Raw genomic sequence first — 129,873 nt, forward strand, 5'->3', positions numbered from 1 at the left:
TATGTAGCCTATCGGCACAGCACATCTGCCACAGGCAGAAGTCCCCTCCAACCCAAGCCTCCTTCAGATGGGTGGGAGAAAAGATAGGCTAGCAGCTGAGAAAGATCTACAAGTTAGCAAGTCTTTCCCTACCAAACAGGGATGAAGGATTTGCATTTGGTTGGGTTTGTGGGTTATTTTCGACAGAACATCTGAAAGCAACAGGCCAGAAAACAGCGTGACTCCCAAGTCACAGTGTTGCATCCTTACAGGATTGCCACTTTTACACCTGCAGAGTGATCCTTCTGCCTTATCCACCACTCAAAAAAAAAAAAAGAAATCTTAGTCTGGTTTGCAGAAAAGCAGACATTCTTTTTGCCTCTTTAATTATAAAGAGTAATATGGATGGAGCATCATTAATATGAACAAAAGCGTAACGCCTGCTAAATGCTGCCTGTTTAAGGGTTCCATGATATTTTTTGCCCATCTAGAAAAATTTCAAGCAGCGTTGTTGCCAGGGAAAGAAGTTAACTAAAGTTCCTCCTCCGAGTTTCTAAAGACCAGGTCATTTTTCACTCAAGCCAGTTGATTTACATACTCCTTTCATGAAGGTATTGCAAAGTACCCTTTGAGAAATACGCGCTCCATTTGCACAGTTGCATGAACAGGTTATGGGTATGAACTGTGGGACTTGTTATTGGCTGCAAGGATCATCAAGATAGCATTGTTCCATGGCAAAATTACATACCTTGTGCAAATCATGCTGATTCTCTGCAAATAACCTGGATTGTTAACTTTGAGGCAGGAGAGTTGGGTCCCTCGCCAGCTCATTTGTAACTGACTTGGTGCTATGAATACAGACACCGCCCTGTACGATGTCTGTTTCTTCTTGCTCCAGAAGTAGTATATACAGCGTTAAAAGGAGACTCATATAAACCACCCAGATTTTACTGGCTTTCGCAATGGAAAAGGTGACCCGATGAACCATGAAACTTAGTGATGCTTGCAGGAAAAAAAAAATACAATCTATTTAAGAATATTACTTACGACATTCATTTACAAACATTTAATTGCAAGCAGATGTTTACAATCAAGTGTTTGAAGAAGCAAGATCTTTGCACTTAGACTAAGGGCCTGTTATGCTGAAAGAAATCACTTTTATACAGAGCAAAAGCAAAAAGTTCCACGTAGCCGTATAGAAATACTGCGTGCATGAGAACGGGTACTGTAAAAGGGATGAACACGGAAAGGATTTAGTCATATCTCATTCCCAAGGGGACCTTTTGTTCCTTTACTGTTTCGTAAGCCCATTCTTCATTCCACCATCTGTGATGAAACAAGGACAAGCGGCGAGTTAGGGACTGCTTTGCAGCCCTGAACAGAGCAAGTCTGAGATCCGCATAATTTTTCCAAAGCAAGATTCTTAGTATGTGACTCAAACGCCTATTTTACTGTTGAGAAAGGAGAAAAAGCAAAGCCAACCTCCACCCTCCTCTCTGACAATAAGGCCCTCAAAGGTTACAGCTAGATTGCCTGGCAGAAGGGACGCTCACTGCCCAGGAAGGCTCACAGGCTGCCTGGACTCTTCTTCAGGCTCATCCTTTCTCTTGTTGCATCCAAAAGGCTGTAAGTAGCCCATCGGCACTCAAGAACAATGAAACAGAGCCCACATGTATGACTAAATTGAACCAACCCAAATACCTGTGCAAGCTAATTCTGTGCCACCCCAATCCCTTATTGTCCAAGCTACCTCACAACTAGCATCGCAACTACTGTCCTCCGCAGCTTTCAATGCCTTTCAACTTTTAGGTTGTTCCTGAAAACGAGTATGGGGCAGCAGCGAGTTTTTTTTACTATATGAACTAACTTTCCATCCAAGCACACTTTTATGTCAAGAGGACTAATTACACGGTTTGATGAAGAACAAACCGGACAACAGCAAATGACCGTGTTTCAGGATAGCATCAGAACTTGAAAAGAACAGAGAAGAAAAATTAGCCTGGAACTACTCATTGCTTAGAAAAATCTCAAAGATGACCCCATTTACTAATTTTCATCATTACATAGTTATTCTAACAGATAGAGTTCTAGAAGTAACATAATGTTTAGCGCATGTGCAAGAAGTTGAGATGTACAAGTTCAACACTTCACATAAAAATAAGTCAAAAGGAAACAAATCTGCTGAATGATATAATGTGGAGCAAGTGGAGAAGACATGCAATTAATTTAAGAGCAACATAGAAATAAAATCTGTATAAAACAGGTCAAAGTTAAATTGTGCAAGTCAAAAAGTTTACCTTCTGTTCATCCTCCACTTTTAATCATCTTGTTTCACTTATCTCAGTCTACATAACTCGTCCTTGGTCATCACATGAAGGTGGCATAAAATAATTCTTGGTTTTGGCAGGCACACAGCACTACCAGGTTGAACACATGCTGGTTTTGTGAATCCACAGGGGAACGAGTCCCGGACGTGGTACCAGTCGCTGGGGAACACTCTGATGCCCGCTGCCATGACCCCGTTACTTTATATACTACTTCGGTAATACGAAGAAGCAGAACTGGCGCCTTCAGGAGCAGTGAGCCAGCTCACTGCTGCACAACGCAACAGCAGCAACACAGCATTTTAACATGCGTATAAAAAAAATTGTGATTTCTCCTTCTGCCTACAGCAGCAACCCACTACATTTATTTGTATTTATGTAAAACCTCCAACAAGGAGCATTCTCTCAGGTATTTTACGTACATTGTGAGTATCACAAATTGCTCTCTGCAGCAGACAGTCACAAATACTGCTCTTGGAAAGCAGAGAACACTGCAAAAAGATATTTTTCTATCCTGGCACTGTCCTGAATGGTTATAGCATTGCTCCCACTATTTCCAGGGAGCTAACAGCAGCCACCAGGTTCTCCCAAGGCACCAACCATGGGGCTGATTTTAGAGTTTTAGAAAGTCGTCATTGAAGGAGTGCTAGTTCCCCGTCTCACCTTTGGATTTCCCCTCTCCCCCATCAGCCTTTCTTCAAAGGCAGGAGACAGATATTTGAAAAGTGGAAATCAAAGATAACAATAGAATTTGATTTTGAGAACTGACTTGGAAACAGCTCTCATCAACATAAAGACAAGCCAATACTCCAAGGAAAATAATAACAAAGTAACTGTACGATGACTGAAATAAAAACTCTGCTAGGATCTAGAATTCTGCTTTGGAGGTTGGTAGCTACTAGGAAAATTCAACTTTTATATTCCATATTATTTTACGTAAAGTTCACCTTTTACTACAGAAATTATTCTGTACAAAAGCCATTCAAGAAACCCTAAAAAATGGGCGTAGACCTCACTAAACTGAAATTGGAGCATGACAAGCAAAAGGTCTGAATGGCTGCAGAGTAGAGGAGAAAGGTATTACTTAAAAATCCAACTTGATTTGGCAAGAATACCTCAAGCCCGTGCATGCTCGACAGCCCTCTTTATCATCCAAGGAAGCAAAACAATACCGCATAGACAAGCCTCCGCTCAGCAGCTGGGAGGAGAGCCATGTCAAAAAAGGCACATCATAGGCGCGGTCAATAACTGCCAACGAAAATCAGCCTTTGTACTTTGGAAAAAGGCAGTGCAGGGAGAGCCCCAGTTTACGTCCTGAAGGTGTCTGCGTCCCTAGAGCACATGTGAGATACCACCTCTGCGCACACTGGTAGCGGTGCGGCCGTGGGCAGAGGACAACGCTGCCAAGTTGGCTCAGGAAGTATGGGCACTTGGATGCAGGCTGTAGGCTCAGGTTACAGGAAGTACCGTGTATTACATCAGGACTTTCACTCCCCTCCTTCGTTTAGCCTCATCACATCAGTACTCCAAGCACTTCAAAAGCAAAGACAATCTGAAGTATCTTACACACAATGAGGGAATCATTTTATTAGATTATGGAAGACAGCAGCATTACAGTACAAAAAGTTACAAGAGTAGCAGAAAAAAAGTGTTTTTGGTTTAAATACTCAGGATTATACTGGGGAACATGAGAAGGATAGTACCCTTTTCTAAACTAACTCCTAATCAGGTTATCAAAATAAGTTTTGAATATTTAGCACAAGTAAAAAAGTTACAACAAACATCATTATAAAATGCTTTAATAAATAGTTTCTTTTCTGAAAGGTTTTTTTTTTTTTAAGAACATGTCAAACAAAAATGTACTAAAACAGAAGATCCTGCAAAGCAAATCCTGCGGTCCTGTATAAAATAACTGGTTTCAAAACATTCAATTCATGTTTACATTGTTCATGGGCCAGAGTTTACACTCTCAAACATCCGTTCCTCTCACTGGTAGGGTAACTAGGTGTATGTAGTGTTACGCTTCTTCAGTACTTAAAATAAACTTATAAGTCTGCCCAGTTAATAGCAATAATAAAGCCTTAAAAAAAAAAAAAAAAAACAAACCAACAACGCATAAGCCTTCCGTTACAAATAACCATTTCTCATGAGGTACTCCCATCTTCTGAGATTGCCAGCCTTTTTTCTTTAGAGCAAAAGATGAATAAAGCACAACAGAAACAGGATTGAGGAAAATATTGTTCCCTTCATTAGGCCTGTATTTAAACGCAAAAAAGTAATACCACATGTAATTAACATATTCACAAAAGAAAAAAACCACAATGCCTCGCTATGTTGGTACTGTACAGTAGATGCACCCGTTAGTGTTCTTGAGATGGGCTGAACATGGGGATAAACAAACATTTCTGGATCTATTTACACGTAAGTGGTTATGTTCCTATGTAAATACAAATGACCAACAGATTTCTAACATTGAATTGTATTAACATCATTTTCTAATCTGGACATAATACCCAAAAAAGTCTTATAAACTGCCATAAAACCTCCTTTTCTGCAACATAAATTAAAAGGAATGACATGTAAAAAAAAAAAGACCAAAATATTTAAGTTATTAAATCAAATATACAGAGTGATTCATTTAATATGTACATATTTACAAAAAAAGCACTTTCACTATTAGAAAATAAACTGTGTCAGTTGGGGAACCTAGAGTTCTCACAATTTTACTATATTGATATGGCAGTCTTTGACAGTTGCTATAGAAAAAGTTTAATCTCAAGGCACTTGTCACATGCTTCAATACTGCAATTCTAAAGTAATTAAACAGAAACAAAAAGGCCACTTTTAAACCACAGTTGAAAGATCTCTATAACTTTTTTTTTTTTTGTTCCTATTACAAAGTGTATAAGGCAAATTTGGAAAAAATCTCACAGAAGCTACTAACGTAACAAGTGCAGTGAGCTGCCATTAATAGAGATTCAAAGTCAAGAAAGCAGTTTAAAGTTCACACAATTTCCTCAACCAGGAGGTTTTAAAGCCACCATTAAATTAGAGCAAGTAATAAAAAGAAATACATTCTGTAAACAGTGTACAGTCTTTTGTAATAAACTTTACACATATTGAAAATACAACCTCTCCTCTGCCACACAGCGAGTGTATTATAAGTAAACTTTACAAAAATAGCAACTATCAAAGATTACTCATTTTTTTTCATCTGACAGTTATTGAATAATTTATACAAGGCTAAAGAAACAAAATAAATTTTATTTATTATTTTTATTTATTTTTTTTACGCAAAATAAAGAAACTATGAACATTTGACTCCAGATATTTTTAGTCCTTGATGCAAAGTGGAGATGTCAATTTTTCCCCTCCCCAGCAAGCATAGGCACAGTCTGCCTACACTCCAAATACAGGTTAGTCTCTACTGCCTTCAAAGTTTGATGCATTCACATTTTTTACAGATCTGTTGTCCATTTTGCCTATTTGATGGGATTTCTTTACTGGACTGCTCTCAGATGTGTCAGATGCCTTTGTAGGCAAAGGCTTTGCGAGTTTGTGAGAGAGGAATTTGTCCATTTCCTCATCTCTTTCCTCCTCTTCATCCTCCTCTTCCTCATACTCTACGTACTCCTCTACTGCATCACAAGTTCTTTTTTGAGGAGCTATGAAGTTTTTGCATTCATAACGAATGTCTTTGTTACTGTAAGATCTGTCTATAGGATTTCTTATGGGATTTAAAGGTGCCCACTGGTTATTGGCACCCTCTTCTCTGGGAGGACGACTTCTCTCTCTCTCTTTTCTTCTCTTCCGAGTCCACCACACACAGATGATTATACAAGTCAGCCATACAATGCTAAATACAGCACAAAGAATTGGAACCAAATAATCTAGAGGGCAAATGAAGAAAAAAAAAAAAAAACACAACAAAGTCTTGAGTCAACAGAACTAGATACATAGCATTTAACATCTGCAAGAGAAGTATCCATACATAACTACAGGTTAGCTCTAGAAAGATTTTTAGGAGAAAGGAAACAAGATGTCATTACAACACAATGATAACTGTCTGAATGCACTATTCCATTTAGAAATGCTCTTTACTAGTTTAAACCAAGTTAGAGTTTTGCTTGTTTAATGATGAGGGGGGAAATGCCAAGATGTTTTTTCCCACCCAACAGACAAACTGGTTATTTAAGCATCATCTCTTTCTCGCACACCTAAGCTAAGTTGGCCCAGAAAACCTCAGTAATGATTCTTAAGAAAAAGTCTATCCTTGTAAGAGGTAGGCTATAAAGGGTACTATGCCTGTAAGTAGCTCTAGAATTACTGGCACTTGCAACAGAATGAGGAGTCCTTTACCATCAAGACCACAGACAGTTAGGTACCAACTATTTCAAATAACATTCAGGCTAGAGCTATGTAACCAATTCACTCATGCATTCTTTAGGATGCTCCACTTCGAATTCAGAGTAAAACACTAGAATATTGTCACTAGAGGTAAGAGTCTTTACTGCTCAATGATTAAACAAAACCAGTTGAGGCAACTGCTTTTCTCCACATTCCCAATCACAAACCCCACTAGTGTTCTCCCACGCACACAGACCCAAGTTATTTCTCTAGGAAACCATTCCTGAAAACTTGAGGTATGTTTGGAAACCATTCTCTAACACTAGCTGCAAGAGAAGTCAAAGTCTATCTACTTTCTTAGGAGAATCTTTGAAACTTATCGAGGAGGGAGATAAAGTAATCCCCCCCATCCCTTTTGCCTTAGCATTTAACACACAATCAGAAAGAACAGAGGATGAGGTATTGCCAGAATCTCAGCTCGATTCTTTATCGTCACGCAATTTCTGTTCAAGACAAGAACAAAGCTCATACACTCCTTCAGGAGAGCTGAGGAAATAGTACATTTGCCAAGGCTTTAGCTGATGAAAGGCATTCCCTAGAAGGGAAATGCAAGGAAAGCGGAACCAGGAAATTTACTAATTGCTTGGACTATGGGTGGAAGATCTGCCAGAAGATTATATTGGGGACATCTAGTAAAAAGTTGGGAGAGTCTCCTACCAGTCTAAGATTTCTGGTCTGGGGCTTAGTTGACCTGGAGCCTACTAGGGGTCTTCCACAAGACTGTCTCCTGCCTCCCTCAGGCAGGAACACAGGGATGCAAAATCTTCAACTGCTTATTTTGGCATAGCTCTTTGAGAGCCAATATTCAGAGATAAAGGTCTCTCCAATCACACCATATCCTCATTAAGAGGAATGAACATTACATTTTAAGCCAGCTGTGCACTAGTTTGAAACACATGTTGAAAAAGAGAACAGTTTTACATTATCATGGCCAAGTATTGGAAGATAATGAACATCTTTAATTCTTGTTAAAGTAAATAACACATAAGCACTTCAGAAGAGACTTGGTATCACACTATGTCTTCCCCTTCCCCATGTTTTCATTACCTCACAGCCTCAGTTTCTACAGTACAGCAGCATCAAGGCTGAAGCTGGGTTAAGGTCAATGCAGGAAAATCAGAAAGAATTTGAACAGCACATGAGAACTCCTCCTGATCTTGTGAAAGGTATGCTTAGACTGGAGAACAGGGTTGGAAGTCAGAGCCAAAACAGTGGCAAGGGTAGGTGGGGATATTATGCTAGGGATGAGGTTAAGTTTAAACTAGCACACAATCTTGATTTTAAAGCCACTTTCTCTTCAGCTAGTAATAGCAATTGAAGAAACAACCCAATCTAACATTTTCCCCAACATGTAAAGAAAGGTAAGAAAAGACCAACAGCTGGGGAACAGAAAATGCTTACACACACAGGATGTATGCATTGGGAACCTTACCTGATGATGAATTCCCAACAACAATGGTCTCTACTTTGACTTCAGTTACTGCCAACATAACAGTGCTGTTTTGCCGCTTAGTGATTGCATTTACTATTGTATTAGCAGCATTCTGTATGAGACTATTATCTTGTTCATCTCGATGCGGGACAAAAGACTACAGGGAGTGAAGGGGAAAACCAAAAAGTTATTTCAAACACCTAAAACATGGAAATCACATTTTTAAATCCAGCTACATTTTAATTGAGTTCACTAAGTTGAATTTACCTGACAGTAGTTACAAACAGTACCCTAAAAGTTTACTGTAGCAATAGCATGGCTGGCTCTATTGAAACTGCAGACGCAGTGTCAGACTTGGTGGGTAACACGCCTACTTGCTAATACAGCATACCTCAAATAAAAGGCAGCTGACTTCCATGTTACTTACACTGCTGAGCTAAACTTAGTCATAGTTTGGAGCACTTCAAGACGTGGATCATCTAGATAGAAGCTTGGACTAATAACAGTCTGCTCTATTTATACCATACACTTTGTTTCCTGCATCATGGCTCAGCATGTTCTTTATGGTACTGGTAGAGACAGACAGTTCAGCTTCTGCCTGGATAAACACTTTGCTACGAAAATTAAATTTTTATTGGAAACTAAGCAGTATGCAAGCATTGAGTGATCTGGCTGTAAATGCCTCTAAAGCAAGTCTTTATCTCAGTAAGGCAACAGTTAACTTTCATTTACTAAACTTGCATCTTCCTCACTTCCCACTTACACATTTAATCAATATCCTGAAGCAGCCATACTCAAATGCACTGCAGAAACTTCATCACAAGATCCAATCCAGTCACCTGCAACCACATCTCCTTACTGAAAAGGTCAATAGCCCAAGTTTTCTGACAGAACAGGTAGGCACCTGTTCACTAATTTGGGCTGAATCAGTCTTTAGAGTAATTTATCAGGAGGCTGTGGTAGCCTTCTGTCATTAATGAAACCTGCAGCTTCAGCTATCTAGCACTACAGGAAATTGCGAGATCACAAAATTGCTTTGCATTCAGACTAAGCCACAGATTGCACTACCTGCACTGAAGTGAAACAAGCTTAAACCACCTCTTCCCACAGCTCAAACTAATAAGAAAACATTTGTCTATATATATCAATACAAGTCTCATACTTACAATAGCAACTTCCACTGCATTCTCTGTGGAGAAAGACAGATCACATAATATTATCAGAGTTCTGTCCCTAGAAACAGTCCTAGTAGCTGGTAAATACCGGATTTCAGAACAGATATTTTCAGTTGTAGTGCCCTGTTAGAAGCAAGGGAGATTGTATGACTTTAGTTCAAGAAAAAAAAATAGTACATAAAAATAAACATCTTCAGAGTTTTTGCAGTTACTGAGACATGATGAAGGTACAAAGAGGGCAGCACCACAGGGCAGGGATTTGGAACGAAGGGTGAGAAACTGAGCTTGCATGACTATCCCAGCACAGTCTGAGCCCATGTTGAAATGTAAGAAAAATAGTTCTTTGAGGTTTAAAAAAGAAAATAAAATAGTCACTACGAACCCTAATTTTGCCTTGCCCTTTAGACAAAGCACAATTAATACCAACAGAGGAGTGTAATAATACATTTTGCAAGTTTATGACAGCGAGGAGTCATATTAGAAACATTAATCTTCCATGCTTTGACATGGAATATATCCCTACATGTATTGCCATACTTCATTAATAATTCTGTTCTCACCTGTGGGACTTTGTCTCCGTTAAAAATTAAAGTAATTCTAGCACAGTCATTGTCCAAGTATCCAGAATTAGGCAGACACTTGATATTGGCAGGCAGAGGTTCAGAGGCACTGCATTCTCCCCAGTCCGTGCATGGCGGCTGAAAACATTTCATATACTTCTCCTGGCATTCTTGACCCATGGGACACTGGTTATTTGAATTATCCCAGTGTTTGTGTAACAGACAAGGTTTTTTCCCACACCACACCTAGAAATTAAAAAGAACAAAGTACTGTTACGGTTAATTGCTCTTATGCATCAAATCAAAATAAGTAATCCACATCAGATAGTAATTATCTATTACTGACTGAAAAAAACCAACCCAACCCATATTTCAATACTGCTGTAGTCCCAGTAGCAGATGGAGTTGCTTTGCCACAAAACAAGGACATTCTGTATGGAGAAAAGAGTAAAAACTGTGCAAACATTACCCGAGACACCAGTGACTGGGCATATCTCCTTAGAGGCTTACAGATTTGTTATACAGAGGTTCAAGCGTTTATTTTAAACTAGACATATAGGCTTCTATAATCTAGAAAGAGAAACACCTCCACAAAGATTAATTTCTCTTCAGTATTTATACTGAGATCCTTGCCACAGAATGCTGAAGATGTGAAGAACTGATGTACATCGGTGATAAGCACTGTCACTTAATAACCACTCTCCCAAAAGAAAACAGTGTGCTGGTACCCGCCAAGTTACTGAGGTGCAGCAAGCTTCCAAACGCAGCTCCATTTTATGATGTAACCTTTAAGATTCTATAATAATGTACAGCTACTAGTTTAGGAACCTCTGGACTTCTTAAAGCACAATTGCCAGCAAGAAAGCATATTTGTTCCATTATGCATGAAAGAACCAAACACTATATATGGATAAGTCGCATTTACCACATGACCATTTCTGAGATTCTAGTTACCTTCATGTACTGTTATCTTCTAAAGACATCTCAAACTTGCCATCACAACACCATAAAGGGTCAAAAATAGCATTTCCAATGACTATGTGCAAGATTTAGTTATTTCTTTACCTAAAATGTATACCTTGCTAAATAAAGATTAAGGCTGGATAGATTTGTAAGACCCAAGGCGTTTTTAAACCGGTGCTTCCAATGAAACGTGGGAGACTGCCATGTGAGGCAATGTTGTAAGTGCTATTAGTGCTCATCTGAAGCCACCCACCCAGCCCTACAACTTGTAAGCAGCAGTGATCTTGTCTGTCTCCAGCTGCACAGGTACCAAAAATCCACTTAGAAATGCTATGTCAAGAGGGCTGAAAGGCTTGAAGCACATATACCAAAATGTTCAATCTGCGTTTAGGCTAATTTTTTTTTTAAAGTCACAACCACCAGGATATAGTCCATTATAAACATACAAAGGTTGCAATTTCTCAATTCATAAACCTACTGAAGGACAACACAAAAAGGCAATTATTACTCAAATCAAGAAACCTGTCTTCCTACACGTCCTTTGCCTCACAACTAATGTTTCAAAATATCAGGAGCTCTAAATTTTGTTTGCAAAGCTTTGGCAGAGTGATCGTTATTCCACTCCAGTTCGTATTTCCTTTTCTGCAAAAAGTGCCTCTCTGCTTCTAGAGAGACAGTTCTAGCAGGTAGAGAGCAGGATAGTAGCTTATGATTGTTAAGGACAATCCCATAAGTATTAGGACAATCCCATCAGTATTTTTACAGGAAGTTATTAGACACCTTTTTTTGAACAGTTTGGGGGAGACCTATGCAAGAATCTAGATGGAAGAAACCAAAGATTAACTTGTGCACGAAGAACATTAAGTTTGTTTCAGACAGAAAGATTTAAGAAAATAGGTCAAAATGCCTACCTTGGTGCAGTCAATGTGGCCATCCAAACAGTGGCAGTTGTTACATTCTTGATCCCACCTGCTGCCATGGGGAAAGGTCATTCCTCTAAGCCAGCAAGGCTTTCCAATTCCAATCACTAAGAAAAAAAGCACACTCAGACACTTCACCTCTTCGATTTACCGAAGCTATACAAATTTAAATATAAAAAAAAATACTAGCTACTGTTCCTTACACATCAGACTACTGTACATAAACTCTATACTTGCTACATTGTACCCTACTGTTTTCTGGATGAAGACTGATAGCAGATATGGGAATACCTTCTTGGCACCTAGGACCAATTCTTCCAGGGGGACAAGTGCATCGGTATCCGTTTATTTCGTCTATACAAGTGGCACCATATCCACAAGGGGAGGACTGGCATTCATCGATATCTAGATAGAAAATAGGTAAAACTCAATGTCAAGGACATAGAACATTGTAATCAAACGTTTACTGAGATGTAATCTGACAATACCCGCTTTCTTAACAAGCAAAGGACAGTTTGGCTTCAGAATTAATTTCCTAATTGGATGATTATACCATTTCATCAGTAACCTCTAACAGATTTCTCATAATTGCACCCTAATTGATCAAAGAAGGAGTCATACGCTGACTCATCTCACAGAGCAGAGATGTTGGACAGCTGAAGGTGCTAATGTCTTCTCCACATTCAGCTATAAAACTGAAGTCCCACATGCTGTTCTGGCACTAATCTCAGACATTTAGGCTTCCTAGAAAAGCACGTGCTTTCAGGAAGTTATCGCAGTGCAAGAGATGAACAATGAATTAGCTCAGCAGTGTTCAAAAAAAGTGACTTTCTGCAATACAATTCACCATAAGGAAGAAGAAGAATAGTTTAGACATTTGATGTTACTTTTCTTAATAACCTTGAAATAGTGAGTAGATCAATTTTGTACCTACACACTTAGCGCAAAAGCCTCTTAAAAAAATAAAAAACCCCACAACACAAAACCTTCGAAGATTCAGGCTCAGCCATAGAAATCTACTGAAAAAGGCAGGGAGGCATAGCCCGTTCAGATGCACAGCAATGTGTTATTTGTTATCCCGGGGAAGTGACCAATACCAATTTATACAACAGTCTACCAAAGGCAACAGAAACCAACCTGTCAAGTTGTGAGCCACAGGTATTAACTGCTTCATTTTCAACCATAACCACTATCTTTCAAAGCATCTTTCAATCACTGAACATGAATGCCCACTCCAACCCCTCAGAAAAACTGTTTAAACTCCAATTCTTGACTGATGCACAGTATCAGCTCATATTCTCTGTTTAAAGGACTGGACTTAGAAAGTGAATGTGACAAGTGGTAGTAGTGAGACTGTTACCCATGTAGGCAATGGAAAATACCAAATGGGTGTGAAAAGGCTTTTGGTTCTATTCTAGCTTCCTTCAGAAGTGCTCTAAAATGAAATTTTATGCAAATACAGAAGTATAGAAACTACTACAGGGCTTAACTACTCTCTCCTCCACTCTTCATGCTGGTTTAAGGTTCTCCAGCCTCTGCACGCTGATAAAAATGACTATTAACTGTTTCTATTATCACCCATAAAAGGCATTTTTGTCAGAGCTACTCCTTTTGTCTATACCACTCTAAACAAGAAAGAAAAAAAGCCTGCAGTGCCATTAGTAATGCACAGTATTTATCTTTGACTACAAAAAGTCCTCTCTGCATTTCTTGTCTGGAAAAGGAGAATTCAGTATCCCTCACTGCATGTCTAGATGTAGATACACGATTATTTGCCATCCCTGATTCTATATCCAGAGATCACTAAGTTGATGCTACCACAAGTGCTACGTCACCCTCTGACTAGAGGTGTTGGCTCATTTGCTATCTGCCAGAATGAGGATGAAATCTCAACTTGAAAGCACACCACCATACTGATGGAGTGGGAGGACCAAGCCCAACAGCCTTGAGGCTACAGAAGCCTCAAAGTGTGATCTTCTGAAGAGGCAGAAATAAAGTGAAAACCAGGGTATCTATTATATGCAAGTCAAAATGGTAATATTCCATTTAAAAAAAAAAAAAAAAAAAAGGACTCTTCCAAAACACTTCAGTGCAACTTTAAGGTCTTTGGTTCCCCTCTCTTTTCAGTTTCTACCCTTCAGGATAATTGCAATGTAATAGGTTGGTTTTATAGCTTTGAAAGACCTTTATCATACTTGGTTATTCACGTGCCAGCATTACACTCCTGATGTTTTTGTTTTCGTTTGCAATGTCTCAGTGGATTTCAGTTTCTAATGTTAAATGGAATGCCTAGTGATATATGTCACCTTTAATGACAAGTTGCTTACCAAGAAAAATACTTAAAACTTAATAAGCTTCTATGAAGCCAGCACCACCAAACCTTCAGAAATGTCTGATGAAATCCATCAGCCAAGTATTGAGTATAATTTAAGTCAACTCATTTCAGTTCCATTTAATGAAATGAAGAAAGGAACACAAGTTGCCATTATTTACAAGGTATGAGTACCTGGCTGACTGACAGGTGGTTTCAGCTTCATTATTTGGAATTCAGCTAACCTAATGCAAAAAGGGTCACAGGGTGTTCTTTCTGATTTGTGTGTCAGAATGGTACAACCTTTCAGGTCTTTACCCATACAGGTACTTACTAATTCTGCAGTCAGGACCAGCAAACCCAGGCGCACATTCGCATCGAAACCAATTCACACCGTCAACACAGATGCCTCCATTGTAACTGTAAAAATAATGAACCTATCATTACACCAAGCTTTCTCAGGTTAGATTCGCTGAAGCCTAAAGATGAGCAAACCCCATAGGTCTCATGCAGCGTGTTCAAATGCAAATTTCTATTGTTCCTGTTCATAATACTTTCTCACTATTCAACAATGCAGAATTAAAAAATCCCAGCTAATTCATAATATGAGTCTACCTAAGTCATATACATTGTTTCATTGGTCTCTAATTAAAGCTTTGTTAATTAAACCTGCTGTTGTTTAGGGGGATGTTCTATTCCCATCAATAGAGAAAGCATACTGCTACATAAACAGTATTGCTTACTAAGTCACCTGTTAAAACAGCAACATCCTACAGAAGTGCATGCATGCATGGGGAAGTATATCAAGAGAACGCAAGGAGATAAAAATAGCACTGTAAAGTGAATATGGAGGAAGTCTGAGCTTTTGCAAGGTGGGTTGTTGTGGGTTTTTTTTAAAATACATGAAGTACGGGTTATTGTATCAGAATGGACAACAGAGAAAGATAAGGCAGATGGTTTGCTTCACTCACATATCAGTATTTTTCCTCTTCAACCATAAGTATCAACTTCTATATTTAAAATACTCCCATTGTATCTTCCAAAAATTTAATCTTGTTTTAAAAACACATTTATACATCGTATTTGATCTAACAGTACTTTTTATGTTATCTAAAATTATTTATTGTGAACTAACAGGTTTTGATTTCTCATTTTTTTACTAACTCAACTGTAGATGCTCAAAATGTTATCAAGTCTGACTCATTTCATATCAAAGTACTGGCACAAAGACTACACTAAAGTACTTTTACCTGTTCATATATGAATCAATTTAGGATTGTTTCGTGGTCTTTGTTGCTTTCAAGGAATAGACAAGGCATGGCAAAAAATTGTTTTAAGATTTTTACAGAGGCTGGCTTCACTTATTTTAAGGTAAAATTAGTTCTAATCTGGAATGGAAATCCATATTACTGTGCTCACTTTTATTTTCACAATAGGCACAGCACTGGACTCTGCATACTTACCATGGATGAGGGTTGCAGTCATTGGTATCTATAAAAAAGAATACGGAGTAGTGTAACTAGTAGCACATTTATTTTCTAATGTGTAACATAGTTCAAGAGACACCACATTTGAAAGCAAAGAAAAATAATACAAAATTGAATGTTTTCTTCCACACTTGCAAAGAAAGTTCAATTATACCTAACAGACCAATGAAATGCCTTAAATGCAAAATTTTACAACTTTGGTGTATTTCGATGTATCAGCAGCACAGACTGATATGCAGCATGATGGCAATATAACAGAAATAAAACAAGGTATCGGTGAGATTTGTAGTGTATAATTCAACGAGGCTCTAAAAGCTTTCTAAAAGACTCCTGTTACTTTGGCACTTCATATGTATATGTGCAACCAGCCAGATTTCTTAAGCAAATCTTTCTCATTATAAATGACTTAAAATTATTTGCTAGCATTTATACTAGCACTGTCAGCTTTAAAACAGTTAATTAGGGCATACATCAATACAACAGTAATTTCACAGTAGATTTAGAGTAGAAACAGAGCTCAAGTTTAGATATTCCCCCCTGTGTTATGCCTTTAAAAAAAAAAAAAAAGAATAAAAATCAAAGCTGCAGGCTTTACTCCACCTAACCAATTCATTGTATTGGTATGTTGAAGAAGTTAACAGCTATCCTCGGAGAAAATGACGGAATATACACTACTGCCTGCCCTTTTCATTATTGAAATCTGTATTTCTGCAAGGATTTTTTTTTCCTCTGCACACATGTTCCCAAAAATTGTATTTCTATAGAAGGCCGAAAGTCTTATTTTGGCAGAGACTAGGTGCAAAAAGAAGCACAACAAGTTCTTCATTCATTACTCCAGCATCATCTTCTTTACTTACCTCCCACCCTGAATGATTCACATGTTTTGGCATATGAACTCTATAAACTTGCTTTGTTTCAGTTAACAGCTCTGTGCCAAACACTCCTAATATCCCAGGAGAATGCAGGGGAAGAAAAGAGAAAGGCCTTACTCTGTGTGCATGTACGTCCTTCCCATCCTTCTTTGCAGATACAAGAAAAGGAATCTCCACTGCCAACGCATGTTCCACCGTTCATGCAAGGGTTTGGAATACAGCTGCTGTTTTTAGCTTTGAAAACAGAAAAGGTCTCTATTAATACAGAAAACAAAAAGTATCTATCATCTGGATATGTCAATATCACAATCATGAATAGCACTTAAGTCAACAGTGCAAGACTCACAATAAGGTCAAAAACAGTCACATCACAAGATAGTCTCTCACCTACCTTCACTATCATCCCAATTCAATTGTTTGATTGAACCATGAAGTTTTATTAAAAATATTATTTATTTTTTCCCCATCTGCATAAGCATCCTTCAAATACTACTAAGTTCCTACTTTGGCAGTGAGTTACCCAAGTCATGAGGTGTACTTCGTTCAGATTTTGATTAAATGCCACAATTGTATCCAAGAAGTAGAAAAGCTATACTAAATTACCTTCATCCAGCTTCTTAGTCCTAGTGAAGTTTCATATTCAGAAAAACGTACCATGGCGACTACATTCAATCCCCCAAAAGATCCAAGAGTAGATCCCTACAGCAGGCAGAAACTCTGCAAATCCACTAGGAAGAACAGCTTCATTTCATTTTCCTGAGGATGTCCGCTCATACATCTCTTGATCACAAACTTACTCACATTATGAACCTTCAAGCAAAGTGGGGGACTAAGTTCACAAGAAAACCTTTACACAAGGTCTCTAAAGACTAATAGAGAAGTTCCAAATCTGCCCAAGGGAAGCTATGTAAAAGACCACATAAGCCACCTGCAGAGAACAGCTTCCTAAAAATCAGTATCGTGTCAGTTGAGTGAAAGAAGTTACTCTCAACTTCAGTCACCAGACAACTGGAACTGATTTGAACTAGCCAGCTGTATGCCTATTTACTAAAGAGTTAAGTATCAAACACTTCTCTACTTCTTCTGGCTTTTTCTGTAGAAGATGATTTAAAAAGCTTACCAGTGTTGCAAGTACTTCCTATCCATTCCGGAGGACATGAACAGCGGAATGTATCTCCATCATCATAGCATGTTCCACCATTGCTGCAAGTATTTGCATCACATTGGTATTCACCTATAAATCACAATAAACCAGTTTTAATTTCCATTGGTCTTGCTGAATTTTAAGATCAGCTACTTTTTAATCACAAAATTAAAGAGACTTCATATTTAAATGCAGTAGTATGAAAATTGCATAGTTCCACTTGCTGTATTACAGTAAACAACCAAAAGAGTGGAATCTAAGAGAATCTCTTACAACACCTTTTCACTACATGAAGGAACACATTTTTTAAATGTTCCATTTTGTTGCTAGGAAACTGGAAGAAGTAATGAAAATACGCCTATTATTTCACTGCAATTGTTTTATTTTAAATTTCAGGAACTCTGGTCTCACGAGAAGAAAGAAAACAAATCTTTGGGTAAACTAAAGATCAAAGTAAAGAACACTTACGTGAATGGCAAGTTTTGCCTTTCCAGTCATTCTTACACTCACAATAGAAGTCATTTACCAAATCAATGCATCGGCCACCGTTGTGACATGGGTTAGGAGAACAATCATTGAAATCTAGAGAAAGAGTTATTCAAATTAGACTATCTAGCCTAGCCAAGGCCATGAGAAAGTATAAAATACTTCTTTATAAAGGAAATAAATTGTGTACTATTTAGGAAGACAGCATTCCTAATTGTTATGGGGTCATCTTTATATAAGCAAGGAAAAAAATCTCTGATTTAATACAGAATAACATGAATTATGAAAGATTTTCTGACAGCTTAAGAGAAAAAGTCTAATTCAGTATGGCTTCTAAGTAGAGCACCAAAGTAGTTCATTTTTCAAGCAAACAGCTGCATTCTGAACTTCAGAGAAAGCTTCCTAAGTAGGGACCACAATGTCCCAAATAGGAGCCCCAGCCCAGGACATCCACATGAGACAGTTAAGGCTCCCTTCTCCTGCTTTATGTCTCAAAATACAGAGAGTTAAAGTCATTAGATGGCTTAACCATATATATACATACATACATGTGTGTGCATACACACACCAAACATACACATATGTGAATTTTAGAGAAGATTCTTTTCACTTCAGAAAAATGTTTTAAAAGGCAGAACATAATTACTCCAGACTAAACTTCATCTAGACCACACAAAAAGCAGTGATAGCTGCCAAAAGCGTCTCAAGCTATGGCAGCAAGAGTAAAGGCCTGCTCCCACTGAACCAGGAATACAACATCCCTACTCGTGATATTTATTGAGTAAAAATTCAGGCTTCAGCAGGTCTTTTTTTTACTAAAGGAATAGATATTAAATTTATAAATTCCTTCAGTAAGGTGGAAGCACATTATAGCTTGCACTGGCTTAAAGCTAAAAAGCTTTTCAAGTTTGGAAACCACTGTGTATGAGTAGATTGGGTAAGGGACAAGCTTCTACATACAGTAAGTATTAATTAGTATATACGCTTATAGCAATAAAAGCAATATAATGAGTAGACCCTCTTAACAGAGTATATTCACTTTTGCCTCTCCTCAGGAGGAAAAAGTTCTCTCCTCCTGAGATATATCCTGTACTATAGTAAAGAATCAGATTATGGTCCTATTAAAGGAACTGAACCTTTTAGAGCAACTACCCAAAAGCCTTCTTGAAAATACTTTTGCAAACACCACCACATAGACTGTAATTACAGAACAGACAAACCACCTTATTATTAACCACGTACCAACCACCACTAACTGTTTCAGCAAAGCCCTACTATTTGACCCTGCAACGCTCAGCAGTACTCACTTGTGTCACACAATTCTCCTTCCCAGCCACTTGAGCAGAAACATCTAAATGAATCAACTTCATCGATGCACGTCCCACCATTCTTGCAAGGTTTTCCAAGACAATCGTTGATATCTATGGCAAAAAGTCAACAATTATCGCTCAAGGCTCTCTTCACCTACCTAGAGAAGTGATCTACACTTGTGGCTGCAGGAAAAGCAGCACAAAGTTATACTCCGTTAGTACATACATAAGAACAGCTCAAACACCTATTTTCAAGCCTGGTAAGGTTTATAGATGTATTTTCTTTCACGTAGCAAGCCAAACCAGAGCATTAAGCATTAACCTAGCAAAAATATCCAGGTGTTCAAAAAATACCTGGAACGGCAATACACATGCTCCTAAGTTGGGCTGTCAATGTGTCTGTTGCTTCTTTATCATCCCCATGTTGGAGAAATCCACAGCTTCTTGTAAGACTGTACATAAAGGTAGTGGGTACAGACACATTCACATTAAAGTTGGACTAAAGCCAGTTTTCCTTCACAGAGGAAGTGTGAACGACTACAAAGACAACTGTTACCAGAAGAAACTGGATTTCAAGTTGCACATCTGAAACAACGTTCTATGCAGCTTCATTAAAATCTTAATTTATTTTTAATGTTGTAAAGCTTCATAACAAAAACTTGAATGAAGTTTTAGAGCAAAAAAATAATTTAGAAGAAACTCCTACTTACTTTCGTGACAGTATATTCCAGTAAAACCTCTTTCACAGGCACAAGTAAAATTCCCTCCTGGCTGACTTATACACCGTCCATGAGGCCCACAAACATTAGATGAAATGAAACGGATTCCTTCTTGGGTAGCATTAGTGAAGACCTCTATTGTACAGCTGTCTATTACTAAGAACGAGAAGTATTTCATCAGACTTATAATCTGTATCACCCATAAGTTTTTAGTTTTAAAAAAGTTATAGAAAAATTAAGACTAATCACAATTTAAACGTTATTTTAGCTGTAAGTTACTCTCTACCTCTTTATAAATAAAAGCTGTTACAAGCATGTCTTTTCACTGCATCATTATTTCACAAAAATCCAAATGACTACAGTAAAATAGTTTATGCATTATACTATTTCCAAAAATACTACTTTTGTTTTTTAATGTAGCATCACTACATTAAGACAAGTTTCTGGACAACAGCAGGTACCTTTACAAGAATTGTTCTTGCAGTGGTCCTTGAGATGAGAACAATTCTTTCCATCATAGTCATCAGGGCAGGCACAGTAATAATCTCCTCCCAGATCATAGCATTTAGCCCCATTCTGGCAAGGATTAGGTTCACAGAAATCAATATCCATCTGTAAGAGAGACCATAGTTAGCAGCAGCTGCTTCATTTCCCAGGAGTAAGCAGTTATCTGCATTGCCAAAGACACAGATGAAGATAATTTACAAGGAACCTCAAGTTTTAAGAAGGTTTATGAATCATATATATTGTATTCCATCCTGCAACACAGAAAAAAACTTCAGGTTACTTTAGTCAATCCTAACACAAAGCATTTCTGATACTGCTAAAAACATATTCCTTCGCAGGAGGCTGAATAAGCACATTTGCAATAACTTAGTTAAGAACAAGCCATTAAAAAACATTTTACTGTGACTATTCTGGATCATTATAAGTCACTTCTCTGTCCTTCACACTCACATATTAAATGCTATAATGCAAGTTAAGTAACAGTGCACTTGTCAACTGTGTGTCTGCAAGACACCTAAAATACACAAAACCTTAAAAAAAAAATCCTATTCTCTAGAGCAACTTCTCTTCCCATCTCAATTAACACAGAATTTACTATAGAACCTTAAAAAAAAATACCCTGTTCTCTAGAGCAACTTCTCTTCCCATCTCAATTAACACAGAATTTACTATAGAACCACATAGTTTGGAAGGGACCTCTAGAGGTCAGCTACTTGCACCTCCTGCTCAAAGTAGGTCTAGTTAGAACTAAGCTGATCAGGGCCTTATTCTTACAAATACTATCACCCTGACAATTTACATATAGAAATACTAGGTATATTTTGAACACTTCTTACCATCTGATTCAAAAAAGCAAAATTTAAACCTATCTTTCATAACGTAACCCTTGACACAGACAAATTACTCTAGCAAAGCAATTCTGCTTCTTCTACATCTTAGACCATCACACAGTATCACTGACTGGTGATGCCCTAAATTGGCCTTAAAATCTACAAAGGGGCCCCAAAAGGTCTACTGTTACATCACAGTATCTTTCCTCCAAACCGTTATTCTTAAGGATTCCTTTCCTTCTCCCTCAAGTGAATCTTTCCCTCTTTTTCAACCTTACAGACTTAATTTTAAGTCTAATAGTGGGTTTGGTCACTATTTTCAGTAGTTCTGTAGCTAAATAGCAGAAAAATTCAAAGCTAACCAAAACAGAAGGAACACAAATGGTGTTAAGTATTTAATTCAGAGGAACACATAACAACTGCAACTGCATTAGAGAGATTTTCAGCAAGCTATTTCTTGCTCTCACATGAAACATTCAAAGCAAACTACAAAAAATAGCTAAGGTCTGAGAAAGATTCTCAGATCTCCTCTATCAGATGTCTCCATTTGTTTCCTTCCATTAGAGTAAATTTCCCCTTCCCAATGCAAGTTCAGTAGCTGGTACTTTAGCATCTGGAATCAATGGTAGATATTTCCTGCAACACACAAGGCAAGCAGCCAACTCCCCCCTATTATTCAAGCAGATTTGCTAAAACTTTAATTACACAGTATGGTATGAATCAGCCAGGAGTAAAGCACTCAAGCTATGATCCTTACGTAGAAATGGTACGTGAGCTATTAGGTACTGCACCAATCTTATTAAACTGGTCAGTATCTGCAACCCTTTTAAATTTTGTATAAAAGGAGGGCTTTTTTTTTTGTTAATAATGTACATAAGACAGAGTAAGATTACTTCAGCATTTCTGTGAGATCACTTCAATGTCTTCCATGAAAACTTCTGGAGTAAATCAACCCAATTCTAATCCAGTGCCTCCAGTTGATGCTGCCTTGCTAATTATAACACTTACATGAATTTGGCTATAAGTAAAAGCCACAAAGTACATACTTAGGGCAATATAATTTTACATTAAGAAGTCCAATGTCCCCACTAGAAAGAGACAGATCTTCATTATCACGAAGTACTTTATGAATTATCACTAGCACTTCAGAATTTCAGATTTGAATCCTTATTTAAGCACTAGAACTACATGTTCCTAAAATGATCTCAAACAGAAAGTTCTGAGAGCCAATACTTGTGTATCTGCCTGCCTTTAATTATGCAGATACTCCGACCAACAGCAGTGGGATTACTGGAAAGGTAATTCAGTTATGTACTTCAGAGTTATTAGGATGAACACCTAAAACATTCTAGTGTAACAAAGGGACGTGGTCCTGAAAATTAGAAAGGAAAATGTTTCAAGCTTAAGGAATACCTGCAGCCTTAAAACATTTACGAGAGCCAACACTTGCAGTCTATCAGGCTGCAAATTCAAGTGTTACAGCTACTATGACAGCACTGCACAACAAATTTACTTATTCAGAGTGTCAAGTAACAGCTACGTCAGTCAGTTAATAGTTTAGCCTTGGGTTACTCCCATTTAAACCCAGATATATGTTTCTTTCAAGAACTCAATCCACGAAAGTATTGCAGTAATGTCACCAGTGCTCTCACCTCACAGAAGACTCCTGAGAAGCCCTGTGAACACAGGCAACTGAATCCATTCACCAGGTCTTTGCAACGGCCTCCATTTTGGCATGGGTTGCTTTCACACTCATTTGTTTCCGTCTCACAGTTTTTTCCTGTGAAACCTCGAGGGCATAAGCAATGGTAACCATTCACTTCATCCTTCACGGATGGGAAAAAAAACCAAGCAAAAGTAGAAAGAATTGTTATTGATAATAATACTTGCATACAAGTATTCAAGTTATTTCTACATTCTGCATTTGTGAACAGCAGGAGCACCACATAAAATTATTTTTTGAAATGGTGCAAGAGCCTGCAAGTGCAATACTACACTTTTAACATTTAACCTCATTTAACCAACACGTAATTGCAAAAGATAGAATTCATAACTAGCCAGAACAAGATTTATTTTCAACATGGCATGTAATAAACAAGAGTTACCTTACAAGTTCCTCCATGTTGACATTGTCCATGACAGTCATTAATATCTATGGATAAAATATGCAAGGCATTAGAATTTATACTGGAAGACAAAGCTGAAAAGTACAGGTCTAGCATAAAAATACAGAACAAATGATTTTCAGAAAGGATTTTTCTAGATGTTTCAATGAAAAGCAAGGATGCCTGATGTCTGAAGAGATTAATATTTTAAAGAATATGTAACAGAAAATTACATACTACATATTTCTATTACAGTGTAATAGAAATTAAATCAAATGCTATCAGATAATTTCACATCTATCATTTTACCTAAAAAGTATTTTAAATTGAATTAGTACACGATATCATTCAGAATCAGGAATGAGTGAGTAGGGAGATGTTTATTAGAGTTGTGTAAGTGTACATCTAAGCTCATTTTAATATTAATTACACCTCTAAATAAATTTTCAAACCATATTTTCAATTTATATTGCTGTAAGTTAGGAAAATCCTGACAACAGCGGGTTCTTTTCTGTACAAGTATGTATACTATCATTCACCATAAAACCTTTTTTTAGAAGAATAAAGCATCCTATGATCAACATATATTAAAGAAATACTAACTGATATGACAATTTACTCCTGTCCATCCTGGAATGCAGTCACAGTAATATCCACCAATGAGATTTTTGCAAGAGTAAGCATTAACACAGGGTTTCCCCTCACACTCATTAGCATCTGTGAAAGAAGATAAAAGAAAGAAGAGAATAAAGCACCAACCCAGAAACAGATTACCACAGCACCAAGCAAAGTTCCCATGCAATCCAAGCATCAGAAGCTCATATTATACATTGGTATGGCACTAAAACCATTTACATACCACAGGTTTTTAACGCGCACTTGTCTATAGTAGCACATGCATGTTATCTTACTTTTCCCTTTGCCAAAACTCAAAAAGGTAATATGTTAGTTAGTGAGGGCAAATCCCTTCCTTGCCTCCGTAAGCTTATAGTCACTGTTCTGCCACCATGAAGAAGGAGCTACCATCACCAAGGCTGCATTTTGAAATAGAAAAGTTATCGGGCATTCTAGAAGAACTATTATAAGTAAGCTTAACTTGGGGCTTAAATAGTTACAGGTTCACTTGAAACTTCTGGCTTTAAGATCTATTAAAGAAGAGCTAAGATACCAATAGCAACACACATCTTCAATGTTCTCTTTAATAAAAATCGTATCAGAAACACACTTACAGAGTTATTTTGCTATTTAGGAGGAATGTCCAGTGGTCTTCAAAACTTTAGAAGGTAATTTACTTACCAAGCTGACACGTTGCTCCAATCCACTGTTGTGGACATATACACTCAAATGCATTAACACCATCAATGCAGGTCCCTCCTTGAGCACAAGGGTTAGATGCACACTCGTCAATATCTGGAAAGTCAAAGTATGCCTTCCATTATATGGTTTAAAATTTGGCTTAAACTGTGGGGTATAAGTTATTTTGAGATGAAGGGGGAGAACATACAAACAAATAAGCTTAGGAACAGACTAACATTTCTAACCTAATTTTTTACTTAGGCTTTTCTCACATCTTTGATATAGAAAATTTCAGAGTTCCTCTCTCCCCTGCCTGCAAACAACAAGGTGATTCAGTTACTCTGCTAACTATTAACACATTCACTGAAAGCCATATTCCTGGATCACGACATAAGTTTAGCCAGGTGTTTTTTTGGTGGTTTTTTTTTTTTTTAGGAGAGTTGCTGTTGAAAAATGGATAAAAATCCTGTGTTCCACATCATGGGCAACAGGCACTTAAATATTTAAGCGAGTAATCTACTCTTCTACAACTTTAAGAAGGGCAGAACCTTTCATGTTCACGTTTGTATCTCTTAAAATGAATCCATTCTGTATTTTGCTTTAGACAGGCTAAAGAGTCAGAAATCGTCCTACAAGCTTTGGCAACAGCATTTATTTCTATATGGTCCAGCTTTTGATAACCCATGGATCTCAACTGCATCAAATAGATACTCTGCTGGCTGGCTGCACAGTACCACTAATCTCTTCAGAGGCTCCCAATGCATAGCTGTTAAAGGACAGGTAAGGTAAAGGATTACCACCAAATTCCACATCCACAGTCCATGATTACCAAGTAAGCTGTATCAACCCTTCCAACCCAACAGGTCAGTCATCAGTAAATGCATACCCACCAATAGCACATGTTGGTCCACTCCACCCTGATGGGCAGTGACACTTGAAGCCTGACGAAATTTCGTGACAAATTCCACCATTAGCACAGGGATTAGATACGCAAGCGTGCTCAGCTGGGAAGAAAGAGTGAAAGAAATTCTTGCTAAGTACTCTTCCAATATCAATTAAGGAGAACTTACATGGTTAGAATTCGCATTCTGATTAAAGTGACAAATAGCATGAGTGGTAGAGAGGTGCCTGTACAGAAAAATTTGGATCTTCCTCTCCCTAGCTGCAGAGAGTAAGATTCCCAGTAGGAAACTGAAGCAGGATTTTTACTGAAGGTGCATCCTTCATATCTACTAACTAGAAAGCCTGAAGGCAGACAAGTCACTCATATCTCAATAACCCAAGAGCTAGAGAAGTTCCCCCTTAAGCTATTGTTGCCAGCCACACACTACCACCTCCAGAGTGCTCCAAGCATATTTTTTTTCCTTCAGTGAGACAAAACAGATATGCTGTATGCAGAGGTAGTAGTAGTAGTTTAAGTATCAAAGGTCTGTTTAGCTTCATTCTAATACTGTTCCTTGGAAACAGTAAAGTATAGAGGCACTTGCAATTATAGGCAGTACTGCTTGTTGTCACTCCATGTAGGGGGCTGTATGCAGAAGCTGCATTAAGCAACAGTAAGGCTGAGGAGGGACAAGTTGTACACCATCACTTTTGAATATTTTCCCCTCTCAGAAGCCAAGGAAGCTTCTGGAAAGAAGAAAACAATCCCTTTGCTAGGCACAGCTTTCTAATTGTTGCTGACATTTATATTTGGAATCTTTCTTCCAGGGATGTTAGCTAGTTTGCAAACTGACTTTGCATTGTCTAGGAAGTTAGACACTAGTACCTAAAGCAGCTCATATACCAATCTAGTGTTAATAATCAGTATAGAACTCATCAAATGTATGGCTCCTTTTATCACTGTCTCCTCATCTGGAGAGCCAAGGTGTTTCCCCACAACTTTTGGAGTAAGCCAAGACAAGATTTCATCCATTTTAGCCTAAACTTTGCATCGCATTCTACCAGCTGAAGCAAAATTTAGGTTTTGATAGTTATCACTAAAACCACACATCACTTTTAGAAATTCAAAGAAGATCTACATCTTGATAAATGTGAAAACCTTCTGGTGATAATAGTTTAGTGAAATTAAGGCCAAACTGTTGAGTTAAAGAAAAAAAATGGGTTATTTCCATCCATACTTTTAACTATATCAAGGAACAGCAAAATTCAAAGTGAGAAGACGGGGAATATCACGTTTCAAAAAAAAAAAAAAAAAAAAAAAGGATTTAACAGTCTATCATGGCAAAGAGAGTCACAGCAGAACACCCAACTGAATATTACAGGTGAAAAAGTTCAACCAAAAGTTCAAAAGTTTTCTTTTTTTTCTCTAAAAATCACATCTTTAAAGCAAAATAAGAAAGAAATAGAAATTGCACACCTGCCGTTTTATCTCCAGAGACAGAATAGTCAGAAAAAGTCTCCAAATACCAAAATAAGTCTCCAGTACATTAAAATTTTGGTCTTTGTGTAACACATACACAGATATACATGAAAAAAGCTATATGCTCTCTTTGTAGCGTGGTTGAGATAGGAAGCAGTTTTTCATGTTGGACAGACACAGATCTGTTAAACTCTAGTCAAGAAGGCATACTTCATCAGAAATATAGTTTAAATGCTTTCATCCATTTCACCAATGGGAACAGGGATTACACTTAACTTTTCATTTAGACTGCTCAAGGTGACTCTGTAAGAGGGCTTGAACACATTTCCATAGGAGTTAACATCTGCGTCATTAACCCAAATGTATTACAAGTCACGCGTTAAAAGATGATTTTAAAAATCAAGTTTCAGCTGATCAAAAAGGGTAGTCAACACATTCAGGCAGCTAAAAATTGGGCCAAGCCCCACTCCATGGTTAAAACTGAGGTGTCCATTACTACCACCTTCCTTAGTCACCAGGTTGTCAAAGATGCATGTTGCAAGCAAGCCAGAAGACGAGAAAACAGGTAGCAGGGAGAAAGATAACAAGGAAAGGCTGCAGTTCCATGAAACTATAGCCCAATTGCATGGGAGCTAAAGGGAAGAAATATACTCAGTCTTATCTAAATCCAAGGGAAAATGTTGCAGTACTTTTGTTACCTTCAGTGTTTTTTTTGAATAGCCAGCCTAAGCCAATAAACAAGAGTGACTGAGCTGGCACATCCCCACTATCAGACAAAGTAACAATCAAGTTGAAAGGACAAGTTGCACATCATCACTTATCACACTTCCCTTTCTCAGAAACCAAGCTGGCTTTTGGAAAGGAGAAAACAGGCCCTCCACTCTACACCAAAAAAAAAAAAAAGCAGCAACAATGAGCGTATAGAAATGCCACCTGGCCAACTAGAACATAGCCATGCCTAAAACAGTCTCAGATTACTGAAGATATGTGCAATATCCAGACGTACCAATTTCGCAGTTCTTTCCAGAGTAGCCATCTGGGCAAGCACAGCGATATTCATCTGGTTCAGTATTCATACAGGTTCCACCGTTCAGGCAGGGATGGTGATTTCCACAGTAATTCAGATCTGGACAGAGAAAGGTGTCAATTGACAAGGAATACAAATCTCACCATTTTAATCCGTAGTCAGACATACAGATGCCTTTCTAGCTTTAACGTCATTCACCCATATCACCCCCATATTCCATTAGCTAGCCTGCTATCTCATTCCTATCCACAGAACACGGAAGGATGAACAAGAGACAACAGCATGAGTTAGGAAAATCAGGACCATACCAAGCCTTTTGCCTTAAACTGCCTATACTTATGATGTTTAGGCACCACCTGTCATAAAAGAATCAGGCACAGAAATACTCAGGTAGTTGCACACGAACAGGAAAAAAAATGGTTAATGAGTTATCAGTTAATCATGCAACTTTACTTATTTTTCCTGTACATTAATGTTAAGTACCTTTGTTACAGAGCAGGCCACCCCAGTTGGTTTCACAATTACACTGCCATGGTTCATTACAGCTCCCATGAGCACAGCCTGGGTAGCGGACACACTCATCACAGAACTGTCCTTGCCAACCATAATGACACCTAAGATGTAAGTTCATATGTTAAGAGTTAGCAACATGATGCTTAATTGTCAGCATTACAGGTATTTAGAACGCTACACTTACCATTCTCAAGAACAAGGTCAATGTTCAATGTGCAACAAATAGCAAAACTTTATTTCTCCTGTTTAGAAGGGACATACTAGTTCTGTTGAACATCCTTACTGGAACTCATCTTGCTCAACCATATTACACACCATGGCAACAAACACCACCACACACTATGCATTATGAGAACTGTACGTAAATCAGTTGTTCTTTCACAAAAAGTCCCCATCTTCATGTAGTCATCTCACACTAGGATAAAAATTGTGATTGGTATAACAGAGTTGAAATTACTTTTCAAAAGGAGACCACTGGCTTACTGCATCAAGCACCACAGCATTTTTCTCTCTATGAAGATAGCTTTCAAGATATTAGATAGTTTGTTCTGGAGTGCTACAGTCTTGAAAGATCAGGGCAGTCAGAGATGCAGCTGTCTTGTCAATTTTCTCGGGACTTAGTGTCTCAAGAGAACCCTTTTTACAGATTTATTCTATTATTTCCTCAGTGTTCTCTAGTGACATCATGAAAAGGGTGCTCTTTGGAGAAAGGAGGAGAGAGAATAGAAACAAAAAACATTAATAATTCATTTTTTTTTAAGCAGAGTTGAAATTTTGTCAGAAGATTTCTTCAGGGACCAATATATTTATGTTATCTGTAGCAGAATTCTGCTAACAAAAGCAACTGCTTATTCTACAGGAAAAGCATTAAAAGTCTGAACTTCAGAAAAAAGAAAAAGAAAAGGACATAGGCTAGTGGGGTTTTTTGTTTTGTTTTTTAAACATTCTGCCTGTTATTTTAAGAGTATTTCTTATAAACAACTTAAGAGCCATACTAGCAAAGAGACACGTAAAAACACAGTGAATGGGCACACGAATACCAGTGGAGCCCTAATGCCTAGGGGGGAAAAAAAGCATTAGAAAGGAAATTGTACTTTTTCAGATTTAACACCTCCTTTCTATTATCAACATGCTTTGAACAACATAAAAGAACAGAAAATAAATTCTTAAGTCATTGGGGCATGGTAAGAGAAGACAAGGAAAAGAGGTATAAACGAGGAGTCTTGGTTCCTTGTGAATCAACCCACCTCCACCATTTCAGTAAGCTGTATCAGTCCCCAGAAGAACAGAACAGGTTATGCTGTCAGCATTTTTAAATTGCTACTATTTACATAGGCAGAAGGAATCTAGATGCAGATCTCTGAGTCCCAGTAGCTGCTCCTCATTCAAAACCTCCCTGTTGTGGGATCCCTACGGAGATCCTCAGCTGTGTACCTAGTCCAGAAGCCTCCCATCACTCATTGAAGCAAGGCTGTCAGAAGCCTGGAGAACATACGTATTTCAGAAGCAGCTTTCTTTTGCTGTATTAGCAGTAAGAGGAAACAAATACTGCTCCTGCTAAATTTGATCTCTTCCTTCCTCCTCAAGGACAGAAAAATCTTTTCAGGGGCTGGTAATAAACAATTAAAAAAAAGTACTGTAACTCACTTTACTGGCCCCAACCCAAATCTTCATCCATGCCACTACTGCCAGTGATTCACCATGACTATCCTAGCCAGAGCCAACTCCCCACCCACAACACAACAACCATTTGCAAGGGGTGAAAGTCTGCATCACAAAGCAAATAATCACAATAGCTCAATTTGTTTTCGATACCCAATGGATAACAAGTTTCTTTGTTTAACACTGCACTGGTGATTAAGAGTGTAAAGAAAAATACAGCCACCTTCTTAGAACTTGAAGGCATCTTAAGCACCTACTTGAGTTTGTAGATATGCTTGAGTGCATTAAAATTAGTTCAGTAGAAAAGGGTTGCTGCTTTTTCATGATATTCAATAGAGTCAAAGTTTACCATTAAAGTTACCATCAAGCCCGAGGGAAAATAATTTCTAGAGGCTAAAAGCAGCCCAAAGGAACACAGTGTTTACAAGTCAAAAGGTTACTATGTGGTAAGTTGATCAGCCTTCAGTTTACAAGGAAGAGTAAATTAGGATTTCCTCTTGAACAGGAAGTCTGGTCGCATCCTACATTAGCAGGTGCTAGAGCAGCTTTAATCCCACTTCCTTCTAAAGATAATGTTTACACAGATCTCAGCTCACCCCTAGAGCAAGATGTGATCAATAAAGTGAAATCAATTCAGAAATAGGAATGTTGTAATTTATAACAAAAATACCAAGCCACAACACAAAGATGAAAAAAGTTTAATGATCCACTACGAGAAGCCCAAAAGGTACAGATATAAAAGCAACATCATCTATAAAAAAAACCCAACAAACCAAAACCACAAAAACAAAACAAAAAACCCTCCCAGAATTCATTTTCAAATGACAACCACTTGTATAAAAGCCAAAAGTAAACTGCTAGTCTGGTTAACGGTGGGCTAAAGTTACTACTTCTCTGCCCCTCCAGTTGAGGATAATCTGTTGGAAATTCCTGCAATCCTAAATTTTTCACATCTGAATAAATAAATATTAGAGAATCATAAGGATTCCCATTGTTTAACAGACAAAGAAAATTCTTATTGGAATCAAGATTCTACTTCCTTTGTCCTTCCCCTCTGCTGACTTCATCGGCTTTAACTTGCCTTTACAACTAAATGCGCGCAAAACAATCCGAGATGGCTTAATCTCAGCCCTTGCTGGGTTATTAGCAGTACAAAAGAAGCTACCATAAATAGACTGCTACAGTTTAGTAACTTCCTGATGGAAGGCTGAAGTACAGGCATCTGCTCCCAGACCAAAGCCTCCCTTCAGGTCAGGATTAACAGAGAGAGAGTGCAATAGGAATAGAAGAACAATTGCTAGTTATCTTAAAACTAAAAACAAGCAGAAAAGATTCTGATAATTCTACTGACTTGCTTCACAGCTTCCATTTTCCTTAGGTGGGAGTCTCGTGGCAATAGAAAACGAGAATTTAAATACAAGGCTGGAGGAAGGGGAGGCGGCAGGAGTTAACGTTAGCAAAGCTTCTAGATAACATTTCAGTCTTGAGATTAGAGAAACTGCAACAGTGCAGGAAAAAATACTGTTGTCATTGACAAGTAGATAAAGCCACAATAATTCAACTCATAGTCTATACATGGTTACAATAAGCAAGTGGGCCTTCAAACAGCTAAATCCAGCACAAGCAAGAAAGGCCTTCTACAGTAAGTCTCAATGTGTTTAAAGTATTTAATTTAGTACCAAGGAATCCTGCAGAAAGCACACACCATTCCGCACTGTTCAAAGACACCTATGCACTCAGAGGCAGGAGCCAGGAGGTGAGATGGGGAAAGGTGAAAGAAATAGAAGATTTGGGGTTTTTTTGCTTTCTCTGGGGCTATTAAAAAACCTAACTGGTCAAGTTCAATAAAATTGAGGTTATTTTTTTTTCCTACAGAACTATGCTTTCCCAATGTTCTTCTGAAACAGTTTTAAGTAAGGAAAACACCGAATACTGATCTTTGCTTTCCTCTGAGGATGTTTGTGTCACATTTATTTAGTGAAAGCGAGGTTTAAATTGAGCATTTCTGGTGTTCAGAAGATCCCATGTTGCTGTATGTAAACAGATACATTGTAAGGCCCTGAGCAATCTGGTCTAACTAGACCTACTTTGGGCAGGAGGTGGGACTTTCCAAACTCCATGATTTTATGATAAATCCTACAATGGCAGTTATGGAAGTGATGTGGAAAGGTGAAGAGATGTACTCAAATCCTGACGGCCTGTAAACCATGGTCCCTCAGCACCTTGCATGATTAACTCATGCTTATTCAAAAGGAAGATGCCTGTTACATACCAAAAAGTTAGGGTGCTCTTAACCATCAATATTAACTCAGCTGTTTTATACTATCTTCACACATGGTTTATTGTCCTAGTTAATCACTTCTGGTTATTTGAGAATCCTGAACTTTCTGTGCAGGAAGTTCACCTGACAAACTTCATACTGCAGGTCTCACTCAATCTCAGATCTACTCTGGTTAACCTTACAAAAAGGCTTGTAATACATGAGAATGAGAGGATAACTAAATAAATTCTGTTCTACACCTAGCTACAGAGCTTTGTCAGCACCTAAGCACAAGTACACCTACACCATCAATGTGAAGGAAATAAAACCCAAACTACTTCTCAACTCTAAGTCAAAATATGGGACCTAAAAATAAATTGAAAAAATCCTAGGAATGACATAGTCAATGCAGTACAGGCCTTTAAATTATGACAGGTTACACCTTTCTGGTATCTTGCACATCCATCTTAAAAAAGCTGAAGTGTGCTATATTTACATGTCATTTTTTAACCGGGCTTTTTGGAGAGACCTTCTCCCACTCATATTTCAATTGGAAGCTGTGGCCAAAACACTCAACACAGGAAAACGAAGCAAAACAGTGACATTAAGAGCAGAAGCAAAATGCATCATTCAGGGGTGGGGGAGAAATAACCCTCTTAAATGGAAAACCACTAAATTTTCTAATGACGTGAACAGGATGGTGTTGCATAGGCCAGAACAATAGCTTTATATTAGTTATTTACTTAAAATAACTATAAGAAAGTCTGTTTAATCTTTTAAGAGATTAATTGTTGCATAGCAGGCAGCAATATGGTCTAGCTGTTAGGAGATCTTACGACTGTAAGCATCCGGATTCAATGTTATAGCTAGTACGGTACTCACTAAGGATTTCTCACAGAAGTCCTTTCTCCACTTTCCTACCTTTGAAAAAGGCATAATGGTTTTGTGAATAGGGAAGGAAAAGATGCTCATTAATGAACACAAGTAATTTAATTACCTGAAAGCTTGTTGTCTTTTCCTCTCACCCTGAGCATTCTTGTTAGACCAAAAGATACAAACCTCTCCCTACACACTTTTTTTCCTCCTCTGATAAAGGAAGTCATTGAAAGCTAGCATTCTCACTGCAGTACTTTAGAGTTTTGTGAAGGAGCTGATAGAGGGGATGGTTAAGAATTGTTTACCCAGAACATACGGGGAAAGGCTGCTCAGTTAACTTGCAGTAAGGGGCTGTTTCTTTATTTGCATTAGTTCCCACCAGTAGCACACTTTTTAAGTGAACTGCCTGATCGTTCCTGTTGATGGTGTGCTGGTTCACATCACAGAGCTGTTCTGGAACAAAGGAACGGGACCTCCTTTTAGGTTAAGCTAAGGCCATGTAAGACAATGTATGCCAGGAGCACACCTAATGTGTTCCAGCTGCAAACAGCTAGTCCACAAGACCATACTAGCGTTAGTCTAAAATTAAAAAAAATGAAGTGTTTTTAGTATGGATATTGTGTTCTCAACATTGCTTTGGTCTACTGTTCTAATTTGTCAGCACTACCTACTATTGTAGACACAGGTTAGAGTACTACATGTTATTAGTTCCTGCACACTGGCTCACATTCTCCTGGAAGCAGCATCCAACTTTAGGATATATTCTGTGCCTTTCTACCCACTAACGATCCAAGGAAGCGAGTGCAGAGTATGCCTCAGTTCCCTAACCAATAAAGAAAGAAAACATGGGATTCTTTCCTGTTTAACTTAATACGTCTACTTGTAAAACACGTGCCAACAATCCCAGGAGGCTTACCACTTCGACGTAAAAAAAAATAAAAATAATAAAAGCATACTGGTTATGATAACAGGCAAGAGAGTTTATATGATGAGACACAGAGCAATTGTAATAATTTTGCAAGTTTTTTGAAACTCAAGTTGTGATACAATACCTTGCATCAGAGAGGAGACAGGAGAAGGTGTCCAGGTAGGGGTACCGAATGCATTCCTGCAGGGCCAAACAATAGCCCTATGCGCTTTAGGGACTACAGATAGTCCAAGTTGCAGGAACTGAAACAGCCAGATGCCACAGCAGCTAGCACACTGCTCAAACAAGACTTTCTAGTTTACTGTTCAGAGCAGCTTATGAGATTTCTCCAAATTTGACAGCTTATGAGATTTCTCATAATTCCATTCTGGAACAGTTGGGGAAGGAAGCCATATCATTTATCATCTGCTCTTGACAAGTCCTGCTTAGCCAATAACTCATCTGTGAGCATTTTCTAGATATTTAGAAATGGTATACCTGTTTCAGTGTTCTTTTGAGATTTCTATCTGATCTAGCTAGTATGGAAGTTTCCCATCTCTTACTTTCTCCCCATTTTTGGAAGCTGGCATTGTAGTTACTACTTTTTTTCAGTCCTCTAAGACCTTTTGTTAGTTCTCTACAGTCCTTCAATAACAATCTGCTTTGAGATGCCTCACCAGATCTCCTTGTACCCAAGAACGAGTTTACAAGAATCCAGCTGCTTTTTTTTTTTCCCCTTCCTCAAAGCTTAGTCAGAGTTCCCAAATGTTGATGGTAACCACGTTACTCACCCAACTTGTCACAAAAACACAAGCAAGAGATTAGTGATATTGGTAGGCCTCCTACTGAAAAGGACAAGACGACTATGCAAGCCTTTAACTTTTAACAAAGGCTCTCTAGAACACCATTACACCCACAACACTCCAGGTACTCGTATCTCATTTTGCAGCTCAGGCTTTTGTTCCTGCATCTCTGTAAAGAAAGTACTGAATAATAGTTGAGCATGTTCTGGCCCTAACAGTGACAGTAAGAGGGAGCAAAATCCCTTGGGAGAGGCATACAGCACCTGCAAGCACTGCTGAATGCAAGAAGTTAGCCTCACAAGCAGGATGGAAACGGAATACAAGGACTACAAAAGGTATGGTGCTGGACAAGAACTTTGAGAAACATGAGACTTGTGATTAAATAAAAACAAAAGTCACAAACATTGTAAAACCAAAATTTTGTCACATGTAGTTCAAATGTAATTCTAGAGTAAGACAGTTCAAAGTACACAGATTAAACAATTAATTTACTTAAAGTTACTTAAAAAGTTTTAAAAACCATATGCTTGCTTTATTCACCTTGCACAAATTCGCATTAAAGTACTATTAATGATCCCATTTCTAATTCCTTTCAGCTAGTCTATATATTCTAAAGAAATTTTTTGTATCACAGTTGTGTGAAGTAAGACTTGCATTTCCCAGGACATAACCTAGGTCCTAGCAGAGCTCCAGAAACTGAACACAAACTGAGCAGTATTAGGGATTTGGCCCCTTTTGTTTTGCTTTGAAAATAGAAATTGAAGCATTCAAAGGCAACAGGAAAAGTACAAAGATTTCTGAAAATACCACCATCCTGGCAGGAATATGACAACGTAGCCCAGATATGAGGCATATGAGCCATATCTGGGCTTCTGCCAAGTCTAGACCACTCTAGATCACAAGGAAGTGAAAGATTAAGCCATTAAACCTCAAAACCATGGTTTGTGAGTGGTACCAAACATACTCAAGCCAGCAGTTTTCATCAAGGAAGGAGACCGTCACTTTTAGTTTCTCTATGTTCACTTTGATAATTTCATACGGTGATTGAGCCTAAGCCAGTTATAAGCTGTTAGGTCCAACTTTATTACTCTCCAAACATTTTAATGAAATTTAACAAAGTACTTCAAATGATGCAAAAACATACAAAAAGCACCAATCATCATGGCTTGGCAGTGTTGCTTCTTTGACAATCCCTCCTACTAATATCGGCTGGTGAAGTCAATCAATAAGACTATTTAGTCTGCCACAGCAGGCTAGGAAAAAAATAATATATTACAGCCAAACACTTTGAGTCTAGATATAGGTTGTTTTGTTTTGGGTGGGATTTTTTTTTTTTAATTTTAAGAAGATTGCAATTTCCTATCTTTGCAAGAGCCAGCTAAGTTGCTTTTGCTTTCCTCAAGGATGTAATTTTGCTCGTTAGTCAGTAAGTTACTACGTTTTCTGAACTGCCTCCACAATGACAAAAACCTATCACTTACTGCCAGCCATACCACAAAATCATTTCTGACATTAGGTCATTTTGAGACATCAGGTCATCCCCTACTTATTTTCCAATTGTTTGGTGAAAGCTCAACAAAATAAATGGCAAACATCATAACACTAACTTCCTCAAAACAAGGGGTACACGAACTTGCCCAACAGATGACGTACAGTTACAGCTAATGGCATATCCTTTACTAACAGTCTGCAGTCACTTAGCTACTTTTAAGATCCATTTTGAGTATAACATTTAATCCAAGAACAGATCTAAATTACTTTGGAAAATCAAAGCACGGAGGGTAGATCCTTGCTATGAGAGTTAGGCTGAAGCCTCAGAGCCATTGGTTAAGTTACCTGTATGTTCATACAAGTTGAAGATAGAAACCTTTTTCCAACTTTTCTATTTATAGATGACACTGCAGATTTTGGCAACCAAGTAGCTATTGGCACCAGATTTCCATACGTCTCACACCCATGTTTTTCTCACATTTTCATTTTCTTTCTGAATTAAAAAAAGGACATTGTTTTCACCTGTTAAATGACAGTGGCAACTGTCCAAAAACCAGTATGAAGGAATCTAGATTATAATTCAATAGCACCAAACATAGCAGTTTCTTTTAAATAACAGCTTCCTTTGTACTGCTGAAGATAAAGGTCATGTCTGTAAGCCTTGCTTATTTTTAGTTCAGCATCATTTTTCTACAGCAAGTATTACCCATTTGGGTTAAAAGCAACATTTCTAATGTAGCCTAATAACTACTACAGAATATAAGCTACAGACATCTGTGTGAACAAGTTCAAGCTACGAAATCATATTTAAAGACGTAGCCAAGAACCTTCTGCAGAGTGGCCATACATAGAAAGGCTATTCTTTTCCTTTAACCTGCTGACCAGATCTAGCAATTCAGCAGACAGTTGTTAAGAAACAAGGCAAATGGCATACAATCCATCTGAAACATTACGTCCTTATTCCTTCCCCCAGTACTTTTTTTCAGATGAGAGAATCCATCCAACAAAATAGTGAGATTTCTGGTCAGAGTGCTTCAATAGACTCAGTGTTATTTTTGTGAGCTTTATTTAGCTGGGCAGGTTAGAAGGGGGTACCTAGACTTACATCATTAGATGCTTCTTCACATCAGTGACATGCTGTAAGGAAAAGCTTTGCTCGCATGAGACTATCAACAGGCACCTAAAAAAAGGTACCATAACCACCAGCCCCCCCATCTTCAAAGGTTTTGTATTCCCTTCTTTAAAGCTTCCTCCTCCTCCACAACTTTTGTTTTCCCAGATACAGCTGGTATCACAGAGAAGTGAAAGCTAAACAGGTGTCCTGGTTTGAGATAAAACAACCTATTTTCTGTTCAGTAATTTTGCTTTTCAGCTAAAGTGGCCAGCCCAGCCCAAACCACTACAGCGCACCAGCCCCTCTCCCCCTGCCCAAAAAAGGGTACTGCTTTGCATTTGCTTAAGCCTGATGCTTTTTCACCTTTATTCAAATGCTCCTTGCATTCAAAAAAGGAAACGTTCACAGGTCCCTAGGACACTCCTTTGATATCTACAGGACTCCAGAAAGCCTTACATGAATGAAAATTCATTAGAGTAGGTTTTGATAACCTATGGGGAAATGTGCCCTTGGAAGGCTCGAGGGAAGGAGCACTTCTTACTCAGGTAGAAGTGATACTGGCCCAGCTCTCAACCACAATCTCTACTTCTAATCTAAAAAAACCCAAACAACTCACCAACAGCAGTACGGACACACAATACTTGAAATCACAAGCAGAATATTTAATGATAAGAAAAGATCACAAACAACATTAAATAGAAGTATTCCTTCTTACAGAAATGAAGCCATGGTTTAAACATCTGCCTTGGAAAAAAAAAAAATAAGGGAGGTGTTAGAGCTCTTCAGAAGTGAAACTGTACATGCACCGAAACAGTGCACTTCATACACAGGAATTCACAGTTTTCAGTCAGATTTCAGAGCTACAACACAGCAAATCTACAAGTCAACAGCATCTGATGGAAGTTTCAGGGTGGTAAAAAACCACCTTGTGGTGCAATGATATAGGACTGACTTTGTTATCTGCCATACTTGCACTGTCAGAAACTTCAGGCTTCTCAACAGGATGAGAATTGTTTGCATGTCAGCTGCCACAGCTCACAAACTGGCACTTCAACCCCAGCTTAGCTCTAAGCCCAGCAAAGTTAAGCAACCTGCATCCCATTCCTGCCACTTACATGATGCTTGTAGTAGTTACTAGTAGGATGATGAAGCAGAATTGCCTTAAACTATCACAGCTTGCCACAAATGGTATTTGTCAGCTCTCAGGGGTTCTGGCAGCCAGTTCAGCTTCACATCATTCCAAGCAACCAGATTCAATACAGCTTACAAAGGAACCACTGCACAAATCCACTCTTAAAATGACACATACAACTCTGACCATAAATAAACTCAAAAACTTATACAGGATCCCAAACTCACAAGTATACCTGTCTCATTTCTTCAACAGTCAGTGTAAAAATAGCACCCATTTCCCCTTGACCTACTGTGTTGGATGCCTGAACTTTTACAAGGAAACAATCAACTCCTCTTGCTACCAGAAAGGCTATTTAGGTTTCATCACAAAGTTAAGGGAACATTTCAGACTGTTCTCTCAGATTTAGGGGCCACAAATCATTCACTTGGGGTAGAAAGTTTAAGTTGGGGTTGCTACTGTTATCTCCATTACTACCAACAAAACCCTTTTTTATTGGAAAAGCTAAGTTTACTATATTTTGGTGATCAAGTATATAGAGTGTCTAGCACTGTAAGCATTTCCTAATCATAACAGTCCAACGAGCAAGCTCCCTTTTTTATTTGAGGGGAGCAGATAGTACATAGAGATCAAAGCCTCTAAGAATTTTGGAAAGAAAGAAAAAAGATTATTCTCATTTGATAAAGGCATAGTTTTGGATTACATGAAGCAAATCTTTTCAGTCCTGTACACGCAAAAGAATAGAATAGGATTGCAAAACAATATGAATTATATGCAGTTCTTACACATGTGAAATCTACCTCAGATCCATTTTCATCCATACAATTGTATACTTTTTTTTCTTTCATTTTGAAGTAGACTTTTTAAAAGTAGCAACATACACAGAAAATACCAGAAAGATCAGCACTCATAAAAAAAGATATTCAAGCATGCAGACTTACTTGCATTCCCCAGGTGTACTGCAGCCTCCATGGAGCAAATTACATCCTTGTTTACATACAGCTGTAAATAGAAAAAGGTTTAGGCATCAGTCTGGGCAGCAAGGTAATCCATTAGTACAGCAGCAATCTGGAACTCTTTAGCCAGGGCTTCTGTCATTTAGCCTATTTGTTGCTTGTGCAAAGCAGACTGTCTTTTGTCATGTTCCAAGAATTGTTGCTTCCACTTAGCTATTTCACAAAACACAGCCCCATTACAACTGTTTGAAAAATAACTTAAGGTAACTCCTTGAAAAAGTTGCTAACAAATAGGGCTGCAGCAAGAATGTCTGCACTGAAACATTTCTCAAATACAGGGTTTTTTTTTTAAACCTGGTGTTAGACCAGTATTATGCCGGAAATCCCAAGCTTCAAAAGATACACGTGACCTTGAGTAAGCCCTAAAATGGTCTCCCCTCTCATTAACAGGGGTTTTACTGAAAAGGAACAGAAAACAAAAACAAGAAGCCCTCAGAGAGAAGAGTATGTCAAGCAATTTTAGCACTAATTACTCGTTGAGACTGAAGGCAAAATGCAGAGATCTGATTGAGTGGTATAATAAAAAAGATGGCTACATTTGAATTTCTGCTCACGTTAAGAGCTATAAAAAAGTTTTCAGCTTTGCGTATGCTACACTTAGAACTTTTTCATTTGCAAAAATAGAGTTATGAGGGTATTTTTACAGGATTAAAGGTCTACAGTATTACCGATATCAAGACTATTCAATAAAATCTTACCTTAACAAATGCAATACATCATTTTGCTTTGAAGTAACACCACCATCAAATAAAGTCAATTAATAAAAAGATGTTTCACTATTTTGAATCCTAAATTTGTTGTGTAGCCCCCATAGCACAACCCACAAGCAACACTGTATCCTGCCCTGGGCTCCACTCTTCACAGAGAATGTTTTTTTCAAAGATTTTCATTCAAACGACAAAGTATGTATGCGTTAAAATTAATGCTCCATAGCACTGACACTACAGAAATACCTACTTCAGTTTATACCTACAACAGATACACATTAGAGCTAATGTAAAATGAAGCAAACAATACTACCTTGTTTACATTCTTCTCCCATCCAACCTTCCATGCAGGCTTTGTTTCCATTTTGATCACATGTGTAGTGACCAACAAAATCATCTCGAGGGCCACAAAATTTATTGCACAGAGCACTGTAGTAGTTTTCATCACACTTTACTCTTATTTGTACTTCAAAATGGGCAACAGGACCATTAAATTGTAGTGTCTTCCATCGATCTTCTGGGTTGATCATGCCAGCATGCGCCACTCGTTCTATTAATAAGTCTTCACCTTTTTTTAAAAAAAAAAAAAACAAAAAACCAAACAGGTGGCAGTATTCAGATGATAAGTTAATAGCACACAAAAGCATATGAATTCAAATCAAAAGTATTCAACTGGTTAAGAGAAAACCTAGTAAAGAAAATGTTAAGATGATAAAGATCTACTGTATAACTGAATTTTCCTTTGCCTTGCAAAGTTCATTACAGGAAGGCCAATTTAAAAAAGTGTCCCAAAGGAAATATTAAAAAACCCTGGAACATAATCCATAGGAAATAGCTTATTTTTCAAGGCAGCCAAACATACCACACCCACATGCTGACAACCAGCAGCTTTATCTTGATCTGAGGCTCTTTTTGTTCTTATAAAATTGCAAAATCTGCATAACCTAGTAGCTGAGATATTCAAGTTCTCTGGTGCAGGTTTAATTTTAAAAATAAAGCAAAAGACATACTCAATTTGCTGCAAAATTACTAACTAATAGTAAACGCTCTAATAGCTTGCATTATGTACATAAACTAGCTTTTTTTCCATTTTATCATTCTCTCTACAGTAAAGGTAAATCATCTTTAACAACCATTTCATAGAATACTTTGTGCAGCTAGAATTTGATATTTTGCGAAGAAATATACAAGTGAACCCAGGATTACCAAGGGTCTATTCTCAACTTTGTATCCTGCTTATCCTTATCCCCAGTGGGACTACTGATAATTGCGATCATTGTTGCAATAGACTCTGTAAGCATCCTGCCTTGCCCTCACAGAAAGCAGCAGCACTGCTACGATCAGGCTCCGTTAACTGAGACCAAATGTGCACAATGTATTAGCTGTCACATGGGAAAAAAGGATTTTAGGATATCAGATTATGGAACGGCCAACACAAAGTATTTTTATTTTATGAATATGAATTTATCCATTTTATTCTTGGTATAGAGGCTTCAGTACTAGAAGATGAGAAGAAATTATAGTTAGTACAATGAAATGATACAACTGCTTCAGTAAATGTTAAGAATAAGCAAAACACACTAAGGCTAGACAGTAGCCCCAGTGATAAGAGTTTTGAAGTGTTTTCACTATTCAAACCTGGTAACATCCTACTGCAAGAGTTTTTCTAGATCACTGCAAGCTGTGGATGGAACTCCAAGCACTATTTAAGGGCAAGGAAAAGGTACAGAAGCTCCACTTGTATACATGAATTTCATACCCATTTATGAAATAGCTAATAATATTGTCAGCTCAAAACTTCAGTGTCCACTTTCTTTAAATAATAAGGATTCTTTAAAATGCAGGTTAAAAGAAATGAAGAACCAAAAACTTTCACTCAGCAAGAGGTTGTAATGGTAATGAGACAGAGTCTAAACTTCAGATTATTAACTATACAAAACACACCAAACGGGTAGCAATCAATACTAAACTACCATTTTCTGCAAATACATTTCACCTACCTTATAGAACTTGTTAACCTAATCAGTTTAGAAAATAAAACCAGAAGGAATGACTGTTTCTCACCTAGTAAGTTACTGACAGCATAGAGGTGTCCTGTGCATCTGTTACCAAGGCTGCACTTCCCCCTCAGCACGTAAAAGGACTCAAGCGACAATTTTTATTCAACTCCAACATTAAAGAAAAAGGAAAGCTACTGCAGTGGGGTGTGCAATGCATTTTATTGTAACATCTTTTTTCAAGCTTGCTTCTACCATAAAAATCTTTCCTCTTAAAATTACGGAATATTGGACTTTAAAAAGCTGTTTTAATTAAGCATTGAAAGGTTCTCCAATTATTAAGGACTCAAAGTATCTCTCTGTTTAATATTAAAGTAGTATTGCCACGTATAGGCTACAATTTGTGCTTGCCAGGACTAGTCTGCATAAAACCTTTTATAGCTAGACAAGACATACTGAAGTCTATCTCTGCTCTTTAACTCTCAAATTCCCGTACGTGAGGTCCTCTATCATCCAGCAGCATGTGGTCAGTAGCAGAGTGGACGAGAAACCTGCAAGCTAGAAAAGACTGTCTGTGGTTTATTTTTGACTGAACAGGATATCTATTGTATTACCAGTCGCCATTAAATGCTTCATGATTAGATTCAATATCCTTCCATAATCTCATTCTTCTCTAATGACTATTGATCTGAAAACCTTGATGAAAAACTATAAAGGAAAAATGCTGAATCATTGGATGGTCAAGAAATTTGAACAAATAGCAAATATGCATTATAGAGATATTTTCCAACAATAAGCAACACAGGCTTATTAAAAACAGCTGCAACAGCCACTGCTATAAAAGTGTGTCCCCAAAGTGCATCAAATGGACTGAAGAACAGGTCCTGCGATTGAAAGGACTGGCTTACGTAGTAAAAAAAGAAAATCTTATCAAACATCTTCAGGCTAATGCAGATTCATCAAAGTTAAATAACTGGAACACGCACTACAGCTATTGCAAATATACCTATGCAGAACAGTCCTCTTGATGCTGGGGGTCAAGAATAGGGGAAATAACCCAATAGTGCTTTTTTTTTTTTTGAACACTCAAACTTTATCTTCTCAGACTCCTCTGAAATAGAATGTATTCTGAGTCTTCAGAGCTTTTCCTCTAGCTTATATCAGTAAAAGGAGGGCTTAACAAAGCCAAATTATTTACCCTGAACCACAAAAGGCATCAGGAAATCAGCTCCAAGTCATTTAGTTTTTAATACTAAATTCTTAAGTACCTAAGTATTAGAATTCTGATTTACTTCAAATTTAAAAATTATCCCAAAGAGAAAGCGCATCTTCCAAAGAGATCTGTAATCACAGGGAGAAACGTGTTTGACGTTTCAGGTTCCCCTTTCTCCCCCACAATGCCAAAGTGTTTCTGAAGATATTCAGTCTCTCACATTTAACTGTTGTGATGAGACTAGTTTGCTCCCTACATCTGGTTTACCATTAAAATTCACATTAGGAACTCACACGCATTACTTTTAGCCCTTAGTAAAGGCAATGAGCTGTATAACTGAATGTGTTTGCTCATTGGTCAAAAAAGCAGCATATATTACTATTGTAACCTCCCACACACACACCTCAGAAGCAATAGGGCTTCTCGATTACTAAGAAGTTTCCTACAAGTCTCTCTAGACAAACAGGTAGTGGTACAGATGTTTGCATGAAAGACGATGATGGCTAGAAGGTGGTTCTTTAATTAAGCATCTGCTTTTTGGGAGAGGAGTCCTTATCTGAAGAAGGAATCCTTATCCATAACTGTGCAATCAGAAGCCATGACTATGCTTAAATAAGAACACTGCTCATCAACACGCTAACTTTTAGCGGAGGTCAGACACTCCCAACAAGCCACTCACAGGGCAATAGAAAAGTGGATGCTGGTAGCTGTTTGCAAGGAAACACACACATGGTGGCATAAGAACTTCATGCCCAACGGAACAGGAGGTGCCCTTCTCAGGAAGTACATTGTCTTCAGCCTTTTTCAAGCAACCATTTCAAAAAGCTGTAAGGACACATTAGTCTCCTACAGACTAATATGAAGACGAAAGCAACCACTGCATCCCCTCAGCAGACACGTAGTGAAATGGAAAGTTACTTCACATGTGAAGATGCCAGCTTGCTTCATAATGGCAGTGCTGGGTTAGGCGCTGCCAAGACCTCTGCTATACAACTAAAAGTTTGCCAAGTCAAATGACTTACCTGGAAAGTAGCACAAACCGCTGTGACAGATGACAGAAAGCAGGACCTTTCCAGTGACTTTGTATCTAAGGCAGTTTCCTCTCCCCCTCCTCCACCCTCACAAAGCAAACAAGTGGTAACATTATACTGCCACAAGCTTCCCTCCGAGACAACCCTGCTGCACCCAGAAGGAAAAAAGCACAGGAGTAGTTCAGGAATCGATCTGAAAGCCTCTCTTAGAGTTTGTACTTTGAGGTGAATACTGGGGAAACACTTGCCCTGGAAGACTTGTTCTTGAGATGGTTCTTCACAGGTCTGCTCTGAGAACCTTCGTCTTGCTTTCAATGGGTGCAAGGAAGAATACAGGATGCTAGGACACGGAGGGAAGAATGACAACCACTTGAAAACCTTCAAGTTGTTCACTGGAACCCCCTCTTTCCAGGTTTTGGGGTTTTTTGTTTGTTTGTTGTTTTGTTTGGGTTTGTTGGGTTTTTTTGTTCTTTTTTTTGTTGGTGTTTTGTTTTGGGTTTTTTTTGTTTTGCCTTTTTTTTTTTTTTAAAATACCCACTTGAAAGTTTAAGTGAGAACACAGGACCTGCATTTAACTTTCAGCCTTACTCATCCCTATTAAAGGAAAGCAAAACCTGACTTTGGAACTAATTAATCAGCTTATAAACAGACTCTGGCAATTACTTTGATTAATCTTTCTTACAGTAGCAACAGAAGACACATGTAACCGGATCCAGAGATCAGCTCAGTGTCCAGGATATGTTAGGGAGTTCAGCTTTCCACAGATATTCTCTTCACCCCTCCAGCATGCAGATATTGTTTGTCTCTCCTCTGGAAGAGTTGCCATATTCCCTTTCTTATTCTCTTACATATGATTTTTTTTACTGATCTGTCTCAGTTTGGCAGTTCAGTAATTCTTGCAGAAATACAAGAGAAGCATCTTTGCATCTTGACAGATTCACAAGGCAAAATCTTCAGTATTAATGAATTCTCCCTAGAAATCTAATACACAAGCCTAAATTACAGAACGGCAAAGCAACAGGTCTCTATCATGGAATCAGTAAACAGACTACAGAAACATTTAACCAAGGCAAGCATTTAGCTAGTCTTCTGCCAAATTACAGGCCAAGAAAGCCTTCCTAAATTCACATGACAAGCTTTCTAAGTTTCAGATGCAATACAACTTAACAGCATCTCTCCTGCAGCCTATATTAAAGGGAAGTTGACCTTCTATTAGCAGTTTCTCATGAGAGCTAAACTGTAATCTGACACTCATATAGACTCCTGTAGTTCATGGAAACTGTTAAATTAAGGAGATGGCCCACTGTGCCCCCATGAGACATTATATATCCTGTTGTCCTGAAATTCAGGAAAAAAAGTGACATCAATGCAAGTAAACAGATTTGTTAGAGCATGTTAAAAAACTAGAAGATGTAAGAAAGACTTAACACAAGCCTAGAGTGACTGTCCCCTTACCAAGTGTATTTTTTTAAAAATGGATTTTAAAGCTACAGATTTGCAAGAGGATTCTGCACATTCTAAAGCATAAACATAGCAAATTAGAAGACCATTATTTATTAAGTAGCTTATTAAAAAAATAATTCAGCACTTAAGTGCATACATATCTGTTTTGCAGGATAGGCTCTTCATGTTCACCCCCTTCTATACCACTTCATAAGTTGATCTGCCATCTAGAACTAGGGCATGAATATTCCATTATTCACAGTACTAGCTGCCCCTAGGCAAATTATTCCCAAGCTGGAAACTATTTAAAGCAATTAACTTCTGTAGTGCTTTTTGAACAAAGCATTCAAGAGGATGCTTCCAATCTGTTGCTATGCAAGATATCTAAACTTATTCAAGATTAGGGCTTACTCTGCTCAGCACACAAGATCTTATTTTGAATATCATGTCCAGCTTTGGGAACTGCCATTCAAGAAGGCTGTGGACCAACTGAAGGGCTACAGCAATATGAATTACTAGAGATCTAAAGAAAACATACCTATTAGAAAAGGTTGAAGGAGCTGGTAAACAACAAGAGAAAAGAAGCTTAATTCTAACAGAGGGAGGGCTCAAGAACAAACTATAACTCATCATTACTTTGTCTATTATTGGAAACAGAGTATGTTAGGAAAATCTCTAAGTTAGGAAAGTCTGTCATGAAAATGCAAGTGGCACTGATCACAATCTTCAAGGAAAAGGACCATAAACCTCTAACATAGCCTTAACATCAATTGAGCTTTGCCAACTTTTTATGTTCGATGCATCTTTGTAAGGATGGTCAGTGAAGCCGCAGAGAATGGAACCTACAATTAGATACTGATGATCATTTGGGACATAAACCTTTGCTAACTTAGTGTCCAAACACTCATCTTCCTCTATATTGATCCCAGCCAAGATTACCTAGTCTGATAGTCCATCATTAACCGCAATGAAATTTGAAGTTCACTTAGCACTTGTAGCCAAAAGCATCGATTGTTTTAAGACAGGTTTGTAAACCACTACTAAAGAGCAGGTTCATGCTGGAGTCCTACTTTAGCAACAATATGGCAACCAGCACCTTCATAGGATTTTGAAGTACTTATACAATAATCTTGCTTTTCTTTCAAATCAATAGCCCTGCTCTGATACTGAGCGCTAGCATTTACACACCAGAAATGGAAGGTAACTTTCAGTACTTGAGGAGAAGGAACTATACCATAATTTAGAACACCTTAAAAAACATCAAACACGGTTTCTTTATGGGGAGCAAGAATGCTTATTTGTTTACCTGATCATGAAAAGTATTGCACAATGTGGTTATGGGGAAACCGAGGAGAATTCAAAGTGTAATTCTACAGCACAGACGTTTTTCCTTCTTTTTTTTTTAAAAAAGGGCCTATCGTGTTTTTTAAACATTTAAAGCTAATTATTAGAAGTCATGTATTGCAACCTTCACTTACTATTGTCCATTCTTTTTCCTATCAGTAATACCTTCTCACCGTTTCTAACCCAGTATTCACTGCCTGGATTTGTACATGCCCTTTACTTAGATAGCAGGCTTGCATTCAGACTGATTTGGACAGACGGCTAGTTGCAGCAGTATACCATTTCGCCCCCTCCCCAGTCTGCATACATACCGCACAGAGTGAGTGAAAACTGCATTTTTTACATAAATACTCACCAGCTTTTGTATCATTATCCCAATCCCATGCTTCTAGTATTAATGTGAACGATCTCTGAAAAGAAACAACACACCAGTTAGATAGCAATAGAAAACAGTTACATGCCAGGCACAAACAGTGATTTGGAATAAGCAGATACTGTTGCTACAAGAAAGCCAACTGAAAGCAGTTAAAAATTTCACTTCTCTGCTGTCATGTGAAAGCCCTTGAAGGCATCTTCTCAAAAGCATAAAATATAGCAGCATTAAAAATTGTGGGGCAAAGCATGCTAACAGCAAAACAAACACCCACACACACACACTCACCCACCAAAGACTGAAGTATTATTATTCTACTCCTACTACATTTAATTCTCAGCTTTGCTTAGCCACAGAAATCCTTTTCAGAAGTAGCCCTAGAAGGTTTCAAGGAAGTCAGGGGTTCTGAACACTGGGAAACAGCTAGAATATTTAGGACTTAAGCAACTGAAGACAGAAAAAAAGAAAAAAGAAAAAAAAGAAAAAGGTCTATAACACAGATCTGTTTGCCATTTTCTAGAAAAACATATCTAAAGGAGAAACACAAAAATCCACCCTGTATCTAATCTATCAAGAATGTAGACTTCTTTCTCGTGAAAGGGGAAGTGTGAAAAATGGACCTGCAAAAGATGCAGCAGAAACATAATTGTTAAAGAAAGCACACTTCCCCTGAGGAAAGAGTAAAAGCATGATTTCAGACAGTTTTAAAATGATTTGGAAAAAACATGAAAGCTTTACTTCACTGAAGCAAGCCTTCAGGCATTTTTCTTAGTTTTATGACCAAACCTGTAGAATAGATGGTGATATTCAAATATTAAACTTATTTAGGAATAAGTTACCTTATGCATAGACGTAATGTTTGCCTGTTCTGAGTTTAACAAGCATAGCTGTCAAACCCTTCAGCTTTGATACTTTCCAACCTGTCCAAGTTAACATTGAGATTCTCACGTACATTTAAAACCAAGGAAAAAACCTCCAAGAACAGAAAGAATTATTGCACCACTATCCTAAACCTCATGTATGCATCTTTGTGCTTAGAAGCAAGCCACACCAAAACCTGAAGCTCATTAAATACAGCAGAGCCAAGCCTTAATATGCACAAAATTCACAGGCTAACAATCCATGAATTCACATGGACCTAGGGACGTACAGCCAAGAAATTAATAGCACCATTTTAGGTAGAGGATTATGTATGAATTCAGCTATCTTTCATAGGGTGTTTCAGACTATTTTACCATTACATCATGAGATGTATGTTTTTGCCTTGAGATACTGTTTAAGAGCTTTGTATGTCCCTCACCTCTCTACCAAGGAGGGTTGATCATACCACTGGCCTCCCCATTTTAGAGCAGCAGCAGAAGCAACAAGAAGAAAGATGGATGTGCTGGAACGTGTCCAGAGAAGGGCCACGAGGATGATCAGAGGGCTGGAGCACCTCTCCTATGAGGACAGATGGAGAGAGTTGGGGTTGTTCCGTCTGGAGAAAAGAAGGCTCCGAGGAGACCTTATAGTGGCCTACCAGTATTTTAAGGGGGCCTACAAGAAAGCTGGTGAGGGACTTTTTAGGATGTTGGGTAGTGGTAGGACTAGAGGGAATGGATTAAACCTAGAGATGGGTCGATTCAGATTGGATGTTAGGAAGAAGTTCTTCACCATGAGGGTGGTGAGACACTGGAACAGGTTGCCCAGAGAGGTGGTGGAAGCCCCATCCCTGGAAGTTTTTAAGGCCAGGCTGGATGGGGCTCTGAGCAACCTGGTCTAGTGGGAGGTGTCCCTGCCCATGGCAGGGGGGTTGGAACCAGATGATCTTTAAGGTCCCTTCCAACCCTAACAATTCTATGATCAGTGCAGCACCCTAAGCAGAAGGGCACTTTCCTCAGTTCCTTCACGACTACAGCAAGGGATCAGAGTAACTGAGTGTGGATTTCTCTACCTATGCCTAAACCACTATGCCTTTAAAAAAAAAGGCTTTCTTCTGTAGTTTCAGACAAATGCTAGGGAAGACAATTTTCTGTCACTGAAACAGATAAACGTTTAGTGGTAAATAGATTACACTCAAGGAAGGAGAGAAAAAGGAAGCTCAGGAGTAACTAAAGTGGACACAGGCATACTTGGGCTTGAACTGCCTTTGGAAAAGGACAACTGGTAGACGTCAGTTGAGAAAGCAAAGGCCTCTGCTTCTGAGGTATGACAACACAGCGCAACTCAAAACTCCACAAATTCTTTGAAAACACGTTAGTGGAGGATTTCAGTAGCTTCGCTCTCCAACTCCCTGCTCTCCTTGCTCCCCTCCAATTTCAGCATTTAGGGAAGGCAGGATAGGATCCTAATGTATTCTGAAAACACTACCTGCCACCCCTCTCCTAAACCACTACCTGAAAAATAAATGCAGAGTGAATATTATCAGAAAATAAGTACCAAAGCACCACCCTAACATTACCTTCTGGCAATTGCAAGTCTCCTTATTTTGTGTCAAAATTAAGTGTAAACCTAGGCAGAATTACATAAATTGGTGCATGACCCAGAACTCTGTTATCAACCTCTCCTGCTTTTAACAACTGGTCTTCTAGCATATCCCTTAGTTTTCCTGTGTTCCATTGATTTGTATTAGAAGTACAAAATAGTGGTCAAGTGCTTCCAGATGTCCACTTACTCATCTTATGTAAGTGCTGATCTTTCCTACTGCACACTGGCTGTTGCATCTGACCGCCCACACGGGCTAAGGCAGAAGAAAATTTTAAGCTGGACTTGCTCTCTTAGGGAACAGATCGGTGAACTATGTCTCCCTGCCATTCCACCTGAAAGCATATTTGGGTCTTTGCCTAGTATGCTAGTGAATTTTTGTGGGTAAAGAGAGGTCTGTGCAATGCACTGTGCTGGAAGGTGTGAATGGGGATAAAGAGGTATTCTACCCATTTTAAGATGCTTAAAATAAGGAGTCCCATAACTCCGGTAGCAAATCTGACCATCTAAGCTGGCATAGATTCTGGGGTTGAAAGTGTTCCTCTACTACCTTACAGAAACTTAATAGTATATTGCAAGCATCTACGACTTTGGTGCACAGGTCTTCCAAGACGTGGAACAACTGGATTTCTGGCCAAATAACTGACCTCTGCAGCCCGCACAGCTCGTGCTGCCTCCTGGTGGCTGGCAGGGCAAGAACGTGGCTCTGCAAACGCCAGGTTGCATAGGCCTGGTCTAAAGCATTTGCCTTTATCTTCCCCTTCCACTGGTGAACATCAAGAAATCTAAGCCCATCTACAAAAAGCTTAAAGAACATATACAACAAAGACAAGATACAGACTATTAAATCCTTTTACTTACTGACGTCCCATAGCCTCAGTTTCCCCGTGTCTACTTCTGAGCTAACAGGCAAGCTCTTGGCCATTTACACATGAGCAAGCATATGGAGTATAACACTTTAGGAAGGCTTTTAGTCACTCTTGTAGGAGATTAGGGAGCTTATTCAAATGTCAGTAAAACAGTATTGATAGATAAATGTATATTTACTGGAAAATCAGTTTCAGCTGGGACAGTTCTCGTTGTGCAACTTCCTGCTTTCTACTGACAGTTACACAGTCAGCCTCTGAAAACCCCTAACAGACATAGTAAGAACATAACCAGAAGAGAAACTGATTTTTGTGGCTATTCTACCTCTAAAGGAAGACAGCTAAGGTTACCAACTCAGCCTGTCATCTCTTCCTCACCTCCAGCTAGTCAATAACTTCAAACAGGAACTCCTCTCCATGGTGGCACTATGGATCATCATGTTACAATTACTACACCTCAAAACAGGAAATGGATCCTTAATCTACCGGTTCAATAAAACCCCTCTCTTCCTTTCCATCCCCCCCACCACAAGTATTAAGTCTTGCACTAGATCTGCTTGAATTCTTTTGAATTTTGCACTTCACTTTAAACCAATGGCTGAAAAACTTACAAAGAAGCATCTGCGTCATCAAATATGTTCATGGTACGCTGCACTGACAGCTTTCCAGTTACTGCTCAACTATCAGAAACATTTGTTCAACTATCAGAAACATTTATTAGTGGAAACTTTAATATCCATAGACTCACCCATACTGTAACCCTGTCCAATAACCAAAATAAGAGCTATAGGCTGAATAACGCTAATGGATGTAAGTTCTGAAGAATACTTTTAGCTTACATAATGGATACGCTCATTTTATAAAAAAGCTCTACTGTTCACTTGCATTAGTCCTGTCTATACTCTTTGACAGAAAGCCTAGCATAGACTACCTAGCACATCATCTGCTAGCACCAGCTGCAAGTAACTCCTCTGTAGCACAGACACTTACACACTAGACAAGATCTTTCTTAAATTACAGAACTTACATTAATTTAGCTCTTGTCCAGAATCTAAGGTGTACCCATACTATGAATCTTTAAATCCCTCACATCATCCAGTGGTCTATTGGCTCTTTGACATAAAAGTAATAAGAACAGCCTAGCTTAAAAGCTATTTAAGGTAAGAAGTTCTCCACAGAGGCTACTGATTGATATCTATACAAGTATGTCCAAGTTCCTGCATAAATTTAACAGAAAACTCTCTTTTTCTAGCAAGTATCCTAAAAATGCCCAAAATCATGAGTATTTTATGCATAATAAACACACCACCACACACACTACTTTTCTAACTTGCACAGAACTCTCGTTGTAGGCTGATATGACCAGCGCCTCACAAAAACAACATAGGTACATTCTGGTCTGTTCTTGTACATAAAAAGAAAAGCTTTGTGAAGTAGTATTTGCTGTTCAACTACTACTGACAAAATATTTAGAAAATATTTTAAAAGTGATCACGATGCAGATTGGAGAGGGAGGGGATAGGGGTGAACATACAGCACTGAAAACACACTTGATTCTACTGACTTTGGTGTCTAGGTTTACCCTCCAGAAAGAATTAAACACAAGACAGCATATTTGTGCTCATCAAATCAATTCTCAGAAGATGTTAAAGGCTACAAATCAGAAGAGGAGCATCAGCACACTTCTGCAGAAAAGTACAGCTTTGAGAGAACAATTTGGTAGGAGTTAACTAAATAAATATACCAAGCAGTTTGGAAAGATACAAATTAAGCCTGTTTATCCTACTAATGCTGCTTCAGTCGTGTTTTTCTCAGGATTGGTGTTGACAAAAGCAACTTCAAAGCATTATTCCACTGTTTATACTAAACAAAACACTCCCCGTACTATCCCAGCTACCTAACTTTCTGGGGAGGGGGGAAACAAGACCTGCAATATTGGTTTGGCATGGTCTTTTCATGAACTGTTACTACTACCTTGATATTTCCAAATCAACATTCAAAAGTGGTCTTTTTTTTTTTTCCAAAACAGACATGTCAGACTTTTCATCCCAAGAAAGATGATCTGCTGACAGCACTTTCCATCAGGTATAGAACTTCTATTCTCCACCTCAAAGTCTGAAAAACGCAAAAAGTTAAGGTTCACATGAAATCAACAGTTGACATTATCTGTACCAATAACAAGCTATTGTGTGTTAAAATACTTTTATTCTAACAAAGAATTATCAATTTCATGTGAACAAGAGGACTGGAGTTTCTGCATGGAAAAACCTCAGAAGAAATCAGGAATCGGCTATGAATTAGAGAAAAGTGTGTCTCTTAAACAAATCCAGAGCCCACACTGTCTTCCTGTTACAGTGTCACACAGCAAACACAAGGTCTCATCACCAGTCAGCACCATTTCCTTTCTAACATCAATCAAGGATTCACAACATTTGTATTTGAACATTTCAACTGTAAAAACAGGTCAAAAGCCAGCAGCACGTCACTATCTGTATTCCAGAAGTTACAAAACTTAGAGTAGTAGTAAGTCATCACCAGAAGTTACAAAAATTGGACAAGTAGTAAGTCATCACCGGTATTTATTGCAACCAAGTCCATTAAGTCATGGTCAGCTCTCAGGTTTGCTTTCCTAAGAAACTTTTAGACAAGTCAGGCAAGCACGGGTCTGGGGGCTCCCCTCCTTTTTTTCTTTTTGACCACCTCTCCCCCTCCCCCAAGCAGCCTGCTTGCCATGGAAAAAGCTGACTTGAAGGCAAGCATATTCCATTTCCTTCCCCAACAGCCCTGCAGCTAGGCAAGTTCTTACAACTTCCTCATGAATAAGCCAGAAGTGCAAAGGGAGCCAGGAAGAAATGAAGAAAGATTCTGAGAAGTTCCAGGATGCATCTTCAACAGAGGTTTAAGGGCAGACAGATGGAACAAGCCTTCAGGTGGATCTTTTACAAGCAGACATTATAAAGATGTAATGGAGACCTTTACTGAAGGAAAAAGTGTTCCCCATTGGGGGGGGGGGGGGAGAGGCGGGGAGGTGTGGTTAGGGAAGGGAGCTGTTTTTTGAAACTTGGAAGTATGCTTCAGCCACACTCACATGCAAGAACTCATCTTCTGAAAGCAAATGCCAGCCCACCACGCAAAATCATAAAGGTGCCCATCCCCTAAAACCCTCATTTCTCACTTCGTGCAAAGTAAGCACCATTGGCCTAGCAAGGCCTAAACTAAAGCCTTTCCTTTAGAAAAGGGGGTGAAACAATCCCATTTTGTTAGGACTGCTGTGGAACACCAGGTTAGTGTACTGCAAACATCAGCAACAGATAGCATAAAGCAGTTGTGCAAGTTGAAGGCTTCTATTTGAGAGCAATTACTGCAGTTATACTTCTCTTGGCCCAGTCACAAAGCAGCATGATGTTTACAAACTTTGGACCCTACTACTGTGTGAGGGGAACTCTTTATGAATTAGCCCCACCTGACACTCTTTAGGAAGTCTGTAAAATCAGGGGGAATAGGGGGTATTTTTTGCCACGGTTGCCAGCCAACAGGCTGATATGTCCACCCACATGAGTTTGAACACTTCATTCCACTCCTCCACCAAACTAAGCAAAGTCAAAACCGGAGGGGTGTGTACGTGTGTATGCATATGGGGGTGGCAGGGGGAAATCTAGATGTCTAGACTATTAAGACTCATTTATTGCAAAAGGAGCACAAATAAAAACAACAGGTGAATAAGTTAGAGTCAGTCTTGGAGTTAATATATCAAATTTAACACCCAGGTAGAGTCTCACCTCCAGTTAAAAAAATTACCCAGCAACTGGGTGGAATAATCCTACCAACAACCAGGTGCATGCATCTAAAAGATAAAACAACTTCAAGAAGGAACTCAAAGGTGTACTACAACCTATCTGGCAGTGCCCAGGGCCTTGTGAAACTGGAGTATAGCGTGCTTCTCTCCAAGGTGATCCAACTACTAGATCATGACATATCTTACTAGATGATATATCTGTAGGAAAAGCTTCACTTGAAGGTTTGAAGATACTCTGAACCTGCTGCAATGGCAGAATGCAACAGGAGTTTCTTGATATAAGCGTGTTTTCATATATCATGGGACAGCAAACATTTTAGCTTTGGAGTTCTAAAAATCATCTGAAGTCACGTAGTAGCTTTACCTAATGCCTGTAGAAACAATCACCCATTTTCAGGTAGCTCGCAAGAGGACAAAATGCCATGTCTCTGACTAGAGCTCCTCAAGGGATGACATCAATGCAGTCACCTTAGACCACATACAGAGCAAAGAGAAAGCTCCCTGGAGATCTATGCATGAGAAGCTAAACCATCAGAAAAAGATTCCACATTGTTCTGGTAGCTTAGCACCCTAGAGAAACTCAAAACAAATCTCAGCCGATTCAACCTTGTGACAAATGACAAGTCTTAGAGACACAGTATTTGTTCCCAATACCTGAGCGCTGGCCCTGACCTTTGATAGCACCCTCAGTCAGACAGCTGCTGCAGACAGAGCTACATCCTCCCTGAGTAAATAGGAAGAATGCACCTCACTAAGAGTTTTCAGTGCCAGAAGCAAGTCATTAGCTTCTTATTTAGAAAATCTGCATAAGATCTGACCAGGCATTAGTCATGTCAGGACTTATCTGAAGAAAAGCTGATCTGCTAGGTACTCTCAGCTCACAGAACACTAAAGGTTCTAAAAGAGTCTATCCCTATTTTAAAACAGCGCCTTTCACGATTACATGCATAGAAGCAATGCTCGTCCTATAGAATGGAAGTAATTCCTAATTCTGCTTTTTATAGCTATCTGCTATTCATCCCCACCCTACTCCATCTCCCCTGCCCCGATTCCATCATATACACATCTCCACTGTACTCAGGGAGATCAAGTTGCAACTCTGAAGTTTAAGCTGTCAACTGTGGTCACTTAAATTTGAACAAACACCGCATGACAGGCCTCCAAATAATTTATTTTCCTTATACTCGCAGAACTAAACCAAAAAAAAAAAAAAGCATCAGTGAAAACTGAGCTCCTCAGATACAAGGGCTCCTGTGAGAGCTTGCCTTTGCTGAGATTTTTCAGCAAGAAAAAAATACCAGTATTTAATACCAATCCAAGCTATCAGCTACCACACTTACCAGTTTTGTTGAAACACTTCTATTTTACTGCAAATGACTTCTGCCTATGCCACCTCTAGGCAACTCCTGTACTGGTTTATAAAACTAGTTTTGGTTTATAAACCTAATTGCTTTATAAAACTAATCAATAACATCAAGGGTGACATAGATGTAATTATTATTTTTTTTTTGCCAACGAGCTGAGCAAGCATAACGCTTATGAAAAAAAATAATCAATTAAGTCTCAGGTGAACAATAACTAACTACAATTTTATTTTAGTGACTAGAATAATGGCATTCTAGGTGGTCTTTAAACCAGTTCTTAGACTAACATATCCACAGTTTAATCTTACCAATTATTTCTTTCTCTTTCCACAGTACCTTTGAGAATTCTTTGTACCAATTGTCATAATGGGAGTACAGTATTTCAAATCTTGTAATTTAAACTTCGAACCTTGATGAATGTAAACTAATTTTCAGAGATTCTCATATAACCCTGAGTTAATGACACCTGTGCCTTTGTTCTTCTGTGCAAATTTTTTATTGATAAACTAGGTTTCACAAAATATGTCTTGTAACTTGTCAATTCTGTAAACAGCTACTCCTTCAATCCACCAAAGCCACCTTGTTTCTAGCAAAGTGAGTTGTCTTCACAAGCTCAACACAAGTTCTTTGATCAGATCACAGTACGAGATCTGCTTCCCGCTCTCATCCATGTCTTGACTACTTAATATTCAGAAGTCAGTTGGAAAGCGCACCCTGGCTAGAAGGGGAGGCTAGAGAACAAAAGGAAAAGCAGGGAAAGAGACACTCAGTGTTATGCCACTGTGTGATTCTGTAACTGAAGATGAAGGAAGGCAGCATGGTTCTCCTGTTCCCCCTCTCCCAAGAGATGAGATGAATAGCATCGCTCAAGAGGGGGATGTTAGAAATCAAAGGTCCAGAGAAAAGCAACAAGGAGGAGCAAAGAACCAAATGATTTCCATGAGAGGAATGAAAGAATTAGTCAGAACTCACCCTGGAAGAGAGACAACTGGAGCATATGACAGGAGTCTGCAAAGCTAGAAGAGACCCTGGGAACGGCTAGGAATAGATCATCCATTTTCTTGTCCTCGACAAAAACTAAAGGGGATCAAATTAAGCTAACAGGAGACATGGTCAGAAGAAAAGAAACAAGACAAGAGGGCACTTCACGCAAAACCTGGCAAAACATTACATACATTGCCAAAGGGCAAAGTGGTTTTAAGAGCTTTATGAGTCCAAGGGCAGACTGGCACAAATACTTAGTAGAGACCAATCACGACTAGGTTCAGGAAGTTACCAGGTTGAAAACAAAGCCTGGGAGAATGAAAATAAATTTTCTATATTCTTGCCCTTAGCCTTTCATGAACATTTGCTTATGTTCCCTGAATTCTGGTTTCAACCAATACAGGTGCTGTTCTGAAGCAAGCACTCCATGTTTTCAAATGGCTGACATTAAAGCAAAAGACTACCAAAAAAATAAAATCCACAACATTTACACTGTAGAATTTTACATGCCCATCTGAGCCATTAGTATCTATCCCGGGGTAATCAAACTCATGACCAAGGAATGACTGAGGAAAAAAGGGAAGCCAAGAGTAACAGAAACCAGTTCTAAATTAGATTTATTATTATACCTCAGAACTCCTCTTTGAAAGCCATGACAGAAGCAGCCATAATTCAATGCTAATCAAGATTTTCCTTTCTGCAATACTGAAGTGTCATATGAAATAAAAAAATTCAAAAAAATCACCAATCATGTATGCAAAACACACATAGCAAGCCACATACCTCTGGTAGTAGATGCAACAAATGCAATTCAGAAAAAAGACAAGCTGAGCTAGAGCTATTAACTGGGAGATCTTACTACTTGGAATAGAGGTTTAGAGGTCTATAGACTTCTGAGACTTCCCCTGAGGAAAAGGTAATCACTCTTTAAAGACTGTGTGGGTTAAGTCAAGAGACACAAAGCAGAACATACTGTCACCCAAGGCAAGATAAGAGAAATGCACAAATACAGCAAGCGTTTATAATTTATTAAGTAGCTGAAGATCGACAAGTATCAAGTGAAATACTAAGCTTACTGATTTTATAGCAATTTTTCACACAAAAATTTGTCAGCACATCTGTGATAAAAATCCTGGCTTAACTATTAGAAAAATCAATATTTGCCTTGGGAAAGACTGAACTGAGGTTTACACAGAAAAGTAACTGAAATAATTAGGCAATTCACCTCCAAATTGTAGCTATTCTATTTACAGTAGTCAAAACCAATCCCCTACTGGCAGCTATGCAACATCATAGATGAAGGTTGGTGCTATCTCTAGTTACTGCTATTCCACTAAGAAAGTGATTCTGCACTGTCTATATACATTGCTGAGCCAAGTATCACAGTTCCAGACAGACATGTTCTTCCACAGTAGCTGAAAATGCCAGCAAGAAATATGCCTGCCCGCCCCCTCCCCCCTCCATTAAAAGCGCCAGACCTCTCAATCACTTAGGAACCAGTCTCTCTAACAAGGAATAAAACAGCTTTCAAAACATCACCTACATTTTCCAGGTGGAATTAGCAGAAGAATAGAATAGGAAGGGTGAAGATTAAGTTAGCATGACCGGTGCAGAAGCTGTGAAGGCAAGAGCATCTGTGACAGTCTGGAAACACCAACTAAAAAGAAAGAAGAAATGTCAGAACTTTAAAGCCGGAAGGGAAAAAATAAGAGAGTCACAGACTTACTGCAGAGGTTTCCCTAACTTGACTCAACCACTTCAAATGCAACATTGCTATCCGTAAAATGTATCTTCAAATATTGTAAGGAATCCTTGTCATTAAACTCAAGATCCCAGACACAAGCTACTGGAATAAGATCCAAGTCTCTTCAGAGCAAGCCAGATTAATTGCCTAGATTTATAAAAGATGTCCCCAGATAGTCTGCACGGCTACCATAAGTACTCCTGATAAAGGGAAACAGTAGATATGTCTGCCTATCCCTTTGGATCTCCCTCTATGTACCTGACAGTCACTGTAGGCTCAGCCCAGGGCTCAGGTAACACAGATTCAGAATTTGAGCCACAATCACAATCCTTAGTGACCTCAGGAGAGACATTTCAGACCAAAAGGAACAGTTGTGGAGAAACAAGAATTAAGACATCACAGGCCTTCTGGAACCATACCTATAGAGGCAAACTATTTCCAGATAAGCTTTTTTTATTTGAACATTTGCACACTGTCCAGTAGGGAAAAAAATGTCTTGGAAACCATTTTGGTCAGTACGCACAGAAACCCATCTCCTTCTCATCCCTAACAAGTCATAGGAAATAACTTCCAGAAACTCAATACTTTTCAACAACTCAGTCAAACTGCTTTTCTTGCACATGAAAGCAGCCCCCGCCACGATACACATTCCAATCTGCAACAACAAGAATGGCAGATTTTGCCTGCATCTTGGAGGTGATCCTTAGATCTGCTGGGCAGAGGTTCTAGCACGCCACAAAAAGCTTTAGGCATGTGGAAAACAGACGTTGTAAAGGACAGCTTTTCCCAACTGCCAGCTCTTCCACAAATGCCCAAGCACTGTAATGCCCTGCTCACACATGACTGCTGTGGAAGAACAACCGACACTATAAAGAAGGATGATACACGCACAAAGTAAAATTCACATGAAAACAGAGTCTTAATAAACCATCCTGCTCATCACTTAGCTTTGTTTCAATAGCTGATCAGAGCTAATGATGAGCACAGAACACGAAAGACCTAATGCAGCCAGAAAATACCAGCGCTCAGAAGCAGCATTAGTCATCCTTCCTACTGCCACAGCTCTCCTCTGGTAGTTAATTTACCTAACACATCTATATACACTAAACCTTTATGCAATATGATTAAAACTAACCCATCTTTAAATATCCTTTGATATAGGTGTTAACGTATCTGTTCCAATGAGGTTTTCTGGAAAGAAAATTGGGGTATAAAATGGCATCAGCAAGCTTTCCTTCCATACCTTGGAAGAAATTAGATCATAGAAAAGCCAGCCAGCCAAATAGCCCCACCTACTTTAAATATAACAGCTACCAAAGAAATAGAATTTGGTATGCTATACTACAACCATACAAAAAGAAGAGACAACAGCCTACTAGTTTAACTGAGGGCAGTCAAACAAGTGCCACAGTTTGTACTGCACCTGTCTCTCTCAAACAGGAGAGCCTAACGTAACCTCCCCAGGTCTCGTTTCTTTTTGACAGTTCAAGAGCAGAAGCAGCAAGAAGGAAAATGAAATAAAGTCTACATGGATCAACTCTGTAAACCCGCTAAAACCTCAAATAATAGCCTTCCCTTCCATCCTACCAAGAGAGAACACAAGGTGTTCATTTTTAACTTAGATTAGAAACTGAGATTAAATCAGAAGTTATATACAAGAAAAAAAGAGAAGGAATTCCTGTAGATGTTTCCCTGCAAGTATCCCATTTTAGTGGACAAAAAACAGTCAGAAACCTGACAGAAAACACTGTTTTAGATGGAGGGACACAGGGCTAAGTTTCAATAGACGTTTTGCCTGATCATTACATAAAAGGAAATAAACAAGCTATTTACATCTTAAGATACTTTCATGACTTCACAGCTATTAAGATTGTCCTTTCCACCACAGCTGGAGCTAGCACTAGCAGCTTCCAGAAATACACTGAGTTAATTCAATAGCAAAGAACAGAAGAAAGTATCTATGAAATTAGAGAACAGAGAAAAAAGCCTTTTAGAGAGAGATGTGTACAAGTACAATACCATGCAGATAGCTGGGTACTATCTTAACATCATTTTATTACATTTAAGTGGAAGCTTTCAGCCTTGCTACCACCTTTGAACTGTTTCAGACAAACTTGATATTAACCAAGTATCTATGTCCTACTCTTTTCCTAAAGTTTTGGAAGAAGTCCAAGATAAATTAAGCCCATTATATGTACACTTTCTTGTTGCATTAATGAAAGTGTAGCTAGGTTGTCTCTTTTGAAGTGTAATGTAACAACCATGAAGACCCATTAATGGTTAGTGCAAGACTTGTTTTATGCTAATATTTAGAATTCAAAGATGAACTAGTAATTAATACTGCTCTTCCCCTCCCCTCCACGCTCCATGTGGCATGGATGATAGTATCCTCTGGGCACTTCAAGCCATGCATCATTATAATTTCAAGTTGAAGTCAAGAGGGAATTAAACTAACTATGTAATAACATACTTTAATTATTGTTCTAAACACAGAACACCTGCATGCACTCTCTTTTGTATTGGAAATATGCATACTAAGAAGGTAGGCAAATACAGAAAAAAATAACAGATATGCCCCCAAGTTCTATGTATGCAAAGTTCCCAGGAATAGAGTAGTGTTTTAATCTTAAACCCTTTTAAATAACGTTAGCAGTTGATAGCACTGCAGTCTTTCCCTTTGTTTTTGAAAAAGCAAATGCCCACAAAACCAACTCAAGCTAATGAGCCTAGATGTCTTGCCCTAGGAAGGATCGAGGCCCATACTCAACCTCTGTTCCTAAGGGAGCACAGAGACAAGGGCACTGTTTTTCTAAGTCCTCTTCAACTCTCTCATCAGTCCTACCCAACGAAGTCAACTCTAGAGCTAGTTGGGCAGCATCAGTTACATTTGGAAGAGGACACGCTGGCCCACAGTGATGGCAGCAGCTGACTGATCAAACATTCATATAGCTCCAAACAAGATACATCATTTTTTTCCAATGGCATTGGCTCTGAGCACAGGTATTGTCAAAGGCCTTTTTGCCCTAAAGGAACACAAATGTCTAGGTTTTATTGCTACATGAGTTGCACGACAGTTTCAGACAATTTGAACTTCACATTTGCACAAGACATTTATCAAACAGATTGTAGATTTCCTCACAGCTAGGAACAAAAATGTAATTAACCTAGAAAAAAGGGGATAATGTACTTAAGCTGTCCTTCATACCATCCCCAAACTGAACAACAGCTCAGTTTTTAATTTCTGCACATGCTAAAGAGGCAGGCAGAGAAACAAACAGAAAGAAAACACCTTGTGTCAACTTCACAGATAGCTGCTCACCTTCCCTGAAAACCACCTCAGCACTCTGAACCAGGACACTGCAGACACAACCAAAGCTGTATCTGTATCTTGCTGCTCTCCATAAATTTACAGGAATAAGCTGAGCAGAAAAATAACAGTCACCACAGTAAGAGATGGTGCAAGTTCTTTCATGTAGATCAACACATGCAAGGAACTTGAATAAAGGATTAAACAGCGATTCTGCACACAGACATGCACACTTAGTTAAATATATGTGGGAGCACCAGAGTTTAGTTGTGGAAAAAAATAAGTTTATAAACATGTTCTTGAAACAAATGCTTGTATCATATTCCAGTAGCAGGACTGAATCTTCTGAACAGCACTTTGTGGCTACAGTAAATCTTTATCACATGTTTGCAACACCAACCACTATGCTGCATTTAATTACTATTAAAAATGAACTGCTTACAGCAGCAAATAAAAAGGGTATACAACAGTATAAATAGGCTACAATTCCAAGATATCTATTTGACTATATGGCGACCAAGGCTTGATCAATCCCACCAAAACAAAGCAGCAACAGAACTTTAATATGAAATCACACCTTGCAGATTAATGTAAACTGGAGGGGATCTGATATAGCTTTATATTATTACAAATCAGACATAACCCACAAATTGGCATTCCTTTGGAAGGAAAGCTTTCTAACAAGCATAGTAAAGTACACGGAACAACCTCTGAAAGCAGGCACTTGCCCTGTAAATTTACTCTAAGTAAGTGAACTAAGAGTGCTTCTCTTTCTTTTTTTTTTTCCTTCCCCTTCTCCTCACATTGACATGGATCTGGAAGCTATGAAAGGGAGATTATCTCAGCAAGTCTTCAAGTTCATTTCACTGTTGACCCCTAGTTAGTTCTCTGCTGGGTACCAGCGTTACAGCTTTCCTCAGTGTATCAGTGGAGAACAGAAAGAAGCCATGCAGAGTAAGCTACTGTACTAGCAAAGTACTAGTGAATACTTTTCAGTTTCTTTAGTACTTAATTTGCCAATGACCCTTCTGATGTTCTGTCTTCTCCAGATTCCTTGCCAAGCATAAGTTTCACAGACTACCAAATCTTAAAAATATATCCTAAGGCCTTACAGACAAATTATCACTGACAACAAGCTGTCACAAGTAAAGCCTATCTTTTCCTGCCAGCTAAAGCTTATTTTATTTACCTTACGTTTATGGTGATCTGGAGGTAGATGTGAACAGCTTGAGAAGATCTGTTGATACACAACAGTTTGTTCTTCTAAGCCCTGTGACGATTAAATTCTGACAGTCCACAGTTTAAGTCCAGGACATGCAGTGGTAGAAAAAAGGTATTTGAATTCTGGGAATTAACCTCTCAAGAATTGCCACCAGCTAGGTTTGAGCAACACCTTTACCCTTCACTTCTTACAGAGCAAGAGAAGATGTGAAGTTGATTACAAGCTTTAAACCGGTAACTTCAGGGTTGCATGGTTTAACACTAAACATCAGAAGACACTGCAGGAGCACTAAATACTTGACAACCAACATCTTAAGTGTGTAGACAAGTCTAAACATTTCAGTTTCTCCACTTCCTTCTCTTCCTCACTTTCCAATAGAAGAAAGCACCATTCTGTGTGTATGAATTATGGAAACAATATTCAGTTTTACAAAGTTCTCTAACAGCCAAATACAACACTAAAATATTTTGGGCCTATATATAAACATATGGTTTAAACAAGTTTATAACCAACACAGAAGGTGCTATCAGCTCATTGCTATGTATAAAAAACAGTCATTAGTGAGGGGCAGCAGATGGCTATACTTGCTCTGAACAGTCCAAGTAAACGGTCTGACTTCTAGACTTTGCTGATTACATGCAGCCAGCTACAGGAAAAACCTCCATGTTGTGATATAAGGAAAATCATTTTATTGTAACATAAAAGAGAACTAGAACTATCAAAAGCACCTGAAAAAAAATTCTGTGTACATGGCATAAGAGAAAGGAACTGCCACTAAAATCTATTAAGCAGCAGCACAGGTTACCAGACCAGTATTATTAAATTGTCCTCAACTCATGGGAAGAGCAGTAAAGAGTACCAAAAATTGCACACTCTAAAAAACTTCTAGTTCAGTCTTGATTAGAGTAGATCAATAATTAAACTATTGACATATTTCTCAACTTACTGCTTAAAGCACATGTCAGTCAAGTCTTCCAACTATGAACAAGCTCCCTAATTAGAACTTAAGTTCTCCAGCTGGCATCTTGGACCTTGAAGATTAAAAGGGTAGACTGTGTTTTAAGACAGACATTTCAACTCTACAATGCTATAAACCGAATGATACATAATGTGGCGGGGAGGGGGGCACAGAGGGGATGGCAGCGGCCAGAAAAAGACTAAAAGAATCCTATTTGATGGTTTAGCCTAACTGCCAGCTTATATGGTATTTCACTACAATTTGCGTGTACAGAACTGCTTCAGAAGAATTAAGGAAAGCTAGCTCTACCTGAAACTAGCATTTTCTAACAATTGTAGGATAGTGCAGCAATATTAATATTGCCTACTCACTGGAAGTCTGGAAATGTACAATTTATTTAATTTAAACATTAGATCCTTAAAGTTACTTAAGCTGGTATGTTCAGAGTACCAGAAAGCATAGGAGTGACTAGAGACCTAGTGGACTATCTAGAAGTAAAACAGGCATTGCAAGAACAATTTAACTGTAATAATAATGTACTTAACAAAACCCACCAGAACACATCCTGCCGGGAACAAGATATATAAAATCAGGACTTTCAAGCCCAAGCAGGATGTAAACAGATTGCAGTTTATGTACTAATACACCAGTCTTATCTCAGATAAAAAAAAAAAAAACCAAACAAAAAACCAAACAAAAACCCAACCAAAAAAAAACAACACCAAAAACCCCAACTTCAGAGAATGAGCACCTGTACATCTGTCCAAGAGGCATATAATTGGTTACTCAAAGACTATTAGGTTGTTTCTTAGCAACCTCTGCAAGCTCTAATCAAGACTAAGATTGCCATTCAGCCTTGAAATGTCTTGCCCCTTCCATCTAATATAGCATTCTAACTGCTATTGAGGAGCAAACAGTCATTTCAACCACAGATAAAATCCATGCTTACTATGTGTTTCAGCTGAGAGTTCCTCTTAGCACTTGCTATCAGAAGATCTTCATGTCGAATATGCTTTTTACACTTTATTTAGTATCTGAAACAGCAATTAATAAAATAAACCTTTAAATTTCCTCCTTTTTATATAAAACAAAGGCTAACTACAACTCTAAAAAAAAATGACCTTGGAAATAAAGTTTAGTAAGCGAGCATAAGTTATAGCCAAAGTCTTAAACAACAAGATTTTATAATGGTAAAACATTCTCTGAATACAGATACAAGAAAAACACTTAATATCAAAGACAGCAGTAGACACATTTCAGGGAAATAGCAAGCATTTATCTCACAGAGCTGGATGATATTTAGATCCTTGGTGATGCTGAAATGCATCTATACGTCGCACACACTAGATTTCTTAAACCAAGTAGCTTTCAGCAAAACTCTGACCAGCAGATCAAAAAAAAAGAAGTGGCCACAAGAATCTGAATAATTGAAAAATAAACTCATCTGTTCAGCCCTAGTCTAGCTTCATTGCTCATCTGTAATATCAATGGACATACGATAGTCTCCACTTAAGACAGCAGTCTTAAAGATTAAGTTTTATATATTTTTCCTTACACAGTAAATGAAGATACCAAAAGTCTATGGTTAAATCAGGGACGGCCGCTCTTCCCTGACTCAGCATGATCTACACAAGAGCTATCACACAGCTCTCCTCAGCTTTCTCCCTCCTGACAGGTCTCCCTGAGTGTACAACAGGGGAAGGCAGTACCTCTAAAAGGGTCCCACTGCCCCATGGGAGGCAGAATTTCAGCAGATGCCCAACAGATGGTCTTAGCCATCCACACCAGTTCATTCCCCAACCCTGGGGGCAGTGGCAGAGCAGAGTTGTCGGGCTACATGTCCACCTCCTGTCCACATGACAGCTGAACGTGCAGCTCAAAAGCCACCAACTGGGTATGGCAGACAGTACTGCCAGTGGTCATCTCTGGCCAAAACCTGATCAATTTTATACACCCACTAACCATAAACTAGAGCAGCCTTCTACCAAGAAGCCCAAAGGCATATCAGAGTGCTGAAGAGGAAGAGAATGGTGGAGCTACTGGCAAGGAACAGTAGCAACTACCCTTTGCGTAAGCATCTGGCTAAGCATTAAGGAGCCAAAAGGAATGCCAGTACACATTTATTCCTCACTCCTTGAAGTAGCCTCTCTCCTTCCAAATTGCTGCTCCCAAGCTTCTTCCAGATCAGAGGATTACTAGCAGATACAATTGTAGAGGACCGAGGAAAAGTAAACTGATGTGCTAGCAGGAAAGTGACCCTCCCTTTTTAGTCTCTTCAGTAGGCTGAGAAGCTCTGAACTAGAGCAAGCAAATGCAAATAGGACCCACACAGAGTTGACAAAACATTGGCCTTGTTTTCAGAAGAGGAGGGAGGGAAGCTTTCAGTAATTTAAAGCTTCTGCAGATGACTAAGTATACAATGCGATCATAGCTGCTTTATTAACTTAATAAAGTAGTTTCTAAAGTATGTTCATAGCATGTATTTCAGAGCCAACACTTGCACAAAGCAACACCTACAGAAAAAACAAGTGAAGGAGTCAGACTACACAGAAAGGATAAATTCTACTCATCTCACCTACACCTAAGTGACTCGATGGTGTTGCTCAAAAGAGGGGCCAGACAGCCACCAGCCCACAGGGATAGCACAAACACAATTAATTTTAAAAGTTTAAAAAAAATACTAAATCATCATCATTTACCTGCACATCTGTCTCAAATACAATCCTGCTTACACAAGAAGAAACCTAGCCTAGTGAGAAGTGCTCCTGCCCATGGCAGGGGGAGTTGCAACTAGATGATCTTTAAGGTCCCTTTCAACCTAAACCATTTTATGATTCTATGAAGAAAAACTTTGTGGCAACTGATTAATGACAAACAGATTAAAAATGTACTAAACTATTTTTCGCATTTTTTACATCCACAAAACATAGTCGTTTCACATCATCCATTGTTTGACAGAAGCTTAATCTTTTGCAGCTTTTGTGCTGACAAACAGTGAACTGTAACAGTAACTCAAGGCAAGCTGGACTTGCACAAGGAATACAAGCAGCAGCATCAAACACAGAAGGCAGCTTTTCCAACACAAAGCTCCTCAATATCTACACCAACAGACTTCCTTGAACTTCACGGGATTGCTCAGAAAGTCTGCAAAACAGTGGGAATGCAGCCCAATTAGGCCAAACATCACAAATCTGATATAAATACAAGCAATTATGGTTTTACCCCAAACAACTACGTTACAGATAAACCTGACTGTTCAAGATTACAGCTGCAAGTAGCCATGTCTTTAGCAGACCTTTTTTTTTTTTTTTTGACAAAACACTGTTTGAAACATCTTCAAACAGCCCAAAGACAGTGCTACAAAGCTTCCATCACACTGCGGTGAATCGAACATACTCTGTTTCTTCCTCACCCTCTTGTCCAGCTCACATCCTGTAGTGTAAGAGTAATCCTGACTACTTTAATACCTACTCCATTTTCAGTCAAAGATTTAATGCCTGCACCAGCTGTGTAGCTAAGAGTGTAGTATTTCACTGATAGGCTGGCTAGAGTACCTTCTGGAATAAAGATTAGAAAGTTGACAAGAGGTGTATAAGCATACAACTCTCAGTGTCTGGGAGGTAAAGTTATTTGTCCGCAAGTTTTGAGTTCAGCCTCAGTGTTTCTAATAAATAAGCAAGTGTTTATTTAAGGAAGCTTTCAAGGAGTATAAATAGAAGTGTTCTTTACTATCTCACCACCTCCGTGACATTCAAAAAACCCCCAGAACTTTAAGGTATAAAAGCTTAAGCAGTTAGTAGAATACTGTCCTCTGAGGCATATTTATTTCAAAGTCAGAAGAAATTCTAGATTTAGTGACATCAACGTATGAAAGACTAGGAGTGCAAAGAACACTTCTGCTTAAAGTTAGAAGATAGATTTTCTATAGTTACATGAAACTTAAGTCTTTAGGCTTTCTATTCTGGGCAAGCTGCAAATAGTTGCTGGCACACACAGCCTGCCAATAATAAATCCCTTTTTCAAAGAGTGGTTCAGAAGTGCTCACCATTAAGGCCTTGATTCTTTTTTAGAGGTGACACCTGCAGCTGCTATTGAAATCAACTGGAGTTGTCACTACCCAGCATTGGTAAAGTCAGTCTCTAAAACATCACCCAATTATCTTCTTTTAGCAAAGAGTATAACAAAACCTGCAAGCTACTCTTCATGTTAGTGTAACTTGAAACTAAAGGGATATCAGTTATACAATAAACCGTTCCTCCGACCTCAACCTTTCATTTCTGATGAAAAAAGTTTGAAAGTAAATACAGTAGTGAGCAGGTGAAAACATTTGATTCCCTGATCTACTTTCCAAGACTGAGGAAACACGGATCCACGCTACATCTTCTCCATGAATTGCAACAGGCAAGGGAAGGCCTTATAAGCACAAGGACCACAGGTGTTTTGTCAAAATAAGAAACAGTTTGGCATGCCAGTTACCACAGCAGTCTTAGAGTCTACATGCAAAGCCATCAGGCAGAGTCAGTAAGCAAGCAGCAAGCTCAGGGAGGGGGAAAGTGGTCAAACATTAAAAAGGAAGCTTTGTGCTATCAGCAGAGCCTTCCACCCGGGAAAAAAAAAGTTAGGCTGCTGGCAAATAAGACAAACATGTATGTAATTCATCAATATATGGCTATCAACCAGTTTATTTTTTTCATAATAACTTCCTCTGCTAACGAGGTGTGATGCATGTACGTTATAACCCATCGCTATAGCAAGTGAATTTTACATTTTGGCATGAGGTCTTGCTCTCACTTCTTATTCCCTGCCCTCAAGTCTTGCTTGGACTGTATGTTCGCATGCACTTTTTTTTTAAGGGGAATTTGAATGGAGCAAAGAACAACTATTTAGAGGTAAAGCTTGCTGTGTATCACTTGAAAGTACTTCATTTGTCAAATTCTGATCTTTTTCCATGAAAGAAGCGTATGTACTGTTTCTCAAGCACAGCTGTGTACAAGCACCTTTTCCAGTGGTAAACGGCCTAACTTTAACCTGCTTAATTTAAGCCTATCTGTCACAATGCGTTGTCATTCAAGCTGACAGGATGCATGTTTACTCTATCAGGGAGCACGGCGTAATCTAATCCAGGATGTTTTCATTACAAAGCCTCAAGATCCTGATCAGAGAGCAGTGATGGCTGTGTTAAGACAGAAGGTAGACCAACTGTAGATCTACCAGCCAAACAAAAACAGACAAGAACACTTCCTACAGTCAGGCTGCCTAGCTCCCTACAGGCACCAAGGATCCCAGATAAGGCGCTTCAAGGATAGATGCCTTCCAACTTAATTTTTCACATTAGAAGGACTGAGAGAGCTTGATGCAGAATCCTATATTGAAATAAACATCTGAAAGTGCCAAACAGAACACTGTACCCATTAAGTAATAAAGCTATAAGGTCAGGTATTCCTGCTTGGGTTTTGGCAGGGGAGGGGTTGCTTTCTAAGAAATTCAGCATTTACAGCTGCAGCCAAGTTATTCTCTCAACAGCTTTACATATTTGATGGTTCATGCTCCTGTGTATGTTTCAGATCAAGACTGAACCCTTCCAGGCATTTGGATGAGACTCACACGTGGACTGCACATGGATGAAACTCACACAGAGCCTGGATATTAGTTTTATATACTTTCACCCATTTTTATCAACCTGAAAATTAACAGTACTTCAGAAGTTTAGAGAGAGGTGCTACAATCACACTCCAAATAGGAAAAACTTAAGATCAGTGCTTACAAAAGTAATCAACTAGTTGCCCACATTCTAGTGGGGAAGGCACCCTTTACCCAAGCAAGCTGTGAGGGCTGCCTGAGCCTCTACAACCTCTTCTTCAGATAGGTACACAGAGTCCTAGCTAAGAGGATTTGTGATCTCTCAAGGAAAGAGAGAAGTGAAATTGCTTGTTTCTGCTACTTATCTCCAAGGCCCTGAACTCTGAAGTTCACCTGTGGAGTTCAGAGTACACTATACTGATACGTATACTGCACTGTCAGTCACACCAGAATCTCAAAAACAGAGGGGCTGAGGGGATATAGTGATGCATACTGTAATGTATGATTTCGACATCCACAACTAGTCAGAACAATTCCTCTATATGACTAATTCACTGAAGTAATGGATGCCATACCAATATTTACGGTGCAGGAAAAGCTGCGAGTTCCCTGAGGGAAGGAACAGGGTGGAGGTAAAAAAACCACACACACACACAACTCCATTTCATGCCATCTTGCAAAGGAGTATGAAAAATGGCTCCACGTAACCCACCCAACAGAACACCTATAACTTTAAAACATCATCTTCAGAAACAGCCTTTAATTAAATCCAAGTCTAAAATTCTGCCAATACCCTAATTGTTATTGATAAATATTGCTGCGCAAGGTATTTCTGAAGCTTCAGTGTCGAACAGCTCTGTGTCACAAATTGCTCAAGACTAATAAACCTAAACTGTGTAAGTTACCAGAATCGATTCTTCAAAACTACTTGAATTCTTCTGTCTTTTTTGTTTTAAAGTTGCACACAAATTTTAATTGCATCATTTGTTTATTAACAATCTCAAATGGGCATTAAGCTTCAAGTTTTACAGCAGGAGGCAAAGAAAAAAATGTGAGGTAGGTGGGTGAAGAAGACAGCTGTATTGTTCTAGCTGTTCCTCAGCCTCTCCCACTGCCAGATTTCTGTGGATGATGTATCCCAAGGTAGCAATTTTAAGAACTTTTTGGCAATATCCCAAGCTCCTCTTGCAAATCAGAGATCAGATTAACATTATTAAAAAGACAGGAAATAGGAATAAACTGGATAACTGTATCAAACAGTGGAAGTCACTGAACTCTGGTACTGCAGCTTTACAGAAGAGACACTTGTCCACGTTTTAGGTAAAATTTTACCATGCAAAATTAAAAAAAAAAAAAACAAAAAACAAAACAGTTTAACAAAACCAAGGCAAAAAGCCACCTTTCAAGATACTACTTGCCTTACGGCTACTGCTAGCTCAGGACACTGCAATATCAAACAGACATCAAGAAAGCCTCCCTCGAGTGATTTACACATTAACACGTTAGTCTCCTTATGTGAGCGAGTTATCATTCAGATGAGGTTCAGTAAGAAGTCCACATATACCATTGCTGGCTTACATTAGGGTTGGATTTCTCAGTCTTAAAAATCTAATCTAGAACTACCACAGTAACTCCTTTGCCCACTGCCAGTACCAAGGCAAATTCGTTTCATAAGCAAAAGACACAATTTCCAATTCTCCTTAGTCTTGTCCCTTCCCAGCATATTCAATAAATGAACATTAATTTCATTAATGTCGCATGGCAAAAAAAAAAAAAAAAAAATCACATGAAAAGACTATATCCGTATTGTCCTTTCTTGTTTGCAAACTTGAGTAAAGAGAGAATAGTATTTTAGAATAATTTCCAAATTACGCCAGTGAGTTGAAACCTAACCCAGGAACTCAATCTATTGCATTAAACTAGCATTACAATTAAGCCTCTCGTTGCAGAGTCTATAGAGGTTATATACCGTTCCGACAAAGATGCTGTGTTCCCCATCAACAGACTGAATGTCCAGAATTCAAGATGTAACTACAACATTCAGAAGGGACTTCTTTCCACAAGTGCATCCACGGACTGCAGTAGAGGGACTGTTTTTAAAAGTACAACTACTCCACAATTTATTTTTAGAATTGAGGGTGGGCAGGGACAGTATTCAGTAAACCTTCCAAAAATCAGCCAGCCACCCACTAAACTGCACTGGGACTGTTTAAATAAATTACAGGCTGCTTTGCAACAGCTGCAAGAAAAAAAACAGTGGAAAGAAAGACCAAATATTTCAAGTCCTTTAAAATGCTGGAGGCAGTGATAAAAAAATAGCAGCAGACATGGTATTGTATGCTAGAGACACTGTGGCAATTTACCTGCAAGAGGTAGGTCAAACAGGCCTTTCTTAGGAGTTGATGAGCATAGAACAACAATATCCGGCAGCTGCAAGGTAGGAATGTGCTTATTCCAACAGAGGAAAACTGAAGAAGGCTGGGCTTAGGGACTTGCATTGTAAGGATTATCAAACCCTCCTCTCATTTCAAGTAGAAATACTAGAAACTGGCAAAATAAAAGTATGAGTTAAGTTACCTTTACTTCCTCATGCAGATAACATATACAGTTTGAGGCACTAACGCTCCTGAAATCTCCTACTGAGGAGTTTATGATTTCATGAAGCCCATATTAAATGGTCAATAAAGAGGAGAAAGAATCTTAATTCTACCTTTGATCTTATAACTTAAGAACAGAGTTCTAAATAACCTGGTTTTATGGTATTTGCTATACCTGTTAACAGGAATTTTTCAACTTCCACAGCACCAACAAATGCAATCAAAACACCCCAACTTGGAAATCAGAATGTAGTCACCCCTGTGCAGAGAAATTCATCAGTTGTACCATTTTTTTTAACCATCTAACTTGAGCAAAACCCCTGCCTTAAAATAGCAGACAGTTCTTAATTTGAGATGCATGAGCACGAGAGTGGAGGGTCCCAGGGACCACAGAAAGTTAAGTGATTTATGGGGACCGGTTGCCCTTAGTACAAAATACAAGTGAGCAGTTTTGTCCCTAACCATTCCCAGCAGCAGTTTTCCAAGTAACAAAGATCCTGCGAGCTACATAATCTCAAGAGGTCGGTAAGGGCCATTTCATCTGTTAGTCACCAGGTGCCAAACACGATCTGCAGGTACCAGCGCTTCCGATACTCATCTCCCTCCTGAGCTAGGGCATTGCACCATCCCCATTCCTCAGCGCCTCGCAACTTGCCAGCTTCCACCCCGTGGCCCACTTGGAAGGGCCAGGAGCAACAGCTGTGAACCTCCCTGCAGGATCCTACCTGCCTGCAGCCGGGCAGGAAGCCCGGCCTTTCCTCCCGCCCGCCCGCCGCTCCCCACCACGGGCCCTGCTCCGCACCCAGCGCCCCCAAAAAAGCAGAAGGAAGCACCCCCCCGGCCGCCGAGGACGGGGACGAGCCTTGGCCTGCAGACCCTGCCGGAGGGGTGGGGGGGATGCGCACGGGGAGGTGGGGGCTGAGGTAACCGACAGGGCTACAGAAAACCCCCCGAGATCCTGAGGGGAGAGAGGAGCAGAGAAGGACGGGGGCAGCACCGGGGTATCGCCGGCAGACGCCCACAGCTCCCGCCGCCACACGGCCGAGGCACGGATCCGGTGTCTGACAGGATGAGGCTCCGCTCCGGACGCCCCCTCACGATTCGTGCGCCCGGAGGCGGCCAACTCCGGCCTCCCTTCGCCATCGGGGCGGCGGCGAGCGCCGCGCTCAGCCCCGCGCAGGTGTGTGTCGGGGGGGGGACAGGGAGGGCTCGCAGCGCTCGGGACGCGGCCGGCCCCCGCCCTCACACCCACGGCCGGCGGCTCCCGCCCCTCCGACCCCCGCGCGCGCTGCTGCTGCCGCCGCCGCGCGGCCCCGCCCGCGCCCCGGGAGAGGCGGCAGCTCGCGCCCTCCAGCCGCGGCACGCGCCCCGCGCCGCGCCCCCACCTGCGCCGCGCGCCGCCCGGCGGCGCCCCCTGCCGGCCGCAGCCCCGCACTGCGCGGAGCCGCGGGGGCTCGGAGGCACCGGGTCGCGCTGCGCGGCTGCCGTCGGGCTTTCACAGGCGGCTTTTCGCCATTATTATCTTCCCCCCCCCCTTTTTTTTTTTAAAAATTTTCGGCGCACAAGCCGCACCTGCGGCCCGTGCGGGAGCCCGTCACGCGCTCCGCCCGCAACCGCCGGCCACGCCGCAGCCGCTCCCCGCCGCCGAGAGCCCCTTGCGAGGTTGTCGCGGCCCCCGCGCCCCTCCGCGGGGCGAGGGCAGCGCGCACCGCCGCCCTCCCCACACTCCCGCTCCGTGCCCCCGCAAGCCCCGGCAGGCGGCCGGCCCCGCCCGGGCAGCGCACCGGCAGCTCGCCCGGCTTCCTAACGGGGGAGCGGGCAGGCGCTGCAGAACCGACGGGGGGGTGGCGGCGGGGGGGGGTGGCAGAAACAAACAAAAAGAGGGGCGATAACAGCAGCCCCATCATCAACCTACCGGCCACGCAAACTGAAAGGGAATAACAATCCTGCCCGTCTCGGGGGTTCTGCCTTGATGGGAGTATTTGTTGCTGTTCAAATAGAAAATATTTCCACCGAGAACGGGGGTAGATCCGAATCCGTAGTTGCAGGGTCCGACCGGAGTGATCTTGGCCTGGTATTCCTTGAGGCAGACTTTCACGTAAGTGTCGCACTCGTCCCGGGTACAGTCCAGGTTCTGGGGGCTTTTCATGCCATCGCAGCATTCCCCATTGAACAACTCGCCGTTTACATTCCGCACCGAGTTAAGCCGCAGCTCGAAATAGCCCGTGGACCGGGACACCTAAAAATAAAAATCAAAGGGAAGAGACAGCCTCCTTTACTACCGCGGCCCAGCGGCAGCGCGGGGCTGCGGCGAGCGCTCCCCGGTACACCCCCCCCCCCCCCCAACTTTCGCCGGCTGCGGGTTTAGCCCCACCGCGGCAGCACATATATGTATATACATACACACACTATATACATATATGTGTATATATAGATATATGATGTGCGCAAAGTAGAAGCGGAGTAGGGAGAAGGGAGCCGCGCCACCGGCCGGGAGCGGAGCCCCCCGCGCCCCCCTACCTGCACGCAGGAGGCGAGGAGCAGCGCCAGGCTGAGCGCGGCGGCGCGGGGGGCCCGGCTCCGCCGGCCGGCGCCCCGCATGCCTGCCGCTCCGCGCCGCCGCCTCAGAGGAGCCCGCCGAGCCCACCGGCCACGGACCGGCGGCCGCTCGCCGCATGGGCGGCGGGGGAGCCGCCCGCAGCGCGCCGGAGGGCGCAGGGCATGGGCTGCCGGCGGGGCCGCCCGGAGCGTTCCGCCGCCGCTCCCCTCCCGCGGGCTCCGCTCGCCCTCTGTGCGCCTCGGCTCCGCGGACACCCAACAAGTAGGTGCCGGAGTGACAGCTTCATTACCCATTCGCCGCCGCTGCCGCCGCCTTCATATTAATGAGGGGGACGGCCCGGCCCCGCGGCCGGCGGGTGGGGCCAGCGCCGCTCCCGCCGCGGCTCTTAAAGGGCGGCGGTGGTAGCCCCCGCCCTGCCTTGCCGGCAGCGGGGGGTCTGTTAGACCCAGAGGGGATGTTGGGGGAGTACCCCCACGGGCAGTGAGGTACGCGCCCCCACGCGTGCCGCGGAGGAGCGCTGTGGGGTGCGTGTGCCCGCACTCGCGTGTCGGTGGGTGGGGAGGAGCCCGCGGGGCGCCTGCACCCGCAGTGCCGGAGGAGCAGCCGTGGGACGTGCGCGCCCACAGCGGTGGAGGGGTGCGTGGGGTGGGTGCAGCCCTGGCCATGGAGGAGCACATGGGATACACGCATCCCCACTGGTGTGGAACCGCACGGGGTGTGCGCACAGACAGGCGTGGAGGAGCACGCGTGGTGCAAGCACACAGGGTCAAGGAGAAGGGCTTGGGGTGGGAGCACCCCAGCGACGCAGGAGCACGCATAGTTCATGCACGCACAGCTGTGCAGGAGTGGGCAGGGTGGGAGCACCTGCAGCTGTGCGGGAGTGGGCAGGGTGGGATCACCTACAGCTGTGGAGGAGCCCACAGGGTGAGAGCACCCACAGCTGCAGAGGAGTGCGCATGATGTATGGGCTCACAGTCATGGAGGATTGTGCTGGTTGGGAGTGCCCGCAGCCATGTAGGAGCACACATGGTGCACGCAAGTGTAGCTGTGGAGGAGAACACAGGGTGGGATCGTCCCTCGGCTGTGGAAGAGCATGCATAGTGGATGCATGTGCAGCTGTGGGGGAGTGTATGGGCTGCGTGCACCTGTGGATGTAGAGAAACACAGAAGGTGGGAGCACCCACAGCCCGAGAAGTGTGTGAGGTGCATGCACCTGCAGCTGTGGGGGAGCACATGGGATGTGTGCGCCCACACTCATGTTGAAGCACAAAGGGTGCGCGCACCCACAGCCACATAGGAGTTCACACAGGATCGCTTATAGAGTGTTCTCAGTGACGTGTGCGGTACAGAGAGCAGATGGCCAAGTGGTGGGATCATGTCCTTCTCCAGTGGTGGCTCAAGCAACTATGAGAGCGAGCAGAGATTTCTCCTTTAGTATAAGGATCCTGTGATTTTGATCCTTGCTGACAACTATGAAAGCTATACATCCAGAAAACTGCATGCTATGGATACGGTATCAAAGCCCGGATCTGCATTTAGGACCTAAGTTTTCCTTCTGTTGCTCTCCCTCCCTCCCCCTTCTCCCCATTTTAACTCTTTAGCGCTGATCACCCACCAGAGTGGACAATTGGAGAACAAACAGCTCAGAAATCAAAGGGCTGTCATGTTTCCCTGCACGGAAAACCTTTCACAGAGCCTCCCCCTGCCTTTTCAGTGCCCCGGCTGCCTCCCGTCCCTCCAGCAGCCAGCCGGCACGCTGCTCCTCTGCTATTCATGGCCAGCCTGCAGCTGCAGCTACTCTCCTAGGCTGACACAGCAGCAGCTGCTATATGTGTGCCAGCTGGCTAGCCGCTCTCCAAAATCCTCTTGTCCGCCCTGCTCCCCTTGCTTTCCTGCCTCCCCACCTACAGACCTGCTTCTCCTTCCCCACCCACGTCTCCCACTCGCCACAATCTGCTCCGGTTTCCTACCTCCCCGCTGTCCTGAGCCTACCCCTCTGCTGTCCTGATTCACCTTACTTGCTCTCCAGGAAGCATCCCCTACTTTCCCTCTCATCCCTCCTTGAGCTCAAACAGGAGCTCTCTGAAGTGGAGCGGTGAATATTGCTTTTAATTATTTTATGTGTCCTCTCTTTGAAACTGTGCCTCCCAACATAACTGTGTTCAAGCATTTTTTTGGTTAAGATAACCTCTGGTATAACCACCTTTAGAAGGTAGCAAAGGGAAAGGAGGGGGAGCTGAGGGAGGGCCAGGGCCTTGGTTTGAGGTGTTATTTTAAAGTCACTACTTTTTGTTAATCAGAAACTTTGCTGGGCCCCTACCCTTGCCCAGCTGCATGCTTCCAAATAGACAGGCAAATGCTCTTTAGTTTTAATTACCTATTCTGGTGGCTGAAGGGAAGGAGTTTCTTAGACTAGCTTACTGCCTAAAGATTATTTTGTGGTGGATGGCAGCCAAAATATTTTGCAAGACAGGTATTTTGTTTGCATGTATCATCATAAACAAACATAAAACCTCATAATCCTCGTTCAGCATTATGCGGTCAATATGCCTGTGGAGGAAGACATATATTTTTATCAGCAAGCTAAGCAAATGTAATACAGAAGAAAGATGATCCAGTAGTTACAGCATATGCTCGGTCTCTGCAGAGTCAAGCTCGGTTACCTGCTGTATCACAGAATTTCTTTGTTACCTTGAGCATGCTGCATGTTCTTTTTATGCTTTGGTTTCACCTTTTAAATATCCTACAGTACTCAACAACTCTGGTGCCATTTAAAAATGCCTTTTCTCGCTGTAACCTGACTTCACAGGAGCAGAGTGGGGAGGTGCAGCTATTTCCAGGCATTCTCTCTGCTCAGGAGAATTTTCATTTTATTCTTCTCGGTGCTGCAGCCCCATTTTCAGCCTGAACTACTTAGTTCTCTTATTGTGGTCGTTATTTCTCGAGCGCCATGGAGATTCACTCTTTTCTTCTGCAGGTATGCAAAGTTGTTTCATTTTAGTTATGCACAGATAGTGACAGTTTTCAGGAAATGCAGCAAAAATATTTCTTAGCGTACAAACTCTGAGTTCCTAAAAAAGCCCAGTGGCCAGATCTGGAGGTGAATGCTGAGCAAGGCTAAGAGGAGTCATCCCTTGCAGCTTGGACAACCCACGTCAGACTGTCTCTGTAGGACCAGCCCCGAAGTGGGACAGTCCAGCCTCCCGTGTAGTCCCTGCCTTCCTGAGGGGGCTGCCTCCCACTAGCACTTGGGGGGAGATAAAGTTAGATAAGATGAAAAGCAAAAGGTCCTGTGCAGCCCTTGGGGTGGCTTGGACACTTCGAACAGGCCATTGAACTCTTCTGCATCCAGGTGGCAGGATTCGCCCCGCTCCTGCTCCAGTCGCATGACAGCTCGCGGGACCGGGCTTCCCCTGCTCTGAGCAAGCGCGCCCGAGGCTCCATAACTCATTCCCAATCAGCTGCGCTCTCCAAGACCCGCTCGAGGCCCTGGCTGCCAAGTGTAACGTGTCTCTTCTTACACCCACACCTGCAGCCCAGCCTGCTGTCACCCAACCCGCTGGCTTTCCCGGCTGTACTGCATCTGGCTGCACCGGCAGCCGTCCTTTTCCCGGTGAGTGAGGCTGGGACCTTTCCTTTGCCACTGCAGGGTCATCCTCCCCTCGCTGTTCCTGGAGAAGGGTCCCTTTGCCTTTGCATTGAGTCGTGGGACCGACCATGAGGTGCCCTGCAGGCACCTGCCTGCTGCTCAGGGGAAGTCGATATAAATTTCCCTATGCCGAGCACAAGCTTTGAGGTGCTCTTCTTTCACTCCTTCCCCACCAGTACAAGGGCTGTCAAGATCCAGATTAAAAAAAACCGTAAATATCCTCACATTGCTGCTTCCTCCTGCCGCTGTTCCTTCTCCTTTCTCCAACAACCCCTGATGAGTGTAGCAAGTGGGAATGGGGGGCCACGTATGAGAGAGGGGTGGAAATAGGGCTGAGGAAACTCGTGTTTGATTTTAACTGGGGTTTGAGCTTGCAGTCAGCAGTTACTCATCCTGCACAAGGGACGCGACTGGAGAACATCGGTCCCTCTGGCAGGGGAGGGACGCGCTCACCGCCAGTCTCAGGCAGGGTGGAGTGCCGGCATCCCGCACCTCCTCATTCCCAGCCCTCTGGGCCAGGATTTTCGCTTTTGTGCTCTGGCTGCACTCTTGTGCTAAGTTTATGCCTGTATGCAAATCCTTTGCAAGCATGCTCATTAAATCATTTGCATAAAATATCCCTGGAGGATCATAGCAGCTAGGAAGGGGCAGGGTACATCCATTTGTCTTAGAGACAGCAGAGGTACAGGGATGTCATTTGTCAGTATGCATGTGGATATGGATATAGACATATATCTCATTTACCCAGGCCAGAATGTGTCCGCTTGGGAAAGTTAAAGGCAAGAAGATCATTTTGGATGTTGTCCATCTGAAACTTGGCAGGGCAGGAGTTAACCCTCCCTTTCTGGCTAGAAAGGCTACAGCTGCCTGTCCTGAGAGCAAGGCATTGCAGGACAGAACCAGCTGTGAAGAATTAATTTCTCTCCTTCCTCCTCCATGGGAAGCCTTGTGGGCCAGGGCTAAGAATATGAATGGAGAAGACTGCTCAGGAAGAGAGCTAGAGGGTAACCAGAGGAGAAGGATTTTTCTTTCTCTTTTCTGTGTGGAACTTGGCTGGAGCAAGGTATTTTGAGCTTTGCTGTGGACTTGGCAGCGTAAAGACATGTCTTCTCCCTTGACTTTGACTGAAGAGTCCTGTTGGATTTGTATGGCTTATGTAATGTCTTTAACGAGTGTGTACATGCATGTGCATGCTCTTCATGGAAGCAAAGCAGACTTGAACTGTGAGGATGTTGTTTTTAAGTATCTTCCAATGTAAGACCTGGGAGTGGCGTCTCTTAGTTAGGATTGAGCCGCTAGTACAGCCCAAGAGAAGACCAAGTAGAGAAGGAATAAGGTAGTGCTTGTATCTGTTTCCCTTCCTGACTACTACTAGGAAAGTAAAGTTACGCTTGATGGAAGTTGTGCCAGGAAAGAAGCTGAGATCTTGGCACTGCCCTTTCCTATTTCAGTGGTTGCCCAGCTCTGAGCTGGCGTGGGTCTCTGCAGGCTCCAGAGCAGAAAGAAGGTGGTTTCCTATCGTTTCAACTTTGCTGCCTGGCATGCTTTCCTTTCTGCTTTTGGGTCCTGGGCTTCTGCCAGCAGAAGCATATGCTGAGTCTGGCCTGAGAAGTCAATTGGTCTCAGTTTGTACAGCTTGGCACTAGAGGCCAGCAATATTAGTAAAATGAAGGAGATCTACTGAACACAGTCTTTGAGAGTTCCTCCCGTTTTTTAAAGCCCTGCTAAAATGTTAACACTTGGGGTAAGGGTGGAGGTGTTAACTGGTTCTTTGTGGATTTTCAGAAGACAACCCATCTGAGAAGCCCTCTCAAAACTGAGTGACCCATGCTGCATCTGCTATCCACAGCCGGCCTTTGTTCTTCAGGTTCATGGCAGTCATCCTCAAAGAAACCTCTACCTGTGATTTTCCTGGTGCAAGAATCACAGAAAATAAGGTCAGAAGGGATATCCAGAGATTATCTAGTTTATCACATTCCACAAAGAAGGACAAACAGTGCCTGCTCCTTGCATAACAGATGGGTGTCCGACCTCTTCTTAAAAACATCCCCAGATAGAAATTTCTTAGCTGTGATAACCTGTTCTAGTGGTTAACCATCAGAAAACATATGCTACTGCCTTGCTGTGCTTTGATCCCACTTCTTGACCTGTTTGCAGCGGATGTGGAGCACAGCATATTCCCTTCCTCTCTGCTGCTATCCTTTATGTATTTGAAGACTATGGTTGTGCCTCCCTCTGATGTCTCTTCTTTACAAAGAAAGAAAAACCCAGTATTTTTCTGGTCTTACATGATTGTAGACCATATTTTCTAGACCCTTGATCATTCTTGTGGTCCTACGGTAGTCTCTCTGCTATTGTTCCTCGATTTTCTTAAAATCCAGTGCCCCAGATTGGACACAGAGTTCTGGTGAGATCTTAGCAGCGCTGGATGAAGTGGGAGGAATACATCACAGACCAGGCAGAAGTCAGTCCTTGCTATACGTGCAAGCATGATGCTTGCTTTAGTGTTCCTTCTCTTTCTTGCAACAGTATGATGTTGTTGACTTAAGTTTGGTTTGCCCTCTACTGAGCGGCTTTTTACCCTTGGAGCTTTAGATCATGTTTTCTAGTTATGAGAATGTGATATGAGTGTCAAAATCCCTAATAAACAATAGGATTATTGCATCTACCAGTTCTTGTGTATCCTGCTGCCCCAGTGATAGGAAAAATATCTGGGTTATTATTTAACAAATTTGTGTTAGCTGTCACTCACTTCTTTGTTATTTTCCGGATGTTTATAGAAAATTTCTCTGTTTGTTCCAGTCTTCTGACACCTTGCTAGTTGTCTGTGGGGTCTCAGAGAGCTGCTAACAGCCATGAGATTGCTTCAACAAGCAGCCTAAGCACACAGTATTTAATCCAGCTAAGCATTCTTCACTTATTCTTTCTTCCTTCCAGACTGAGTTCTTTCTCTGTCATCCATGACACTAATTGTGTGCAAGTGGTCTTTTTACTGAAAGCTGAAATAAAAAAGGAAAGTGCTTCCATCACGCCTTGCTAGCTTTCCTTCCCGGTTGGGTAGTTCTTCCATGGCCCTCACGTTCTTGCTAATTTATTTTATGTTTTCTTAATGTCCTGTTGATCCTGTATTTCTTTTTACATCTTGACTTCCCTGGTTTGGTCCCTACATCTTCAGCCTATGCATTTAAATTCACATGCAAGTGAGTCCCTCTTCCATTTTCTGAATGCACTCTTTCTTGCATTGGAGATCAATGGAGTGGTCATGATTTAAGCAAATCACCCGTCTCTTACAACACTTGGTTTCCCTTCTCTGCTGGGACTGTTTGAATTGATGTCCTTACCATTGTTTCTTTAAGGTGCTGCCAGCTTTCCTGAATTCTCTTTTCTCTGAAACTTGTTTCTCATGATTATCAGTTCTATGAGGTTTTTGAAATATGGTTTCTGGAAGTCCATTGTATTTATTTTGCTGTTCTCCTTCCTTCCTTTCCTATGACTTGTGAACTCTGTTGTTTCATGGTCATTCTCACCCAAGCTGCATTCCTCTTGCATGTTATAAGCAGTTCCTTCTCTTTGGTTAGAGTTAAATTCAGTTCTCATTTTGACTATGTATCAAGGTTTTAATCTCTCCTTATTTATTCCTTATGCTCTTTGCATTATTTTATCAGGCAATTCATTATCCTCTTCAGCACTCCTCCGATGATTTTCTTATGAGTAATGGTATTTCCCCTAGTTTATAACGCGTCTGCCCAAGTACTTGATGCTTGTATTTACCTGTTCACTTTCGAAACCAGTCCTTGAGGATCCTAGTTGCATTAATGCAGCAGGTCAGGGCACAGAGATGCTCTTCCTGCCTTGTGAGGTGAATGCTAGTTCTGATCACCAGTTCTTTTTCTTGGAACGTTCATCAATTTCAAGCAAGTCAAAACCTTCCTGGTGATTCCACCTGCACAGCCATGTATTTATTTCTAGGAAAAGAGTTATAAGTAGCTGATGCCACTCATGACCAAAATAGCTAGTGCTTTATTCATGGAAGGAATTTTTCCTTCCTCCTTTCATACATGAACCGGTCTGACCAATGCTAAGAAAACCCACTCTGGATATGTTGATTCTAGCCAACTGCCAACATGTCAGATCTCTAATTCCAATGGAAAATTCATAGGGAAATCATCCAAGATGCAGTTAGAAGTTTATCTAACTAAAACCCAATCTAAATTCAGACTAAGCCTCTGACATCTTGGATAATCTGCTGTCAGAGGAGAGAGGCCTGACATCCTTCTCCTGCATCTGGACTGCTTGCCAGAGCAGGAGCTGTTGTTGACCAGGAGGTGCTGTTGTCATGCCAAGAGGAGGTTGCAGAATTCAGTAAAATGCAATAAAATATCCACGTCTGTGGAGAAGGGAGGAAAGCAGACATGTATCTCTGCGATGAATTGTTAAGGTGCAATGGGTTGAGGTATCAGACACATGTACATAGATATAATGGTACATTTCTCTTCATACAAAGACATTCCTTTCACCACATTAGCCGTGTGGTCGGCCTTGACCAGCTCACAGCTTCTGAAACTTAAATGTGAGTAAGGTGAAGAGTATGGTAGATGACAGAAGAAAAAACATGAAGTGTTTAAATCTATTATTCCATCTCCTTTGTTTGAAAGCATCCTACTCATTGTCAGTGGAGTAGAGTTCATGCATTCCTCACTGATATTAGGCTCTTGCACAGCAGCATCCTCAGCTGATACCCTCCACTATTTCTGGTCACCTGGAAAACCTACCCAATGCTGGAGGAGGAGGGATTGTTTTTTATTAGGGTCTTCTGCCATGTAGGGACTGCTGTAACACAACGTGCTTGAGAGTAAAGCAGTCAGACCTAAGGAAATGCAGATTTGTATGTGGCGCTGCTGAACACCACGCTGGTGATGTCAGTTTGAGCATCATGCCAGTGCAGCCTCAGCAGTAGAGAAGTGCCTGAGAAGCTCTTCTAGTGCAAAGGCGTGGTAATGAATTTACACAGTGACACTGATTTTAAAAAAAAAAAAAAAAAGACCAATAGCTATGACATTCCTCTAGATTTTTTTTTCCAGTTACTAATGCATTTATTTGAATCACTGCTTGATGCATAATTTGATCTGATGTGCATGTTCATGCAATCTTTCTTCTCCCTCACTGGCACCTCCAGCCCCTTATATTTTGATAAATAAAATCAGATCTCTCTCTAAAAAATTCTCTCTTTAGCCTTACCTATAGTTGAGGTTGTCAGAGAAGTGATCGTCCACATCAGAGCTCTTGAACTAAAATAGTTGTGCCCCCTGTCTCCATTAACACAGGGATCTCAGTCAGTCTTTGACCCTTCTTGCAGCCAGTGCCTTCCAGCGCTTTCTGTAGGAAGGCAGTGTGCAGGAGCGGACCTGTAGCTTGCAGAAGACAGCTCAATTCATTTGAGATAAGTGACTCAGAGCCAGGACCATGCCATCCATTGTGCTGGATCAGTCACATTCACAATTCATCTGTTTATGCCCTGATTAACCATTCAAATAAAATTTTTATCACTCCTAGTTAAAAGCAGACATAAATGGGAGCTTCCTCTTCTGAACAAGAGACCTTGCTCCGAAAAAGAATTCCTTCTTCCTGGAGGCAGGCAAAATAACCAAGAGGGGCAACAGATGATTCATCTACCAGCACTCTCCCATCAAAAACTGTAGCTAAAACAAGATTACTGAGAAGAAGAGTGCTATTAAAGGAGGAAACTGCTGCTGTAATTTTGTTAAGGAACATGAGATTATTTAAAAGCCTTTTTAAAAGTGTGTTTGTTCCGGGAGAGGAGGGGTGAGGGTGGATTTTAGAGGAAGGGAGAAGGGAGAGACATTATTAGTCTTTCTTGCCTATAAAGATTCATGCTGCTTTCTTTGCCCTTGCCAGCAAGGATAGCGATTTCAGGAGCCGTTGTAAGTCATTATTCCAGCCCTAATGAATAGGACACAACCTGCACCTTAGCTTTGCGGAGGCTGAAAGCGTGGCAAAAAAAAAAAAAAAAAAAGGTTGTTGGGCGTAGAGGATTTGGTGCACTGTGCTGCACGTAATTGCAGGTTGAGATTTTTTCCAGCCGGTGCTTTTGTTCCTGGCCGTGGTGATCCCTAGCATGCTCACGCAGCAGCAGTCTCACATTGTTCAGTATTGCTTTACATTCTCAAAGCCATGAACGAGCAAGGCTCAAAGCGTGTACCTCGCTTCACTCACCGGCAGCCAGTTTTCCCCCTGTGTAGCACTTGGAGCAGCCATGAAGCAGGGAGCGAAACAGGTTGCCACCGCTTTCAGCAGGCTCCGCTGCATCTTACTCACGGAGGATTACACAGTTCATATATGTTAGTGCAGGGACCCTGTAGGAAGCAGTGCAGGGACCCATGGGATAGAATCCCAGAGATGGGGGAAGCGGAGATTTGGGTGAGTCTGCTGGGACGGATATGGCGCTGGCTGCAGACCTTAGCCGGGAATTGCTGCGGGATTTGCTCTGCCCCAGTGCACCAGGGTCCCCCGCGGAGCCGGGCTGGCACAGCTGTCCCTGGGATCAAGGGCAGAGCCTTCGCCTGGAAAGCTGGAGATCCCATTCTGCTTCTGAAAGTGGCTTCTTCACATACCAGCTGGATGTATTGTAGGTGTTACTGAGAGAGACAGAAAGAGGATTTGTGCCCTGCGGAGGCAGATCACTGGCCAGGCGTTACACGTAGCTGCTCCAAATGCGATTCTGCATAGAAAAAGCTGAGGGACTGAAGGGATCCATTAAACCAGATGCTTCAGTCATCCAAAAAGCATTTTGTGTACAGTGTCAACTCACAGTCAGAGCTGTGCATTTTGATCAGATTTTTCAAGGTCAGATGGAAACTTGATGGCGACCCAGTCTGACCTTAACTGGTTTTCAGGCTTTCGCTCCGTTTGCTGTTATTAAGAGAGGCTGTGCGGCCAGGCACCCTGAGTTCAGTTCAGGAAGGGCCACTCGCTCACCCTTCCGGGATTTGGCCTGGGGACTGCATAACAAACTGAGAAAACACCACTGAGCTGCAGAGAAAAAGCTCCAGGACCTGGCATGATTTGTGTCTGCATTTCTCCTGGCAAAGGAAGAGTGCTCTGGAGTGGAGCAGAGACATGTTCATTAACCACTTCTTGAAGTTGCATCGCTATCGTAAATTAATGGTATGTTTTAAACGCAGAGCTCCACTGATCAGAATGTTATAAAAGTTTGGCTTTGTAATGTGGCGGGATGGGGGGGTTGGGGGAACTGCGGCAGTTCTGGACTTCAAAAAAAGAAATGTTACACGAAGGAGCTTGGAAGTTGAGAGAAGTTCCAGTAATGAACAATTCTGAATAAAAATACTGAGTTCAAGCTGCAAAAAAATGTTCAGGATGTGGCTTGTTTTCTGTAGTTAATCCCCTCTAAATATTTAAGGAAAAAAAAAAAAGGGGGGAATGGAAACGGTGTTTTGTTTAAAAACAGGATCAGAGGTTCTACTAAACACAAGAAGAAATCCCACAGTTTATTGCACCCTCACCCTACTTGATGCAGTACTGGAAGAGCTAAAAAAATGAGTTTGTGTTTTTAAAATTTACATTTAGTAGTTGGTAGCCTCCAAATTTGGTTTTAGCCCTCAAAGTGTGTGTCCAAAGCCTATGTCGCACACAAGCCTTGATGGGTGTATGCAAGGAAACAGGGAATCGGGCTTGCTCTTACTTTAATGTGCAAACTGACCCCTGCCTGGAGAGACACCCCCCCCCCAGCTCCTGCGTCAGACCCACCGTACGGCTGGCACAGCCTCCCCTCGCCGCCGTGCCCTGTGAAATCTCCCTCCACAGACCAGCAACGTGCCCGGGGCCTCCGAAACCCTGGATCCATCCAGCGTGGACCAAAACACACGGAGCTGGCTGCACGCCCAAACGCAGGGTTTTGTGGGTGTATTGTGTCCTTGCATACATTTCCAGGCAAAACATATTACACCTAGCTTCGGATGCCAAACTTTTCCAATTACGAGAGAACAGTAATTCACCAAGGAGTAAGTATTCCTTCAATTTCCTTTGCTTGGAAATGATACCGAGAATCTGTTCTGAATGGAGGCAGACGAAAAATGCTACATGTTAATGCATATTCTGGGTTAGCTGTCTTTGTTAAATTAGAATGAATGCTGCTCATTTCCCATCTGGTCCTCTTTGACGTTACTTCCAGAATATATTCGCAGCTCTTATTTGTACAGTACAAATGGCTGGCTGTAGTACCAACTTTACCTTTTATAGGCTGCTAAAATGTCGGTGCCAGATCGCAAAATAACGTTCTACTTCTAGGAAGCATCTGTGGACATTGCTTGCTCCAACAGCTTTCTTTTTTCCCTCCTCTTATTTTCTTTAAGTGTAACCATATATGTGAAGCGAGTTTGTTGTCAAACCAAGTGAAAGTTGACGGTTTGACAGCCCTGGAGCCTGCAATCTTCCTCGCGCTGTGAGGATGCAGCAGGCAGATCAAGCAACGTGCTATCAGCCTTCTCATCTCTTCTGCACAGCCTTCCCCGAGGGCTGAAAGAGCAGATATTTCTCCATCTGCAGCTGCTGGTTGGTGCCTTTGCTGGCTGCTGTGCCGAGGGATTTTGTGCTCTGGATCCCTGAGCACTCTGGGTTGCCCTGAAAAATACCAGTGCAACAGAAACCAAGCAGCTCTCAGCCAGCGCCGAATCCGGTGCTGCCGACCTGAGCTGGTTTTCTGATTATTCCTAAACCTTGCCATCCGCCAGTGTTTTTTTCTGGCGGTTTCCTTAGCAGGCTCCCCGTTCCAGCAACCTCCGCCCCTGCCCTCCGATGCGTTTCAGACCTACCTCGGTAAACAGAGTGTTGTGATCCGAAACGCCCACGTGTGTCTGCCTGGAGTGACCAAGGGCTGCAGCGCCGTGCTGGGAATTCTCACCATAGCAACTACCAGCATTGACAGAATTTGGTACTTATTAAATAGGCTGTTTGTTTACCTCTCGGGCTGCGAGAGTAGACTACAACCTGCGGCGAAACACCGCGAGCCGAACAATGCCGGGCTGCCGCTGGTGTCTTCACGTGTAAAATGGATAATTACTGTGTTCTGTAAATGAAACAGATACGGAAAGCCTGCGTGGGGTAGGAGCGTTGAAGATGTAGGGTGACATGGTATTATTATAGGAAGATCAGCCAGCACGCTTGTCAGACGCTGCTAGGCGGTCTTGATGGACCCAGCAGAAAGCGAGTCCTGCTGGTCACATCTCCTTGACACACGATCCAAGTGACCATGTTCATGGAAGGCAGTTGATGGGCTCAGCAAGCAACAGACGCATGGGGAAAAAAGAATAAGAAATTATTGGTACCCCGTCGGAAAATAAACAAACTTGCAGATAGAAGCTCAGCGCACAGCCTCCCAGGGATCAAATGTATGGAAGTGTTTTTTAAGACGTTTGTCAGTGCCCAAAATGCAGGATCCCGTAACAGTGCAAAAGTGATTCTCACAAAACACCTCCCATCACCTGTGCCACTGTTTCAGTTCCATCACTGTGGCATCGGCCAGCCTCTGTGCAAGCCCGTGCTTCCACGGGCCATAACCTGGTGCGGGGCTGCTGTAAGCTATGCTCAGAAAAGGATATACATGTTAAAAATAAGAGGAAGCGCCCGAAGTTGAACCTCTTCTGCACACCCCAGAGCTGCCCAACCTCCTTAGCCGTGCCTCTGTCAAGGCAATGGTTTTCAAGACCTACACAGGGGTGCTGCTGGGCACCCACTACTGCTGAGGCAGGAGCAGGTTCGGTTCTCTCAGAGCTGCGGTGTCCCAGGGGTGCTGTGCACTGGGTGTGAACTGCCCATGCACGCAGCCTGGCAGCAAAACCTCAGGGCAGCCCCGTAAAATCAGCTAGTGAGTCCCCGGCACAGCCAAATCCCCAGAAAAGGGGCACGTGCAGGCACGGCCGGAGCATGAACTGGGAGCATCGAGCACTGAGCATCAAGCATCCAGTGGCACGCAGCTGCAGTTTCTGTCTGTCACCCAAATACGTTCCCCACTCTCCCACACGTCCCCTACCAGCCTGCGATCTGGGTGGGAATTCCTGCTTGCCCCTGCCTACCTGCAGGCAGGCAACGAGGGGCCCAATCCGGGCAGCAGCCACAGCACATGGCTGTACGACGCTGAAAGAGGAAAGAGAAGCCATTCTGCATAAACCCCCCATCTGGCATCCCCATTAAAAGGGGCCAAGGCTGCTGCTCAGCTCCCTGCCCTAGGCAGGGAGGGGGGAGAGGTGGGCTGGAGTCACTTTGCATACCATCACCTAATTAGAGCACTTCTGTAAGAGAGGACAGGTCCAAGCCCCATTCCCTTCACCTTTTAGGGGAGCACTCTCGCTGCCTGGTCACAGATGAGATGCTTAGGACTCTGTTCAGGCAGGTGCTTGTAGGAAAGGAGGGCAAAGGAGAGAAATACCTCGGTGACAAAGGTGAGCCTGGAAACCGGACTCCATAGCTCTGCTGACTGCAAAAAAACAAGGACTCCACAGGCTTTTATTAATACTTTACCTCAGGTCTTACCTTGAATTAACCTCTCTCCCTTCCTTAGGCAGTAATTCTTGCTCCTTTTTTTTCTTAACCTTACCACTTTGCTAATAGTTCTCTCTTCTGTGCAGGTGCTAACCCTTCTTTTTCACTTACTTTAAGTAATTAACAAAATCAAACTCAAGAAATTGTGCTCAGATATCCCTAGGCTGGAACTGCTGCTTCTCTTTCAAACCTAAAGAAGGGCTTTTAGACCTGTTTTCTGTAACGATGTGAGCTTGTCTGATGAGGGTCATTATATCTCCATACAACCCTGGCCTTGCTTAATGGCAGGGAGAGGAAAGCCCTCTGCTCTTGCCCCTCTTCTCCCAACTCTTTCAGCATCTGTTTAATTTTAAATGCAGAGTGCTTTCCTTAGGGGTGCCCTGAGCGTGAGGCTGGGGAGCTGTTTCCTCTCCTCATCTCCTGGCTAAGGAAAGCCTCAGTTATTTTTGATTCAGCATCAGTGGGAGGAGGGATGGAGAATGAATGCCTCTGTATCCCAGCCAGGCACAGGTGCCCTTCTGCGGGTTTGGCTGCTCTTCTGAATGTGCCCATGGTGGGAACCAGGGGGTCTGGTCCCCATAGCTGGGCTCCTTCCTGCTCACAGCAGCAAGGAGATACCCCAAAAAGCAGCAGGGAATAAACTGCTACTGCAGCAATGGTTTCAGCTACCAGGATCTTGGCAGGGTTTGTGCAGGCTGGGCCACCACAGCTTTGCTGCCACCACCCAGGACGCAGCTCTGAGCACAGCTGATCTCACCCAGATGATCTACCCCCTTGATGTATGGGGTAGCATTGCGGTTCACTCGGACATCACAACCCCTCACGACTTCAGCATCCTCCGGTCCTGGGTGCTTGACTTTAAATGGCAAAGATTTAATTTTCTGAGATGCTGGGCTCTCCTCATTGTTGCTGCAATCTGGGCAGCAGAAGCATCAAATTAGAGCCTCCGGTTTGGTTAGAGAATGGGGATATCAGCAGCAGCATACCCGGAGGGGAGAGGTTATTGCTCTCCCTTTGAAAGGACAAGGATGGAGTTCAGTGAAGGTATGAGGATTAAGCAAATGCTAATGGTGAGCATCTAAACAGGTGATCAGATTAGAGGGAGAGCTGCAGGCCCTTACGTGTGGGGACAAGCAGAGTTATGGGGCAGCTACTGGCCACGGGGCTCTTGCTTTGGCTGCTCCTGCCTCTGGGAGAGGTGCTGCTGTGCCTTATTGCCGGGTTGGTTGTGGCAGGTTGGTATGTTGCTCTTGTTCCACCCTTCACACTTACTATGTCTTACATTTCACACTTACATTTCACGTTTCAAAGTATTTTTCTGCTGGCTGTCATATGAGCGGGAGCACAACCCAAAATGTCACCTTGATTGTTTCAGGTTGCCCATATGAAAGACCTTCAACAGATAAAATTTCTTCTGTGTCAGACATTTGGTGGTGCTTGAAGATGCAGAGGTGTTGACAGGTGGTTTTCTGTCATTCAGTTCTGCAAGGAGAGGGGCAATTGCACGTGTCAGGCTCTGATGGGGTGGTAATCCAGTCACCTGGAGGACCTTTCAGTCATCTTTGTGTGGGGCTTCCTCAGTACAGGATAAAATGATGGTCCCTTGGAAGTTCACCATGAGTTCCCATGGAGAAAAGGGCACTTAGAAAGTGTATCTTTGCTTAAGAAGTAAGCAATGTTTAGAATTAATTACATTAAACAGAAAAAGTATTTGTATGTGAATTTTGTACATGAACTAGCTAGGTAACAGGGAATATGTTTTTTTTTTCACTGGATTATTTCTTTCTGCTTTCCTGCTTCTGTGATTTCGGATGAACTGCAGTTCCCCAACTGCGCTTCAGAACATTAAGGATAGCAGTTGTGGACAGTGTGGAGTTGAACACTAGAAAAAAAATGGCCCGTTTTTCTCAGTTCATAATGGGCTCACAAGCCTGAGTCTTTTGCTGGACTCAAACCATCCCTGAACACCAGCAGTCGCTGCTGTTTACTGCTTTAGAATAACACCAGCGGCTTTCCTGAGGACCTGTTCAGGGCCTGTTCTACATCTGTACGTGCAGTATTTTCCTGTGGGGAGGGAAAGACCTGACTTTGGGCATATTAACCCCAGTCTCTCCTGGTTATACCCTTCCTCCCCCGGCTGCGGTGCTGGGCTGCGAGGGAGGCAGAAGTCAGAAGCTGAGCCTGTACCTTCCCAAGCCCTGAGCGATGGAGCTGCCTGCATATCCCCCTGCCCTCTTTAAATACGCTCCTTCCCACTGTGAAGCCACGCATCCATGATTTGGGGCCAAATCGAAGCTGGGGTTCAGGGGTAGCTGAGCCCAAACCGGACCCGAACCCCCAAATTTATCCTGGTTCAAATACCTGGGAGATGACTGCTATGAATTGGACAATAAGTCCCTTTGTTTCCCATTTCTGACTCGTCCTCTTTTACTGCCTTACGTTTCCAGCAACAAATGAGCCCAACTGCCAGTTCGGAGAATTATTTTTGCGGCAGAGCATGCCTGATGGAAGAGACACCCATTGCTATCCATTTCCATTAGCAGCCTGTCAATAGAAATTAAATTACGTGAATAAGGCGCTATCAGTGCCAACATCACTGCAGGAAAACATTAATTAATCCTCATTTACATTAGTCAGTGCTACCATCAAATAGACTCTTCTGTTGCTACGAAAGACATTTCCACAAATGATTGTTGCTGTCTGATAAACAGATTCACAGAACCTCACTGACTCACTTGTTGGGCACTCGCCATCACATTCGGGGTCTGAGCGAAGCAAATGCTTTGTGGGACTCTATTCAAAGCCCAGGTTGAACACTGGGCCTCTGAGACCTATTCAAACCAACCCAGACACCAAAGAGGTGGGGCTACAGGCTTTAAAGAAAATAAATCCCCAATTAACTTAAAACAGTCAAAGCAAATTTATTTTTCTAAGGAGTTCATGATGTGCCCGTCACTGTTATATCTAAACATCACTAAGGGTCTAATGATTTTTCAGACGGCGCTATACAATAGGAGGAAAACAGAAGGGACAGATTCTTCCCTTCTGGCTCAAGAAGGAAGGATTAAGAGCTAAACTCTTTCCCGAATGAACGTTTAAGACAGACATGCCCCATTTAAATCACAGGATGTCTTTGGGATTTTTGAGCCCTGCTGAAATCCACAATCCACATTTGCAAACAGGCTCTGTCTTCACCGCAGACTGAATGAAGCTCCTACGTCCAAACACGGCTGCCCTTTGAGGGGCTCCAAGCCCCAGCTCTGCAGCCTGGCTCTCCTCAGGGGGCCCAATCCCCGGCTGCCTGCCCTCCATCTGGGAGAAGGAAAGCAAGGAGCGGTGCTGCTGCCTCAGGAGAGCCACCTTTTGCACCCAGTGTTTGGGGAGTAAACGTGGTGTATAGCTGGATCCACAGCTGGGGCTCATCTGGTGCAGTGGAAGTGACAACAGTGTCACCGTAAGGAGTCCTCATGACCTCAAAGACTTCGCTGGTGATCCCACACTCTCACCATCCCATCCGTCCATTGAGCTGGCACAAATGACTTCATACCAAACAACACGGACGTGGATCTGTAGCGTAGGCAAGGCAACCCTGTTGCCAGCAGGCCTCAGTTTCCCGCCAGGACATCTCCTGGGAAGGGAGGGTCTGCAAACTGGGATGGGTGAGAAAGGTGTTTGGAGAGGTCAGATGCCTGCTTAGGGATTGCAAACCCTGTTCCTGGACGCAGATACTGCACACAGCAACATTTATGCTATTTTCAAGTCCTCCCATGGATGTGGAAGGGGCACTGTGACCTGACCGTCTGTCCCAGATGGGGTACGTTGTTGCTCCAGGTGCTGTGCAGGTATCAGCTCAGGCTGAGCGACACACCAGGCAGAGCCGGTCGCTGAGGGTGTCTCTGCCCATGTTGGAAGCCACAAATGAAGTCAGCAGTCCTGGTGGCAAAAAACAGAGGGATGAAGAAAGAGGAGTGAGGAAAAAGCAAAGAAAGCACCAGAATGTCTCTAAATCCTGGTGATGACTTTCCAAATGAGTTTCATTGCACAGCTGGGCGTGCTGGCCACTGAGGTGACCGTGTGTACCAGTGCTGCAAATACTTTATTCTTCTACTTTGCTGCAGGAGACAAATTGGTCTAATGGGAGGTGGGAATGGGTAGAAATGGAAATTGCGATCACCAGCAGCTTTTGCCAAGAGATAAGAAGTGCCATTAGCGGTTCTTCTCCGTGGCAGATTGCTGGGTCATGGGCGCTGCTCCTCCTCCCTGAGCATTCAGGAGAATGCTTCGTCTGGCCGCCACCGCCACTGCCGGGGAGCTGTTTGGAGGCACAGAGCTGCTAATTCTTTTCTCCTCTGGAGACCTGTGTGCTTGTGCTCGGGGTCTTTATTTTACCCATGTGGAAAAATAGTGCTGGTATAGGTCTGTACGCTGAAAAGCACTATTTTGAGCCAGTAATGGTGGATAAAGAAATAACAGAAAAATCAGCCTAAAATCTCTGGATTTTGGTAGATTTTGAAATCCTATTCAGTGCTTTGGCTGTACAGTGTTTGGCACAAACTGCTGGTTACTGTAATAAGTCTCTAAATCTGCTGTAAGTGCCCTTCCACTTCTTTCCTTCCTTTCACAAGGCATATGTTCAGCCAGCAAATGACTATATGGGGATGTGTTAAGCAATAAACAGCAGAGTCCAGATAAAAAAGCTTAGCTGGGGTAAAGATAAGGCAGTATCCACACAATCAGTGCATGCACGGGCAAAACCGAGAGCAGGAAACGTGGGATGTACCTCATGAGCGCTGCGCACGAAAGCAAGTTATACCCCATAACCCTCCTGACATTTAGAGTGAGGAAGTGGAGATGTAAACACCATCTCTTTGTTGGTCCTACCCCAGCACGAACTGTCCCGGGAGTGCAGGGATGGGCAGTGATTTCCACCCTGGGTAGGAGATGCTGCAATGAGGCTTTGAAGCTCTGCCGGTCCACGTAGGGGCTGCTTTCTGCAGTGTCCACCTTGGTCCTGCTGGGCGCAGGTGTGCAGATCATTGACCTCCTGCTCCACCTCTCTCTACGTCTATTGATCTATAGGGAGAGAGCATTTCAGTGTATGTACACTCCCCCAAAGCTGGCGCCTGAAAAGATCTGCGCAGGAAGTAATGGTGAGCAGCCCTCAGTGAAAGCGTGAGTTAAATCTGATTCACAGCAATCGCTTGAAATGTGTTAGCCAGTCATCTGCTACCTTGTACTGCGTGCCAACACTAATATAATGAACCGCTGATCATTCACTTAATAGCTACACTGTGGCTGAAAAGCTGGGGACTCCTACATCATGTAAATTTGCCTAGATTTCATACGCCTACTTGTGACCTGCAATCCTTTTAAAAATGGTTTAGTTCCTCTGAACAGAATGGATTTATTCTGTTTTTTCAGTGAGGTAAATGAAATGGGAATCAGGCCCTTAACGTTACGTTAAACTGCTTTGAATTACCTGTGGAAGAAAAATCTCCAGTCGGGTAAAATGGCAGGTATTTATGATTTTTAAATGCGTATCTTTAGCTTTCCTTGCATGAGCTGTTTTTTTTTTCTCACAGTCAGAAACTCTTTACCCACTTTTCCAGACCATGAACCTTTCAGCTTGAAAGCCACGGGTGAGAATGCAAGGGCTGGTACTCCAGGGAATTCTCACCAGGCAGGACAAGTACAATTAGGAGTAATCAGATAAAAATAATGTGGTATCATGAAAGACTGCTGGTACTGAAAGTGGAGAAGAAACTGTGGATAGTCTTACTTTGGGGTTTTTAAAAAGTGGTGATTTAAAGAAGCCAACTGCAGGGTGGGTTAAGACATCAAAGCCAAAAATCACCTTCAAATTATTCATCACCTTAGAAAGTGCCCATTTAATTGAAAACAATCTCCTTAACCAAGTTCAGAGACTCGTTTCAGTCAAGACCCCATGCAATCTGGACAAGGCCTTATTTGTCACGCAGCTGGGATATATCCCACACAACCAGTATACCTGTGCCATGGTGGACAGCCTGGTGTCCGTGTCCCACACCCCGGGGCTGGGCAGCCAAGTGGAACACAAGGGGCAAACCCTGCCCAGTGGCAGCGACAGAGGTGATTGCCTTCTCTTTTGCTCCTGCACATACGGCGAATCCAGCTGACTGGAGGCTCAGTTGATTGTAAGACAAGGTGGGAAACTCTTGTGCTGGGAGCACACAGGGCTCTGGGGGGGTCTTTCAGTGTCTGCCAAAGAAAGCAGCTGGGGAGTTAGCTGAGGGAGAAGAGATGGTCTGAGGAGGGTGTTTGAACGCAAGGCTGGAGAAACTGTTTCTTCCCCTGCACCTCCCATCATGCAAGTTGCACAAAGTATGTGACAAATTACCCACATGCGATTTTCTTAGTGAATTTCTCATTTTTTATGTGCCCAGCATGAGAGACTCATTTATTTTACTGTGATACATTGCCACCACACTTTATAACACCTCAGTGCCTTCCACGCGAAGTGGAGAGCCAAAATGTAGTCCCTGGACATCGATGATTATTTCATTATTTGCTCTTTGGTCTCTCCTGTCCCTTCATGGATCTGCTGAGCAGGCATGTATGTCCACACTGGAGGAGAGAGGAGAGGGGTGGGATGGCAGATATCCATTGGCTTGGCTTTGCTTCAGTAGGGATGTAAGGGCACAAGCCCTGGATTAATACTCGTCTGAGCGCTCACAGCCAGTGCAAAGTCTTTGTGTTCAAACCACAAAGTCTGCTTTATGCTATAAAACATGAAGCATTCAGAAAAATCTCAAGCTGAGCACTCCTAGTAATTGGGAAGATGGCAGGTTTGACCTAAATCTCCTAGTTTTTTTCTTTTTCCAGCTTTCAAAAAGAGGTAACGCCACCAAGTCTCTCAGAGAGTCATGCTGGTGGACTCCTCAATGCTGGCAAACTGCTCAGCTACTGCAAAGAGCAGTCGTTAGCAATGGGGCAAGAAAATAGAGGTCATGATGTAGTTGAAGACATCCTTAATCCTGCTGTTTTACCTGTGCAGTACTTGGTTTTCCAGTCCTGTTTATAGTTTCAAAGATATGAACAGTTCCTTCCCTGTCCTTGAGAAATAAGAGGGGAAAGAACGATCATCCTCAGAGATTGCAGTTTCATGGCTTGCTCCTAGGATAGGTGTTCACTGACTCAGTTAAAGTAACTTGAAAGATTTGCTAGCTTCAATGTGAGTTACATCTCAAATTAGACACAACAACATGGTGGGGTGAAAAGCCAGTGTAGAAAGGAGATGGAGAATTGCCAGGATGGTGAGCTATTGAGCACATTTGGCTACACACACTTTTTATTTGTGTTGCTGTAATCCTTGGAGGCCTTGCTGTGGTTCAGCACCCCATTTTACAAAGTTCTTGTTGGTTCTCCTCCTTTGTTGTACATTTGCTTTGAGATAACAGGTAATTGCATGGGAAATAGAAGTTGGGCAATAGACCAGGACTGGGTTTTGCTCTCAAAGGCTACCCAGAAAAAGTGAGGCATTTCTATGGATAAGTTCATGCCAGACATCCCATCAGGATTGTGTTTAATCAGTCAACAGTGATGACCCCCCTAAAAATTGCCATTTGCCTTAGATAAGACATATCTCTCTGATAACGTCAGTATTTGCCTTATTCAAGATATTTCCCATAACAAGTACAATGAACTAGATGCTATTTGTTCAAGCAAAATTATTTATGTAGGGAAGGCCGGCGCTGGGACTCTCATACTCGCAGGCGCTCTCGGGTAGCCGATGGTCACGGCGATGTCCTGTTTCAAAGGAGCCGTTTCCTGCAAGGCTGCGGTGAGCTGTCCCGGTCCCCTGCCCACGGGCAGCGCTGACAGCCTGGGGCAGCAAACACAGCACCTCATGGCTCTTCCCACCCAGCTTACCCTGGGAAGCTCACCCAGAAGTCTGCTACAGCCCAGCTTGCCACTGAGAAACTAAGCAAAGCTGCTGATAGATTTTTCTTCAGTGTTTTCAGTGTCCTTTTTAGATTTTGAACCAAGGTCTTCCCTGGTTTTCAGGTGCCTTGGTGGCTGTGGCCCAGGAGAAGGTGGTGGGCAGGGACGGGCTGTGAGTGAGGATGTGACCAGATCCTTTGTTTGGAGGTGGACTGGAGCACACCTGGCTGGGAAGGAGAAGGTCATGTCCCCAGCCTGTGTCTTTCTTACCTGGTAAAGCAAGAGACTGAACATAGGAAACATTTCTGTGCAAGCCAAGAAATGGACAAAATACTACAGAAGGGAAATGGAAGAGGCAATCTACCAAAAGCAAGGCAAGCTTTCAGCCTCAAGAAAATTTCTGCAAAAGAATCAGCAGAGATTTTAACTTTTTCACTGCAGTTGATAAATATATATATATCTGCATGTGTATGTGTGTGTGTGTCTATGTCAAATCCCCCAGCCCAGGCATGGTATGCTGACCACTCAATTGAATCTGTGAAGAACATTATACAGACCTACAGACCCAGGAATGACAAGGATTTTACAAGGGGCATATACACACACAGGACCCTGAAGCCTAATAAGGAAACTCTTTACCATTTGTTTAAAGACTACATAATTTATGTTTTTCATCATCTCACAGAGGAGAGGAAGGTTGTTTACTTTGATTTGTTGATGCAGCAATTTTAAACATACTGTATGGTATGTGGAGCCTATATGGAAAAAAAACACACCTTATTGATTGTGGTGTAACCAACCCCAAACCCATGGCAAGTAAAGAAGAAAACCGTGTGAAAAGGATAGAGAGTGTACCATTCTCACTCGTGTTATGCACCAGCACCCTGTATGCAATGTTTGTGATCAAAGACACCTTGCAGGAAGAATTACAGGAAAAGTAAAAAGAAAGGTTAAAATTGCCACGTTTGAGTTGTGGCTTGGAGGCAGAAGGAGGAAGAGGTACCCACGGAGTCACCACAGACTGCACCGCTCCCAAAAGCCACGGGCTGAGGTTCAAGCTCTTGGGGGCAGGTAGCTGTGAAACCAGAGGAACAACAGCGAGGCGAATCCACGGAAAATCTGCCATGATAAATTGTTTGCTCTTAATATAAGCAGGTTCATAAACCAATCTGATCCCTGAAGCTTGAGAGAGACCAGATACCAGCAAGCACATTTTCAGCTGCAGAGCTGGCAGAAATCATACCTGGGATCCTGACCCAGGTATAGCATTGCATCGTGCTTCAAACAGGTTTGATTACTGGCGATGTCCTCGCTAGGTTGCCCAGTGCTGTCACGTACAGTGAGGCTCTTGGAGCTAAAATGAGCTTTGATTTTTGTCATCGCAGGCAGAGCTTTGTGCCTTGGGTGCTCACAGTCTGATGGTGCTTTGGGAGCGCGGGGTGCTCTTTGCTGGGCTGCCAAGCAAAGTGCCATCAGCCGCGGGGCTGAGCATGGCCCATCACCACTACCTGCGGCATGGAGGTGGGCAGCCTGGAGAAGCCTCCTGGATGCGGCTCTCCCTGGGGCTGTCCCTTCTCCCTGGGAGCCTGGACAAAAGAGCCCCTCTTGACTGCAGAGCGGGTGCAGTGGTGATGACAATCCCGGCTCGGCTGTGGGGACCAAGCCGAAGCGGAGGTGACCCCGTGATTTCCCTCTCTGCGCATCTCATCGCCCTCTCCACCCCTCATTCCCCACAGCAAGGAGTTTAAAGCCCTTCCTTTTGCTCTGGTATCCTCGCATCTTCTCTTGTTTTCATTTGCAGTACACAAGCGAGCTGACGATTGTAAATGGGGACAGCAGACCTTCAATTCTTCAAACTTTTTACAAGAAAAGAGTGCACTTTGCCTAATATGGGCTGCTCCCTGGGCTCTTTGCTTACATCTATAATTTTAAACAGAAGGAGTGGGTTTTGCTGGTGGCTTTTATTCCCTCCTTGCTCTCATTTGTTTTATTGTAAGGAAAATGTGGCCACATGGTTTTACTCCTCTGTGCAAAGGGTTCGCCTTTAAGGAACAGAGGAGAAGTAACAATTTAAGTTTGATAGCACATTTTCATAGACCTGATACACAAACTGTAGACATACACTGAAAAAGCCAGATTCTGCCTTCAGTTCCTGAGTCAGATTGAAGTAGGTGGGCTAAACAAAAGAAAGATCTAATTCAAGCCTCTTGCTTTGTTTATAGCAACTGCTTTTTCCATCCTGAATGCTCTTAACATAATTTGTTACTTTTCCCCCCCCCCTTTTTTTTTTCTGTAACGCTTGTCTTTTATGTTTACATCCTAATGCAGCTGGGAATTTATTGGCAATATCTCTTATCAGAGCTTCTTGCATTGGGCCAATCTCTTGCACTGAGGCGTTTTGTAGAGACAGAAAAAATAACTTCATCACTCAGGGACTCTTCCCTGTCCTTTAGCTTGACATTTTATTAGAGGTCATGAAATCAAGATATCAAGGGAAAAGGGGCTAATAGCTAGAGTGGACTAGGAAAATCCTCTCCTTATCTCTTCCTCCTCTTTTCCAACTGAGATATTTTTTGTCAAAATTAAGTTTTAGCTACATTGAAGCATTTTGGCTTTCCTAAGGAAAACCTGGATTTCTTTTATGGAACAGAGAAAGGCTTTTACGTGTGAAAATTACTGTTTCTGCTCTCAAAAATGTTTCAGCAGAAATCTTTCAACTAAATTCACTAATAGCAGTGTGCCCTCTGTTCCTATCTATGAGTAGGATACATTCAAGTCAGTACTTGAAATTAAATAGACACCTATTAATACAAAGTAGTTTCAGCCTCTGAATTCTTAGGTTCAGATGATTCAGTCTGAATTTTCTTTGTTCATGCAATAATCCTTATTTTCCGATGTGGGAGATGCACTTAGTTTACCTTCAAGGTCTATTTTGCACTAAAGACCTAATCGGTCACCAAGTGTGAACAGCATAAACATGCAAACGCTTTTCAGCATCTCACCCCTCTGTTCCCTTGGTTCTACTGTAGCAATACACAGGTTGTCATTATAAATACATATATGAACTGTTGTTATGATAAGCAGCAACAGCTAAAGGAGCATCAGGCAGTGTGAAGGAGGGGAGGCCATCACCTCATTGTCTGTTTTGGAGACTTTGAAGGCCTGAAGGTGTCGCTTGCACAGCTCAGCATGGTGGCCCAGGTACCAGTGCCGTACAGGGTGGTGCGACACCCCACCTGGATGCACCAGCCCAAGCCAACGACCCATCTCCAGGCTCATTAGCTCCAGACATGATGAGTTTCAGATGAACCAGCCCTTCACACCCCTCCCTCACAGCCATTTGCTCCTACCCGGCTCATTCCTCTTGGCCATGTTTGCGGGAGGGTACCAGGGTCTGGTGAGGACAGTTGCAGAGATCAGATTTGTCTGTGGGGAAAATGTGATATTTTTTTTTTCCTCCTTCCCCATGTTATTTTCTAGCTGGATCAGTTTCTTGGACTGGCTCAAGGAAGCATGGGTGGGTACGTGGAGGGAGAGTTTCCCTGGCACTGGCAAGGGGTGAAGCATGGAGAGATGCAGGAATGCCGAGAGCCAGCCAGGCTCTTGAATGAGACCCTCACCCCTGCATCTTGGCCCAGGTGGTCAGAGCAGGCTCTGGTGAGACAGAGCCCAACTGCCTCCAACAGGCTCTTGATTAAGCCATTATGTTTGTGACTAATTTCTTAAATATCTGCTTTCCTCCTTATGTTCTCTCAAGAGCCTCCTGCTCCGCAGTTGACTCACACACGAGCAGGTGCTGCTGGCAGAAGATGGCACGTGCCACTTTCTCCACCCCTGCCTCCATACCGAGCCCCAGCACTTCTCCCCTGGCATCCCCCATCCCCAGCATCGAGGACGGATTCTGCCCATACCTGTCCTGCTGCCGGTGGTGTCAGAGAAATGACGACATAAAGTAGTTCACAACATCCAAAGACCCATATAGGTGAAAAGCATTTTACTGTTTGCTTTACATCTCAATGAGGAAGAAAGAGTTTTGCAGTGCACAAGAGGAGTCTGGCATCAGAAAACAAAGTGTTTTCCACCCCGAGACTGTCTCATCATTTATGTGATGCATCTGTAATTCTAAAGAAATCACCATTCTCAGTGCTGAGTACGGCATGGAGCAGGGTATGGTATCATAGCTGGGCGATCGGGGTAGGGCTGCGAACAAGTTGGTCAGCTGCACGGCAGGGATGAGAACTGGATTTAACTGCAGCTGTTACACCACTGACAAATGAACCTGCCCTCCTAACCGCGTCAGTCTTTCTCAATGGAATGACAGGAGGAGCCAAACTCACATGATGCTGCAATGAAATAATCACTGGAGCACTTCTTCGAAAATTGCGGGTCTTGCACTGCCTGAGAGTAAAGTAATTCAGCCACCTCAGCCCGGTATGTACAGCTCACCACGCACCGAGACAAGGCATGGACACCAGAGCTGGACCTCACTTTGCATTTAGGGAGAGGTCAAGGAGGAAGGCAAGGGGAGGAGTTGCATTTCCTTGAGTCAGGCATGGGCAAGGGGATTTTGGCTGTGGTGCTGCTGCTGCAGGGTGTATCTTCTGTCTTCTGGCAAAGCCCTGCCGTGGTTAAGGCACGATTTGGGGTGCTGTGGGCTATGGCAGAGGAGGTCAGGCAACCGTGTGTCACACACCCTCTGTGCTGTGAAGTTCCCTTGGTGGCCAACAAGTGACTTCCTGGTGTGGCAGCTCCATCCATCCGGAGAAGACAAGGAAGGGTTGTGCAAGCAGCGAACGCTGCCCAAACAGCTTCCCAATGGCTCTGCAATGGTGCTGGCTTTGGCCCACTGGGACCGAAATGGCACAAGCCAACTATTTTGGGATCTACACAGCTGCTCCTTTGCACCTATGAGCCATTTGCCAGCTCCGCTGCTGGAGGCCCTGCAGGGTGGCAGCGAGGGCCATGAAAACCAGCCGTCCCTGCAGCAGCAAAAAACATCACCTCAGAGAGCTCTGCAGCAGGAGGAGAAAGGGCAGCAGTTGCCTGTCTGCAAGGACCTCACACCACTTTATTAACGTTTAATGACAAGAAAAACATCGGTGGGAAAGGCTTTCCTCCCCGGTGCAGGGGCACAGCTAGGCTCTGCATCGGGGCTGTGCCGAGCCAGATGGTGGATCTATACAATTTCCAGACCCTTTCCTTGCTTGTCCTTAGCCTGAGAGAGCAGATGCAGCACCACTGAGCTCATTCCTGCTTTTCCTTCCATATTAGGCAGACCCCTAAGTGTCGTGCCCTTCGCAGAGCTAACATGATCTCCAGATAGCAGCAGATGGCACTCGACGGCTTGTGTTGTGTCCGCAACTCCTCGCGCACGTTTCACCCTTCTTCAGGCTCCAATTCCCTCCCCCAACATTGTGCCCCATCACATCATCTCTTGGGGGTGCAACCGCTGGACCATGCTCTTTCTCCTGTTTAAAGATATCCAGCCGCTGCCTGTGGATGTGCACTCGTAATGAGTGGGTACCACTTGGCTCAAGCTATTGATGCTGCAGAGAAACGTTCCCCAGAGAGGTGGCAGAGATGTCTCTTTGCCTTGGCCAGTGGCCTCCCTGTGACCTGGACCAAACCATAAAAAAGGCAGACAAATAGCTGAAAAATGACATATATCCTTTGTTCGCCTTGGCCGCTGCTGATGCCTCCTCCTCCCCTCCCACACCGTTGGGCTGCAGGGGAGTGAGATCATCCACACTCTCCCTTGCAGCGGGTCAGCCCTCGCTGGCCCACCTGGTGCTCATGTTGCTAAATATAACGAGGATGAGTGGCACCGGCAAACACGTCTAATTGTCATGCGGCAGATTTTTACAGTAGATGTCTTGTGCTGATTTACCACAGTAGTCATCTGAAAGATGGAGTGTGCTCAGGATAAAAGCCTTGGAGATGCCTTACAGACACTTGTCTGTAGAAAGTGAAGCTCGTACAGAAACTCGTTCTGGAAACAGTTGGATTTTGAGCCATTGCAAATGTTTGAAATGTCTACGCAACACATTTATCTTAGCTCGTGGCTTCAGCACTAAGCATGTCCTGCAGTCTGTAACCACGGAGTAAGGAGGTTTTGCCTCTGCCTGCCAGAAGAAACAGCCTAGCGATCAGTTTTGTGTGATTAATGTAACCAAACGTTAAGCGCGCACACGAAATGGAAAAAGGTGTTGCTCGTGCAACTCCCCCAACCTGGCAATCAATCTGGGTCAAGAGCCATGAATTTATTTTCTGGTGGGCAGAGAGATAAAACCTGCTTTAATGCACAGAGAAGTGACTTAACCCCAGGTATGCAAAAACAAAGGCTTGATTTCACACGTCTGATTCCCACAAACGAATCCATCATTTTGGCACTTGGTATAAACCAAAAGATTGGGAACAATGGGCTTGCTTGATAACGAAGAGTAGATTACACGGGTCACCGTCTTGGGCTGAAATATACCCTCTGTCTGCGTGGATTATCTTTATTCCCCAGCTGCTCAGGAGGGATCCTCAAGAATGGATCATGGCAAAGACCAGCTGGCGTAGCTCCCCGTGCCTCCTTTGCAGACACTGTCAGCCCCACACTATCCTCTGACTTTGCTTTCTCATCTCTGAGGGTATTTGGCCTCAGCACCCGTTTCTTCAGAGCCTGGGCAGAGAGTTTCACTACTGCCTGCCGAAACTCACTGTCTTCCCCAACTCTTGGGGAATGGTGGTGGCACCCTGAGGCCTTCCAGCCCAGTGGGAAGGTCATTTCACATCTTTTCCTTAATGCCCACAAGGCTAACTTCAATGTGGATGCTGTGCCAAGGATGAATAAGCTGAGATCTGGGACAGTGTTCAGACATCTACGCTTTCCCCTCCCATCACAGAGCAGCCTTTGCAGCCAAGGGGAGAAGGTGTGCACTTAGCTCATAAAAATAAACAGTGTTCTCTGCTGCATTCCTGGACATAATGTTTGCAGATCTGATATTCACTTGTGCCACTCCGGCAAGCATTAGTTGGCTCAAATACTAAATATTTACATAGCGTGTGTCACGTGCAGGCTGCGAGGAGGGAAAGCGTCATCGCTCCCACTTACAGGGGAGTTAAGTCATTCGTCCATGGCCGCTCTGGAAAGACCCTCGCAGGACCTAAAAGCCAGCAGAGCCCCAGGGCACAGGGCTGCTCTCTTTCCCAGGGATCTGGAGAGCTGTCATTTCAGGGAAAGGTGTCCCTTGCCGGTGAGAAAGGAGCAATAGGGAATTCGGCTGGATCAGGCAGCTGGATCAAGTTTTGGGTACCCTGTGGAAAATCAGGCCCTTGCATACACTGTGCTGGCATCACCGAGACCGGGCAGCTGGACCTGCTGCACAGCTTAATTTCATGTTGGAGACGATGCCAGAGGCTTTAAAGAAGCAGCTGCCCCTTAACTCCAGAAATGACCCCAACTTCCGAGAAAACTCATCTCTTCTAGCCTGCACTGCAAAAAAAAAATGTTCCTCTTTCTGTTGACAACAAGCTGTAAATTATCCTGTTATATAAAAGGGAACAGCAGCCCCAGGAGCTGTGCTCCGGCCAGCTAGCGGGATTTTGTTTTAGCAGGGAAGGGCAAAACCTTTGCATTTAAGTGAGATGCCCCCAGTTTATCCAGGTTGTTGCCCAGCAGCCTGCTGGCTTTCTATAGGTTTCCACAGTAAAGGTCGCATAGATGGCTTGGGAATAATGCACTCCCCTTGCTGCATGTCATGCGGATGGAGCTGAAAGTCTCTCAGGACTGGTTGTCTCCTGCATGTTTATTTTATTCAGTGGTATCATGTCAGTGTGTCTGCCTAAATATAGCTTCTGTGAAGTGCATTTCTAAGTTTCCTGTTACAGTTTCACTCGCAGTTACCTTACAGTAAATGGAGGAAAATCAATGTAATCTCCATTACATGCCGAGCCTAAATGTGCCTTGCTGGAAATTCTGCCCGGATTGATTCTCCTCTCATGGAAACCGCCTGTCCTCCCTGCCTCTCTCCTCCTCTTTTGTTGGAATAAACCACAATTTTATCATTTAAAACCCCCTCACTTTCCTTTGTCCGATGTGCCCTGCAGATAAGGTTCTGACAGGAACTGACAGTGCAGAAACCATGGAGTCCCTGGACAGAGCTGCAACTGCAAAGCCCGGATTAATTGACTCTGTGGCATTTGGACATGACCATTTCAGCACCTTCTACAGAGTAAATTGAGCAGAAGGGTCAAATTCAAGGTAATCTTTGAATAGCAAACATTAGCCTAGAGCTTGCTTCTTTTGTCTTCTACAGACTAGACAATCCTACAAGTAGGAAGAAAATGATTGATTTAAAAATGTATTCCCTTTGCCATGGTGTTTAAATACAGCTCTTTTACGCGTCCCCACTGCCTTCCAGTAACATGTAGCTACAGATACACAGAAAAAATACTATTATCAAATCCGTGCAGTGTCAGTGTCAGCCGGTCACCAGTAAACAATCACAGCTACAAAATGATCCAGCAGATGTTATGCTAGAGATGAGTAGTCTGAAATAGAAAGTCTAAAAATGCATCTGCGGGGCCAAATCACACCCTCTTTTTTATGCCATGCTCTGCCATTTTTGGCCCACAATTGGCTCCTTGGTTCCAAATGTAGGTATTGCCATGGCCACCAGCACACGCCGGGATGGGGCAGGGTGGGGGGGACGTTGTCACGTGGGGCCCAGCCTTCAGTGCCCACCCAAGGAGCAGTCATTACCTTAAACTGGTTCATTTGAGTTTTTTTATTATTATTATTTGATCCCCTAATATCTCTGTAATCCAACACCAGGGCCATTTCCAGTTCCAATAGACTTTCAGAAATGGTGCATATTGTTATATATTTTTAAAGACTTGGACCTGAGGTAGGATTTAATACCCAGATGGGTTGCGTTGGTATGTGCAAAAAGCAAAGCACTGAAGCCTCAGCTGCTGTAGGAAAGTGGGTTATGGCAGAGAGAGATCAAGTCACAAAAGGGGCTGGAGCTGGGGGTCCTGCACTCCTGTCGTGTGTCCCCTGTCCCTGAATCCAGCAGAGCTGTTTCACCGTGAGATTTTGGTTATATCCTGCTTGCATATCCTGAGACTCTGAGACAAAAGGAGAGCACAGAGCCCTCAGGGGTTAAGCAGCTGCTTTACATAATCATATCTACCAAAGCCTGGAGACAAATGCAGGGTTATTTTGTGGTTTTTAAAAGCAGAGACCTAGAATATGTATCAGCAACATCCTTTCTGCAGAGAGGGTGCTGCACACAGGAGGACCACAAAGAGGGGCCCTACAGACCTGTCACCACTGGGTCCTCGGGGTTGTTCCTACAAGTGAGGAGCAGATGACACCAGTCGTTTTGGCCTGCAGTTGTACTGTCTCAGGCTGTGATCCTATCAGACCTCGTTAGCCAAACAAGACAAGGCCATGGCAGCAGCTGGCTGGGAGATTTCCAGGAAAAAGAAGTAAGCAAGTGGCCTTTACAAATCTGCCTTAACAAATCTGACCCTCTGCTCAGTTCAAGGCCTGTGCAAGGAGATTTGAATATGGGGCAGTACAGGGAATTAAAGCCTCAAATCCGGGGTCAGTTCAAAGACCCCCGTCCCAGCCCAGATCTATGACATGGCCTGGGCAGGAGGTAGCATTTCCTAGCTCTCCCGGACTGTCAATAGTGTTTGTTTGGCTATTTAGTCTTCTGCTTCGACTACCATCGAACGGAGATGGATGTGAGTGGTCAGGCACTGGAACAACCTGCCCAGGGAGGTGGTGGAGTCACCATCCCTGGAGGTATTTAAGAAACGTGTAGACATGGCTCTTCAGGGCATGCTCTAGTGCCCAAGATTATTGGTTTGTGGTGGGGTGTTGTGTGTGGGGTTGTGGGTGTGGAGTTTAGTTGGTGGGTGCTTTTTTTTTGTGGTTTTTTTTTGTGTTTTTTTTTTAATGTGGTTGGACTCGATGATCTCAAAGGTCCCTTCCAACCACTAAGATTCTGTGATTCTGTGATTCTGTGTGACTGACATAATCCTTGAGCAGAAATGGGACCTGCACAGCCAGGAAGGAAGGACAGGATCAGAGGAAGGGGGACAAGCAGAAAAGCTCCTGGGAGAGAGTAATGTGTTCTGCTCTCATCTCAGAAGGCAAGTGATCAATCACATTGATAAGAAACAGCAATGGCCGGACAAGCCCTGTCAGCTCCGCATTAATGCCAACATCTAAGGCAGGAGGGACGATCCAGAGGACGCAGGCAGCTGGCACAGGGGATATCCCAGTGCCCAGGGATGGGGCTGGCTGCCCCTCCAGCCTGCTTGGTAGGACTGGTGTGTGATGGGCCTGACTCTCCAGGCATGTCCACACCAGCGCGGCACATCCATTGGCCACGTATCCATGGAACAGCTGCCCTGTGTACTGCCACTTCCCTGAAGCAGATGTCTCTGCTGGAGGAGGTTTGGGAGGCCACTGCCTGGTCCCTTGGGCTGCAAACGCTACTCTGTCTCTATGGACAGGAGAAATGCAAGCAATAGGAGGAACAAATGGAATAAAGCTCCATCAGAGGAAGTTCAGACTGGACATTAGGAAAGGGTTCTTCCCTAAGACAAACGGTGGTTGGTCACTGGAATAGGCTCCGCAAGGAAGTGGTTACAGCACAAAGCCTGTCAGAGTTCAAAGAGTATCTGGACGACATTCTTAATCATATGATTTAGTGGTAGGTAGTCCTGTGAGGAGTAGGGAGTTGAGCTCGATGTTACTTATGGGTCCCTTACAACTTGAGGTATGCTATGGTTCTATGATAATAATCTGAGGATTGTACAAGGCTAGGAAGTTTCATGGAAACCTGAGCTCCAGGGAGGCAGAACGCTTCCTGAAAAGGCAGGTCTGGTCGGCAGACCAGGGGAGTAGTGAAGGAATTATTTATTTTGCTTTACTTCTTAGATGTATAGCTCCTTTTGCCTATTAAACTGTCTTAGCTGAACTCATAATTTTCCCAAATTTACTCTTCAGATTCTCCTGACGATCCCACTGGGGGCAAGTGTTGTCAACGACATGGACAGTGGCATAGCGTACACCCTCAGCAAGTTTACCAATGACACCAAGCTGTGTGGGGTGGCTGACACACTGAAGGGAAGGGATGCCAGCCAGAGGGACCTTGACAGGCTGGAGAGGTGGGCCCGTGCCAACCTCATGAAGTTCAACAAGACCAAGTGCAAGGTCCTCCATCTGGGTCGGGGCAATCCCAAGCACCGATATAGGCTGGGCGGTGACTGGCTTGAGAGCAGCCCTGAAGAAAAGGCCTTGGGGGTGCTGGTGGACGAGAGGCTCAACGTGAGCTGTCAGTGTGCACTAGCAGCCCAGAAAGCCAATCGTATGCTGGGCTGCATCAGGAGAAGCATGTCCAGCAGGTCGAGGGAGGGGATTCTCCCCCTCTGCTCCACTCTCGTGAGACCCCACCTGGAGTACTGCGTCCAGTTCTGGAGCCCCTACTACAAGAGAGATATGGACGTGCTGGAACACGTCCAAAGAAGGGCCACAAGGATGATCAGAGGGCTGGAGCACCTCTCCTATGAGGACAGATGGAGAGAGTTGGGGTTGTTCCGTCTGGAGAAAAGAAGGCTCCGAGGAGACCTTATAGTGGCCTACCAGTATCTTAAGGGGGCCTACAAGAAAGCTGGTGAGGGACTTTTTAGGATGTTGGGTAGTGGTAGGACTAGAGGGAATGGATTAAACCTAGAGATGGGTTGATTCAGACTGGACGTTAGCAAGAAGTTCTTCACCATGAGGGTGGTGAGACACTGGAACAGGTTGCCCAGAGAGGTGGTGGAAGCCCTGTCCCTGGAAGTTTTTAAGGCCAGGCTGGATGGGGCTCTGAGCAACCTGATGTAGTGGGAGGTGTCCCTGCCCATGGCAGGGGGGTTGGAACTAGATGATCTTTAAGGTGCCTTCCAACCCTAACAATTCTATGATTCTGTGATTCTAAGTGATGGAGCAGCTGTGTGATGCCAAGCTGACTACTGGGATTAAACACACAACTGAGGAAGCCAAAGCCCAATGAATCATCAAACCAGCGCCCACTACATCAGCTCTTCAGCAAAAAGCTTCCCAACTCTAGGGCAGCTGAGCAAAGCTCAGCTATGCTTGTGTTCCCCAAAAACACTATGCCCATGTTCCCCAAAAAATGGATGCACAGACACTCACAGACACAGTATTTGTGTGTTAAACAAGTGATATACTGTCATCTTTGTAAAGGGTAAAACTCCCAGAAGGAAGGGACTCTCTTTGAAGAGGCATAAGCCATTTAGGGGACACAAACACAGCTCTGTCCAGGAAGACCTCTTTCAAAGTCTGTAGAAGACCAGTCTTATGAGTTGATCTTGCAGTACACTGAACTCACGCAGTGCCTTGGTGTGGGCTGTTGGATCATGCACCAGGTACTGGAATAAGTTGATAGGCTTAGCTGTTTGGGTGTCTGGGGGTAAGACGATGTCCTCAGGCATGTTCTCATTCCCGAAGAAGAAGTGGTGCAGGCGTTTTTCCTCCAAGCAGCCGTGCAGGTACCACATGATATCCTGCAGCCGCATCAGGAATTCCCTCCTTCTCCAGCTTGACGGGGGTATGGTGTTCAGGAGGTGCATCACAATTGTCTTCAAGGTATAGGTGGAAAAGCCTGTTCCCACCAGGGTATGGGCACAGAGCTGCAGGCATTTGAGATGGAAGTTGTCACGTGGGGCCTGCCTGGCCACATGCCTGAAGAACTTCACCTCTGCCACAGCATAGCTCTCTGCCCAAATTGTGCTTGGGGTGAAGATGGCCTCTGCAGTCTGGCTGCTCAGGAAGATGTCCGAGTCGCCTCGCTGCACCCCAAACATCATCTCAATGAAGAGGGATCTCCCGGAGGTGTTTGTCAGCTGCAGCTTGCAGGAGCGGCTGGAAGGCAGCACCTTCATAGTGTAGAGACGCGACTGAGGCATCTTCCGCCAGGCTGACCTCACCAACTTCTGGAACCAGCGGGCAATCTTCTCAACATCTAGGTAGGAGCCGGTGCAGAGGATGCCTAGGAAGCTCGAAACCTGATTTCTGCCTAGCCCCTCCTCGGGTTGGTGGAGGAAGCACAGCACGTTCTCCATGCCTTGGTCCCTGGGGCAGGTGCACTCCAGCTCCACGCGGACGCAGTTCTTTGCCGGCATCTCCCCCGCAGCGCCCAGCTCCAGGTGGAAGGTGTGCCCCCGGGGGGGCTTCATGGGCACAAGCAGGCGGTAGACAGCATCATGCCCAGCGGGACTCCAACCTTCAAAGGCGCTGCCCACCCCGATGGCTGGCTGCAGCGCCGGGAAGAAACTATTTGACAAGCGTTCTTGTAAGACAGTGAGGAGGTCGCTCGCCAGCTCTTCCACCACCTGTCTCCTGTAGGCCATGCTCTTCACTGACAATCGGATGCGCTTTGTGATAGAATTCAGCAGACACCTCTGATAATCATCAGCATCTTCTTCTTCACTTTCATCCTCCTCCAGCTCTGTGCTGCTGCTGGAGCTCTCCTCTTCATGGCCGATCTCTGGCTGTCGCCTCCTTTTCCGGCGCCACCAGCAGAGCCTGAAGAGCAGGACTGGGACTCCAGCAATCGCCCAGAACTGCCACTGCTGCAAGGCAGCAAAGACCAGGGCTTCCCAGGCAAAGGCTGGCTTCTGGCTCCTCTGCTCCAGGCTCCTCTGCTCCAGGCTCCTCTGCTCCAGCTCCTGCAGCAGCCAAGTCATCCGAGCCATCAGATGCTCCACACGCTGCTGCACATGCTCGCGCAAGGCCTCGTCCAGCTCATTGCCGACCATCGGCAGGAGCTGGAAGATGCTTAGCACAAGCAAGGCGAGGACCCTTATTGCAGCCATAGCCTGTAGGAGTAAGGCCTGTGCCCAGCCCAGGGGCCAGTGGCTGGGCCCTCGATGCTGGGTAAGAACCCATCCCGCGGGGGCCGGCATTTCTGCCCCGGCCCTGGTCCAGCCCAGCCTCCCCCCGCCAGCCCACTCACCGCTAGCCCAGGCCGTACTGGGGCAGCGCTGCTGCTGGCGCCTTTTATAGCTGCCCCCCATTGTGACACGTCCCCTGTGGTGTCCCAGGCGACAGAGCGCATCACAGGCCGGCAGCCAGCCCTGCCCTTGGGCACCCCCCACCCCGGCTCAGCGGCAGCGTTTGATGGTCAATGCGACTGTGTTTCGACAAGATTCGATGGCGAGGTGCAATCGGTCATTTACTGCATGGAGGGCAGGGTCAGTCAGAACTGTGAGGGAGAGCCTCCCGTGGAATCAGGAGGTTCAGAGAGGACCCTCTTGCTTTCCAAACTCCTTCTCAGAGAGGAGTCCAGGGGCAGCTGTATCCAGTCCCAGACCTGGTCAAGGGTTTATGTCAAAAGGACTGTATCTTCCCGATCAATCCTTTGTATCGCTTAGCTGAGATTTCAGAGTTTAGCGTGCTGTTAGTCACTTACCCAGGATCTGTTGTGTCAAGGAATCTCTGCATCTCGAGAAGTAATCTTGAGAGGCGTTGCTACTTAAGGGGAGATGCTGCCGTGCAGGAGAATCACAAAGGCTCTTGGGGGGTTGACTATTTATGGGGGTAAGATGGTTGCCCTGTAGCCCTATTTGCATATTGACCAGAGTACCAGCATTGCTTAAGTTGGTCCTTGGCTATTGTGTTTTTATCTGACTCCCCAGAACCACCTTGGAGCCCCGGATGCCACCATCATGACCAGATGCACCCATTGTGACCACCACAGGTGGTTATTGCTTGGGCAGGGTTATGGGCTATAAAGGTCATGATGGTGCCTGGCGGGGACCACACCATCACAGAAGCAGCCCCAAACCCTTAGCAAACATAAAAAGGGGCATTGTGGCCTGTGGATGCTTTACTTGCTCCTTGAGATCCCATCCTGAGTGATGGAATCGGCTGCCTTGGTGCTGGCCTCTGAGCTTGCGATGGTGGGTGTGCTCTCGGTGCCTTCATGACACTGATGGGTAGGTGGTGGTGCATATCCTGGTGGTGGGATGGGGCCTGTCGATAGCAGGACCTCTGTTCCAACTGTGCCACGGCGAGAGGACACTGCTTCCAAGGAGCCATTTCCCAAGGGTGATGTTGGGGGTGCGGGTGGAGATTTCCCAATGAGCAACTCCCTCTTTGGGGGTTGCAGCTTCTCCATGCTTCTCCAGCTTCTCCATGTCCAGCACGTTCTGTTCTGTGGCAGCAACTCCCCAAGGAGTGTCTGGGATGGGCAGATGCTTTGCTTTGATCCCGGTGAACACATGGAAACACCTCAGTGGTTCCTCTCACTTGGTCCCTGCCCAGCCAGAGCTGCCAGGGAATTTCTTGGCCCTTGTCAAATCACCACCACAGTCATGACAGTGTGAAGGGAAAGCAGTGCAAAAATCATCTTTGCAGCCGCCACAGTCTTCACCGGCTGCTGTGCTGGGGAGACCATTGCGAGGAGCACGCTGCCGCTGTTGGCAGAGGGCTGCTGCGCGGGCATTTCCCTTTCCTTTCTGTGTCGCCCATTCTCCCCTCTTTTTTCCTGCAGTATGAGGTCAGGGGAATGCCATCAGCTCCCAACAGATCCAGCTTCTCCAACATTGATCCACGATCACAGGAGCCAGCAGCTTTTTCTGTGATCCACAAGCACAGAAGCTTGAGCAGCAGCTGTGCAGCCAGGCATTCACCTGTTCAATTTGCCTCCTCCTTCCTGAACCCCTTCCTCTGACTGGGAGGAGAGAGGAGAACACCACCTCTGCTCCTCATCCTTTGAACATTGCTCCAAGGAACATACAGTCTCTTTGGATGGTTCTAGGTTGCCTCGTCACAGTGTCGTCAGACCCTACATCGTGTAGTAGGAGTGGGTGATAACCTGCAGGGTTCAGGTCTTGGCAGCCTCTCAGTGACGTCCCGAGTGTGAGCTCCTGGTGGGCAGCAAACTTCTCTGGAGAAATTGTCTGGACGGCAAAGAGCTGCTTCAGCGCCTCCCAGTAAGGAATCTCCAATTGCTAATACCTTGCGTGCTTTCCTAGTGGCACAGGTTCTAATGCGGGTGGGTGGCTCAACTCTGCCGGCTTGACTTTTCCTGAATCCTGTCCGTTACTCCCATGCCCTGAATTCCCCAATCCCGGACTATCATGTCTGCATCCTAGCCCCTCTACCACCGCTGTGAAACCCTCCCCTTGCCTGGCACCAGAGAGAAGGAGCTGTAGCCAGACCAACCCCAGGGTCGTGCAGATCAAGACAGAAGCAGATGGATGGCGACGCCACAGAATCAGAGCTGCTTTGAAAATTGTAGTATGCGTGTGTTAAGTAGGGATTGGCCACATCATGTTGTACCTGAATGGTAGAGAGAGGTAGAAGAACCTCATGTAAAACCGCATTCAGGGTGCGCCAATTTGAACGGGACACCTCATGCGCATGAATAAAGCGTTACTCTTGAATTTCTGTACTTTGCATCCCAGCCTCTCTCCTGGCTTGGCACAGGCCAGTTGTGAAGGTTTCCAAACCCCTCCCATGGTTGGAAGGGGCCGCGGGGACAGCCAGCACCCCCCAACTGCCTCAGGACCTGCCGACCTGCCAGTCCCTCCCACACACAGCCCAAGGGTGTCAGGGGCAGAGAAATGCCCTCAGACACCCCCCAGAGCTATCTTGCAAGCCTGAGATCTCCTGGCGGCAGAGGGAACTGTGCAGAGACCCTTGTGAAGCAGTATGTCAAAGGCTGTGGCAGGCTTTCAGTGGCCGAACCCCGTCTGCAGGACATCTTGCCCCCAACGCGACTGAGTTCCAGCATGAAGCTTCACAGTGACAGCGCAGAGTGCTAGTTCGGGTGGCTCGTTGATCCAAGGCAGCTGTGAAGGTGTCCACTTCTCCAGAAGGCACATCAGCAGTGTAACACGGGCAGTGATGGCTTGGGCAGACACTCAGTGACTCGCTGCACCTCTGGCTACACCCTGGGGCGGTGCATCTGAGAGGAGCTGGCATTTTGCTCTCAGATTGGGCTCGGAGGAGAAGCTCAGAGCCCGGGGCCAGGAGAGACAGACAGCAGAGCTGGCCCCAACTAGGTCTGCTGTGATAAAAGGCAAGAGTTGGTTTTAAAACAGCACGGCCCTCGCAGAGCCCGGAAAAGCCACGTCCCTTGGGCTGATGGGCACCAGGCACCCGTTGGGCTTCTTTAGCACTCAGACACGGGCAGCTCTTTTGACGTGATAACTATCGAAGATCTTCCAAATCTTCTCCCATAGACCATCCTTGGATTTCCACTAGAGGTGTCCCAAAGACAGGGATGAGTGCAGCTCTCCTGCCGCCATGGCTGCTGCCAGGCCACTGCTTCTCAGAAACGTGGCACGGACTGCGCCAGTGCATGCCTGGAATTGGAGGCATCTCAAAAGCTTTCTTTAACCTTGCTGCACGTGTTAAGTCTCCCGTGTTAAAGTGGTGGGAACCCAAGCTTGAGGTGACGAGAGGGTGTGGAGCATGAGTCTCATGCTGGTACAGGAGCCAGAGCCGCCAGAGCCCCGCTCTGCCGTCGTGGCACTTGTCCCCCGTGCAAAGGGCTCCCCACTCGGCCCGCGTCATTCCCACCTCGCTGGGGTCACCCGAGGGCAATGCTATGGCGCTCCCAGGGCTTGCTTTGTGTATGGCCCCCAAGGAAGCCACGTCAGGCTCCCTCCCTGCGGAGCCACACAGGCAATGTGCCCAGCTGTGGAGGGTGACAAATTATTCCCATTGCCCCAGTGCAGGAGCACAGGCAGGATGGGGAGCCGTAGCTAGAGAATCAGTGAAACCAGAGCCCACCACATCAGCACTCAGCCCCCTGTGCCCGCATTCCCCAAAAAACTGATGCGCACTCACTCAGAGATGCGGCTTTTGTTCAAACACACTCTTTATTGTCAACTTTGCGCAAAGTAGAGCTCCTAGAAGGAAGGGATGCTCTTCAAAGATGCACGGGCAGTCAAGGGGACACAAACACAGCTCTGTCCGGGAAGACCTCTTTCAGTCTCCGCAGAAGACCAGTCTTGTGAGCCGACCTTGCACTTCCTCAAAGTCATGCAGTGCCTTGGCGTGGGCAGCTGGATCCTGCAGCAGGCACTGGAAGAGGTTGATTGGCTCAGCCGCTTGGAAGGCTGCGGGCAAGACGATGTCCTCAGGCATGTTCTCATTCCCGAAGAAGAAGTGGTGCAGGCGTTTTTCCTCCAAGCAGCCGTGCAGGTACCACATGATATCCTGCAGCCGCATCAGGAATTCCCTCCTTCTCCAGCTTGACGGGGGTATGGTGTTCAGGAGGTGCATCACAACTGTTTTCAAGACATCAGAGGAAAAGCCTGTGCCCACCAGGCTACCAGCGCAGAGCTGCAGGCATTTGAGGTGGGAGGTGTCACGTGGGGCCTGCCTGGCCACATGCCTGAAGAACTTCACCTCTGCCACAGCATAGGTCTCTGCCCACGTGGTGCTTGGGGTGAAGGCGGCTTCTGCAGTCTGGCTGCTCAGGAAGATGTCCGAGTCGCCTCGCTGCACCCCAAACATCATCTCAATGAAGACGGATCTCCCGGAGGTGTTTGTCAGCTGCAGCTTGCAGGAGCGGCTGGAAGGCAGCACCTTCATAGTGTAGAGACGTGACTGAGGCATCTCCCACCAGGCTGACCTCACCAACTTCTGGAACCAGCGGGCAATCTTCTCGATATCTAGGTAGGAGCCGGTGCAGAGGATGCCTAGGAAGCTCAAAACCTGATTTCTGCCTAGCCCCTCCTCGGGTTGGTGGAGGAAGCACAGCACGTTCTCCATGCCTTGGTCCCTGGGGCAGGTGCACTCCAGCTCCACGCGGACGCAGTTCTTTGCCGGCATCTCCCCCGCAGCGCCCAGCTCCAGGTGGAAGGTGTGCCCCCGGGGGGGCTTCATGGGCACAAGCAGGCGGTAGACAGCATCATGCCCAGCGGGACTCCAACCTTCAAAGGCGCTGCCCACCCCGATGGCTGGCTGCAGCGCCGGGAAGAAACTATTTGACAAGCGTTCTTGTAAGACAGTGAGGAGGTCGCTCGCCAGCTCTTCCACCACCTGTCTCCTGTAGGCCATGCTCTTCACTGACAATCGGATGCGCTTTGCATAATCCCTGACCAGACGCCCCTCTTCATCAGAATCTCCTCCTTCACACGCTTCCTCCTCCAGCTCTGTGCTGCTGCTGGAGCTCTCCTCTTCATGGCTGATCTCTGGCCGTTGGCTCCTTTTCCGGAGCCACCAGCAGAGCCTGAAGAGCAGGACTGGGACTCCAGCAATCGCCCAGAACTGCCACTGCTGCAAGGCAGCAAAGACCAGGGCTTCCCAAAGCTGCTCCACTCATGCTCCTGCAGCAGCCGAGTCATCTCCAGGCTCAGCTGCTCCACACGCTGCTGCACGCGCTCATGCTTGCCATCATCCTGCTCATCGCCGACCATCGGCAGGAGCTGGAAGATGCTTAGCACAAGCAAGGCGAGGACCCTTATTGCAGCCATAGCCTGTAGGAGTAAGGCCTGTGCCCAGCCCAGGGGCCAGTGGCTGGGCCCTCGATGCTGAGTGAGAACCCACCCCGCGGGGGCCGGCGTTTCTGCCCCGGCCCTGGTCCAGCCCAGCCTCCCCCCGCCAGCCCACTCACCGCTAGCCCAGGCCGTACTGGGGCAGCGCTGCTGCTGCTGCCCTTTATAGCCACCCCCCCAAATTGTGACGTGTCCCCTGTGGTGTCCCAGGCGACAGAGCATATCACAGGCACGGCCGGCAACCAGCCCAGCCCTGCGGTGCCACCTCAGCTCAGTGACTCCCATCTGCCCTGGTGTACTTGTTGACACTGGGCTAGAGGTAATTTTCTTCATAGGAAGTTGCATGGCGCTATATTGTGGTTTTATTATCATCTGTCTGCCAATGGCAATCTCATAATCATGGAATATCCTGGTTTGGAAGGGACCCACAAGGATCTTTGCAATCCAACCCGTGACTCTAGGCAACCTTAATGATAAGTCATAGAATCATAGAATCATTTAGATTCTGTGTATTTTGGTGGCTCTGGGGACATTTGCCTGTAGAAGATTGTCACTGTTGCTCCTCCCAGTGTGTAGTGGTGCAAAGATAACCCCCATGTCCCCAAGCTTGGGATGACATGGGGGCAAGAGACTTAGCGACTCTCTGCCAGCTTTATTCCAGCAAGTGCTGATTCCTTGTTTCACAGCTTTAATAGACAATTTTATGTGATCACTGGGCCCGCCCCTTCTCCACTGCCTTTGCCTGGTGTTGAACATGTTGTGTCTGCTCAGTTTCAGAGACTGAACCATGGGACGCCATCTCCATGTGGCAATATAGGAGCTACCAAAGGCATGGAGTGGCTTTGTAATGAAAATCTAATGAGATGTCTTCTAAAACACATTGCCTGGAAGGGGCCTGGCTCAGCCCCAGCACGGGTGATGGCCCTTCGGTGCTGCCTGGCACAGGCATTTGGTGACCTCTCCACTGCCCAAAGGACAGCGCTGCCAGGGACGGCGTGCTTCCACCCTCTGCATCCTCCATCCTCCTTCTCATGCTAGGGCACACGGCGCCAGCTGGGATGCTCGTATTCCTCTGCGAAAGAAAATAATAAAACCAGAACAAGTTTTAGGGGTTGCCCAGTCTGTGTTTATTTTCTTCTATGATGGCTCATACATCTCTAATTTTCACAGATTAATTCTTGCTCCCTGTGGTATTGTTTTTTAAATTCTACAGGGACTTGAAGCTGAAATCATTTACTCTAGAAAGACTGCTTCTTGCTTCAGCTTCCTGACATGGGTTAACAACATTAAAGTTTATTTTAAACACTTTAGTTTATCAAAGAAATTTTCTCAGCATTCCAGCCTGCTGTCAGCTTTTTCACTGCTATTTGCAATGCATTAGGTGTAGTAAGTGCGTTTCACAATCCCATCTGCTTTCAAAGACCTTTCTAACAAACCCTGCAATGAGGATGTAATTCATTTGATGACGTTGGTCAAAACCGAACACAGGCCCTAAGGTGCAGCATGTGCAAAGGGGTTGATACGCTCAAAGGTTTCGTTATTAAAAAGGGTTTATGTGCCACTGGCTTGCTGAAGCTGGCTGGCCTTGTGTACACCCAGCAGCATTGCTGCTGCCGGATGGGAAGTGAGCTATTTCTTTGGCTCATTTTAAAACCATGAAATATATTTATGCTTTTAAATAAACACTGTAGCCTGGCAAATTTCTGTGCCCGTGAGCTGATGTTTGCAAATACATTATGCCGTTATCTCATCAGCTGAATAAATGCATGTGCAAAGTTGCTCAACTGCAGAACTTGAAAGGGATGATCGGACACTTTTGCAAGTGAGAAGAGTTTGGAGGAGGCAAGGTAGGCCAATAAATTTGCCACAGATGAAACACCTCTGCAGGCAAGTCCCCTAATGAGAGGGCAGTTGGGTTTTTCGTGTGTGGTGTCTTGCCATGTTGCACAAGTGCCCAAGCAGTGCAAAATAAGGTTTAAGCAGCTGATTCAGAGCTGCTGCAGGCTCAGCCCGCTTCCATGGAGTATCAAGCTTTGGACCAGGCTTTGAAATTTTCCCCCACTTCTGAAAATCAGGTCACCTCTTGGGTGCTGGCTGTGGCATTAAAAGTCTAATTTTAGGCTCTTGGCTGCAGCGAGCATCGCTGTAAATTCTCAGCTCGTCTGCCAAGCTTCTGTAGGCTGGAGTGGAAATATGCATCAGGGAGGCTTTACAGTTTGCACTCGACTTGAGAATAAGAAAGCAAGACACAGAAGTATCATCTGGATGGAGCTGCCTCTGAGAGGGCAACCCACGCAATACAGATAGAATTATTTTGGTTTTCAGCAGTTTTGGGGTCAAACCTGTGACTTCCCCCCATCTTTCCATCCTCCTCACGACAGCTCCCAGTGGCTGCAGTCTGCCACCACGCTGACCATCCCCTGGAGCTCGTGGAGCGGTCCATGCTCGGTGCCAGCACCGAGAGTTACATGTAGAAACAAACCGAACCAGAGGGTAGATGTGAGCAGCATGACATGCTGGAGGCCCTATTGTCCCATCTGTCACAGAGGCTGCACACTGGGAGGGAGACGGGGACTGCAGAAAACTCGTCTTCTTGTGGGAAGCTGGTGGGAGCAGGAACGAATGGTTGAGGCTTAGAAGAAGGAAGGGACTGCTGCTTGCCACCCTATACCCATGATTTCACATTCATAACTGATACTCTGAGATGACCTCTGGGTTATCTGAGGATGCAGATTAGCTAAGTACTTGTTTGCAAAGGACAGTTCTTTTACAGTGGTGCGAGTTATCTGAGATGCAGGCTATATGCATGAAAATACAATACTTCGAGCTCCTCCTTTCAAAGCACTGTGATGTGATAGTGAGATACATATTATAGGGTCTTAAATCATGTCTACAGCACTGATTACGAATTCGCATAGTCCTGTCTCAGCATGCACCAGGAGCAGGGTCAGACCTGGAAAAGATTCTTTGGGGATGGACTATTTAAGTGCTCCAAATTCCTGTTCGGACTCTGGGAGAGGATATTGCTTAAGTGCTGCCTTCATTTTCCAAGCCTTACAGCTTGGAGAAAGCCTGTTCCACTGGCAGAGAAGCCCCTGCAGATGTTTGGGATATAGCAGTTACATCCAGTCGCTGCCACACTCTTTACACAGGATTACAGTCACAGGGCAGGTGGCAGGGTCAAATCCTGCCCCTACCAAAACTACTGGATTGACTTGTGAAGGTCAAGATTTCACCAGGCACATTCCTGCTCTACCTCACACCCTGTTTCATTGTTCATGAGAACCTAAACTCCAGCTGAAGAGACCAGCCAGGTACCATTCAGAGAAAGGCAGACGTTTTGCAGTGTTTGGAGGAATAAGGATGGTTACCATGTCCGTTTGTCCCAGGTCTCTTGTGCCCATTTGCTAGTCAGCATCACAATAACTAACCCCAGCACTAACTTCCCCCCAGCTGTTTGTTCCACATTTTGCAGGGAACATCTGGGCCACTTCCACATTTACTCTCACTGAGGTGCTTTTGCTTCTCCAAGATGAACTTCCAACTGAGCTGCTCATGTGAATCGGTGGGCTGATATTCATAGCAGCTTTTCTTTTAATACTGTATATTTTTAAATGGCAATATTAAACTCAATGGCAGTATTAAACCTAAAGTTCTGGTCCAATATATCATAACCAGGGGTGAGATCCACGGGATGTCTGAGGCAACCACTCTGACCGAGGTTCCAGAGGCACCAGGTAAGGAAGGTGCTGTAGGCAACCAAACCTATCCATGGAGGGAAGTTAAACAACCATCCTGACCCCTCCTGTGTGTACGCCAATACAGACCTATGCACAGGGATTGCTTTCAGCAGATGTGTTTTCCAGGGCATACTTCTAATGGAGAGAAAATCACTTAAATCTGAAGATTGTGACTTAAGGGCAAAACCTCTTCATCTCCCCAAGCCTCTCCGAGAAAACCCTAAATGTATGAGGCCCGATACTGCTAACCAGATGCTCTTTTTAAAATGAGCCTTGCTCAAAGAAGACCTAGTTGGTGTGCTGAAGATGACTTTAGATAGGGGAGTTAATTAGTTTGCAACCCACAGCTGTGAATATCAAACGCTGGGAATAGCTTGTTGTTATACCCAACTCTGCAACTCTACAGAGGAAATAATGGCCACGCATTGAGACCAGTAATTACTGGGGTAGCCTCAAGCCAGGGCTGCTGATAAGCAGCAGCATCAGTAGGGTGGTAAGGCAGGCAGACAACATCTCAAGGAGCCGCAGGGCTGGCCCTCACGGGTGGGGGGCAGCCACTGATGGATGATGGAGACACTTTCTTGACCACAAAAAGGTCCTGATGGGAGCTCAGAGACGGGTATGGTTCTGAAGGGAGGGAAAAGCAATTCCCCCTGCACGTTTCCCTCCCTGTGTCCTTTTTCTCATCAGCTCCATGGTCAGAAGTTCTGGAAACCTTGTGAGTGCTCCTTTTCTTCAACAGCAGATCTGGAGTTCGGTGTTGACAGTTCCTTATAGGCTGGACATGTCGCTTCAGGAGCTGTGCCAAAACAATCAAGGCAAAGAAAAGCGATGCTATCTTCCTGTGTAGTGCAAGTAAACATAGACCCTTCTCTGACAACAGTGGAGCTGTATTTATTTGCATCCAACCTGGTTTGGCCCTGAGGCTGCAAATAAAGCCGTATCATTTCTATCAGGACAGCAAGCGGCTGAAAATTTCCCTCTGCTTTTGGAGAGCTCTTGAAGTGGGGATGCCACATATTTCCGAGAAAATTTATGAAACCTGTAAGAATTAAGCCACTGTCCTTTACCATTACAGTGTGGGACACCTGGACTTCTCATGGGGGTGTCAGGAAAAGGATGTAATTTGAGAAATGCAGCCTAATGATCATGGTTGCTAAGGTCATATGCATGCCACAGTCGAAGGTGTGTGGACAAGCCTGCACCAGGCTCAGGCTCCCCAGGCTGATGCCGCTGGCCTTGCAGCACCTCTATCCTGGGCTTGGTGGAGCCACCAGCCCCACGGTTGCCCCAGCCTGTGTACCTCCATCCTGCAGGAGCCACACTTCCACATGAGGAGGAAGGAAAGGCTTTCTTGAGCCACGCTTCCACATGAGGAGGAAGGAAAGGCTTTCTTGATGGTTATTTATGGAGTTAGGAGCCCTTCTGGGGCCCTCTGTGGTGGGGGATGCTTCATTTGTGCTGTGGCACAGGTCCGGCTGCTCCTGGGCACTGCAGGGTGACAATGACAGCACTATGTGCCACCGAGCGCATTTCCTCCAGCCCAGCCTGGGCAGATCTGATCCTTTGGGATCGGGTGTCTTCTTTTGTGATGATTTTCCTCAGTGCCGAAAAGCAGCTATACAAAGAATTCCGTGTAAAAACATCACCTTAGAAAGGTCCCAACGCACAACTTCCTTGGGAAAAATCTTCCTGAAAATGAGCCTTTTAAACACAGCTTGATTTAACCCTGCCCACTCTCAGTGCAGCAGCAAAGCTCCTGTGGACGGCTGTGAGCAAAATTAAGAGCTTTTGGCTCGTGTGCCTATGATTAGACTGAGCAGAAGGCAAAATATTCCGCTATGACAACTTCAGAGTAGAAAGAAATAGGTCTGAGCAGATGCTGATTTGCAGGATAAACAAATCAATTCGATTCAATTTAGTCTCCTCGACTGTTTGAGTCCTTTATTCCTTGATTTAGAGTGTCAAATACAGTGCTCCTGCTGTATGCATGACAAAAAACACATGCCAGGACAGGCATATAAATCTGCAAATAGAAAATATATCCAGTATCCTTGTAGGTCTGCTGTATTTCCCTATCATCCTTCAACCGTCGGGACCTAGGCTTTCACCCAGGGCTGGTGTTTGACAAAGGAAAACTCCATTTTCAAAGCTTTAGCACCTCATAAGTGAAACGATTGCCTTTGATGCTAAAACCTCTCAGGATTACAGCGCTTTGCTAGGTTGTACTAAATAAACAGATTGAGCTTCCTGCTCTCCAAATTTTCAGGTGAAAACAACATCCCTTATAAAAGGTTGGTTGGTGGCATGCTGCTGGGAGGGAGTGGGACTGACCTGCACGCAGAGGACTGGGCACTGAGTCCTTCCCTGCACGTCCCTCCGTTATCACACGGGACGGCACAGTCCTTGAGGCTGGGACTTTCTTTGAAGGACTGGAAAGCCGAAACCCGTGAAGCGTGTTAATGCAAAGCACTTGGAAGTAAGTTCAGTTGAAAACAGACAAGCAAACAAACAAATAAGGGATCCCTCCTGAAGTCGGATGGTCTTCCTGAAAAGTTGAGCTTGGGTTTAAAGGACTTTACTTCCTTGAGAGGTCTGTGGCTCCTCTGACTTCCAAGTTCAGACTGAGACATAATTCAGCCTTTTTAATAATTGAAAGGCATTTGAGTCTTCTTAGTCCGAAGGATCAGATAAGCAGCTTTCTGAGTACTAAAACTCAGGCTGGTTTTATAAGGGGCATTAGTGCAATAGTCCTTCCATGCTTAATAGGGTGTTTTGTAGCCTAATAGGAATATTAGTGTACACACAGGCTTAGAGGAATCATCTGATATTTTTATTGTTTGGCATTTACATTTCTTTAAATGCGAATGCCAACCTATTGTAAGCTAAGACAGTATTATGAGCTGAGATGCACTATATCTTGTTTATGTGAATACACTGGCACACTAAACAACAACAGATAAATGCTTTAATTCGGTAAAGAGGAGGCGAGCACGTTCAAAAAGTCAGTGCTCAAACACGGACCCCATGGCAGAGCGCAGATAGCTGGATCACAGAAATGGGTAGAGAGAAAAATGGGATCCCTGCCTTTGTACTGCAATACAGTTCCTGAAGTCCTGGTTCTTTGGTGACCATTTTTTACTTGTTGGGCTTATGTACACAAATGTTGAAAATTACAGAAACTTGAGAAGAACTAATTTGATCTGGAGCCGCTGTGATCTGCACGCAAATGGCTGGTGGATGGGCTGAGCGTTGCATCCGCTTAATGACCTGGAATACCATTGATGCACTCTGTTTCGGATGCTGCTGCGTGGGATCTGACGTCTCCAGGTGGCACAAAGGGGCAGGCACACACCCCTGTGCCCCAGAATCACCCGGCTGGCCTGAAACTGGTTAAAGAGAGGGAAATAGTTCCTAACCTGCACAGATGGCTCCTCTTGACTCCTCTGTCTCATACCTACAGCTCGGCCTGGTGTTATGTGGCAGAATGCGTGCTGCTTTGCTGCTAAAACCAGAGGAGCCGTGAAATGACCCGAGCCACATATGACTCTTCCTGTAGGCGAGCACTTTGCTTTTGGTTTTGAGCAATGGATAAGATGGACATTTGCAGCTGGAGGACGGCTGGAGCAGTAGGGTGTGTTGCACGGGACACCAGACTACTGCTTCTGTAGCCTCGTGGGCCTTTCCTGAGCACCCAGGGCTTCCCTGTGCCATGGGAGTCTCAGCCAGTGGTGGGTCCTGAGCCCCCCAAAGCGTGCAGAGATGCCCTGCCTGGCTCCAGACTCCCCTCCCAGATCTACCTGCTTCCAAGGGCTCAGCACTGGTTCTCTACTTTTCATGAAAAAAAGAACACACTCAAACCCCCAAAATTCTTATTCCACACAAAAGATCTAAATATATTACCTGAGGAAAAAGAAGTTCATCATTTTTATATCAAGAGTAAGTGCTCCGTATTAATTCTGCACTGTTATATGCATGTTCTGGATGTGCTCTGTGAAGCTGGTGAGGCAAAGCCAGCCCTGCAAAGCTGAACCCCTGCACTCAGCTCCCACCCGCAAGACCCTCTCTGGTCTTCTCCAGAAAAACAGGGCCTTAGAGAACATGTTTTACAGGGAAACAACTCCGCTACACAAAAAAATCAGTAACTTCACTGAACATTAAACTCGTGGCATCGGACGTTTCCGTCTCCTCTCTCTCCCCGCCGGGCAGCCCTGGGTGGGTGCCCGGCTGCAGATGGCAGAAGAAACACTGGGAGACACGTGTCACTCCGCGAGTAGCAAAGCTCTGGGGCCGTGGCTGTGGGATGCTCGTGTCTCGGACCCATGGGTTCGCCCTCTCCAATAGCATTGTTAAACCCATCCGGGAGCAACTAACCCACCTGAGAGGCAGAGGTGGCGGGGGGCGGGCAGTAGCCAGAGCCCCCGCACTCGGAGGCAGGCTGCACAAACCCAATTTTCTCTGGAAAAGCAGCTAAAAATAGCCAGGGGAGATGCGCCACAGGCCGCGTGCTCCCGGTGCCAGGTGTGATTTATATTGCGGCAGCGCTGGGACTTGGGCCCAGGCCACGCGCGGTGCCCGGGGGCGAGGGCCAGGGATCGAGTGGGGGGACGTGGAGCTGGCAGCCACGGGCCAGCCACTGCAGCTGGGCTGGGGCCAAAGGCGATGCCCTGCGCTCTGCACCCCCTCGCTCCCAGCCCCTGTCCCCGCTGGGTGCCAGCCCGGCTGCTGTGGGACCCCCGTCCCCCCAGCCCACACCAAGAGCTGCTGGGGACGATCGTTAGGCCTGAGGAGGTAACAAGGAGGATCAAGGTGGTCTCAGTTTCTTTATCCCTTGTAAGAGGGTTTGCGCTATAAGACGATACCTTACTCCAGACCAGCCTCGTCAGGGGGAAATCAACACTAGCTAAGTAAACGCCGATCATCCTGCTTAGAGACTTGAATTAAAAAGCTTTGCCAATCAGCCTTGATTGATAGAAAAAGGACAGGGCATTAGGATCAGTCATGCGGTTGTTGAAGGCAAGACCTTCACCTCAGTTTTTTTTTGCTTCTTTTCATGTTTGCTGACACCTCCCCCATTAATCGAACTAGGAGCAGACCTGTATCATTAACTGCAGAATATTTACACATTGCTTTTGCCAGTGAGAAAAAACCCAAATCTACACACTGGTGTCCATTTAGGAGCTAAATCCTGTGCTAGAGAGAGCTGTCGCTCTGCTGTGATCAATAAACCCGTTAGCCGTTGCTCAGTGCCTTGGCTCTGCGAGAGCCCCTGGAATGAGATCTTATTATTTTGATGTATTGGTGTTATTTTGACTGTGCTCATCTGAGAGTCTGGCATCAGATTGCGTGGGAGAGCAATAAAAGAAAGAAAAAAAAATAGAGGAAGGAAAAAAAAAATGAACAAAGGCATTAGAGGTAAAGGAAAGCCATTTGAAAAGATGAAGCTGGCAGCATGGCTGGGAAGATGCAGCAGATGAGGACGTTGGGTACGAAGCTGGTACCCAGCTTGTCCGTCTCCCGCGCGTTGCTCCGGCTGCGCTGCTCAGCGTCACACCGCCGCTGCCAACCAGGGCTGCTGCAGATGGGACGGCCCCCACCCCTGCAACACCAGCTGGCCAGGGATGCAAAGGGTTGAGGCTGCTTTGGGGGGCCAACATGAGACCGTGCAATTTTTGATACGCACCCACCATCCGCCTAACTCTGCTCCCTTTTTACAGCGGGAGCCTGTTGCAACCCCCCCTCCCGGCTCTTTAAAGACATTTCATAAATATCTGACAAAAGTATCCAAGGCAGAGGTTGCTCACCACAGCAAATGGGGTTTTCTGAAGCACTTCCATGACTAGGCACAAATCTTGAACGTGACCGCGGCTGCTTTGCCGGTTCCTGAGGTGCGCTGATGCTGGTCCCCCGACTTCCCTGACCGTGATGGGAAGATGCGGGACAGATCCTGACACCCGTCCCAAAGACCAGGGAGACACATTGCGGATGTCCCCCTCCCTCTCCCCTTGCCCGTGGAAGGTCCCAGCTCTGGGGACTGTGTATAGCCCCCATACGTTTAGGGTTCCCTTGCACTGCTGCAACCCTGCTAACCCGCAGGAGCAGGAGCAAACATGCTGCAAACCCGCCCCCGGGGCTCCGTGTGTGATTGATAGCAGCATGGAGCGGTGGGGCTGGCAGAGTGGATTAGCAGCTGATGGATTGCTGTAACTCAAGCCCTCGCATCCCTGCTGCATGGCCAGCTCCGGGGTCAGCAGTGCTCGGGCTGCGGTACGACCCCGGCCGGGCCAGCCAGCTTCAGCTTAAAGTCTGCTGAAGTTGGGAAGCCGTGGAGGGGCAAAACCCAAATTACATCTCTGGGGAGACCCGTGGGGAGTGTCAAAGTCCTTACAAAGTCCCTCACCTTCATATTGAATAGAAAAGAGGAGCTGGAGGTAGCGTGGCATGGGCTTGCAATACCTCTGGTTTTGTTTTCCTGATTTTATTGCAAAAGGAGAACCCCGAAACCCCAGGGGGGGAGCGGGGGGAGCCTGAAGGAGGTTACGAAAGGAGCGGAGCAGGTTATCGGTAGGAGTGCATTCCTGCGGGGCCGGGCAGGCTGGGCAGCCAGGGCCCCTCTCACAAACCCTGGGGAGCTGTTTGCACAGCACCCGCCGTTTGTCCCAAGGACATTTCTTAAATTGTTTCTAGCACTCTCAAGTGCATGATTGTGCCTTGTCCAGTATTTTGGCAATTGCTGCACGAGCAAAAGTGTTACCTGAACACCCCATCCCCACAAACACACAGTGGCGGGCAGGACCTGGAGGCGTGTTTTACTCACCACCCCCTCCGTTGGCCAGGCTCATCAGAAACCCAATTAGTGACTCTGGCCCTGAAACCCGTCCTCATCCCCAGGCTCGCAGGAGCAGCTGCAGCCCTGGAGGGGACCAGCAGGCTGGAACACACCATTCTCCATACCCCCGGTCCTTGCCAGCGGCTCCTGTGAGGCTTTGGAGGTGGCGGCCAGGCTCTGCCACCCACGGGGCACAGCGAGCACCTGGCTCTGCCCGCCAGCACCCACTGAGGACTTTGGAAAGGGCTGAGGACAGGACCGGTGCTGGGACAGACACCCTGAAGCAGCGGGGCAAGGCTCATCACCCGTGTTTCCATTGCACCCGAGGCCGGGTGGGGTGTTGTCCTCCTAGGCTTATTTTCAGGGGCATTAATTAACTGCTCTTTTTCACCAAGCCCCCCTCCACAACTCCAAGGGAACAGGGTTAAATCCAGGCTGTGTGTACCTGGCGATGGACATGCACTCCGACAGCACCGTTCGGAGGGGTTGGGCTCTCACACGGGTGGCCTTGACCCCAGGAGGTCCCCACGCACACACACGCTGCTCGGGGCTCAGGGGGCACCTGGGCTGTCCCTGGCTCGACAGATGTGCTGAGCCAGGGCTGGCTCCTGGTTGCCACAAGCATGTCGGTGGTGATGACAGCAACGTTTTGCTCTTGTAAAATGATAAAATCACGTTTATCTTACTATCGAATGCTCTACCCATTGCACCCGTACCCCAAACACTGAACCACAGGTGGACACAAGAAGAGCCCAGGGATATTTCTGTTAACGAGGTTGGAGCATGAGGGTAGCCATTAATTGAGGAGACTGACAGTCGTTCCCGCATTGCCCATTCACAGCCCATTTTCATTGTAACCAAGTGTCCAAAAGGGGTTTCTCAGAGCACCGCTGCTTCTGAATGTTTTATTAGAGGCCGAAGCCAGCACAGGATATTGAGTGCTTCAGCAGCAAAGCAGCACAGTGCGCGGCTGGCAGGGTTTAGTACCCATCTGATTGTGTTTGCAATTACGAGAAATGCACTGAAGCCAGTCTTGAGGCAGGCCAGAGAGAGAGCTCTGAGCGCCACAAATCTGGGCCATTTAGCTGCATTACAACTTCTTCTCCTCCCTCGTGATTCATCCAGAGAGCCATTAAAGCCCTTGTAAAAATGCACTCCCAATTAAAGAGTGAGACTGGCTCTGAAGGATTAGACAAATTGACTAGTAACTTTTGCAGTAGCACAGGGTTTGCATGAGCATCCCATTTTTATTCTAATCAAGCAAAATCCTTTGTGAACCGGTGGGAATGCAAACTCCCGCTGGAAACCTGCTCCAAAGTCCATGGCATCCTTCCTTAAATTAAATTTGGATCCAGATTAGGGCTGGGGCTTTCAGAGCTCCACCTTAGTGCTGCCCCCCTGGTTGAGATGTAGCGAAGCAGAGCAAGCAAAATCCTTTTCGCAGAGGCTGAGCCCAAACAGGGGCTAGATTGCAAATCACAGGTACCTGCTGGCCAGGCCACTCAGAGCATCCCTGGGACTGCGGAGACGGTGCCGTGCCGTGTCCCTGTGCAGGCAGCCGCCCTGCCCTGCCTGTTGCCCCCACCCACCCCGTGCAGCCACCGAGGCCGAAGCTGCAAATCCATCCTGTGTGCACAGGCCTTATTCTGATCCCTCTGAAGCCGCTACATGCTTGAGGCGGTGGCTCCCAACAGCTTCAAACGAGCGCATTAATCTGCGACAGCCTCCCTTGCCAAAGCGCGCGGGGCGGTGGAGGCGCAGGGAGCACAGCAGGAGCCGCGCAGCCAGACTTTTATGGCCACAAAGGCCAAGTCGCACCTGCTAACGGTTGTGAATAGACTTGCAGACAGCGCCAGGTGTGCCATTTCAACAGATTTCACAACTGGGTGTGCCTTTCATCTATGTATAGAGCGCCGGCGAGGGGGATGAAGCGTGCTCGGCAATTGTCCTAATTTAGCAAAAATCCTATTTGTCCAGTGGGTCGCCCTGCTCGGTCGGCACGTGTATTTCAGGAGCAATTATATCGGTTGCCCTGGGCCTGGCCCTGGCCATGGCCCTGCGGGGGGTCGGGGCACGCCGCTTTTCTCATCGGCG

General features: G+C 43.9%; 3 protein-coding genes across 3 annotated transcripts; all 3 read right to left on the minus strand.

Moving 5' to 3' along the window:
* Nucleotides 1-3,635: 3,635 nt before the first annotated feature.
* On the minus strand, nucleotides 3,636-75,832 carry JAG2 (jagged canonical Notch ligand 2). Its single transcript, XM_054199902.1, has 26 exons — nucleotides 75,500-75,832; nucleotides 74,895-75,218; nucleotides 48,081-48,135; nucleotides 41,011-41,265; nucleotides 39,916-39,976; nucleotides 28,700-28,830; nucleotides 28,196-28,315; nucleotides 25,718-25,831; nucleotides 24,828-24,941; nucleotides 24,135-24,248; nucleotides 23,532-23,578; nucleotides 23,079-23,252; nucleotides 20,551-20,701; nucleotides 20,081-20,245; nucleotides 19,368-19,481; nucleotides 18,043-18,156; nucleotides 17,551-17,664; nucleotides 16,548-16,664; nucleotides 15,535-15,562; nucleotides 14,406-14,491; nucleotides 12,052-12,165; nucleotides 11,752-11,867; nucleotides 9,878-10,123; nucleotides 9,309-9,440; nucleotides 8,143-8,299; nucleotides 3,636-6,193 (listed from the first exon to the last, which is right to left on the minus strand). Exons 1-26 carry the CDS (start codon nucleotides 75,830-75,832, stop codon nucleotides 5,721-5,723), a joined length of 3,969 nt encoding a protein of 1,322 aa, XP_054055877.1. The 3' UTR covers nucleotides 3,636-5,720.
* A 34,196-nt stretch (nucleotides 75,833-110,028) lies between these two features.
* On the minus strand, nucleotides 110,029-111,513 carry LOC128908632 (inositol 1,4,5-trisphosphate receptor-interacting protein-like 1). Its single transcript, XM_054199282.1, has one exon. It carries the CDS (start codon nucleotides 111,511-111,513, stop codon nucleotides 110,029-110,031), a length of 1,485 nt encoding a protein of 494 aa, XP_054055257.1.
* Nucleotides 111,514-115,598: 4,085 nt separating this feature from the next.
* Nucleotides 115,599-117,132, minus strand: LOC128909055 (inositol 1,4,5-trisphosphate receptor-interacting protein-like 1). The gene is given in 2 exon segments (XM_054200223.1): nucleotides 115,599-117,033; nucleotides 117,036-117,132. Coding segments are annotated over 2 exon segments (1,434 nt in total). The 3' UTR covers nucleotides 115,599-115,696.
* Nucleotides 117,133-129,873: the final 12,741 nt, after the last annotated feature.

This window comes from Rissa tridactyla, chromosome 4 (assembly GCF_028500815.1).
Source record: "Rissa tridactyla isolate bRisTri1 chromosome 4, bRisTri1.patW.cur.20221130, whole genome shotgun sequence".
NCBI lineage: Eukaryota > Metazoa > Chordata > Aves > Charadriiformes > Laridae > Rissa > Rissa tridactyla.

What these genes read in the sequence shown, in the direction of transcription:
- JAG2 (XM_054199902.1), bottom strand. Translation starts at nt 75,832, where the DNA reads ATGGGTAATGAAGCTGTCACTCCGGCACCTACTTGTTGGGTGTCCGCG. An exon ending in AACATGGAGGAACTTGTAAG is followed by an intron (nt 23,253 to 23,531) that starts GTAACTCTTGTT and finishes CCATCCGTGAAG; the next exon opens with GATGAAGTGAATGGTTACCA. An exon ending in TGTTGGGAATTCATCATCAG is followed by an intron (nt 6,194 to 8,142) that starts GTAAGGTTCCCA and finishes TTTGCCCTCTAG; the next exon opens with ATTATTTGGTTCCAATTCTT.
- LOC128908632 (XM_054199282.1), bottom strand. Translation starts at nt 111,513, where the DNA reads ATGGTCGGCAATGAGCTGGACGAGGCCTTGCGCGAGCATGTGCAGCAG.